This window comes from Patella vulgata, chromosome 1 (genome assembly GCF_932274485.2).
Source record: "Patella vulgata chromosome 1, xgPatVulg1.2, whole genome shotgun sequence".
NCBI classification, from domain to species: domain Eukaryota; kingdom Metazoa; phylum Mollusca; class Gastropoda; family Patellidae; genus Patella; species Patella vulgata.
In genome coordinates this window covers 69,304,231-69,423,213 of record NC_065879.2, presented here as the reverse complement: position 1 = coordinate 69,423,213, position 118,983 = coordinate 69,304,231, and the positions used below count along the sequence as shown (strand labels likewise).

Sequence of the window (118,983 nt, the reverse complement as noted above, 5' to 3'; positions counted from 1 at the left end):
GTTTCTGACAGTTAATAATAGAAAGGTCAAAATTTTGGCAACAGAAAATATGATTTTCCTTTTTTTTTTATTTGTTTTTAACAAATTTCCTTAAATTGATCCCCCTAAAAATGAGTGTGATGACCACATGGTTGTTGGTCAAAACCTCCCATGTAAAGGGTTAAAATGACAAGTTCTAGAATGTACTAGTTGTAATAGGGAGAAAAGTAGGAGTTAAACTCAATTTCATTTCATTACTAATTAAATGTACTATTAAATAAAACAAGCTCTAATAGTTGAGTTTTACAGACATAAATGTTTCTGTCAAGGTAAAAAGACCCTTCACAAAATAATTATTTTATTAATCTCAAAATAAATAAGGTTGAATGTCTATTAGGGTTTTTAACCCCATTCTTGAAAACCTACATGTAATACACTATGACCTATTTACATCATTATTAGCCAATGAAGTGGTGTAAATACTATATGGTGTTCTAAAAATATATATATATATCAAGGATACTAGAATGACAAATGATCTACTATATACCACACACATAATGCTTATTCACTGTTTAATATCTTTAAAGCAGTTGGCCTACAGTTAATAATCAATTGACCACAGTTTTTAACCAATCAGAGCATGATATAAATTATATTATATACAGTGATGGAATTCTAAGTAGGCTTAACTTTAGTATACACTGCTATACATAATAGTAGGTATGTATTTATTTGTTTTCACTCATGCAAATATACTGGTACTTAATTTAATACTGTGTAATTATTTTTATGTTATGGTATAAACCTGAATAAATTGGATTTTTAATCTTTATATCTAACTTTGGAAAAATAAAAAATAAATTATATTGGCAACTGATTAATTTCATTCAGCCATAAATATAACTATATGTGTTTATGTTAGATTTAAATATTTAAGCTGTTGGATTTCATAGAACAATTTAATGTATTCAGAATTTGATTCCTTTCTGCACATATTAAAAAGCAAGCGGTGCAGTCTGTACTCTGATCACCATCAAAGTTTAATTAAACATACATTATGCAAGAGGGGATCACGTGGCTAAGTGGGTAAGACGCTAGCTCGCTAGTCTGGAGGTCGGGTGTTCAATCCCTGCATTGGCCGAGAAAGTTCATCCAGATTTTCCGGCGTGATGCAGGACGGAGGGGCTGACAAGGAAAGCTGTCTAGTCGTTCGGATGGGATGAAAAACCAAGGTCCCGTGTACACATTGGCGTGCACGTAAAAGATCCCTTGGCAGTTGGAATTCTATATACGAGTAGGCCGTAGGGCCGCTGTCCGGGCAAAATTTCCCTCATAGCACACTGTATGGCGTATGCCCGTCTTCATTAGCCCAGGTTAGGAGCAGAACACTAGGACGTTAAACTCCATTTCATTTCATTTTTACATTATGCAAGAGCTAAATCTGTCTATTGCAGGTCTTTCTTAGGCCTGAAATGTTATCTAAATTATTATTAATTAGACATTAATTAACTTATCCAGACCATAATCAGCTCTAGATGGCATCGCTAGCCTGCGATCTTAAGTGGATTGTGATCTGATTTACTGCATAACTTTCCTTCTCGATTAAACGATTAAATGGATAATCGAGACTATGCTATTTAACATACTGACTTTAGTAATGATGACCGAGGCTAGGCAGAAATTTTATCCGCTTAGTTCTCGGTTCATAGTGGATCAATTTGAATGAAATTTTCAGCAAATTGCCTTTACGTTATCTAGTTTTTAATTATTATAGTGAGAACTGTCAACTCTTTATCAAATCTCCCATAATGTATCTTTAAAAATATAGGCAGCTAAATAGTGGTAAACCAAACCTATGGGGGCTAGTTCATCAGAATATTTGTGTCAATTTAGTTGTATGGGTTGGGTTGGGTTGCCATACTGTCCAAAGTGTGTACCACCATTGATCCAAGCAAACTACAAGTCTGTTGGTCTGTTGTCCATAATTTCTTGAATTGACTCTATCCGATCTTTTGTTGTTGTTTACATTAGTGAAACAAAGATGCGTATAAGTGATAGTTGATATACTTACACTGTTATTGCACTTTATCATTTCTAGAATCTTGTGAACGACCCAAATTGCCTTCTGATCTCTTTGAAATTTACATGCATTTATTTGCCTACAGATTTACAATGCGACAACCTTTATCGACTGCGTGGATGACTAAGCTGCTGTGTGCATATGTTTTGTTGCCTTGCAACCTACCTTTAATTAAATATATTACCATATATGATACATGTTATACAAACAACAGCTGTTCAGTAGGTTGTAAGTTTAGTATAGTATATAGTACGCCTACTTGGTGTAAATGTTATGTTAATTTCCTCATGTTACTTCTTTATATAAGTATTTTATATATATTATCAATAAGTTGTAAAAGATATAATAGACCAGGATATAATTGTCTGGTGCATGTATTTAATAAGATATGTTTATAATAGCTCTTGTGGGCTGAAGTTACTCACATGCAATACTCTTATCATGACTACTATTATTTAGGTACATAATATCTTGGGGTATACTTACAAGGCAGGATCCAAATACAGAAAACCTGGTAAATTTGGGGGAAGAGGGGTATTCCACTCTGACATTTCAGTTTGTTTTAAAATGAGATTGAATAAGTCTAAATTTGCATATTATATCAAAAAAAGATCTTTAATTTTTGACAGGTTACTTCAGCCTAATGTTCTAACAGTTGGTTTTAGGAGACTATAAGTGGGATTAGGGTTACAGTTATTTCTTGAATTTTGTATTTTTAAAAAAAGAGTAAATTCTATAAAAAAAATAAAAAGAAAGTAAATTCTATAAAAAAAAAAGAAGAAAATAAAAGAGTAAATTCTTTAAAAAAAAAGAAGAGTAAATTCTATAAATAAAAACGAGGGTGATTTTTAGAAATCAAGCAAGAAAACGTAGGCAAATTAGATCCTGTCCTATTTATTCAACTCATCTCTTAGTAGTATAGATATAACAGAGTTAGATAAACAACAAATGTATCTTTTCATTATGTATTTTTTCTACTGAAAGGAAAATATGCTACATGAAACTCTAAAGCTTGCATTATATTATCATATGGCAATTTAACATGACCCCGATTGTCAATGAAAAATGTCTCACACCTATTTATTTACAGAGGCATATTTTCTTGAAGAGGGTGGGATATGTGCTAGAGAAGAGAAATGTTCCCCATATTTGTTAAATCAGAGCAAAACATCAAAAATCCACAAAGTGTAGGGGCCTATCTTGTGATTGAAGGACTGCTGACTCGATCTGGGATAAGGAGACTCCAAGAAAATTTTGAACTGTTGATCATGAACTTTTAATTTTTATTTAAAGTTTCAGATTTTAAGAATATGAATTAAAAATTGATTGTTCAGTTGGTGGTGGTTAACATGTTCGAATCGAGTACAGTGACATAGCATTTTGATTGATTAAAGAGCCATCCTGACCGTTCTTGTCAATGATCTTCGATTTTGGATAAACTATGAACTGAGAGTAAATTATTTAATTTCACCATTAATCAATGGTTAGGAAAAATAAAACAAAAAATTTATGGCTACACGATAACAAGTTTTCCAGAAATTTATTACTATTATCATTATGCTTTCAGAATATTTAACACCTAGAGTACCCCTGAATTGGCCAAGCATTTTCCGATGTTAGTTTTTGACTTTAGCTACTGCAAATATTTCTCTTTAAATTTTCATGCTCTAAAAAACAGTTGTATATATTTAAAATGTCGCACATGTCTACATATATGCATATACGCTTACTATTATTTACAGGGTTTAAATTAACCAGGTTCTATTTTTATCTCTATGTCAATAGTCACATGTCTACAAAGATAGATATTTCTCTATAAACTGCAATTATAAAGAATTTATCAGTAGGTGGTGTACAGATTAGTATATTGGTATATATAAACATACTCACGCCCATAAAAAACACAGTCAGATAGATTTGTTTGATAATATAAGAGTATGTTTTCTTGACTGATATCTTCACACTGAAAGGCTGGAATACTTACAACACTATATATGGTAATATAGCTTTATTTTCTAATCTATTTAAAATGAAAACATATGTTTGGAAGCATGAAAAACAGAAATTTGATATAAGACCCATGGCACCTTCTTTTGTAAAATTATCAGCTACATTTAATTTTAGAGACTTTTCATTTTTCAGTCAGTATAATATTGTGGGTTTTTTTTTTATGTTGGACGATTATTTCACCTGCTAGTTTACAAATTACAAGCTTGTACATCTCTTTAATCAAGGACACAAACATTTGATACAGTTTTATGAGGGTTAAATAATGTTCACACCAATTTCCTGAATCACATTAAGATTTCCGAGTTCAACCTGATGTAGATCTTCATATTATACTACTCTAATATAATTCAAGAATTTGAAAGTCTCATAGTGTAAATGACAGAAATACATTTGACACTTATTAATGTCAGTATAGAAAGAAAATGTGAATATAAAAAGACATGTATAGTGTACAATACAATGCTTATTATTTCTAAAAAAATAATAATATCATTTAGTTGACAAGTTCATACTTAACTACTTTTGTATTTTAATATAACTGTACATCTAATAACTTAAAGCTGAACTCTGATTGCAAAACTACAGAAATAATTAAATAAAAAAAATTAACACCTTTCAATTTGTACAACAAACATGGCGATTTTATGGTGTACAAAAACAGAGGCAGACCACGCCCACATCCAGTGCATGCCTTGTCAACCACACTGTTCACGTCCGGCTAGCAATATTTCAACTACCAATTACCCCCTGACTGATTGACGTTTTTTGGGGACGTTTTTTCATTATCAGTTTACTGAAAATATTATTGCTACACAATTATTTTGGCAGTTTTTCTCATATTTTTAGAGCAAAAGCACACCATGGTTGACTTATTTCGTCTAATTAGTAAAATAATATGTACCTGATCAGACATAATAATTGTGTAGCAATAATATTTTCAGTAAACTGATAGTGAAATAAGGTCAATCAGTCAGGGGGTATAATTAATAATTGAAATATTGCTAGTCAGATGTGGACAGTGTGGTTGACAAGGCATGCACTGGATGTGGGCGTGGCCTGCCTCTGTTTTTGTACACCGTACAATCGTTATGGCGATTATTTAGGGTGTTATTTTTTTTTATTTAAATATTTCTCTAGTTTTGTAATCAGAGTTCAGCTTTAATACCATTGCCAAATTTACCTCCTTCGCCTGGGTTAAATATAGCTGTTTACATTTAAATGCATGTTCTATTCTTAGAGCTGATTGACAGCATTGTTATTATTCTAACATGACAATTACTGACATTGTATGCTAGAATGCACATATATAATTCAAATTTGTCTAAGTTGAGCCAAAGAAGCCTACTTAATAATTATTGCCCATGACTACGTTATAGTCAGTATCCACTTTAAACATATTTTCTTACTATATTTCAGATCTGTCAGTGTTTTCCAATTACAAGAAAATGGAGATAAGTTAATGAATGCATGAAGCCCAGAAGCAACACAAGTTGTAATTTTTAATTTAACAGATCCTTGACAATATATGGACCTCTAAGGAGGAATTGGACTATTGACTTAGACAACTGTTGTGAAGATAAATTTTTTAATTTATTGACCGCAGAAGAAACAGTTTACATTGTCTGTAAAGCGAATCAATAACAATGTATTTTTTATTAGTCACAATCTGAGAAAGTTCAACAAGTGGGACTGTTGCATTCCAACTTGGATAGTGTGTTGCTAGGCAGAAGGGGAAATAATTGAGAGACAAATAATCAAATAAATTACTTGCCATTTTGTGTTGTGAAAGAAAGAGGGTAATTTAAATTCAACCATTATTGGATTTTGGATTTCCATTTAATGTGATGAACAAATTTCGGTTTATTGAGAAATGAACTAAAGTTGTGATATTTTAAATTATTCAATTTTTTCAAAATGCCGAAGTCACGCAACAAGGAGCGAGAACGGGTGTTCTGTTTAGTCAAAAAGGCTGTTTTGTCTATGACCAGTACTTTGGTGGTTGGATATTTTCTTATTCCGTATAAGCCACCAAAATTACCAACAGCATTCGATCGTCTTATCTACACACTTCGATGGCAGACATTGTCCGTTTTGACTCTAGTTGCAGGAATTCTTAAAGTGGCCATTACACGTTTTCAGACAACTGCCATTGATCCAATTGCTGGCAATGGTGAACATCATGTGATTATAGACACACATTATATTCAAAACACTGTCGAGCAGCTTTTCTTAAATGTGATTGGTCAGTTTATTTTATGTACTTTTCTGACATCGACACAAATCAAACTCATTCCAATATTTGTCTTGCTTTTTGTGGCGGGTCGAATTACATTTTGGATTGGATATAAAAAGTCGTACCTGGATCGTGCTTTTGGATTCTGTCTAACGATGCTACCTAATATGATCTTGTATGCCATGAACTTAGCGTTTATGTTATTCCAAGGTCCAAGTAGTGGTTTTGGACCTATATTTTAATCAAAAGTATGCCTATATGTATCTCAACTATATGGAGTCTTTCTTCAATTATGAATATTTAGTTTCAATTCAATTTCTTGCTTCAAACATCATAGCATTGGACTCAACGTCCAGCGTTGGTGGGTTTAGCGATCAAGCTAGATTCTCATTTGGTTGATTTTGTATCAGTATACAGACTTTTTACACGCTAATGTGCTACAATGCCCTTAATTTGGATACTGACAGCATCCATTCTCATGAGCACTCCACCCAGATTTGATTATGTGGAGAATATGCATGTTGAAAGAAAATTATGTAATAATCATATTCGCTTTGGCACAACCCTACATTTTTCCCTGATAAACATTTGCTATGAAGAAAAAATGATTTCACTGGGCCAGCAGGACAGTTAGCAATTATTAAAAACAAATGTTAAATACTTATTTTACATGTGCAGGGGCAGATCCAGAGTATACAGAAAGGGGGGGGGGCATGCTGCCCCCACTTGGAAGTGCAAAGCCCGGCTCTCGGTGGGCGGACTGACGGGCAATCAACCAAGTCACCAACCGGCTTGTTTCGGAGTAAATTACGACGGGGATCACTACCATTTTTAAGTATTTTTGTTCTGCTTTCCCACAAATTGTTCGCCACTGCAAAAAATGGGGGGGGGGGCGCACGCCCTTGGATCCGCGTCCGATGTGAGTGCAATAAATGATGATAGATAGGTAGAGAGAAATGAGGTTAAATTAGGTAATTTTGGGAACAACATGTGGTGTAACTTTTTTCAATAATTAACTTATGCATAGTGGTCTGTAGCAGTAGAGGACCCATAGAAAACCAACAAGGTTGGGCAGGTTTTCAGTCCCATGTAACAAACAAGCTTGGGATCTAAAACCATGCTACTTGACTCAATGACCAGCCACCTTATGATCTAAAGCGTATGTATAGACCACTCGACCAGGTGACAATTCTTATTAAAAGATTTAGGATACCTTGACATGCCCATTCCTTGACACGCTGGAATGGGTGTAACAATGTGAATTGAAATATTTTTTTACAGGGTATTGAAGTTGGTTTTTGTATGCAAACATGTTGCAATAATTGTACATAATTAAATATATTGTAAATTATATGTAAATTATATATTTATTGATGAATTAAGTACCGGTGAATTCATTTAATTTGTACATGTATATAGGATTTAAAGCCATATTTTATAAATGAACATAAGATTTAAAGCTATATTTTGTATGTTTTATATTTGTATAGACCTATAAGGCTTGGGGCTATGTTTTGTGCATGTATATAAATTTAGGCTTTTGTATCTGTATAGGTCCATAAGATTTAGTGCTATGTATATACGACATATGTTTTAGTGCCATATTTTGTGCATGTATATAAATTTAATGCTATACATGTATATAAGATTTAATGCTATATTTCTATATGTATAAAAGATTTAGTGCTATGCTTTGTACTAGTATTGACCTATAATAAGATTTAGCACCATATTATGTTGTGGATCTATATAAATTTAATGCCGTTATTGCTATGCATGTATACAAGATTTAGTTCTATGTTTGCACATGTATAAAAGATTTAATGCTATGCTTTGTACTTGTATAGACCTATAATAAGATTTAGTGCCATATTTTGTGGATGTATATAAGTTTAATGCTATGCATGTGTATAAGATAGTGTTATGTTTTGTACTGTACTCGTAGGTCTTTTAGATATGTTTTGTGCGTGGATATAAGATTTAGTGCTTTGATTTATGCATGTATACAAGATTTAATGCTACATAAGATTAAGTACTATATGTTTTGTACTTCTTTATAAGATTTAGTACCATATGGGTTCTTAATGGTTACTTTTACAATAATGTTGCTGTTGGGTAAGAATTTAATGCAGTAAGATATATATATATATCCATCTGACAAAACAATCTGAAATATAGGTTAAAAATTAACATATATTTTTAATGTCTTAAAAATAAGATTAAGACTTGTGTTGTATACTTCGAACAGATGTCCATTTTAAATAAAATTTACAATTGTTAAATAAAATATGCCAAAGATAATATACTTAGTTATGACTAGGAGACTGATGTAAGGCTACTAGCACTGGGGTGCAGAAACTGCAGATGCAGAATCTAATGCTCTCTTAGTGTCAAAAACACAAGACCCAACCCTAGAGAATATTACATCCAATGCATGCTCAATACTTGCACAATTTCTCAAGTCCTTAAAGAATAGGTAGCAATGACCATGTCACAAGTTTACCGTAATAATTTTTGCTTGGATTTCATTTTATATCAAAGGAGAAGTTACAGATACAGATATATTTCAGTCAATAAAACTGATGAATTCAGAGTGAAAGGTTCTTACAAACCTAGTCCTGTGCAGCTATCTAAAGCTCTGTAATACCTTTTCCATGTGTGGTTGGATTTAAAGTCCCTGATCCATCATTTGAGGGATAGCAAACTACAATATTGGTAAAGTTCAATCTCTAAGCTCATGTTTCGTGTGTGCACAAAGATTCATCATATTGTTTCTAACGGTAACCAAGTTCTGCTTGGAAACAGAATATCTCAGATAATTATTAAAAATTGGCATCCCCAAAATGTGTTTTAATGTATAGTAAAGAAAACAATATCCATTTAAAATTATTTTTTTTATTTATAACAAATAAAATGATTATCATAAATTGAAATACAACAATATTTTCATACAAAATTTCATTTTTTCATTAACAAATTTTAAAGATAATTAACAAACAAAAAATCATTACGCATATTAAGAATTATATCACTATTAATAACATAATAATAAAAGGAAATTTAAAGGTATTTTGTATTTAATAAGATAGAAAAATCATTTTAAATATTTCTTCTTTTTTGCATACTTGATAAAATTAATCTTAAATTAAACAATTTAAAATTTTTCCCCAATCACTCTTACAGAATCTATAAGCCGATGTTAGAAATTTGCAGATTTCTAATTACTCCTTGGTAAAAGTCAACAGAATGGGGTCAGTTGTACATGTCTACACAATTTCGATTTTGTAACTGTACAAATATCATTAAATATTCTAAAACATATTTCGTTTGTTTTACTACATCAATACACCATTTTTTTAAGATTCTCTAGAATTAAAGATTACAATTTGGTGTAAATTAAGGCACATATAAGGTGGGGCTAACGTTTCAGCCATATTTATTAGTCTTGATTGACAGTGAAATAGACTGGCTCTAGAACTTAGTTATCAGTCAATTTATATACCATAAGATTGAACTTTAAACAAACTAAATACATTTCAATTGATAGTTATTATATGCAAAATTTAAACACTAAAAATATATGTAACAATTTGGATAATGTAAAAAATTGTCATATTCTTTGGAAAATATATATTGCTAATCCCATTGCTTGTTAAATATTTCAATAATTGACTTGCTGGCAAAATTTTTGAAGTGAAAGCCATGATAAAGATACATAAATATTAGGTTGGACATATATGTCAATATAATAAACACATATAAACATCTAAGTGAAATACGTCTTAGAAAAACCCTGTGCAATTTTGATATAATAAAACCGAGTATATCATTTTAAAAAATAAAACATCACATTCTTCTTAATGACTACATTAAAGCTTAGGTAGTAAATGAAAACAATTTCATAACAATTTAGATTTATAAATATTTGATTACATAAAAAAAAAAACATGACTGCATGATTTACCTAATAATTAATTTAGGACGACTAGGTAAGCTTACTTCTTATATTTCAAATTTCAGGTTCTTGGATTCAACAAACAAGACAATCCATATTCCCACTGCCCTTGATTGTTTAAATATTAATACCAGTACAAGTATCCTCTACAATTCAATATTTCTCAGATACTATCAGAAAGTTCTGTTATAATAACATAATTTTTGATTTGGGTCATTTTACATCATTTCTATTAGAAGAATCCCTGTCGATTATCGAGTCCTGTCGGTTCAAGCAACATTTTATAGTTTCCTATGGAAATTAGGCTTTAGGTCCAGTGTTGTAATGATATACATAGTTTAAACATATAGAGGTGTCTTGACTTATCTAATCAAATTGAACATCACAACCCAAGCTTCAACTGTTAATTTCTAAGGAGTTAATCTTTCTTCCTGAATTTTGACAATCCATCATAACCCTTCATGCAGCATTTCGTTCCAGCTACCTGACACGCGTAACTCAGACATTCTTTTAATGTCAGTCCATCTAAAGTTGCGTTGATAAAACTTGCAATAAACGTATCGCCAGCACCTAGACTGTCAATCATGTTCTCTAGCTTTAATGCAGGCACGGATACAACTTTCCCTCCTTTCAACATGGCTGCTGCCCCATCTTCACCCCATGCACATACAATGATGGCTCTGTAGTTAAAATTAATAACTGGTTGGAGCTTTGATTTAGAGGGGTAAACAACTGTTACACAAGGTATGAAAATCATTTTTCAACTTTATGCAAAATCTTAAAAAATCTTGGTAGCAACGCCATCTTGCATCAAAAAAAAATGTGCCTAACTATGGAACTGTAGACAAAATCGATCCTTGTTAATTTATCTGAACAAGACTGGCATAGAAAATGTAATTTTGTCTGACAATAATTTATATCATTCTTTCTATTCACCAGGATTTATTATACACAGCATGTTCTTAAACAATTTAATGATGTGTTATCAAGAACAACAGACAATTATGGTAATCATAACTTACCCATCTTTAATACTGGTAGATAAAGTCTCAACTGCTGCATTTTTATCAGAAAAACCTCGAAACTTTGCGTAATCTTTGCTCAAAAATACATAATCACCTTTATCTAATAATAACTCTGAAAAAATAAGTAGACAGAGGATCTTCTAAAACAAAATAGAAAACTTGCAAAATTTCACTCAAGATTACATGATTATGTCTTATGAAGACTGTCTCTTGACACCTAAATTGAAAACTGCATTCAAAATATTAAATGGTGACTGTACAATGACAGGTGCTGCTTTATCTTTTCAGAAACACCTGATAGCCGAACTACTTTGTCATGCATATGCTGTTTATTTTGGCATGTCTCCTACATACTATTACACTACTCTGCCATTTGTATTTATTAAGATAAAACCAGGATATTTATTTTATATGATAGTGCAGCATAAGCAATGTGCGGGAATCTCCAGTGAAAACCTATTGGACTATATATATGTCCCCAAATCAACAAAACTCATTAGATAAAGACCATTCAATGCCTGATTAACCTAGAAGCTCGAAATATAAGTTATCAATATTTGCTATCAATACTAATTCAGTGATTCTGTACTTGCTCTATTACTATACAGTACTATACTGTCTTTAACTTCTATGAAAGACCGAGTTTTAATTTGAGCGATTCTAGACAATCATCATCTTCCATCAAGGTTATTATGTTAAAAAAACAGTAATTAATTTGAGTGTGGCAATTTCGGACCCATTTATAATGCATGCTACACACCCCATGCTAGCTTAATCTTGGCAGGGTCGGATTAACCTTGTCGGGAGCCCCCGGACAAGTCAATAGGAGGGCCCAGAATTAAAAAAAAATGCTTAGGGTCAGGAGCTACTTAAATCCCCCCCAGATAATTTTGAAAAATAGATCTGATTTGGTGCATTCTGAGGTATATTGTTTGCTAGTAACATAAGTTAATAATATAGAAATATATTTAAAAAAATTGTGTTAGAACATAAGTTTTAAACTTCAATCAAGGTACGAATCCCAGCTAGTCATTATTAAAGACAAACAGTCACTAATGTATGAATGATCTCACATTTCCTGATGAACTATCGGCACTCTAAACATCCACCAGCGGATTTCCAGCCCAAGTCAAAATTACCCACATAGTCCTTTTCAGTATAAAAGGTGTCATATATATTGAATGCAGCATTTTTCCCACTTTGACACCCACCCCACCCCACCCTAGATCCGGTACTGATCTTTGGTTTAGATACTGCTATCTTAAACACAAGTCATAAAAAGGTGACTTGTTTTGAAACAGTATTCTGCTCCTTACCTAAATCTTCTATATAAGGATGTTCTAATTCTACTGATGTGGTTATCTCACTTCTATTACTCAACTCATCAAGTTTAACTAATAGATTGCAAATAGTTTCTATATTAGGTCGACCCTGAAAATAAAACAGTTCAATAAAATCACCAAATAACTCCCATTTCTAGCAGTTAGGAAATTTAGCCTTAATTTTTCCTAATATGAGAAATCAGAAACCAAAAGTAGGGTTCAATAAATTGCTACCACAATCTGTGGTCATTTTGAGACTACCATACATGCCTGAACTTAGCCCAGACAGCTGAAATTGGTTGGCTGAAGAACTTACCCGTCTGTCAATTTCCAAATGCCATAAAACACTATATAGAGACAGTTTACAAATCTGATGTAATGTTAAAAAAAGTGCCATATTCATACTAATTCGAAGTAAACAAAAGTACTTGTACATCAAAATTTGACGACTGGCTGAAGTTTGAAGGGGAAGCCCTGGGCCCGGTTCCTAGAAAATTCTTAAAGTAAGCAAAGAGTCATGCTTCAGTTTTACTTATGTAAGAAACTTTATAAAATACCGTATCTAGAAAATTCTCAAGACCATTCTTACGTAAGCACAAGTCAAAAATGAGTCATAGCACATCGTAACTTGTAAATTGAGACTACAATGCCCTTCAACGTCAGAAAAACAATTTTGGTATGCGAATTACGTCATAAATTGGTCGGCTGCATAGAGTTATAAATAGATAAATGACATTAACTTCCTGGCAAATGGTCAATTTAGATGCATTTGACATGTCCCCTATACATATATAAAATGTGCCACAAGCTAAAAAACGCAAGCACCTGCAAACAGATGGAATAATTGTGAGAGCGCCTGATCTTAAAGTAGCCCGTGTTTGTGTTGTTTACTAATTGGCAAATAAATAAAATGGTTTCGGGGTAGAAGCGAAATTTTCTATATTCTTATCGAGAAAATGTTCCTAACTAAAGGATTTTCTGTCTTTTAATTGTCTTTTTGGTATCAAAAGATGTCGGAAATGCCGTCAAATATCTCTATGGTCAGCCATCTTGTTTGAAGAAGAAACAGACTTGAGGTTGGTAAGCAAGCTGTATACCTTGCTTGGGACTTGTGCTTAGATTGACAATGATTAAGAACAAGGTTTTGCTTAAGTATTTTCTTGGAACACATAAGAACGTGCTTGTGCTTACCCCGAAGTCTACTTGCAATCTAAGTACAAGAATGTTCTTAAGAATTTTCCGGGAACAGAAAATAATATAAATTTACTTAAATGCAAAGTCTACTTAAAATCTAAGCATAAGAACGTCCTTAAGAATTTTCTAGGAATAGGGCTCAGGTACAAAGTAAATAACAACTAGATCAAAATGTCATACCTCAAAATGAATCCATGAATATTTATTAGACTCATCAAATATAGGCAAAAAGTTTTCATAGGTGATTTCTGGAATATCTCTAAAAAGATAAATATTGATATACTCAATTATTACTTTTATTTAACAAAGAACAATAAGTTTGAAAACATACAGACAATCTTACAGCTGACCCTAAGAGGTCAGATTTTATAGTAATGGAATATGAGGTGTCAGATTTTACAGAGCAATATCTACTGAGATGTCAAATTTGACAAAATGATAAAATATCGAGATGTCAAATTTGACAAAATGATAGAATATTGAGATGTCAGATTTTACAACTACCGAATTGTCAGATATTACAAAATTATTGAATACTGAGAAGTCAGATTTTACAAGATGATCGACTACTGAATTGTCAGATATTACAAAATGATGGAATACTGAGATGTCAGATTTGACAAAATGACAGAATATTGAAGTGTCAGTATTTTCTTTACCTTAATGTATGTAATATAGTTCTGCTGCCAGTTTCTAAAGATAAAATCGCTGTTGATAATGGACATTGATTTTTATCAATGAAAACACAATTATCTGTTTTAATACCATACTTGTTTATATCTGACATCAAAAACCTGAAAATGAAATAATATACTATCATTTAAATACAGTATTCACTTGAAATAATCCATTTGAATTAGTGTACCGATAAAAAAGTATAAAATACCATCTGGTCAAATTTTTGGGTAGAGGTCTGTTTATTTATTGTGTGCATCAATGTTGGTTTATTCAGTATAATAGTAGGCTGATACATTAGTGATGTTATAAAAATAAGTAATATCCCGGCTTTTAGCAATTTTAAAGCCAAATTTTTAATGGTTGATAGTTAAATTGTTATGTATGTACAGTGTTAAGATACTTTATTTTTAATGTGAATCACTTTATGAAAAATAGCATGTGCAGTGAATATCAAGATTACAGATCAATAAGTTACCATCTAGAGTTAGAAAAAATTGATAGGCAGATTCTGTAGATGCTTCTATTTGATAATTAGATTTTAAGAAAAAAGTAATAAGGTTGAAAGATAAAATGTAATGGAACGACTTACTCATATTCTCTGCTATTTTTAGCAATGACAGATAGAAGTTCACAGGATCGACCTAATACTGATAATACTGTAGATGAGTTGTTAGCATTACCTCCTCTCTGCCAATAATATTCCACTATTCTACCAAAAAAAAATAACAATGCAATACAAATGTCACTTCAGATAATAAGAACAGGCCCCCATATTTTTATTTCTTCCACTTTCTCTACTCTAAAATAACTTAGGATACAATCCCTGGCATCGGATTCATTTCTGAGACAGACGACAGGCAAAGCTGCCGAAATGGTCAACAAATTTTAATGGCTTTAGCAGATGATTGTGACATGTTGGGCTCTTTGAGTTATATAGATTAAGATTGTCGGAATGTTAAAAAACATTTTGTAGTCCAAGAAATGTATATAATGGACTTAACATTTAAGTCAATGGAGAAAAAAATTATTAGTCTTATTCCTGAAAGTTTTGACTCAATTATCTCCCTTTAGTCTTCAACACCACGTAAATAAATCGATTTTTGTTTCTTACTTAGAGTCTGCATCTTCTTTTGGAAAAAAATCAACAATATTTACGATATCTATGCATGTCCATCCAATGCATAAAACTAGCTTCCCCTCTCTTTCGGTCGCTTCTTCAATAGTGGAGGACATTATTTTTTTAAGTGTGCTGTTGCTTCTGGGGAATAGAACTTGATGGCTCTGATAAGATTCAAGGGAAGTAATTAGTGGTCAAAAATACTAACATGTAGGGTGAAGCACACATTTAATATTTTTAAAGGTTTTCCTTTAATGAAATGCGTTATCTTCATTCACCATCACAGGTTATTCAGGTTTTCTATAGAACAATATACCTTATCTACTTTCCTTTCAGAATTTGGTCCCTTGGCACCTCCAATAGACAATTTTGCCCCACTGCTTAACCAAGAGATCTGCTGAAATAAGCCATGTTCAACACAATTACATTGTTCAACACATGACCTCACAGGCAAATGGTATCAGGTGTTCTAAATTGAGTAGCCTGTAGACATATTCATCTTTCATATGTTCAATTATTGACAGAGGTTGGACATGTTCACTTTCTTTTGACCCCAATAAATGCTGTGGTACCTCCAGAAAATATTGTGCTTAAGAAAATCTTGGCTACTCAACTGTCGACATGGGATATCCATAAAGACTTGCATAAAGTCATTTAAAACTTAGTTTACAGCGTAACAACTTAATTCGTTTTCTTTTTTTGAGACAATTCATTTGTGAAATCAAGCATTCCCCCACTTTTATGCTAAAAAAAATGTCAACTCATGTGAAGAACTCCCTGGTAAAACAGAGACCTTGGACATTTTTATCAGATTTATTATCAGGTGATTTTTTCAACCATAACCTTAAAGTTGTGTTTATCCCTTCCATATAATCATGGTTGGCTCTACCTGATATACTGCACTCCATGTAAACCCTGCTGAGATTATTTTGAGCATTATACATACTTTTCGGCACTCATCAAGAACAAACACCCTGATACAAATAATTAAACATACTAGAATCTACTTCTTTATGTGGTTATATGTCAATATGAGTGGCGATGAAGCTTTTGTCCATGGGCATTTGTCATACAGGGGCATGTCTAGGGGGCATATATTCTGCTCTCACTATTCAATGTTCCTCAATGTAATCTGTGGTAAAAAGAAACAAAATGGCAGCTGGGTAATTTGTAAAACATCATATTGAACTATGGCAATATTTCCACTCCACTCCAGGAACCCAACACCCACTCCCACCCCATTTCATTGACCATTAAAATCTACTAAAAAAAAATTAACATCCACATGAGTTTTTTCTGCATTTGTTTTTCTGTCAATATATGTCAAAAATATATATACAAACATTTGCATCCACAAAAATTAATAAATTAAATGTACAATAATCATCTTAATATAAACATTATTTTTGACCGGTGCCAACAAAATCAGTAACTTGGGTTACTTCACCAAAATTAAGTTCTATACATTTCCTGAAAGGCACAACTCGAGGCTTTAAAATTACAAACAAAATTACTGTTCAGAGTACTGGTTGTAAAATTATTCAACATGAAATAGACAACTAATTCCGATTGTTTTATGGAGAATCTCGATCATGTATGATTCCACATCCCTTATTAAAATCAATTTTTGAAGCATTTAAGAGTTTGAATAATTAAAAATGATTTAAAATTCTGAAAGAAAAGATTTCAAACTATTGTTTGGTGATAACTGAAAATAATAATTTCACCACTGCCTATAGCACAAAATGAATGAATGCGACTTCCGACTGATTTTGCTGGCACCGATCACATTTATCAATCTTATATAATTTGTCAAATTCATTAGTTAAAACAGTACAGACCCTAAACTTGGGACCTTTAAAAATTTTAAACCATATTTTAAAATATGACATTAACTTTTCTAATGCTTTTAATTTTCCTGGATAAAATTAATATAGCAGAGCTTCAGATAATTCATTGCAATAAAAATAATGTTTTCATCAGCAGTCAATACAATAAAGAGAATTCTGTTTATGCAAAGATGCACCAGTCAAGTTTTAGGGCTAAATACACTGGTACTCTGAATCTGAATTTCTCAATTTTAATGCTTGTGATTGTGAATAAATATTTAAAGAGGCATTAGTGTGATTGAGATATTCACACACTGGCACAAATAATTTTCCAGAGATATTGACCTACACATCTAAATCTAAAGATTAGGCTGTGCACAAAGCTTTTCTGTAAGGAGACCAGTGTTCAGATTTTGCAATAATTATGCGATTTTTGGGCTATTTTAAATGCAATATTATATAAGATTAACTATATTATTTACTTTCTTGTTAAAATAGATAATGTCACTTTAAAGATGCAGTATGCAAGAGCTCAATTGGCCTTTTGTAGGCCTATTTTCTGGCTTTTAATGTTATATAAATTATTATTTAGACATTTATTCATACCACAAGCCCATAAATAGGATGCCCCACAATAAATAAATATCTCTAAATATTTTGACAATTATACCACAATATTATTAAGTCTTAACATACCACCTCACATTTATAGTCACTAAATAAACGGTTGTGTTGTATTTAACAAGTTATAACCATTTAGACATGAATAAAAAAATATATATATATATATATATATAGAGAGAGAGAGAGAGAGAGAGAAATGTGGTTTACGGTCCACAAACTAGGTCATTTCGATACTAACATGGTTCAATTTTATTTAAACAATTTGCTTGCGCGTAGGGAGTCTTTAGCAATGGGAGGAAACCTTAGGATCCAGGGAAAACCAATAAAAAAATATATTGAAAAAGTAAAAAAGTGGCCATTATATCGGGGTATTTTTGAGTACAAAATAGGTTATTTCCCCTTAGTTTGAAATTAGTCCCGCTAAATCAGTCTACCAACCAATAAATCTAATTTAGTAACTAACGGTATAGTTAATAATAAAGCAAATAAAACCCCCCAAAAAACATAATTTTCTAAAGTTTCTGTAACAACCAAAAAGCTAAATATTAATGTTATTCAGGATCTTTAACAATAGATTTTTTACGGTTTTAATAGTTGATGGATGTGTAGAAAATTTCAGGTACGATGGCTATTTATAGCCTAATAGAACATACTTTAGATTATTCTCGTGCTGCGAGTCTACCCTGTAATCACTTGAGGACATTCGCTTTGGTGAGTTCAACTTTTAATAAAGCAAATTTTGACTGCATGGGGCACCCTAAAATAAACAACTATGTCCGAAATATTAAATTGTTCCGAACATCAATGCCATATAATAATTTAATGTTAAAATTGATAATCAAGACTTTGTTTATTATCGTAGCAAGGGAACTTTACAATCAAGACTATTTATGCTATATTTTGTCAAAACTCAATTCAGAATAAAGTAACTTGACTGAATTTTCAATATATTCATTTTCTCTTTTTAAACTATTATAACAAGAATGGCCAGCTCTTTATCTACATCCTACATAATGCATCTTTAAGAATTAAAATACATAACATTGCGTAAATATCTATAATCCATTTATTTCCAATCTGCTTCTAATGACCACAGGTAAAGTCAGGCCACTGGATTTGGCCTTAATAGCACACATTACATTCACAACAATACATCATAAAATAGAGTCGGGCTTGTATTGGTTCAGCTCTAACTTGAGTTTCGTTATTTTAATATGTGTATTTAAAAGATATGTTACCATACGCCCACAACCTCTAAGTCATTCAAGCAGTCCATAAAGGTGGTCACATTTTATTTTTTTGTAGTTAATAGATGCATTTACAAGACACTTTAATCTGTGTTGATTACTAGAAAAAATTCAACATTTGATATGTCTCTAGAACCTCTTAGTATAGCATAAACAAACCATACCGGTAATCAGATGATAACTGTTCAAGTTATCGGGAACGTTGAAAATCAATAGAATTATAAACACTAACACTGTATAACTGTCAAGTCAATCAGATGACAACTCTGTCTCTAGAATATACACATGTAATTGTGGACCATGGAGAGGCAAGGGCCACGACAACATACAACCACATTTCAATGTGCTGGTAAGCACAATTTCAAAATCTGTCCAAAGTCCAAACGCTTCAATTGCAACACACTAATTAAATTGTATGGTACAATAAATGTGCATAAGGTTTTGTTATTTCCTCAATAACAAAGTATTATAAATTTCTACAAAATTTTCACTATTTTTTTTTTCGATTTAATTTACAAATTTTATTTGCTAAAAATTAATTTTTTTAGGGGGCTGTAAATAAAAATATTTTTTACATTATCATAAAAGGTTCAAAAATAAAATGTACACATATTTTAAAAAAAAAAAAATCCCAACAAATACTCTTAAATTCAGTTTTAAAATAGATCATAACACATTTATACAAATATGACAAAAAATAGATGGAAACAATATTAGCTTAAACAGAGTCCAAGCTAAACCCTTCCACTGACAAGATTTGTGAAATTATAAATGCCAAACTAATCATATAAACTAAAATATTTTTAAAATACAGACTTATTGGCTAAGAACTAGAATATCAACCTTTAAAGGTCTGATGCGTCAATTGCATTTTCGCTAAAATATCAAATATCTCGCAGCTTAATACATGTTAATTATATACTCATACTGATTATATAACACTTAGTTAAAAAAAAAAAAATTCAAATACCAACGCTAGCTTATCTCGCGGCTTGGATTCAATCGTATTTAAACTAGGCCTATCAGGTTTCTTTGCTACCTATAAAAGATGGCAGTGTCCTTTTACACTCAAGAAGAATAGATCGATGAAAGTTCAGTTTATCATAACTTTGTAAATACTAAATGGAATTGAACCATTTTTGGACTGATATTCATATTACAGATTGAACTTTCACAATATTGTAGTTTGCAAGGGATTCCTATAGTGCTAAATGACGCATCAAGTATTTAACCAATGAAAATGCCATATCTTTAAAATATTTTAATCTGATTATAAATACATTATTATGAACGCTGCATTTCATAGTTATTTTTTTCATTAGCAACTTTTGTTGTTTTAATAGACTTATGCATTTGGGACTGATAATTTTGTGACAGCTTTAAACAATTCCCACTCACTTCCCAGAACTAAAATTAAATTAATAAAGCAAATAAATAAATAATTTAATAACTTAATTAAACAGAAACACATATAAATTAAAAGAAAACCAAAAATACAATTTAGTGCACTGGAAATACTATTTAAACGATACTGAATTTATGGGGGAACTACTGGACTTCCATAACAAAATCATAAAAAATCCAATAAAATTATGGATAAATACACATGCCAAAAACTAAAGAATCATTGTGCAGATTAATATTTGTTTTTAATAAATATTTACAAGAAAATTAAAAGTTCCAACTGTACAAATGTCATAATACCCCCTGGAAAGTTTATTTAAGTTAGAAATTTTCAAGGAGAGGGATCCACGAAGAAGCATCAAGTATAAAATATAGATTTTTATTATCTTTTATATTTTATTTAGACTTTATCGAAATTAGCAATTTACATATTCTTATTTCTAACAAATAGAGGGATATGTTATGGATTAACAGAAATTTTTTAATATTACATTACTGTATTTACCCCCTTATAGAAAAGGCAATGTAAACCAGAAAAAAAAAGTTAATTTAAATACTAAACATAACAGTCTTTTAAAATACTGATTGTGCTTTAAGGTTTGTACTGAGTCAATAAAATAACATGGATGATGATCAAGTTCTGAAATTTTTAACACAGATCAATTCGGGACTAACATTGTTTCTTAAAGAGGCATTATTGCTTTGGAGATCTTGGTTGCTTAGAGAAAAGATTCAATAATTAGGAGAGTTTTGGGGTTTTTTGAATATTATATTCAAATTTTGATTACATTTACTTTTTGTTGAAAGTAATAATGGCTCTTTAAATGTTTGTGCATGTGGAGAGTTATAAATTAGAATATTTTTTACACCTGTTAAAAATTTTTTTTTACGCCCGAGTCCCTTGCCACTTATTTTGTTTATTTAAACATTAATTTTTTTGAGCCATTCCACATTAAATCTATGAATACCGATACATATAATTTCATAATATCTATGACTAATCTGACTAATATACATATGTTCCATAAACAGACCTGCTGTTCTCTAATAGTAAGTGCAGGAGGACCGCACTACACGTTAAACAAAAGTTAACAAATAAAATAAGAATATTGCAAACAATGACTACCATAACTAAAAATACAAACAAAACAAAATTATGTCTGGGGTCTGTACCATAAAACCTGGAATAAAGTACAAAATCATGGAAAGCATCCATGAATCTTTGACTTCAAATCAGGATTTTAAAGAGACACTCTCACTTTGGCTATCAAAAAGATTTGACTATACTATTATTACACCAAGTCTTTTATTACAATATATTTTCTTAAAGTGACAGTTTCTCTTTAAATTACAATTCCTTTGAAAGGAGACTGTAATGATCCTTCATTAATATCCATTTACATCACAAAAGTACCACTTTAAATAAACAAAACATGAAAAAATCTCCAAAACATTTCATAGTAAGATAAAAAATATCATTTTAAAAACTCATCTGATACATACATGTCGTATCATATTTTTATTAATCTTCAATTCATTCTATTATCGTTCATTCCGCCATTCAAATATTCAAAGTGAATAAAATATTCAAAGTGAATAAAATATTCAAAGTGAATAAAATATTCAAAATGAATAAAAAATATTCAAAATGAATAAAAAATATTCAAAATGAATAAAAAATATTCAAAATAAATAAAAAATATTCAAAGTAAATAAAATATTCAAAATGAATAAAATATTAAGTCAGTTGATAAAGGAGGGGGTTGTAGATGGACACTGTCTTACAAGAATAAATTATAGTAAGCATTGCATATATCATTATAAATGCTTTGAATATGAACAGGAGAAAACTCTATGTTGCTATGGCAACAAATCATGAATTTGTGCCCTTGCCATTTAGCAAATATAAAAACTACTGCACATCTGCACTGTATTTTTATGCAGCACAGATCAATTAATCTGCTCAAACAAAACTGATCTAATCCATGACTTTAATATTCAACCAAAATAATAACCATATAACATTAAAGCCCCAACATGTCAGAATAAAGGTTAAATATAGAGTTTAAGAGCAAACACAGTTAAAAGTACTTTAATCAAAATATGCATTTGTCCAAATATTATTCAAATCAATCAGTACTAACTAAGTTATGGGCTATTTTAAGTTACCAGGTACAATGGTTTATATTGATTTCATATCACCATATCTCTCTCTCTTAGACAGTAATAATAATTGTACAAGCCAGCCATTTCTTCTAGAGATCCTTCTATACACAGATGTGCTTAACCACAGAATAAAAATGGTACATATTATTTGACTTTTCAATAGATGAAAAGATCTGGCTTGTGCATTTGATGAACAATAGATCTCATAAATGCTGGAGACAATTCGTCCCTATTGTAAATGCCTTAAGGGACCACAAAGCCCAATAAAAAAATTGTCTACTTCAATGACAAACTGGGTTCGATCCATGTGTTGGCCAAGCAAGTACCTAAAGATTATTAAACTTGGTTTCCCCTCATCAGTGGTACAGGACTGGGGGTGGGGGAATGGCAAGGAACAGCATTTAGTGATTTGGTCGGGACGAACATATTAGGTCTTGTGTATACATTGGTGTACAGTAGTAGTACACAGAGAAAATCTCCTGGCAGATGGATTTCAATGAAGAATAGATGGAAACACCACTGTCCTAACAAAATTTTCCTCATAGCACACTTGCATGGTGTATTCAAGAAGAGAGGCTAAACACTATTTCATGTCAATGACACCCCATCCACTCCCACATCTTAAATGCAAACCAAAAATCAAAATTTACAAATTAAATTGTCTGACCAATATATCTTTTAAAATAAGTCATATTGGTTGGTACTGTGCAGCATATTTATGCTACATGCAGTTACACACAACACTATGACATTACCAGTCCACGATACAGAAGAATTTTGTGCAGTACATAACTAATTAAAGTTGGTAGAAATGTGCATCTACTATTACTGACAATTGCATATTTTAAAGAATAAATTTAGGAAGTTATCAACTGATTGACATGAAATACAGAATGAATTTATATAAGCTATGGCTTGTTTTCAGATCCACAATATCAGTATTGTAAATAATCATGTTATAATAGAAATAAAATATTGTTTAAGTCAAATACAGGATTCTGAAGCTGGTGTTAAAATTATTTTCATATTTGATTTGTGAAGATACCACTAAACAATTTTTCTTGTAATTATAACATCACAAGTAGTAATAGTAACTTCACAAGTGGTAATTACCAGTTCATCAGGGGACATGAAATGCAGCAATATGAACAATATTCATTAAATAAAAATAAATATACACAACTATAATACATTATTCAAACTATTTTGTGCACATTCACAAGTCTCTGTCAAAGAGAAATTAGGTTTAACTTATTTTATCATTTCACAAGTTGCTAAATAGTCACAAATTGTTTACATATGATATTTTTGAAAAAACTCTGGCACTTAAGTCAATCATAAAAACATTTCATTATATATCTAATAAATATTCTAATAACGATAAAAAATAAAATCTCTCTTCATTGGCCTCCGTCACCCAATCAAATATTGAACCTTTATGTTATTTTATGTAAGAGTTTGTAATAATCATTTCTATAAAGGGTAATACACCAAAAATGCAATATCTGACTGGATAAGAGAGGCTAAACACATTAGAGATGAGTTATTTCCTCTTCCTTGTCAGTGTTCACTTCCGACATCACATTTGCTTTTCCTAACGACTCACACAATATATTCATTTGTTCACTCTCACTTTGGCTGTTTGCATCACTATCATCACTAACATTCTCTTTACATACAATAGCTTTGTTCACAGTTTCGTCACGTTCATAAATCTTAGCTAAAATGCCATTTCCAAGGACCTTATGAACAACATTATTCTCTTTATGGTTTAAAGTCACTAACTGGTTCAAATGAGCTTTGTCATTGATATAGGAGACAGACTCTGATTGGCTGCATGAGCTGAAACATGATTGGCTGTTGTTCAATACTTCTTCAGGTTGTATAGGTTTAAAATTATCAGATGGATGCTCTGAATGGTCAATTTGAGACAGGTGACCATTTGAATTCTCCAGTGAGGATTGTCCATTATTGTCTATGTCATCTACATCGGTTGACATAATACTACCACTGCTGATACTCAAATTACGTGGAGTATTGGAACCTGCAGTTGAATGGTTGTCATTTGTTTGTGTCACAGAATCGTTGACACATGGGAAATCGTGATAGCAGTTTTTATCGCTAAGGAGTTCATCCATAATATCTTCTGGAGCCCGCGTTTCACAGCCACTTCCACATGATTCAGTATTGCTGGCCTGACGGGACATTTCACATATTCCACTCTCTGTTAGTGAGATATTACTCTGTGTCTCTACTTTCTGTTCATAGAAAACCTGATACAGGAAAAAAAAGAGATATTGGAGTGTATATGATAGAGTGCATTCGTTCATGATGCTTCAAAGTGACAGAATTCAAACATGGTGACACAGAATTGAAATAGGGCAACACAGAATAGGGTCTGGTCACAGCTATGGTGATTGATCGAAATAGTATCACAATTAGTTGAATTGTCAACTGAAATTATCATGTTTACTCAATTGACAGGGATTGACGGGAAAAGGAAACTGAGGTTTAGCAATCTCCTCGATAAGACCACTTTGGCTTTTGGTTGCACAGGTGACTCTTCTACATGATACCAGTAAATAATGGACTGAGCTAAGAAAGCATTATAGAAATAAGACTAAATAACTTCCATTTTATATAGGAAGGGCCATTCTAAACCAAAATTATGCAGGCATTTACCCAACATACCTTTCTGGCTCGGAGTTGTTCAAGAGATGCTGGTATTTCCATTGCGCTACAGGGAGCTCGTAAATTAAGTGATGAAAACTGACCAATAACTTGAGGACAATGAGTAATATATTTAGTCTGGAAAAATAAGATATGTAATTATGTATATAAATAGACATCCACCTTATTACATCTACATCAAGTTTGAAAATTCTACCTCAATTAAAAGCACAGCTTTTGTATTCCAAAGTCTTGGCCTAATCAGAAAATGTTCATAATCAAACTTAGTCAAGGTACTGATGTAATGGAACTACACATACACCAAGTTTCCTCACTCTCACTCAATTAGAATTCAAGTTACTGAGTCCCAAAGCATCGACAAACTAAATTGATTATCTCTGCATAGCCTAAGCAGAAAATGCTCATCACTGAACTTAATCAAGGTACTATGTAATAAAATTATAACAATAAAATTTTCATCACACTTAGTTATTTTGTTCCAAAAAGTGTGACGGACAGACAGACGAACAAAACCATTTCTTGAAAAGGCGGGGGACAAGGATGAATTACAAATAAATTTTAGTCAAACTTACTCCTGAAGCCTTGCGATATTTTCTAGATTTTTTATTTGGTTTTCGAACATTTCCTATAATAAAATCGTTGTCATCCGATTTACGTAGAAGGATTAAATTACCATCCTCAAGTTCCTCAGCCGGACCACTAGTAGCACATCCTGAAAATAAAATCAAATGTAGGGAGAGAAATGAATTTTAATGCCCACTCGACACAAACTAGGTCATTTCAGGACTAACATAAGGTTCAATTTTATTTCAATAATTCGCTTGCACATATGGGTCTTTAGCAGTTGGAGGAAACTGGAGGACCCAGAGAATCCCATGAGGTTGGACAGGCGACACTACTCCTTGTCACGTACAAGCGGGGAATCGAAAGCACACCAAAAGACTCAATGACAGACGTTATGATCCAGGTCACGCATGTTAACCAATCGGCCACCCCAAACCCGTCTCAAATGTATACAGACACCGTAGGATACCTACACAACAAATAATGACAGAACCATTCATTAAGACATCGCAATCAGAAACACTTTAAATATTTCACTCAATTAATTTCATTAAATACTTCCTTAAGGAAACCTAAAAATCTAAGTTTATATTGACAACAAAATCAATCATAATTTCTAATACAAATATATTATGGACACTGGTGATTAGTATACTATGAGACGTGGTATGAGTTTTTTCAAAATAACATTCAATTAGCAGAATGTTTTAAAAAGCTTTCTCATTAAGGTTAAATTCAATCTGTTTAAAAAAAGATTATTTTTTTTTTACCAACCTTGATTTTGTGCTATATTTGATGTAGAAGTTTGTGTCTTTTCATTGGTTGGCTGTTGGGTGTCAGGGGTCATGGTATATGAGAATCCCTGCAGATAACTGATAAGTGTATTACACAGTATACGTTCATCTTCAAACGGAATTCTCATCTGTTCAAGTTCTTCCCTAGAAAATTAAAATTAACTTAACAATAAAAGTATGATATACCAAATACCACAGCTCATACCTCCATAGATGACGATAACATTAAATGCATGTAGCCTTTTGTTTCGCTTCAGTATAAAGTCTAACTTATTTCAAGCAAATTCATAGTAGTTAAAAAAATACACGACATTTCATTTAATTAATATATTTACTCAGAAGTATATCTTATTGGATAAGTATTATATCCATTTTCTAACTTAATACATTTTAACTGCTCCTACTTTTTGGATAAACCCAATCGCTCGCAAAATGCCTATGTATACATATAAGGATGGCAAAATGAAGATTGAGATTATATGACTAATACATGTAAGTGACTTACTCCTCCTTTTGCTTGGCTTCTAGAATGGCTTTTCTTTCTTCCTCCCTCTTTTTGAAGCTTTCTTGTCTTCGTTTCTTTTGGGATTCTTGAAAATCTGTCTGTTGTCGTTTAAAATCTTCGATTAATTTTCGTTTACCTTGATATTGTTCATCTAATTCTGAAATCATGTTTGAAAACATTCAACATATCCTGAAAACTGGCCAATTCATTCCATCTAAAAACTCAATCAATTATTCTAATGAAATAATACCACAATTTAGTCCTGAAATCATATTCTTTCAATATAAACAATTCCCAAATTCCCCGACCCCCCCCCCCCCCAAAACATGCATGTTTTTGTTACACATGGGTCAAGTAAAAATCTGTTCTACTCAGATAATTAATATTTATTCTCTCTAAAAGCAGACTGACCCTAATAACTAGATCTGGAGCCTTATTCAACAAAACATTTTAAGAATGCAGCCTTTCTATTGGCCAAGAGCTAAGATATGTGATGTGAAATTAGTGCTTAACCAATAAACAGCCCACTTTCTTAAAGTATTAACTTTGTGTGAGTAGTACAATTGTTTTCTGTATTTGTTATTTTTTTTACAGAAGCTTAAAGTGAAAATGACAGTTAAATCATATACTAACTAAACTGACCTTTTTTAATAGAATCTGTCGTTATTCTACTAGATGATAATCTTCGTTTTACTTCATCTTCTTGAGCTCGTAATGAAGTTATTGTTTTAGAATAATGCTGTAAAATAAAACAAGATGGTAAATAAATAATACAGCAACAGTCGCTGTTCACTTTCTAGATGCAAAAGAACCAAATCAGCTTTCAGTAATCTATCTAATAGTCATTTCTTTGGGCAGAATTTTGTAATTCCAAACAAATAACCTCGAGAGTATTTTAGGTTTTGGATGTGAAATGTCAACAAAATCCAAATATTTCAAACAGAACGACAACTTTTTAAACATAGTGTTGCCAGGCAATGAATATTCCTACACCAGCAGTTTTTTGGCTGTAAGTGTAAGGTAGTAATTGTATATTACAGGGCTGGGTGGCCAAAAATTGGGATCAACCAGACCAACAGACATGGGGGTAATACAAGTACAACTAACTTAGGTGTGAGTGTATATTTATACTGATGTCATAGTGACTACATTCATATGTGATTGTATAAAAATAGTATATGTTGATCAAATCACAATAACAATTATAGTGAAACTTACATCTCTTTCTTCTCTCATTCTTCTTTGTTTACCTCGTAATTCATCCACCTGACTTTTGGCATTGTTATATGCTCTGAAACAGTAAAGCAGTGAATAAACAATAATGAATAATCATGTACTAGCAAAATGTGTAGAAACAGTAAGATTGATGTCCCCATACTTTTATCCCAAAATATATAGAGCACTCATAATTAACTACTGCATATATATACTTTTCTATATAGCATTAACCCATGAAATTACTTATCAATTTGCTTAAATTGAGCAGGAAATGCTCATTATCAACACTGTCAAGACATTCAGCTTTCAACCATCTATAGACACAGAATGTCCAAAAATTTAAATTATGAACACAAATAGCCTTGAAAGCCCACAATAAAATAAACAAGTTAATCATTACATAGTGTCAACTAGTATGTCTGCCACTGACATCTTAGCATATTATGCATTATTCACATATAAATGCAACAATGTTAAAATGTTCATACTGAAATATTTCCTAGGTAAATATCGATTCCTTTAAACACAAGAAAAAAAGAAAGAAATATTTACATGAGAGATATTTTTGATCTTTTCAGTCTATCAATTTCTGCTACAATTTTTCTTTCTTCTGTTAGTCTGTAGGAATGGTGAGCCAAATTCCATTCCAATTTTCTGCAAAAGAAATCAAGAAATACTTTGTGATGTAAATGGTAATGCCGTCAACTGTCTTATTTCATGTTACCATTAATGTGACTTTTAAAATCACAGACAACAAAATCATATAGTCCTTGATTGTTTCACCTTTCAATGCTGTAGAGCTGCTGGGTTTACAGACGGTCAGTTTTACAATTTTCTAACTACAGAAGTGTCTGGGTAACCACACCCATAAACTTTTCCTAGTGTGGCTGTCACATTTATCATGTCACAAATTACGAATAAACAGTAAGCAAAATTTTTTATCCGAGTTACCTAACCCCTTTTAGTAATTTTGGTGCTCATTTCTGAATGACTCAATATTTTGAGATGATGCCTTCAGACATGTTAATTGGTTATATTTTTAATTTGAGTTTTATTGTATTCTTCAACACACTTTCAATAACAGATATTCTGTGAAAATCAGGTATTGCTCGGATAACTAACTGTCATTTACTGAAATGAAATGAAATGGGGTTTAACGTCCTACTAGAGTGTGTTGTGAGGGAAATTTTGTCCGGACAGCGGCGCTAAGGCCTACTCTTATATCGAATTTGAACTGCCAAGGGATCTTTTACATGTACCCCAATGTGTACACGGGACCTTGGTTTTTCATCCCATCTGAACCATTAGACAGATGTCCTTGTCAGGCCCTCCGTATTGCACCACTGACCACATGGGGAAACCACGGCGGAAATTCCCGATGAACTTTCTCGGCCAACACCTGTCCAACCTTGTGGGTTTTCTCTTGGTCCCCCGGTTTGATCCCACTGCTAAAGACCCCTACGCGGAAGCGAATTATTGAAATAAAAATTAAACCATATGTTAGTTCCGAAATGACCTAGTTTGTATCCATTGGACGTTAAACCCCATTTCTCTCTCTCTCGGCCAACACTGGGAGTGAACCATTTACCTTATAGCATCGTTGTGTTTCTCTTCATTTTTATATACTAAACCAGATTGCATCTGAGAAACTTTACTGGTCTGTAAAAGAAAAATAGGTTGTCTATATAAACACTGTATGGATTAATATAACCCACTGTCAAATATTTATTATAAAATAGTGAGATTTACAAACAATTATAATATATGTAAAGTGCTGAGACCCCAAAAATGAAATAGCTATAGTAAAACACAGTTCACATGCCTGAACCAATGGATACAAGCATTACTAGCTCATTTACCATTGCTACATCAAATATCAAGCAAGTGTGGCGCACATTCGTTTGCTGACTAATCAAAAACCATTCACAGCAATGGTTAATAAGCTGATCATATGTACTTGGTCTAAAGTAGAGTATGAATCTAAAGGGTCACATCCAGCAATCCCTCTTTAGTTAAATTTGTAACTTTTCAAAATATCAAGTCAAATTTTATTATCACACTCAGAAGTAATTTGAAAATAAATACTGTAAAACAACCACAATTTTTAAATTGAGATATTCAAAATAGCTAAAGGTAAGTGCATTTCATTATCATACAACCATTTGTCACAAATTATATTAAAAATTAAAGATACATGATAGGAAATTAGATAAAGAGCTTGTAAAAACTAGATAATGTATAAAGGGAATTTGCTGAAAATTTCAGTCAAATTGCTCCACTCTGAACCGAGATTTTAGCGATTGAATTTTTGGTCTAGCCTCGATCATCATTACTAAAGTCGGTGTGATAAAAAACATAGTCTCAATTATCCATTTCATGATTAAATCATGAATGAAAGTTGCGCAGCAAATCTGATTGTAATCCAGTAAATATCGCAGGATACCGATGCTATCGTGAGTTGATTATGGTCTAGATAAGTTAATTAATGACTAATTAATAATTTAGATAACATTTCAGGCCCAAAGAAAGACCTGCAATAGGCAGATTTAGCTGTTGCATAATGTATGTTTAAGGATTGTGGTTAACTGAAGAAAAGTCTCACCTTGGCTGAAATCTCTTGATTCAAAGTCTTTAAGTCATTGTTGATCTTTTTATTCCTTTCAAAAGTTGCATCTTTTTCAACCCGAATCTCTCTCAGCTCCTTAGCATTTCCCCCAGACTTTGCTGCAGTCTGATAATAATGGTTAAGCGTAATAAATTAAAATAAATTAGTTCACGCTTCAGCTGATAATTGACTTTCTATCATAACAGCCACATTTATTTCCATAAAGTAGTACATTCAAACTATTGACATTCAAAAAACACAGAAAATTTGATATATAATTGACACTATCACTGTGTAACTATAGATTCATCTAGAATCTATAGAGTGTAGTAATCAGGATTTACACATTTCCTGTCGCTCTTTTTAGGGTGGAAATAAGCAATCATAAACTTCCTCAATAATATCACTGCCCAGTTAAGAATGTGTCACAGAAAACAATACTGCAAAGGAAATCCTCATTTACTGGCAATATTTGTGTCAGGTGTGTAAATGCATCACAGAATGGGCATGCTATATTTGTCTATTTAAATCAATATAATCATAAAACAGCAATAAATTCTAGTTAGGACTGATCGATTTGAATGGTTTTCGGACCAATTTAAATAAATATGTCTTGAGTATACATGGTCATAAAATCTATAAATAAACCTGGCATTTTGAGGCTTTAATTGATATCTTCCTGCATAACAGATAGCAACAGACCTTGTTTTGACAATTAAGATCATAATTCTGGAATGCATTTTGATTAATGTCATTATACGCCCACATTTTCATGTGGACGTATATTGTCGTCGCAACCGTCCGTCCGTACACAATTGTTTGTGAACAGTCTACAGGTCACAATTTTTATCCGATTTCAATGAAACTTGAAATATAGGTTTATCACCCTAATATCTCGGTTCCTTTTGATATTGGCATCTATCGGACCATAACTTCATGGATTATGGCTCCTGATTGTACGAAAAATCATGTTTTTGGCTTGTGAACACTGTAGAGGTCACAATTTTTATCCGATTTTGTTGAAACTTGAAATTTAAGTTTATAACCTAAAGATCTAGGTTCCTTTCGATATTCACGCATATCGGACCGTAACTTCCTGAATTATGGCCCCTGATTGTACTTAAAAACGCGTTTTTTGGCTTGTGGACCCTATAGAGGTCATACTTTTTATCCGATTTAAAAAAACGTGTTAATATATCACCGTTACACCCTAAGGACGGCTGAGTTTGTGAAAATCGGCCCAAAACTGACAGACAAAATGGCCGCCCTTCGTTCTCAAATAGCGTAAAAATATGGTATATCAAGGGAGAGGTCACAATTTTTATCCGATTTTGTTGAAACTTGAAATGTAAGTTTATAACACAAAGATCTTGGTTCCTTTCGATATTCGCTCATATCGGACCGTAAATTCCTGAATTATGGCCACTGATTGTACGAAAAATCACGTTTTTTGCATTGTGGACCCTATAGAGGTCATAATTTTTATCTGATTTAAAAAATCATATTATTATATCACCGTTACACCCTAAGGATGACTGTGTTCGAATTTTGTGAAAATCGGCCAAAAACTGACAGATAAAATGGCCGCCCATTCGTTCTCAAATAGCGTAAAAATATGGTATATCAAGGTTGTGGACCCTATAGAGGTTACAATTTTAATCCGATTTTGTTGAAACTTGAAATTTAAGTTTATAACCCAAAGATCTTGGTTCCTTTTGATATTCGCGCATATCGAACCGTAACTTACTGAATTATGGCCCCTGATTGTACGAAAAATCGCGTTTTTAGCTTGTGGACCCTATAGAGGTCATAATTTTTATCCGATTTAAAAAAAAACGTACTATTATATCACCGTTACACCCTAAGGACGACTGAGTTTGAATTTCGTGAAAATCGGCCCAAAACTGACAGACAAAATGGCCGCCCCTCGTTCTCAAATTGCGTAAAAATATGGTATATCAAGGTTGTGGACCCTATAGAGGTCACAATTTTTATCCGATTTTGTTGAAACTTGAAATGTAAGTTTATAACCCAAAGATCTTGGTTCCTTTCAATATTTGCGCATATCGAATTGTAATTTCCTGAATTATGGCCCTTGATTGTAGGAAAAATCACTTTCCTTTTAGCTTGTTTTCTATCGATCTCTCGAAAATGTGGGCGTATCCTGTCTAGCAGCCGCTGGTTTTTTAATTAAATTAACCTTATCTAAAAAGGATACAAGCTGTGTCTCCAGATCTTTGATTTTATTTTGGTAGCCTTCCAATTCTTCTTCATATTTTTTTCTATTGGGAGGCTTGAGACGGCGTGAATCTGTAAATAAAGAGGACATACACTGTAAATTTACTGTAACACAAAGTTTAACACAATTATTTTAAATATAGAGAACCTTCATGAACATGCAGAATTCATACCTCTATCCTCTGAAACACTGTCAATGGACATGCCATGTCTATGGAATACAAATATTGTTAATTACTGAGAGATGTTTTGACAAGAATTCTTTTTTATCAATGAAATGTTAAAATTAAAAAAAATTAATAATAACTTAATTAATGATGAACAATCCACTAATTAAATACCCCATTACATGTACATGTACTGTATCATTTACTTGATAAGAGACTAGAGAATCCTAATTGAAACATCCCCAGTAATAAACATTAGTAATTATATTCCACAGAAACTGATACTCTCTATACTCCAGATTACTTGATAAAGACTAGAGAATCCTAATTGAAACATCCTCAGTAATATTAATAAACATAAGTAATTATATTCCACAGAAACTGATACTCTCTATACTCCAAATTAAGAGACTTGACAGCACAAAGACATTCCATAATCTTGGCTTGCATGTTCATAGGCAAGTGCAAACTATTGGCAGTCAGTGAGTGTTTGTTGACAAAAATAAAAGGCATTTCTACTGTCATAAATTCAATAGATGACTAGTACTGGATGTTTACAATATACTGTGTCACAACTGTCCCTGATCTCAATGCAGTATTTAAATGGCTAACAGATAGAAATACTATGATATTTTGATTTCATTTATAACAATTACCATTCGAGCTGATTCATTGTATTATTCATTGTATTAAGAGCATCCTATTTCAGATTAAAACATATTTTGGGATTCCAATGTATGACCTACATGACACCAGAGGGAACATATATTTAACTGATATTTACATGGAGCCACAGTGGCTTGGTCAGTGAGGTGCTGGCTCCCTAGCCTGGAGGTCATGGTTTCGATCCTGGCACACCCGAGAAAGTTCCTTGGGATTATTTAGCATGCTTTTCCCTTGTAAGTAGTGCAAGATGGCTGGCCATCATCTAGTCGTTCAAATGGGACGAAAACCTGAGGTCCTGTGTACACAATGGCATGTACAGTACGTAAAAGAACACTTGAAAATTGGAATTTGAAAAATTACACTCAAAGCACAATGCATAGTATATATACCAGTCTTCATTACCCCGGATGGAGCAGAAAAATAGGATGTTAAACCCCATTTCATTTGATATTTAAAATAATGTGCTATTCTGTAACCTGTACCTCTAATGGAAATAATTCTCTACACCACATACTGACATTCATTCTTCAAATATATATGTAAATAACAAAGTGCATGATTTTGGGTCAATACATCCTAGACAATGATGAAATTCTCCCAAAATATTGCATCTGTTGTGGGAAAGAAATGTGTTAGTATTGGCCTTTTTGGCTTTCTACATGCAAGCAGTATATATCATGTAACCTTATAATAATTATGAACTTTGACCCTATTGAGTAACATAAACAATATTTGTTCCTTTGTTACTAAATTATGATATCTAAGAACTTTACAAAGAACTCAATTGATGACACCCATTAATTATTTGCACATTTATCTTTTCATAAAGCAAAAAGTAAAACAATTGCTTATTGATTAAGCAAAAAATACTCATTATTGGACATTAAAGATATTGACTACTGATTTTGAGAAACTATACAAAAAGTTTTATCACCCACCCCAATTAAAAGCAGGGATATTGTGTCTTACAGTCTCGTCCAATCAAATTGCTCATGCAGAAAATGCTCATGTTTGAATTTGGTCAAGAAATTCACATAATAAACAACATCTACATGTACGTCAAGTTTGAATATTCTGCCTCAATTTATTGTTATCCAAAATGTGTGAAAGTCAGATGGACAGCTGCTTAGCCTAAGCAGACAAGCCTACAGTGAGGCTGATGTTTCCCACTGAAATCCCAAAATAAATAGATGACACATATTGATTAATTGTATTTATCTTTTTCAAAAGTATTGAGCAATCAAACTGGTTATTTATACTTAAAGATACATTATGGGAGATTAGATAAAGAGATGGCAGTTTTCGCTATAATAGTTAAAAACTAGATAGTGTAACGGTAATTTGCTGGAAATTTCAGTCAAATTGATCCACTATGAGTCGAGAAAGAAGCGGGTGAAATTTTTGCATAGTCTCGGTCATCATTACTAAAATCATTAATATAAACAGCATAGTCTTGATTATCCACTTTTTCTGATTTAATTATCAATGGCCGTTAGCGGCATATAGGAATCTAATCCAGTCAACATCGAAGGCTAGCCTTGACATCGAGAGTTGATTATGGTCTGGATAAGTTAATTAATGTGTAATTGATAGTTTAGATAACATTTCAGGCCTAAAGAAAGACTTGTAATAAGCAGATTTTGCTCTTGCATTATGCATGTTTAATCTAAGCATAAAATGTTCATGATCAAACTCAGTCATGGCATTCACCTAATAAACATCTACACCTAGCTCAATTACAAATGAAATGAAATGGGGTTTAACGTCCTACTGTTTTGCTCCGAACTGGGCTAATGAAGACGGGAGCTCAATTAGAAGGAGAGTTATTGTGTCCCAAAAAGTGTGACAGACAGACAGACAAGATGGATGGCTGGACTGACCCATTTTAATAGTTCCCTGCTTTCTTCGAAAGGCAGGGGACAAAAATAATCATCATCAAAATCAGTCAAAATCTAAACTTAGTTTGAACATTCTGGCCAGAACATTTTTACAGTTCACCCCAGTAACAAAATTTGTACTTTTTAATTTTGATGCATGTCAGATCAAAATTGAACACAATAAATGGTTTTAAAAAGAAACTGCTTACATACTCAAATCTAAACTGCATTTTATTTGACATGTCATCATGTCCAACACCCTGTTGTAGCCATGTTTGTAATGTTACTAAATAAATACATTACATCAGAGCTATTAATAGTAACCAAGTAATGTGTTTTAATGCTGACAAGTTGAAAAACAGCTTTTTTTGGATTAAATATAACAAAAGAAGAATAACAACCTGATGCAGTTGGACTAAGTGAACTGTTGAGAATGATATAGTTTTCTTTAAAGGGGTTTTGTCACTTTCACAAACAACAAATGTCTTCAACCTATACCTTGTAATTAAAACAGGGGCTTAACTCCTTTTATTGTCCATATTTTGAACCAAAATGTATGCTCTGATTTACAAATTCAGTAGGAGTTACACATTCACAACATTTTTTGCAAGGGCACCAACACACCTAAAAAAGAATGTACATTCAAATTTGGAGAGCCAGAAATTTGGGCAACATTGAATAACTGTGAAACATGCCTATTGCCTATTGTCCAATAATCTTTGGCCAGTTTGGCTGTACAGTGGTTATTATATAACCTCTCCCGCATATGAAAGCCTATTGTGGCCATGTTATAATCTCGACTTCTCACTGCAAGAAGGCAAGGCAAAAGTGCGAGGAAATTGAGCAAGAATGTGAGAGCGTGTGGCTATGTTACCTCAACTGTTGCCACCATGAAAGTTCAAAAACTGGGTGATTTGATGATATATTTGGACTAAAAACATATTCAAATTAATTTATCACAATTTTGCTTCAAATCCTTCTCAATACATTGTAATTGTCAGGGAATACCCCTGCTATAAAAAAACATCAAAAGAGGTCATGTTTGTGTCACGACACTTACCTCTCTCAGTACCTAGCAACGGGGGCGAAGCCGGAGGAGAATTCATTGCATATACAAAATTTTTTTTTGTGGTTTTTAACTCAGAAACTGTTGCACCATCAAGTTTATCAACATATACATGTACATCAATTGCTCACTAACGCTGGGAGATTAGGCAATCTTCGCGTGCTACCTTTGATGTTACTCGAGCAGACATTACTAATCGCCGGGTTGCAGGTTAGGGAACCCTTACATTTTTGTCCCATGTGCACTCCATGGGTGTTTTCCATGGAATCCAGTATTTTTCTAGTAAGATTGATGTTTCTACTTTCCATTTATACCCAAATTGCCATACTTTTATTGGAAATAAACACCTGATAAATACTTTTCTGGGAAAGTATCTTTAATGTGATTTGAGTTGGAATATTAGTAGATTATTGTGGAATTGGGTAGATTATTGTGGAATTGGGTAGATTATTGTGGGTTTAGGTAAACTGTGCTGTAGGAATTGAACTTCCGAGACGAGAAGTTGAGGGCGAGAGCTTTCATAGGCAAGAAAGCCGGAAGTCGAGTAAAATAATATTGTGTTATCGGTGGAAGATTCTCATTGCTCCCTAGACTTCTTGCAACCAGATCATAACATGACCACAACATGCCACCATGCCCACTTCCTGGGTTACTGTGAAACCAAAAATTAATGCAGATTAGAAATTAAATTGTTAAATGTGATCATCACAAAGAGAATTAATGCACATTTTTGTTCTCTAATCCAACTTGAGTTTCGGTGAGCAGGACATTAGCATACTAACCAAGACGTCTGGGTTTCGATCCAGGTGTTGGCTGAGAAGATTCCCCTTGTTGGTGTTGCATGATGGAGGGTCTGGTATGGAAAAGCAACTAGTCGTTCAGGTGGTACAAAAATCTGAGGTCCAGTGTACACATTGGCATGCACTTAAAGATCTCTTGACAGTTGGAATTCAATATCAATCAATGCACACTGGTACGGTGTATGTCTGTCTTCATAAGCCCAATAGGACACTAAGCCCCCAATTTCATTATATTTATTACTAACTGTAAAACAGTGGTGTACACCTCTAATAATACAATAATCAAAAGTGATAATTGACTAATCAATGTAGTTGAAAAGTCATTAACTGGTTACCCGTGACTTACTTCACTATACAGGTTGGTTCAGGAGGCATTGAATTGGCTCAAAAACGCCATTAAACACCTTTAGTTGTCCTCCATGTCAAGAGTGACTTACATGTATATTATAACGGTCGCTCTAAAACATTAAAGATGCATTATTTAAGATTTAGATAAAAAGTTCACTGTTCTTGCTATAATAATTCAAAAATTGACAATGAAAAATGATTATATTGAAAATTTCATTCAATTACTTTATTCTCAGCAAAGTTATGACTGTTTGAAGATGTAGCATAGATTTTTATCATCGTAGAAACCATGGGTTCTACGTCGGACGTATATTCCGGCCGGCACCGAAGGCTATGGAAAATGACCGTAACTAGATCTGACCCATTGTTCATTTTGCACCCCGGAAAAATAGTCTTTTTTTTTCAAAAACCCAGCTTACAAACATGGCTACGATCGACCTCCACTATGTAAATATGAAATTGTACGGTCAGTACAGAATATGATCGACCTCCATTATGAAATTGTACGGCCAGTACAGAATAATGGGCATGTATAGAAGCCACATAGTCTCATGATTGGTGTTATAGAGTTGTATACATAGTCGTCAGTGTTGTGTTGATAATTAATGATGAGTGTCTGGTAGCAGAACAATAAAAGTTAATTGATATGTGGGAATCTTATCAATGGCGTGAAGCAGTCCATTCTTAGTCAATCACTTTTTGAACACCCATGTATATCCATGTGTCATAACAATTTTTTAAACAAAGCCGTTTACCGCTATTACAGTCACGCAAAATGCAAACAAGCTTATTATGATCTTCAAAAAAAGGGCAATTACTGCTCTTCGAATCCAACGAACTGTCATATCAAATAAAAACAGTATAGAAATTATGTAAATCCTCAACAACCTACGTGTTGGGAGAAAAATGCATTATAATTTTTTTATAGCAGTATTACGGCCTAGTGGGAATTATAGAAATAAAATCTTGAGATTAGTTAACTTGCTTACCGAAAAATTAAGAAATTTCAGTGCTATTGTGTTGCAATATTGATAATTCAACATGTTGCAAAAATGTTGTGTATATATGATATATGGTTACTCTTATTATACACAACTATATTGGGGGGGGGGGGGGGTAGTGTCGCGACGCTAGCAGTTAAGTTAGTTATCCGTTAGTTATTCATTATTAGGATTTACGTCACATTTCTGCGGTCTGTAATGCAGTAAGAGATGGTCTGGATAATTATATATTTATCTTCATTTCGAAGTTATTGTATTACATTTACAACTCAAAGTTATCGAGGTCAGTGTGTTTTCTATAGAGCACGTGGTAATACATGTGAGCTACTGGAATGGTTTTTCTGCGGCCAATTCAACTATTTTGATTATTTAAGTAGCCAAAAGGAAATATTTCATTAATAAATAATTATCACAAGCCTTACTAATATTTCATTTTTACGTCCAATATATAATTTTTTGTGTACACCATGCTGACAAAGTGGTATAGACAAGTGAATTCACAATACCCTACCATGTATAAACAACATGAAATATGAATTTATTTTGCAAAATTTTTGTGCATTATCAAAAATGACAAGCAGTGAAAATTTTGAAGAGGAAGTCCTGGTAGAAACAGTACTTGACAAACGAGGCTAAGTCTTCATTATCCATTTTATCATTAAATTTTAAAATCTTGCAGATATTTTAATCCATTTGAATCTCAGCCATCCGATGGTTATCTGAATAAATGTCTAAATATAACATATAACATTTGAAGCCAAAAAAAAAAATACCTTCAATACATGTTGGTAGATTTAGCTCTTACATTATACATCTTTAAATATTTGTCTTTAGGATTTGATTCTTTTAAGAAAAGACAGTCTTTCAAATTAGATTAATTTCATTGCAGTGTGACCTCCCAAAAATATCTAATTTTTGCCATGAAACATTTTAGTCTTTCGTATGTGCATCTGAGGAAACGATATTTGCTTTGAACAGTGTTTTTGGTGCACTTGTCATAACTAAAGATTAGAGATACATGTAAGATCATTAACAGTATATATATATACATGTGACCCCATTTTTTGATACAATTTTAAGCTATACATGTAAGCTTATTTAGTCCTTAGCCATGTATATCAAATTATTCCAAGTCTTATTTATTTCATTCATATTTGCCAGTCTTGCTGGTCTAATCCTAACCTACCTACCTATTTATTACATCAAACAATAGGATTGGACTACTTACAATTATGCAAAATATAATGACTATCTCCATACATAGTCTATATACATGTACTACAGCTGTTTTGACAAATATTTTAGAGCTGTTGTAAAGAAATGGCTAAGAAATCATTGAGCCAATGAAATAAGGTTAACACTAGCCAATCAGCTTATGATTAGTCTCAATGGGAAACTCCCAAACAAATGATGACATAGCTCTATTTGTTGTGTTAAATATATTTTGGTTTAGTGGTTTGTTGGTGTAAATGCCTTCCTACCCACCTGCCTTGCCTGTTATTTTCACACTGGATAATCAAATCCAAAGTCCCTTTATTATGATGAATGGACAAGATGACCCACCCTCTCTTCTCATGACAGCAAATTTTGACAGCATTTTCTAAATTGTTTTTTTATAAAATATATACAAGAACTTTTTTATGTTTACCCCCTTTTTTGTATTACTCCTTACTTCATATGGAAAATAACCTTAATTAAATCAAGCTGTCCATATTAATATCATGTATTATGTATTAGACTTTATATTTGTAATAAACAACTTCCAAAGTCCCAACTCTGGTATTTCAATGGTCCGCAGTCTGGAAGGCAGTGGAGGCGGGATGTTGTCAAAATGGCCATGAATTAAAATGACCAAATTCAAATTGGCCAAAAAGGCCCCATTAACAATTACTTTTACATTTTTATCAATTCAATTAATTACTAATACTCATTTCTCCACTAGTAATTATCATTACTCGTTACTTTACGACTAAGTAAAGACATTTTTTTTTTACTGACATTAAAGGCACAACAATCCAGACAGCTTACATTTACAAATGTAAGAGGAATTGCATCTGCTGCAAGTTTTTATTAGAATCAACCGAAGTAATATCCAGATATGACGGCAAAATTTACAGAATCAATAATCACCTTGATTGCAACACTAAATTCATCATTTATCTAATTACCTGCAAAAACTGTAGAATACAATACGTAGGCCAATCCGGCAACTCTCTAAAAATCTGTTTATACGGACATAACAACGATATTAAAAAGTTCAACGACACCCCTGTAGCCAAACATTTTAACACCACGGGACACCAATTCCAGGTACAAATTGTCACGAAAACGTCACGTAACACCAACGTCAGATTACGTCACGAAGAATCCATTATTGACCTCCTAGCAACCCAAGCGCCTGGAGGTTTGAATGAACAAAACTAAACAAGCAAGAAGATGTTTGAATGTCCATTCTGCAATAAGGAATTTTTAAACGCCAGTAATGGTAAACGGCATATAAGAAACGTTCACAAAGTACAAACAAAACGCAAGCCAAGAATGAATGGAATAATTTACAAGAAGTCTGCCGCTAAACAACAGATTTTCGCCACCAATACAACTACCACTAAGAATGATACTAATACAGATATAGAAGTAGCGGCAAATACTATTCACCCTAAAAACATCACTGACGAAGCCACAGAAGTCCGGCCTCCAACAGACTGGATCCGGCCTTTCCAGTCCCGGCCGAAATACGTCTATATTAACGGCTTCAAACATATACTAAAGGTCAGAAATAAGCAACTTATCACAGAACCAGTAGAAGAAGATCCTCCAGCCCTGTCGAGCCCATCAACGAATCCCACCAACATAAAACCAAATGAGGAAGAAGAAACAGCCGCTGCCACAGCCATACTAGAAATCATTAACAATTTTTCATTTTAAATTAAACAGTAAAAATTTCAACCATACTCTCAAATAATAATTTTTCTTATTATCTTAATAATTATTTATAATCTTTTAATTACTATTTTATATTACATTTGTACATAGTTAAATTAAACAATCCTTCTTTTTTAACAATCCTAATTTTAACAATCCTATTTTTAAAGATCCTGCATTGTACATATAATAAATTTAAAAATCCTGTGACGTCACCACCTTTATTATATATAAGGCGTCACAGGATCATTATAATTTCAATCTTGATAAAGGGTACCACACCCGAAATGTTGATTTATTAAACGATCCTCTACTTCTACAAGTCTGTTGTGGTTTTCTGTTGGACGGGGATTCTTAAATTCATTTATTTCAAAAGTTAAAAATATGTCCTATAGTTTAAAATAAAGACTGCTGTTATAACGAAGAACATCTGGGTATAAAGAGACCTTCATAAAGAATTAACTTGCTTGTACATGTACCTAAAAGAATGCACACTATATTTGTATAAGTAGAGACCCAAAGTTGACAGTGAAAAATCCATACAAACTAAGGTGAACTCAGAACGACCATAACTTAGATTACAATTTATCAATTTGGAATTTATTTTGACCGGAATGTCTTATTACAAGTACTTTTGATCATAGGCGTAGGAGCCGGGGGGGCAGGGGGGGCATTTGCCCCCCAAAAAATGTTTTTTTCGGGCAATGAAAAATTCGACAACCTTTTTTTTCTATTAACGTTTAGAGAAAAAATATAACTAACTTATTTCTATGAGATCCACACTGCCCGAAAAGTATTTTCTCGTCTTTTTCTTGTCCACTGCATGCCCGAAAATATGCCCGACGCTCTCTTATGATATGTATGCCCGAAAAAACGGTATTGATTTCGGGCAATTTTCTCTTATGCCCCCCTGAATTACTTTGAGCTCCTACGCCTATGCTTTTGATTGTGCAGTCTTCAACTCGATCTTAAACCTATACTCTGGCATGTTAAGGCTTTAATAAGGGTTTTAATTTACCATGAAACATCTTACAAAATCATATTACAATATATTATTTTTATGTTATAAGTTACCATTTTCAACAAAATACACTGCAAGTCAACATGAATTTTCTATAGAGGGGTATCCTCTGACAAATTTATGTTATAAGTTACCATTTTCAACAAAATTCACTGCAAGTCAACATGAATTTTCTATAGAGGGGTACTCTTTGACAAATTAGTCCTGCTGTAACCATGTGGTTCTTAAAATGAGCTAATTATTGGCTTAATTCACTACATTGGTTATATATTATTTTCAGGTACAGGTAATTCTGGTTTACAAAAATTGTACAAATGGACATTAATAGGAAAAATTTACATAAAACAATTAGAAACCATACAAAGATCAACAGCCTACTTAAAAGTCTTTAAAGTTTGAATTTTATTTCTCAAGATTCACCTTAAGCAGTGTTTAATCTGTGAGATTGTCTTGTTTAATTGGCTGCTTGAGTGCAAAATATCTCTCTTGTAAAACACAACTGGTCATAGAAATGGTTCCACTACTAATAACTGGGTTTTAACTCCTTGTGTACATTAAAAAAACCTTCACTTCGAAAATATAAAATGCATTACCACAAATTGTTTGGTGACTATTTGATGGTTCTAATCTAATTTGGAATTTAGTACCAATTCTGCTCAGCCAGACAAGTTTGTATTACTACGTACAATGTAGACAGCGCAAGTGCTACTGACGCCATATGGGTGCCAGTTAAGTCATACTCAACTATTGGTTAAGTTGTCCACAACTAATGGTTATGTTGTCAACAACTAATGGTTATGTTGTCCACAACTAATAGTTGACCCGTATAAACATTAATTGTATTGCATAAATAAGTTTTACTTGTTTTATTAACCCAATAATCAGCTACCTTGGTTGACCGATCACGGTCGAGATTAGTTCACCTATGTTTTTGTAATGAAGTAGCGTTGTATTGTTTGTTGATTGACGTTATGATTTTAATCTTAATGTTTAGACAACATTAAATTAACTTGGTAAGAAATATGAATATAAATTATTCGATGAATAAACATTTGTGATAAGATTAGTTTATAATGTCTAACATCGTTTATCTTCTTTATAGAAATGTATTTTACACTAACATTGACAACTTAATCACTCACAAAAAGGCATCAGGGATTCCACACTCCACATATTATCATGTGTTTTTGTTATTCATGTCCAGAAGCCTGTTTCAATTTTCGCTCCAAATGTACCCTTACTTACTACGCCTGTAGTATGCAGTGCCTTATATGACATGGAACTGTATATGGTAATAAAATTCTGAGCGTTGATTAGCTGAGAAAATGAGATTGACCTATTGTTATTCATAATCATCAGAAAATTCCATATTCGCCATGAATTTCAAATGGAGTCGTGACAAAAGTTGTTCTTTGTGTATAAAAATGGTGATTATTTTTAACATATAGCTAATTAATAATTAATAATGAATAAATCAACAAGTGACTAGGTGTGACTTGAAGGGGCAGTCATCTTGTACTGAGTTAAAAGAAGGCTTTCACAAGACCGCTGTGAAACAAAGTGATTAAACCTCATTTCATTCTGCATGTTCTGTTGTTAATTATTATCCACATATTTGTATATTTTTTAAAGGCATACTATTACTAATAAAGGTCAAAGTACCTATATAAGAGATATCAGAAAGTTGTGCTAAACTCTGCAATTTGCCACAGAGACAAAAGGTAACATTCTGGGGCTGTCAGTTACCTCAACACAAACGGAAGAAATTATTATTGTCTGATCAACGATTATGATCATGTGAGTTGTCACACACACACTGAGTGACTGACACAGTCACCACAGCACAGTGGGGTTGTGACAACAACAAAACTGTCGAAAAAGTAAGAAGATTTAAAATTGCATGAAATCTAACCGTTTGGAGGAATTTCTCTCTGTTCTTCCATAATGTGGTAATTGCAAATTAATCAAATGGACGTAGATAATGCATTTTACACCGTGACTTATTTCAATAACATCAGGAATAATTCTTCACGCTGTAGATATTGCCACCATCTTGGAATTTCTTGTATCATGTGACCTTTACAAGGGAACGACATCCGGTTAAAGCGCACTGGCAGCTTCAGTCAATCGAACTTCAATGATCCAATGTAACTACTACTAGTGGCCTAGATCTAATAATAGGCTTCCAAAATTTGGCACTCATTCATGAATAACCTGCATTGAAAGCATTTATATTTGTACGTTTTATTAGGATACTGTTTGTTTATTAATTTAAAAGGGTCTTAATTATTTAGTAGTAGCCTAAACTCAATTCATATGCTTGCAGTGAGCGTGGCTGTGCCGATCGCTTACAAATCGCTCACCTCGCTGAATCTAGGGCACCTGCAATGTATACAATATTCATCCGCCTATTTATTATTTAATAAATAAAAATTAATGACGATAAATAATTTCTTGTTTGTGACATTATGACCATAACCAACCTAATCGGGGTTATAAAATTATTCCTTATAATACTGTTTAATGCATGAAATACATTGATTTGATGGTGAACTATTTAACGTGCGGAAGAAAAAGTCCCGTTAAAATTGAGCGGGAATCAAGAGGGACGCCATCTTCGAAAGAGTGCAGCCGCTACAAAATATGATTTCTTTAGACGAATTCTACTGTAAAAACCCACCCGATTAGCAAATTTAACGGTGTATTTAGATTTCTAATGATCTTGTTCATTTTTTGTCAAAATTATTGGTGAGTATAACAACCGTTATATTAGTGTTTATCGTAAAATATTTTGAAGCATATTAATTATTAGATTTTAGTAGTAGATTTCCCACCATGACGATGTCATCGTTACCGTTGAATAATTTTTCAATTTATACACGTCGCAAACGTCGCTGTCCTGAATATGTATGTGGTTATAACAAAATCTGAATTAATTATCAGTTTCTTTGAGTCGATGGGAAATTTGAAATACTGTGCCGGGTTAATTATTTCTTGCACGACCCACCAAACATAGTAAAACCAAACGGTGGCCATTATGTGTTTGCGCGTGCTTTCATTATTGACATCCCAAGCGCGCGAAGTGCTGGAATTTCCGATTTATTGACGAACTTGAAAGAAGTATCTTGAGCGTACTAAGTCATGTGACGGAATGCATAGTATTCTCTTGTTTAGGGAAAACTGGGATTATAATTTATTAATTGGACCTATATTGGCTCGAATTTTAGGGTAGGCCCTACTTTGATTTTCATTTTGATTAAGTTTGGTTTGACTTCATATTTTATTTTTGTATTTTTTTTTAAAATTCCAGCTATATTTTACACTGTTATTATGAACAGAGTTACTGTCTGAATCTTTTGTCTTTATAAATTTTAAACAGATTTCTTCGATTATGAACAAGCTACTTAAAAGGTTAAACATACATTGTCATTATGCAAGAGCTAAATCTGCTTATTGTAGGTCTTTCTTTAGGCCTGAAATGTTATATAAACCATGAATAGAACTTTATTTGAAAACACACAAGCATTGGCCTCCTTGTCTTCTGGCCACTTAACCACCATCAGTTTACACTGGGCCTCGGATCAAAGTAAATAAGACTGGGACCTTCAATATCTAGGCGCACATCAAGGCATCCAGGGTGTCTGTATGGAGATTACACCGCCAGTCTGTTTTTATCCGCTTCATGTTAGAAAACCCTCTTTCACAGGCAGCATTGGATAGAGGATACAGACTAGTTAAATGAATGATTTTCATATATTCTGGTAATCTGCTTTCTCAGTGTTTTCAATGCTGACTCTCTGCCAAACCGAAAGTGGGTTAACAGCCTTGAAATGTTGATTTCTCGAAATGTACAATTTTAAATCAGCCGATTCTCTTTGAGCCTCTGTAAAATCACAGCCAATACGATAATGTAATTGACGAAAATGGTCTGTGATGTATTTGATTTCGTTCTGCCCATACTGCAATAAAAGAGTGTCGTCAGCTTCAGGCCAGTTTCTGTGATCAAAGATAACGCATGATAAGAAAATAGGATCTTGGCAAATATTGGTGAATCTCTCATCTATACATTTAATCAAGTCGTTAACAATTTCTGACTTCTCCTTATCCAAGGTAGTGGACCCAATAACATTAATTAAAACATGATCTTTAAAATTCACGCCGTCCACGTCAGTGTTAAACCTTTTGAAGTTGTGGACCTGTATTAGGCAACATATTTTTCAGTGACAACTTGAAAGATTCAAGTTTGGCTAAGACACCAGCGACATTAACATCACTTCTCTGGAACAATAAACTAATTCTGGACATTTCAGCTAGTACATGTACATCACTGACAAAGTACAAGAACCACACAAATTTATACTGTCTTATTTTGGTTATAATTCCTTTGGCTTTTGCTCTGTCCTCTGGTTTGTTTGTACAGGGTTCCAGCGGTCCTTGAAAATCCTTGAATATCCTTAAATTTAAAATTTCATTTTCAAGGTCTTGAATAGCCTATCCTTGAATTTTGCGGAAATAGGAAAATATCCTTGAATTTCAGTTGAGATCCTTAATTTTGTTTCAAATGTCTTGAATTCCTTTTAAATATGAGATTATAACGATAGTTGGTAATGTTTTGGTTATTTTTATAAGATGAAAAATTGTAACTTTAGGCTAAAAAATGTCCTTGAAAATCCTTGAATTTGACGTATATTTATCCTTGAATATCCTTGAAAAAATGATTGACGAAGCCGAGGGAACCCTGTTGTATTTTCTTCTGAATAATTAATTAATTTCCAATTTTCTATCATCTTTGTGGTAGATTTCAATTTATAAGAGACCCACCTGGTACCATTAGCACGTTCAGGTTTTAAAAATTCTTCATCCATTATAATGGCAAGTTCATTAACCTCACAATTTCGTTTTGCTGACACTTTGTAGAAATTCAAAATTGAAGACAAAACATCAACAACAGTGCTCATAAATGTATTTTTGAATGTGTCTTTCACTGCCAGTTCTAATCTGTGAGCAAGACACCAAACTGATAAGATGTAGTCAACATTTCCACTTTCTTTCAGGCGAGTTTTCACTCCACGACGCTCTCCCATCATCACATTTGCACCATCTGTACAAAATCCAACAAGTTTCTGTTTATAATTGTGAAGTTCAAAAGATTAACAAAAAATATGGATTTAATTTCAGGTTTGGTAACAACTAAAATAACAAAATGTTTTATGCACATTTCGTGCTCAGTAAGAAAGGGCCATTGGCCCGTATTTGGTTGGCTGCCCATTGGGATAAAAAGCTAACCAAGGCTCATGTCTTTGAAACTAATATTGATTCAAGTGTGGAAGCAATTTTAAAACCCAAGGTGAGTTAATAACTTGATAAGAATAAAAAATAAAAGGAGGGCATGGGGATGAGGCATGTAATGTGTTAAAATAACCTCCTTGCATGGGGTTGGGAATATCAATCCATGTTTGAAAAAGACTACACCCATAGAGTGCTTAATATGAACCCATTATCACACTCAGCACTATCGATTGTATTGTAGGGTTACATCTCTGACCTTGAAAGTCGACAATTTGATGTTTAAAATTAGTGTACCATTCTCGAACTACACTTTATGCCACCGCACATCCTCATTTAAGCCTGAAGAGTTCGAATAAGAACGAAACTAGTAGCTGAGAGAAATCTGGGAAGGCTGTTCGCCTATTTACAGATTTTTTACTACACTTTATGCTTTGAAATAAATGTGGGAATTTATTTCGGTCAATTATAGGCAGACAGCGTAAATTTTGTTTTATATGAACCCTTTCAGGTTCTGCTCTAAGAGCTGATTAAACTTTCTATTCAATCTTTTTCTTACACCTGTATTTTTTTTTTTTTGAATTCTAGGTAAAGATGGCATTACGAACATCTGGACATTTATTACTTGGTGTTGTGAGAATTTATTCTAGAAAAGCTAAATATTTATTAGCGGACTGTAATGAAGCGTTTGTGAAAATTAAAATGGCTTTTAGGCCAGGTGTGGTAGATTTACCTGAAGAAAATAGAGAAGCTGCTGTGGCTGCCATCACATTACAAGAAAATTTCCATGATTTTGAAACCACGTTAGCTGACTTGGAGTAAGTAGTTTCTAAAAAAATTGAGAAAAAAAAGGAAAATCTTTCCATTTAGGACATACTTGTTTCGGAGACAATAGATTCCACAATACCAAAAGATTCAGATTGACACATATAAGTACAGATTAATATTTGGATAAAAGGAATATTAAATCACCCTAATTACAAACAAGGGAGGTCTACATGTAGTTTGGTCTATTTTCTAAAATATGGAGAACATTGATGTCAATTGTACGTGACAACGAGTAGGGTTGCCTGTCCAACCTCGTGGGTTTTCTCCGGGTCCTCCGGTTTCTTCCAACTGCTAGAGACCGCTACGCGCAAGCGAATTATTGAAATAAAATTAAACCATGTTAGTCCCGAAACGATGTCAATCATTTACACATAACAGATATACACATATATCATAAGCTTATGTCACAAGTTTACTTTTTTTTATAGAGATTTAGATGTTCAAGCACAATTTTCCGTAAATCAGAGTCGTCCAGAAGAAATCACAATGCGAGAGGATTACGCAAATATTACATTACTCAATGATGATGGTTTTGGTAAGATACAGATTTTTCTTATTGTTTAAATCTTTTGATATCTGCTGTTAAAATATATCATGTCAAAGCATAATTCTCTTATACATGTATTAAAAATTGCGCTGGTGTATTTACAGCAACAAAATTATGTACAAATAATTATTATTGGCATACATGTAAGACAATTTATTATACCGTCATCTGAGGTGGTGTGTCGGGACCGCTCTTGTTTTTACCTGCATATTATTCATAACGTTTTTTTAACGTAATATAATCGCATGCCTTGAATTCCTTGTTCAAGATCAATTCAGTGAATTTTCAATGTGTTATTAATTTGATCAGGAGAGGATGATGATTTGGGAGGTGAAATTGACGAGTCTGAAATTTGTCTTATCATGTATGGGTTTAAAACTTGTCTTCGTGATCATCCATTAGACTTTGATGTGGTATTGGAACTAATTGACCAAACCAGTCCAACACATATAAACATATTCAAAAGGCAGCATTCCTTTACCTTTGATGGGAAGGAAAACCTTAAATTATTTAAAGACAATGTTGACACAAGCAGCAATATCTGTGATGATAACTTTATTTTTGTTGAGAAGTTGGTGGAAAAAGACACTAGCAGTGTTCTTGAGGATAGTGCTTATTTGTCAGGGAAATGTGTTAAATCTTTGTCACAAACATCTAATATTAGTGCTACATCTAATAACAGTATTACATCGATCTCAAGGTGTTTTCAGTGCTCTAATCGAAACCTCAGTACAGACAGTGGGATAGATGTATCCTTTCCCCAATTAATCTGTGATACATGTACTTGCATACAATCAGACTCAAATTCCAATAAATTTTTAAACTCAAAACCACCTAAATTATTAGAGAAGGTTTCGGAAAGTTATTTAGAAAATCAAGACCATTCAGTTCAAACATCCACTCCAGTCAAGAAAGAATCTAGGCAGCCATCATTTTCCTGTGACTTAGGAATTGACTTAACACCACCAATTACACCAGAAGCAAAGTCACCATCTTTTAAAAACCAAGATGAAAATTCGCCGAACTCGACAAGTGAGGATCTTTTGGTGCCTTCTCCACAAAAATTATCGCAACTTGATAGTGGCCTTGGTATGGAATGTGATCCAGGGTACTACGATTTCGGAGACCATGGCTCCGATATTTCAACTGACACAGGTTTATATAATGATGTCAGTGATGAAGAATTGCCTAGGGTAAAACCGTACACAAGTTTAAAAAAGACAATAATCATGCAGAAATTTGAGGAACCAAACCCTGACCAAACCTTAAAATTGCGACGTTCTCGAAGACTCCGATGGCGAAAGGGTAAGAGGTTTATTTGGTGGGTCAAAGGTGCTCAGTTCCTGTTCCAATTGGATTTCTTTTGTTTTCGAAAATATCCCTACAATCGAAATTAATAATTCGGTTATTTTGTTTTTAATTTCAACCATTGGTTGAAAAATTATGCAACCATGGTTATTATTGGTTGGAAAAAATTTAGACCTTTGACCCACTATAGCTTCTTGTCCAATCAAAATCGGTGTCTTAAAATATCTTCAGTTTCAGTGGAAAGATTCCAATTGGAATAAGAATCTGAGAAAGACCTAGATTTTTATTGTGGAAGGCAGAAACATGGAAATAAGTGGTACATATATGAAATGCTCTGGAGTAGTCAACTACTCAAGAAATAAAATTGAAGAATAAAATATAACACTTATTTCCAGAAACCACCTCCTTAAAATATAGGATTTTTGCTTCAATTAATAATAATTTTTGTAAATTGAAATGAAATTGTAAATGCATCAGATAGAGCACATTTATCATAAAACAAATTGCACGTTTTTATACACCCACATTAAAATGTGGTCATATATTATCGTTGTCTTTGTCCGTCCATACATCATTCGGTGTTGTCTAGAGGCGAAAGCTATTCGATTCACTTCAAATATATACAGTGTTTCAGGTCATAAGACTAAGAAGCATATTGATTTTCAACGATTTACTGTCATTACTGCCAGAGTTATGGCCCTTGATTTCTGCTAATTAATTAATGCAGTGTTAAAATCAGATTTTAATTTGTAAATGTTTCATTACTGACAACCCTTGTTGACTGCCTGGACGACTTAGCTGCTGTGGGCGTAAGGTTTGTTGCCTGGCAATCTTTCTTTCTAATTAGCAGAAATAACTGTTTTGTTTAGACTAATATGTTGTGTATTTTTTTTTTAAACACTTGATCATCATTCTCGTAATGTTTTAGTGAACATTAGGAAATTCTGATACTATGTATATTGATCACGTAATGAGGAATTGTGGAGATAATTCATAGTTTTTAAGCACAGTTCAAATCCATAAAAAAATCTTTGGAAATCATACTACAATTGTGAAAAAGCAGACCCTGGATTTATTTCAATTTGCTGTACAACAGATGTAGTTTCACCACAAATGTAGAGTAAAGTTAAGAAATATCAATTTGTATTTTGATAATTGGATGATATTTTATATCTTTTTTTAGGTGATGTTGGTTTTGATGAAAGAGAGATTCTGCGAGACCAGTCCCATGTTGATGATCCATTCTTTAAACAGGCAGATGTCACAGAAATCAATTCCACTAAAGACCAATCACTAGGCGAATCAAATGATTTGGGAAAACCCATGGACATTGATATGCCTGGAGAAAATGAGGATTTCGGTGGTGGAATTCCATTCATGGGTAGGCTGCTACTGATTACAAGAGTTTTTGTTTTTTATAGTTTGTTTTCAAAACCAATTGCTATTGTTATTTTATTGTTCTGTTTGACTTGCTAATTTTGTAGTTCAGAATAGTCGTAGCATTGTAAAAAGAAATTTTGGTGATGAGCCGATGACAGATTTTGAAGACTAAACTAATCTTGTTAGTGGTCACATCCATATTTGAATATTGCAATTGTTTTGTTTGAATTTGAAACTTTTTGTTAAAATTTGGTGGTTCATTTGTTGAATTGTTTTGTTTGTTAGATGATCACCATGATGATGATGACGATGATGAGGACAATGATCCTGGGTTTGGAGATGATATTTTTGGTAAGGTTTTAAATACTGGTACTGATGTATATATTACCATATACATTACATGTAATCTAACTCTATTGACCATGACAGTGCACCAGTAATTTAATTAACATTTATTACATACTGTACATCAAAGATAAACGCACAAAATCCCTGCCAAAAATAACTGACTTAAATTCTGTCGATTCATGCATCGATGAATAATAACAATTCTGTGACTCTATCTAAATGGGAGTAGTGGGATAGACAGTAGTGTTGAAACTTGTATCTGAATATCCGTTCACAGATATAATCTCGTGGATATTTGAATACATTAAATATTCGTGTTATCCGATGCTTTTTTTTTTCATAACTGTTTATGTTATTTTGAAATGGTCCTTTTTGTCGCCGATTTCTTATAAAGGGTTAATTGAGCAATTATTTCCTGCAAATAAGGCTTGAAACTTGTCAACAGCTCTGAGGCTTTTAGTCTTTCTACCCCATACAACTGTTTTTTACTTTTTAAATAGTTATAAGCAGCACAGTTCAAATATTAGACAAATGCCATGGCCCATGGCGAGCTCCCAGTCGTGCACTTCGCTGATGATTAGAGCTGTACATAGCTATTCTGTGCGTTCACGCGATATATACATGATCTTTGTTGATTTAGTCTGCTGAATTTAGACAACCATGACCGGCCAAATCTTATTTCAGTATTCCAGCCACCTTGGTACCATCAGAGCTTGTGTTTTCCGCTGTTTTCCATTGTTTTTATCAAAATAAAAATAGAAATATTGATCATTTCAAATAAATTAGTTCAACTAACTAAGGTTTAAGAAAACTCAAGAAATAATTTTTCTTGTTACTTAGACAATGTTTCAAAATAAAACTGTCCTGGGTATAAAAGTTTGACGAATAAATTAAAATTAAAATTTAACATGTGATGATATAGTTAAAAGACAGTGTATAAAAGTTATGTATTGTTTTTCATAAGGTCAATTTTATAATGACAGATATGAATGAATTAAATCCTTAAATATTTTTATTCATTCATAATAAATGACTTATTGTGTTTTTCATATTTACAGGACAAGAATTTATGGGGGCGGGTGGATTATTTGAAGATGCTCCAATTGCTGATGTACCTATGGAAACTGATGTTGGTGTAACTACAGAACCGATCTCAAAATCAGAAGGTAAACTATCCTTTTTTTTTCCATACCTCAATTATATGTAGTATGAAAATTGAATTGACAACGAACCTGAAATGGTCAATTCTCATGTCAAACAAATGTTTTGCTACATTTTAATATGACGAGGTTTGGAGATAAATACTATATGTTGGAGGTGCATATTAATATCTACAAAACACAGAAAAAAAGAAAATCTGTTGTCGATTTAAAAGTGATCAGTATTATTTATTTTAATGTTTTACAGAAGTAAAGAAAGTTGATGATACGATATCTAGTGAAGCTAATGCTTCAGCTCTACCCCAAGCATCTGTTACTGGTATACCTGGTGAACAAACCACACTGGTACATAATGAAGAAGAGGCATTCGCTCTTGAACCACTTGATGTCACAGCTGTAGCAGGTTAGTAGATTTATATCATTTGGACCCTTCACATCAGACAAGAGTAACACTAAGGGTATTTTAGTACTCGATAATAACATACAAAACATACTGGGATGTTCTTATCTCCCTCTAGAGGTCATTTCTCTGCATCATACCGAATTTCTGTGCTAGACTAGACTAAATATAGGGATAAAGATTCTTATTCAAGGACACCAGAATTTTGACATTTGAGGATCAAACAGACAACGGTGTCATAAATTTGTCTATAGCACATTGATTGCCGCATGCAGAAAAGTAGGACGTCAAACCCCATTTTACTTAACAGATCTAGCCAGCTAACCGCGGTACAGTATAATATTAATAAATGATGACTTATTTTATTTAACAGATTGATACTACTTGGAATGTTTGTCACTACAATTTTCAATTTAAAATTTTCAGGTACAGAAAAGAAGGGTAAAAGAAAGCGAAAATTGATTGTAGATGAGCAGAAGGGAATCCCCAGTGAAACAATGAAATTACAGCTGTCAGTTACATCCGACATTGTCACAACATTAGATTTAGCTCCTCCCACTAAAAAATTAATGCACTGGAAGGAAACAGGAGGTGTGGAGAAGTTATTTGCACTGCCAGGTCACCCGATTATATCTCGTATGACAACTCGTCTGTTTGGTAGAAATCTCATCACAAAGTCTATTAAAGAAGATGTTGAACCAGGTGATGATCTGTTAGATCTTGATACACCAGAATTACCCAGAGAAGAAGAAAAACAACAATGTAAGTGTTGCTGCCGTAGTTATCGGGAAATCGGTTATAAGGAGAGTAATAAGAGTAAGCACTCACAAATTTGCACAATGTCAAGAGAGACTTTAATGTGTCGCTAACTGAATGATTACATAGTCATTTCAATTGGGTTTTGTGGTTTACTTTTATGAACAGTTGTCAAAAAACATCTTAGGGAGTGGTTATTAGTTGCCTCTAGTCCATGTTAAATATATGTTGTTTTTAGTTGCAAAAAAAAAACTACATAGTAATTCTAGGACAAACTTGGATATATGCAGTTGAAATTAATGTCAGTGATTAATTTTTCACACATGTATGTTGTTGCCAACACTGAAATTCAATCCCCTTTCAGCATTTGAGGCCAGTTCAGTCAAAGACATGTTTTGATGCTATTGACTTTTACCACCTGCACAAAAATCTGTGCAAAGAATGAGTTGGATAAAAGTTATGTTGCCTTACCGGAGAAATTATTTTTACTGTAATTTCTCTTGAAAAAGTTAATTACAGAATTTCTCGATGTTCATGTTATAAATATTGTAGTCTTTACCAGATGTTCAATTTGATTGCTTGCTAAGTAATATATTTTCGACAAGTTGATACTTTTTCCTGCAGAAGTCTGGCCTTCGTCTTATATTCCACTTCGAGGCTTCGACTTATATACGGATGAATGTAAAAAAATAAATGACATCCCGAAAACATTTTGTCAGTAACCATCACTCCACAGTACTGAGAGACATCACATGCACTATCTTTTAAAACAAACTATTCCAAACAAAATATTTATCGACATTTCTTAGCTTATTTTTTTTTTTAGCTTGTTTCTTTATCTAAAAACATGCCCCCATTCAAAATATAATCATAAACCTGATAATATGCCATCAAAATAGAATCTTTTCTCCGACATTACTCTCGTGAAAATTTACAGGTTTCCATCTCTCATAATTGGGGTAATGTTATGCTTACACATCGAAGAACACATCCATTGAGTAGTACAAAAACGGTGGAAAAATTTTCCTGGGAATACCTGTTGCTATGGAAACAGCGTTCATCTTGGATTTATTCGCATAGTTTTAGTCATCCATTTTCTCAGGAACTATTCAACAGAATGTTTTCAAATTATTGACATGTTCCTTTGTGCAATAGGCAAGTTTCATTACATTCGCGCAGTATCATAAGGCCTGTCATTGAGTCAACCATTTGTATGTGGCAAGGAGTAGGGTCGCCTGTCCAATGATTTTTTTATAGGTATAACTGAACCCATTTGGAATTGTCAAAATAACGTTATATAGACATTATCATTATATCTCAATTTTATTTCTTTACAGTGGATGTCACACGTCAATCTGAAATGAGCACAATACTTGAAGAACCATCATCAATTCATGAAACCTCTAAGCGATCTCGGCGCAGTGAGAAAACAGTGGAAAAACCCAAAGAGGTGGTCCCGGAGCCCCCTACCATACCAGACACATCATTACTCCAGGATCCCTCAGCAATACAAGAACCATCTAACGCCCAGGATATCTTTGGACAAACATTTACCGAAGATGTTGTTGATCTTCCCAATGATCCCATGTTGAATGATCCAAATATGGAGGATGGTCCTCCTTCGATAGCTCCATTCTCTGTTGGACCATCATCTGTTCCCCCACCCTCAGTTGGCCCACCTTCAGTTGGTGCAAATGATGCTCCCGTAAGTATTATTCAATTGATATTTGACAGTTAACTATGGTTTTAATTACATACTTGTATTTGTTGGTTTCCTCCCGCTACTAATGACCCAAGCATGGTAGCAAAGTACATGTATTAAAATGATTATTTTAGAAATAATTTCAGAATGTTGGTTGTGAAACCGGCCAGTGTCATGGATAATTATTTTCTCTGAATTCGGCTCAGAAATGTTCTATCTCCCCCAATACCAGCGTGCCATTGTTTGAACCCCAAAACGGGGGGTTGGATGGCTGAATGGTTAGCGTGTGCGCGCTGTATCATAAAGTCTGTCATTAAGTCGACTGGCGTGGTTTCGAATCCCCGGTTGTACGTGACACGGAGTAAGATCGCCTGTCCAACCTCGTGGGTTTTGTCCGGGTCCTCCGGTTTCCTCCCACTGCTAAAGACCCCTATGCGCAAGCGAATTATTGAAATAAAATTAAACCATATGTTAGTCCCGAAATGACCTAGTTGTGTCGAGTGGACGTTAAACCCCATTTCTCTCTCTCTCTCCTTCCTTTGAACCCCAAAACACATTGAAAACATTTGACACCAAACAGAATTTACTTCCCTCTGAATAAGTTCAAATAAAGACACCTACATTGTGCTTTGAGTTAAGTGATAATTTGATAACTACTGGGAAAAAGATCAGATTAAAGTCCTGTAGAAGCCACAATTATTAAGCAACTATCCGAAGTTACTTTTCCAAAATTAGTGTAGATTTATTGAATAGAGTTTCTTTTGTATAGTGGAAAACTGCCAATATGTATCCTTCAAAATTATAATTTGACTTTGATTTGTTTTTTTCAGACGTTTGAAGACGTTATTGAAGGGGAAGTTGAAGGTGTTTTACCTACAGAAGATGCTGAAGAACAAAGGTGGAGTAAGAGAACACAACAGATGCAACACACATTTGAAATCGCATTCCGTTATAGCGAGGAATTAAGTTTTAAAGAAATGGCTAGGAAACTGGACCGTAAACAAGCAGCATCACGATTCTATACCTTACTAGTCTTAAAGAAACACCAAGCCATCACAGTTGAGCAAAATGAACCCTATGGAGATATTCTCATTGGACGAGGTCCTCAGTTCGGAATAATGTGTTAATGTTAAAGTTTTTATTGACTGACAATTTATTTGAAGGTTTTAATGAATTTGACTGTAATAGTGCTGACGTGATAGACACTGTGAGTTAAGGCAGCAACAGTACTTGTAAAAGATGTTTAAATTCTCATCAAATCAAACGTGAATATTATTGAGAACATTATAAATAATATATTCTTTGTTGTTACTTTGATAATCCCCTCTTTTTTTCCTTTAAAAATGAGGGCCCTGTTAAACAAAGCACATACAAGACTGATGTACAAAACAACTCATTTAACTTGCATGTACTCAATGTAACATATGCTTTGTGACTTGAGGCCCCCATGTACACTATGCTTTGTGTTTGTAACAAAAGCCTGGACGTACACTAGTAACACTATTTATTGAATAACAATTACTGGTTTATTAACATGCAACATTTCGACGATGATGCTCTTGTCTTTATCAAGCAAATGACAAGACAAGAAAGAGTATCATCGTCGAAACGTTGCATGTTGATAAACCAGTAATTGTTATTCCATAAATAGTGTTAGCGTGTTACTGTTCAATTACTAAATGCCACTTAAAGAATATCCTGGACATAGGCTCTGTTTGAGCAGATTCTTTCTTTTTTTATTGAACATGTAACCATAAATAAAATTAGTTGCATGTTAATCTCAAAATATTGCTGTTATGATGAGACGTTTAACTCCATTCCTTTATAAATTAAGAATATTGTACTTTATTTGGTCGAATTTCAACTCGCTAAAGAAAACTCAGTTTTAAAGGAAATTTCTGGGGAAAATTTAGAAAACAGTGACATGAAAAGGCTAAATATTTGTCATGTTACTATTAATCTGTTCGTATACCAGGGTATTTTTAATAGCAACTATTTTCATGATGAATGAGAGGATTATTAAAGCCATTGCTGATTGTTCTGTTTAAAATTCAATAAATATATAACTATACCAGTTGCATTTATTGGAAGCAATTTCTTCAAATGATTGCTTCTGAATTGACGATATATATATATATTATATTTACCAGAATATAAAATGGGAAAAAAATGTTATAAAATTTTTTCACCATATTTTCACTAAAAGTGATCTTGTTAATATTGTAAATATGTGTCAAATTTTAATAGAAAACTCGTACACCAGGAAGAAATTGTTAAAATAAATTTTCAATTTCCTTCCCCCTTTCCCCCATATTTCATGTTCTATGTTATCATTATTTTTTTAGATTTTTTAATTTAAATTCAACATTTTTTCATATTTGGTGTTACATGTACAAATATTTGTAGCAAAAACTATGTAACTCGAATGCTCTAATTCACTCATAATCACTGGATATCTGTTGTTGAACATTTTAGTTGTGTCTTCAGAATTGGGTAAATGTCTTGCCTGAACCAGATAGATACGTGTTATAATATCCAGGGATAGTAACTGAATTTGAGGAAACCAGGTATGTTTGGAGTTGCAAGAAATGTAGTACAATGCAATATTGATATTATGGATTTATTATTATTATTAGTCCGTTTTAAACAGGCCGAGGTCTCTTGTAAAGATATTTCTCAATTTAAAATATTATAACTAATTAAACCTCCAAAAGGAGCAACAATGTCTGTCAGCTACACTTTGTAAATATAGATAGGAATACTTGATATCATTATTATGGAATTGATCTTGTTTTATGTATACATATGCATGCTTTCCAATTTGGCATAAACAAATATTAGATGAATCGAACAAAAAAAATCATTAGTTTTAAATCTCGAGTCAACATATCCAATCAATTGAAATAAATTAGATCTGAATGAAAGGATGTATATTTTCTAGAATATCTGGACAGTTCCAAAATAGTCTTGTTGGATTGATTATTATGTCTTGTAGAAGTTTAAAAGCCATAGGTCTTTAATAAAATAGATTTTAGCGCACACACACTTCAGCAAGACACTATAATAAATCCATTAAGTCATTGTTAATCATTCATATACCATTTATCAAAACCATTATAGAAAAAAACATTTATCAGAACCATTATAGAAATATAAATTATTATATTTGTAGATTAAAATGTGAGACACCATTGACCATGTGTTACTATGTAATAAAGAAACATTTGTATATGTCATTAATATCATTTAATGAAAGGACTTTGTGTTTTTGCTAAGCGAAGAAAATAGAACCCATATTTTCCACAAAAAAGGCGAATGCACAGAGAAAGCAGTAGTCATGGGAATATGACAGTATAATGTAACTAGTACCTTAAGATTATTGAAGACAGGTGGGCAAATTATGTTAATATCTAAAGTTAATATCTGATTGATTTTAAATTTATACATTGTGTTTAAGGTCATGAAACGAAGCGTTTAATTTGCAGCGATTTCCGATAATTACTGCCAGAGTTATGGCCCTTGATCAATTTGAAAAATCTTGTGCATGCACTAGAGGTTAAAATTAATATCTGATTTACTTTAAATTTATACACAGTGCTTAAGGTCATGAGACAAGAAGCCTATTGAATTTCAGCAATTTCCAATAGTTATTACCAGAGTTAAGCCCCTTGATCTCTTTGAAATATCTTGTTGACGCCCTGTGTATAATTAAGTCTATCAAATATTAACAAGTTATTTTGATAATCCTGTATTCATTATCCTGGGAACTGTGGTGGACTAGTGAGGTAGTGCTGGCTTTCTAACCAGGTCAGTTCAATCCTGGTGTTGGCCATAAAAGCTCTCTAGGATTTTCCAGCACACTTTCGCCTTCAGTGGTGTAGATTGGTGTCTGGTCATCGGATGGGAGTAAAACTAAGGTCCTGCATGTTGGCAGTTGAAATTTGATATAAGAGTAGGACCATAGTGCCCCTGTCCGGGAAAAATTTCCCTCAAACATCAGTGTGTAGTGTATGCCCATCTTCATTAGCCTAGGATGCTAAACCCCATTTCATTTCTTTAAATCCTGGTTGTTGCAGAAAAGCAGTACGTTCAATCTCATTTCATTTCCGATCATCATCATATGACTTCAAAAGCACCGGTTTCCAAATACAAACCGAAAGAAAAACATTTTAATGATTCTGATCTTGACCAAATATTATAAATAATTGGGTTGGAATTGGAACATAAATCCAGATGAATCAAAGTTGGTTAGGGTTGAAATCTGACTTTTTGTCTAAAATCAGAAGGGATAAGACTATTTCATTTCAAAATATATTTTTATTTTGTTCCTCTTCAATTGTTTGACATGAAAAACATGTATCCTTTTTACTAACATAAATATAATTTATTATAATCAATTCAAATGCAGTGGATCTATGAACATTGGAAAATATTATCTCTTGTTGCATTAATGATGTGTATATTTTTAGGGCAAAGTAATTATTTTTTTTTTTGTGTTACCAGTTAACATCACATTCACAAAACATTTAGCAGAAAATGTCAGATGTGAATATTACTTTTAAAACGAGATTCTGTTAAATTACTGCATCATATGATCAGTTACAACTGAATAAACTGCTGTTAAATCAATTCTGAGATCCCCGTTTTGTTGTGTCCTTAACGTTCAAAGCTCCTCAGAGAAAAGGTCACTTATAAGTGGCAATATACATACCGGTAGTTTGTTTATCAGACAAATAAACCTAAACATTTGTTTATATATAAACATCTACATTTTCAGCTCATTGCCCATGTATGATTTATAAATGACTACAGAATAGCTTAATCTTAAATAAATAGTTAATCTTTATTTTTTACTAGCTTAGTTACCCAGCCTTGCACAGTTAAGTTACTTACTTAAATGATTTTGCCAGAAGGTAATTGGGCCATGTTCTAAAATGTTTCTTTTGTGTTAAAATATTAATCCTCATAACATGCATACTAACACAATAATCATTAATTGTTCGATATATTTTTTGTACAAACTGGTTAGTATGAAGTTATTTTAAAATTAAAGATGCATTATGCAAGAGCGAAATCTTCCTATTGCATGTTTTTTTTTTTTCTGGCTTCATATAATAGGTTAACATTAAAATGGACAGAAAATGCCAATGAAAACTTTGTTTATTATCATGGCACTTGACAATCAGCAATTTCTTGCCAAAACTTCAAACTGTTATAACTTCACCTGGAATATTCCAGTAATTTTCAATAATATTCATTTTTATACGCCCACATTTTCATGTGGACGTATATTGTCGTCGCCCCTGTCCGGACGTCTGTCCACAATTGTTTGTGAACAGTCTACAGGTCACAATTTTTATCCGATTTCAATGAAACTTGAAATATAGGTTTATCACCCTAAGATCTCGGTTCCTTTCGATATTAGCATCTATCGGACCGTAACTACATGGATTATGGCCCCTGATTGTACGAAAAATCACGTTTTTGGCTTGTGAACACTGTAGAGGTCACAATTTTTATCCGATTTTGTTGAAACTTGAAATGTAAGTTTATAACCCAAAGATCTCGGTTCCTTTCGATATTCGCGCATATGGGACCGTAACTTCCTGAATTATGGCCCCTGATTGTACGAAAAATCACATTTTTAGCTTGTGGACCCTATAGAGGTCATAATTATTATCCGATTTAAAAAATCATATTATTATATCACGGTTACACCCTAAGGACGACTGAGTTCGAATTTCGTGAAAATCGGCCAAAAACTGACAGATAAAATGGCCGCCCTTCGTTCTCAAATAACGTAAAAATATTGTATATCAGAGGTTACAATTTTTATCCGATTTTGTTGAAACTTGAAATGTAAGTTTATAACCCAAAGATCTTGGTTCCTTTCGATATTTGCGCATATCGGACCGTAACTTACTGAATTATGGCCCCTGGTTGTACGAAAAATCGCGTTTTTAGCTTGTGGACACTATAGAGGTCATAATTTTTATCCGATTTAAAAAAAACGTATTATTATATCACCATTACACCCTAAGGAAGACTGAGTTCAAATTTCGTGAAAATCGGCCCAAAATGGCCGCCCCTCGTTCTCAAATTGCGTAAAAATATGGTATATCAAGGTTGTGGACCCTATAGAGGTCACAATTTTTATCCGATTTTGTTGAAACTTGAAATGTAAGTTTATAACTCAAAGATCTTGGTTCCTTTCGATATTTGAGCATATCGAATTGTAATTTCCTGAATTATGGCCCTTGATTGTAGGAAAAATCACTTTCGTTTTAGCTTGTTTTCTATCCATCTCTCGAAAATGTGGGCGTACCCTGCCTGGCAGCCGCTGGTTCATTACCGGTATCTATTATTATAGCAAGAACAGCCAGAACTTCATCTAAATCTTACATAATGCATTTTTGGTATATTATTTTTTATGTCAATACTTGAGCTTATCGATTAACTAATTGTATGAATATAATAAGGCTTATTTACATTAGATGGACGACTGTCTGCGATATCACCTCTGTGGAAGCAAACATTAAATCATTTAGGTCAGTTTTTTTTTAAGCTGTCTCGGTACAAAAAAGTAGGAAGTTAAACCTCATTTAATTTTATCTAGCTCATCTAACATAGTTGCAGATACTTTGGTCATCCACTGCGCTTGTATGTAGTTGAATTATTATCATTGTCATACTTAAATGATTGAAGAATCATCCAGAATTGTTAGTTATTATGAGGATATGGTATGGTTTTCAAAAGACTATATAATGTAATGCTAAATCAATCCAATGGCTTGGACTAAAACAATCTCCTCAATGCTCCTCTTATTTCGCACTTTTCATATTTTTAGAGGAATTATTTCAGAATGACAGAGTGGCACTGAGGATTGGTCTATTGTTTATGATGCTACATAAAAATACTGATATGTCATTACAAATTGGTCTTAAAAAAATAACTGGTTCCTGTTAATTTATAATCCCAGAACTATTCATTTTAATATAGTACAATTTTGTGTTCCCCACTTGATGAGCAGAAGAGAAATACTGACAAAGATTTCCGTTCAGAAGAAAGCTCAGTAGAATTTATGTATTACATAAAGAGCCAAAAAGGCATATTTCATCAATAAATAATTATTATACTAAAATTGTATTCCTTTGTTAAATATATGTACACCATACTGACAACATGGTATAGACCCGTGAATGAATAATAAAATAAAAACACATGAAATATGAATTTCATTTGCGTTAACAAAAATGTCCGACAGTCAAAATTTTGAAGTGGAAGCCCTGTGCCACCTGTATTGTCTATTCTTCAAAATAAAGATGATACGTTTAATGCAATACTTTTTTTGTTAAATATTAAATAGTTTTTAATCACATTCGAACAAAAAACAAACTAATCTGATAAAATTCTATTTTGTAGCACCCAGAGCATGAGCTCTTAATGTTGCAACTTCTACGGCATCAATTAAAGCTCCTCGAAATCCAGATTTTTCTAATGAAGCTATAGCAGCAATTGTAGTTCCCCCTGGTGAACAAACTTCATCTTTTAATTGGCCTGGATGTTTGCCAGTTTCTAACACCATCTTTGCTGCACCCTGAAAAAAACCCAACAACATGGGGTTATGATTAATTTCTTGCGTTAGGAACTAGTATACATCTAAGGACCATGTCGTCAGTCTACTGACTCTGACACCCGAGTCACATCATCTGACCTAACAGATAATTCATTGCACCTAGTCAGAATTACATGAGTTTTTGATTAACCAGATCCTCGCACCCGATTTATAATATCTGGTCCAACAAATACTTTCATTTCACGAGTAGACTACCATATGATTTTTCAGTTAACCAGATTACTTTGATTTATTTGATTAAATTTTTAATCCATTAAAGTTTAAAATCCTATTATATATTTCAGCCTAATATATGCATTTGACCCATTCTGCAGTCAAACTGGTCATTTATTATCCCCAACAGGTCATTTACATTCCACAGCTGTAAGTATCGAACCAACCTATGTTTAATGTAATCTGGGCATTTACATGTAATAAAATTAAAATTAACATCATCAGTCAAGATTTTCATTAAAATTGTATTAGCACCTCAAATAATGTAATGAAGAAACAGTGTGTACTGGGTAGTTAAGTGTTGATGAACAAACAGATGAATATTAAATACATACCAATAATGTTTGGGCTGCTAATTTCAAAGCTAAATCTCGTGGTAGGCCTTGTTTAACCCCACCATCAGCCATAGCTTCTATAGCTACGAATGCCTGCAATATAATAAACAAATATATATTGTCAAACAATGAAACATATGCCCACAGCAGCTAAGTCATCTAAGCAATCCACAGAGGTTGTATTTAGTTGTCACCCTTTCGGTGTGGAGCATTGTGGCCTTGTGACGATGACCCCATTCGATATTCAGCATTCCACCGCCCTCTGTACCAGAGTTATGCCCCCTTTTCCAGAAAACTTTGTTAATGCAATAGAGATTATAGTATTTAACAGATTTCTTTCAAATCTGGTAGGGTCACGAGAGGATGAACCCTATTGGTTTTGAGCAGTCTGTGATCTTCCGTACAAGAGTTATGTCTCCTTTTCTGAACAAGTTGTAAAAACGATAGTTATCTGATTTCTTACAGGATCCTTTCCATATCAAATCTGGTCAACATCAAAGTTTTTCTGTTGAGACATGGCTGCTGTGTGGGCCTTTTTCCACGCCTTGTGTGGCTTTTTTTCTATTGTAATGAAAGCCTTTACAAGACACTAAAGATATGTTGCCATGCAATGAAACATAAGCCCACAGTGGCTAAATTGTCCAGGAACTTTTACAAGACACTCCTAACCATTTCATACAGATCGGATGATAACTTTTGTCATTTTTGTCAAAAAGTGAATGATTCTATGAAAATATCAACCTGAGCGATTGGACTATGATAAATATAGTCTGTACAGTGTTCACAAGAAATTGTGGAAAAAGGATGTACATGTACATACGTACCTACGTAGGTACATAAGGACAGAGACGATGACAAAATAGAAAAACATGTCTATGTGGGCATATAAAAACTAATTAAGAGTAACAACCCATGAAGTAATCATCAGATGTCATTAGAATTTATTTGACTTTTAGTTCTGCCAGATGCTAACATTTATTATACAAAACATATACATATCATGAATTAGGCCATTCAGGTTGTGTATGAATAATTCAATCGAATGATAACCTTGATCAAGTTCATGATTGGAAAATCAATAGGATTCTTCTTCTCATGACATTAAACACTGTGTATATATGACCACATTTCAATGTGAGAAACTTCTAATAAATAGAAACTGGTAACACTAACCAATTACAGATGATTTGATAGGATCAATATTGACTAATTATGCATTTAAAATATATTGATATACAATAATAAATAAAATACAATATCAAAAAAACATTGTTTTATCCAATGTTTCCCAGTAAAAATTACTAACTTGTTCAAAGATGAACTAAATCAAAACTTGGATAAAACAATGTTTTTTTTTATATATTGTATTCTATTTATTATAGTATATAACATTTCAATGTCAGGGTATACACTATACAAACAAATGTACAATGAAATGATCGTTATGATAACGGCTGTCTCATCTACACATATTTCAAGGTCTCAGTGTACTTACATAGGCAGGTCCACTACCACTTAGTCCTGTAACAGCATCTAGATAACTTTCAGAGCCTTCTTCACATATTCCTATACTCGATAATAATGCTTTAACTAATTTACTGTCTGTATCACTAGCCGTCGTTCCTTTTGTTAACACAGAGGCTCCAGCAGACACTAATGCTGGAGTATTTGGCATAACACGAACAACTCTTGTCCCCACTGGCAAATTCTAAAATAATTTAAAGTGAAATGATAAAATAAATATAGCAACAACTATGTGAGTGTCCCAAAAAAATAAGAATTGGTATCAGATGTTTCATAAAATCGGATTGTTTCTAATTACATCACATTTAATCTCTGCAATTGTTATGCAGTCATGTACATGATCAAACTGGAAATCATTTCCATGTTAAAACTATACTTTCTATTTGTAGCCTGTTCAAATTGTTGTTTTTACGATTGTCGATTTGATGATATGAAAATCTCTCTTTGTTGCAAAGATTATATTCACAGTTAAAGCCCATGTTTAGAAATAAAACTATCAGACAAAAAATTAAATTTAATAATCAAAATAAAAAAACGATGATGGTTTTAATTTTGACTTCACAAAGGTTCTTTTACATGCACGCTAAGGTGTACATGGGATATTGTTGTTTTTTTCCCGTAACATCAGAAAGACTAGCTAGACACTGTTCCTTTCCAAGCTCTCGTTCCTGCAAGCCAGTGCCTTAGTCACTGAGCCACCATGGCTCCTAACAAAACACCAACTAGCTGTATGACACTTGACTTCTACCGAACTCATTCTATTCTAAATTTTATTATTAATCAAATTACATCAACTAAAATTTACATACTGATTCTATACTTTCTATTGTGACTCCTGCTGCTATGGAAACAAAAAGTGTATCTGATTTTACTATGGGTGCGACCTCTCTTAAAACTGGTTTCACTATATGTGGTTTGACAGCTAGAACTACTAAGTCGCTTTTTGTGACAACTTCTTGATTTTCCCGGGTTGTTTTGGCTCCTAAGTCCTGTAAGAAACAATACAGATACAAAATTATCATATTTCTGAAAGAAAATTCATTGTAACTGATCTTCCTTTAGGCAACACATATTGTTAAAATTCATCTTAAATTAGAAATTTTAGGCTTTGTTATACATGCAACTGTAAAGTAATTAATCTACACCAGGTGACTACAATTCTTGACACACATAGTTATAGTTACCCCCCCCCCCCCCTCCACACACACACACACCTTTGCATTCCTGCTTAGTAATACATGTACTGACATTCTGAAGTTCATCTAAAATGTTTGAAAATATGCTAGAGCCATCACAATCGTGCTAGGGCCTCTGAAGGAAGGTAACCAGATCAAACTTAGGGCACAGATACTTACTCTAAAACCCACTAAGCCGATCACCAGAAGCGTTGACTGGTTCCCTGCCCCAATGAGGCCCGAGAGCCAAAAAAACAACGAGGAGTGACTGATGGTGCACCTGCCTACATTGAATGCGATTGAGTTTTATCAATAAGGTTGGGAAGTGTAGCAGGAGAAGAGGGCACAATATTATCATTATGGCAATGGGAATATGATGACACAGACATTTCCTTGAGTATTTAAAATACCGCAAAACTCTTTCCAAATTTGAGGGCACTTTTTCAGAAGGGAAGGCACATTGCCACCCCCCCTCCCTCTGGTTGGAAATCTCATTGGATTTGAGCATTATCAATCATTTCCGGTTTCTCAGATGAATATGTACCACTAAACTGATTGTATATGTTGGCATATTGAAGCAGAAAAGTCATTTACAGCACAATCGTAGGTTGGACATTGACTGACACAAGAAAATTAACCCACAGAGGCCATAACATCATTATTTTACAGAGAAATTTTGGCACAATGATTAAGATTAGAATAAAATTAGCAACAACTGATGTTGTTACATTCAGAATCGATAGATAAAAGTGTATCTCTCAAACCAGATTTACAATCATCCATTTATAAAAGTCATGTATTTTCATTGTGTATCTCAGTGTATAAGTATTATAACATTGTGTATCAGTATATAAGTATTATAACATTGTGTATCAGTATATAATGTAAGAATGTACCTGTAATATTTGTAGACATTGTGTATCTGTATATAAGTATTATAACATTGTGTATCAGTATATAATATAAGAATGTACCTGTAATATTTGTAGACATTGTTGATTGTGATCACTAGCAGTTATATTACCCGCTCTAACTAAACCTGAAATAATAACAACAAATTATAAAAACTATACAAATGATACAAAAAACAAGTTGTAGGGAGGAGATAGTAGGGAGCAGTCACGATACGTATATATTGCGATTCAGGTGCTTCAATACTCTTCGTATCATGATCTATAACCAGGTTAATATTTACCAAGAAAACAACAGGATAAATGAATAATTGATATATTTAGCCCTGCCGATATTGAAGAAATAAAACTGTTTTATATCATGATATTGATGTGAATCAAAAAAAGGACCACAACAATTAAAGGGTGTTTGTGTACCTATGGATAAATGTGTGACATGGACATGTTACTAAAGGGACAGAAATAAAAAAGAATAGCAATGCGTTGATTCAGTGTCTCACCATTCAATACACAAATTGTGATACATTGATTCAACAATATATCATGCCAGTACTGGGATATAAATGCTGCAGTGTCTTTACATTACAAAGGCACTGTCTCCTAGGCTATAATATAATGAAAACCAATTTACTTGCAAACAGAACCTAGACACAATCCAATAAAATTCTGTTATATTTATTTCTTCCTGATTTGTACACTTTGTAATCTAACCTACTTTACCATAACCCTGTTCTAACAGTAGCACAGGGCCCCAACGGACCCAAGAATGAATGAATGAAATACGGTTTAATGTCCTACTGTTGTACTCCAACTGTGTGTTACACGTATGAGGGACATTTTTGCCCAGACAGCAGTGCTATGGCCTACTCTTATATCAGATTCCAACTGTTAAGGGTTCTTTTATGCCAATGTGACACATGACCTCGGTTTTTCGTCAAATTTGAATTACTATACATTGTCCCTTGCCAGGCCCTCTGTCGTACACCACTGACAAGGTGGAACCATGCTGGAAAATCTTGAAGAATTTTTTCAGCCATTGCAGGGATCGAACACGGAACCTCCAGGTTAGCAAGTCAATGTCTTTCTCACTGAGCCATCGTGGCTCATTATTTTAAAAGATGAATAATGTATACAAAAAGAATGTTTCAGTAATGGTTTGCTAGATGAGGAGGGCTAAGTAATGGGCGTGTCAAACATTATTTCTCCTCCCACATCAAATTCTGTAACATTCTCTAATACTATAACCCCATTTTAGTAGCCAATTTAGTCCCACCTCTTTCCACCTTTTATGCCAATGTGACACATGACCTCGGTTTTTCGTCAAATCTGAATTACTATACATTGTATCTTGCCAGGCCCTCTGTCGTACACCACTGACAAGGTGGAACCATGCTGGAAAATCCTGAAGAACTTTCTCAGCCATTGCAGGGATCGAACACGGAACCTCCAGGTTAGCAAGTCAACATCTTTCTCAATGAGCCACCGTGGCTCATTATTTTAAAAGATGAATAATGTATACAAAAAGAATGTTTCAGTAATGTATTGCTAGATGGGGAGGGCTAAGTAGTGGGCGTGTCAAACATTATTTCTCCTCCCACATCAAATTCTGTAACAATTCTCTAATACTATAACCCCATTTTAGTAGCCAATTTAGTCCCACCTCTTTCCACCTCCGAACTCCTAGACACACCCCCAATTTTTATTGATTTATTTATGTTAAGTATAAATAATTGCACAAACATATGTGTTAAATCAATTATTCCAGTTTGCATCCACCCATTTCTTCACAAATTGTTTTTATTGCATCAGCAAGTGAAATGAAGATGTAGGCCAATACTGAGAAATTTCATTAGGGAAATATTGGTAGTGAGGAAAAAAAGATTAAAAAAACCAAACCCATTTCTTTTAGCAGAATCAACTTCTCTGACCTACATGTATTTATTTTAAAATTTCATCATCAGATGAATTTTACATAGAGAATATACTTAATTTGTGTTTACTGGTGATCACAATATTGCTTTAGGTCTTTTGAAATTTAGAGTCCAATTTGTAACTTCCATAATTAAACTATACAATATTGCTTTCTAGTAGAGGTTTAAAACAATATATTTGATGACAAGTTTGGTCAATGACCAGTCATTGACCCCTCTATTGTTAGATATCAATGCACAGTATAAATTATAAATGTAACAGCTATTTGTTGGATTAATAAGTCTCTCCTAATTTACACAAGGTTCTAACAACTATGTATGTTTTTATATCCTTTGAATGGTATATAATCTAGTAATTCAAATTGGGACATGATCAATTAAACACTATGTGTGGATAACAAATTCCTACTGTCCTGCTACGTCTGGGCTAATGAAAACAGGAATAGGTCATAAAGTCAGCTATGAGGGCAATTCTGCCAGATAGGACTCCTGCGGCCTACTCTTATATATCGAATTCCAACTACCAAGGGATCTTTTAAGTGTACACCAAGTGTACATGGGACCGTGAATTTCCATCCCATCCAAACAACTATACATTGTCCCTTGCCAGGCCCTCTGTTCTGCACCACTGACAAGGGGAACCACATCAGAAATACTGAACATTCTCGGGCCAACGCAAGGATCAAATACGAGACCTTCAAGTTACTCACTGAACCACCAGGGCTCCCTTTATGGATAACAATTACTTTAGTTTAACAAGATTTCACAAATCGTTATTAACCCTTGTACAGACATAAATAGGTTTTTGGATGCGTAATTTTATTCAAATACAATCAAACTAGAGCTTCATATAAAGTCTGAAGAATAATCAATCAAAGTAAAAAAAAATATTTGAGGTATTAACAGTGAAGATTTTAAACCATCAAAATCTGCAAATGACTTTGTCATTTCCATGTAGAATCGTCTTTTATCAGGGTTGGTAGAGTTACTAGATTTGTTTGCAGATCTAGATTACTAGAATGATCAAACACAACAGTAAGAAAGATTCCGAATACAAAGCTCGCACATATCGAAGAACAAATTGGGCACTTGTAAGTCTTGTATCTGCTCTATTTGCAGCATTATACCCGATGTTAAACATACATTATGCAAGAGCAAAATCTGATTATTGCAAGTCTTAATTTAGGCTTCAGATGTTATAGAAATTATAAATTAGATCTTTATTTAAACAACAAGCCCAAAATCAACTCTGTAGACCCACGGATGGCTCGGCTACAGCTTGGATTTAAATAGGATTTCACGCCTGTCAATCAAACGATCAGCCAAGGTGAAGGCACATTTCACTACCATTTCTAGTCAAATATTACAACGATGATAACTATGTACAGAATAAAGTAATTTCACTGAACTTTTCAATATATTCTTCTTTCATCATCTACTTTTGAACTGTTATAGCAAGAATGGCCAACTCTCTATAAAAATCTCCCATAATGTATCTTTAAGTAGCTGACAAAGTATAAAATTCTCGCTAGACAATTATGAACCAGTTCACCACAAATGTTAAGGATATGGATATAGAGTCACAAAATACCCCTTGTATCCGCACAAGGTTTAAGCATATAAAAAAATAAAATAAAATTTTATATGTTTGATACAGATATGCGAAATCTAATTGAAAGGTCGCAGTGTGATAAATTACAGTAAATGTTATCAAATAGTGTTTTAATTGATCTCTGTTGTTTTACTAGGTCAATGTCATTCAGATGTCTATATATCTTTCAAGAGAAATAATTAGGTAAATAAAATAGATTTCAATTATATTAAAGATGCACAATTTAAGATGTTGATAAAGAGCTGACCATTCTTGTTATAAAAGTTAAAAAATAAATAATGTAAAATCAATATATATAAGTTATCAGTGTTTGAAGTTTTGACAAGATGTAGCATGGATTACTTATTATTGCTGTCTAGTTGTTTGGATGTAGACAGTTGGAATTCGATATAAGAGTAGGCCATAGTGCCGCTGCCCAGGCAAATTTCCCTCATAGCACACTGTATGGCCATCGTCATTAGCCCAGTCGGAGCAGAACAATAGGATGTTAACCCCATTTTATTTCATTTCATTTCCAATTCTAACTCGTATCTCAATCCATTTAATTCTCAGCCATCCGCTATTCTAGACTCTTATTGCAATAACCTATACTTCATACTGAAAAGCTTATTTATGACAAAAATTTGCTGATCATAAAATAATGAGTTCAGTTTACAATTAAAGTGTTTATATTTACATATATTGTCAATAGTATCTGACATTTACTTGCACTATTAAAGCAAGCTGATGCAGGAATTTATGTAGGTTCCCTAGCTATGGTCCTAAAAACTATTAACACAAAGTCTTTGTCATCTTTCCAATAGGTGTTGTGTAAATCTGGGTAACATAGGCCCCTGGGAACAAAGGAATGACCTCACCGATGCAAGGAATTATAACCTAGAGAGTTACTTCCATAAACCATGAACTACTTTATAAGTCTTGATATGATTTATTCTAACGGCAACAACATTAAAATAAACCAACAATTAAAATGGCAGAACAATTTGATGTGTGTCGTGAGGAAAAATTAAAATATATTATACAAGAGCTAAATCTTCCTATTTAATTTTGATAAAAATTATTAATTAGACATTTATTAACATGACAAGACCATAATCAACTCTCCATAACATTTGAATGGTATGATTTTAAACAGATTTGAATCCGATTTGCGATTCAACGACTGTTCATGATTAAAGGACAATATTGGTGCCAGTCATTATCACATATGTGATAGAACTGGTTAAATACATTCCAAATATAATTTTAACAGAGAGATCACTGCTACGATAGCTGAGTAATACGGGATTCGCAAGTCGGAAGTGCCGCACGCCAAAGGAAAACACGGGACATACCTCTATATAACTGGCTGAAGTGCCGACTGATAACAGATACATGGGCGAATTTCTGCTCACTAATAATTCCTTCGAAGACCAAAAGTTGTTATATTGCACTGTAAGAGGATAGCAGACAATTCGATACAGTAATTGAATATAATTAGGTAAGAGAACACAAGAAAAATAGAAATAGTCCGTACATTCCCTTGTTTATATTCATTCTATAGGGGAGAGCTGGGCTAGTTCGCACCATTGTTAATGAAACCAACATATCTCGATAACTTTTGAAGCTACGTTACCGTAGACCAGTGATTCCCAACCAGTGTGCCGCGGCACACAGGTGTGCCATGAGATCCTTCTATGTGTGACGTTTAGTTTGAGCCATACTATGTGTCTATGACTAGTCTGTTTTTTCATGTGCACAAAAAGGTTGAGAACCACTGCCGCAGACCATACTAGTTTAAAGACAGTGGAGTTGGCTAATTTAGTTTTATTGACAGGCGTATACAAGTAATTTCATCTCAAAGTCACCATGTCCGAATGGGCGAACATCAAGCCTCGGCTGTATGACAGTAAGTGATATGTACCTACGCCTATACAATTGCGATGCGGCACCGGTTTACTTATGCCCCCGTCAGACCGGGATGATGTCCTTACTGCGCTGCTGCGACTGTACGGTGACCAGAAAATTCACAAGGTCGCTCGCAAACATGAACACAACACGCGAAAATGTCCCCAAAAAATACAAACTTGAAAAAAAAGTCTTATTCTCATAGTTTTACAGTTCAGATCGCAGAACCGTGGCGTTTGCTCTGAACATGCTCAAAATAAACGCGGTGACTTGGCGATCATTGGCGACCATGGTGACTACAGCACGATAGCTGGCATTTCCATTATGCTTATGGCGATCTTAACGCGCTCTAAAACGATTTTCCATCGCCGTCGCAGCGAAGTAAGGACGCTACCCCGGTCTGACGGGGGTATTATTAGGAAAACTTGCCACTTTTAGAAAGAAGTTCTCAAAAATGCGTCGTTCGAAGCGTATATAGACTTTTCAGTTCAAACTGGTCCGTGTCTAAAGGAAATAGGATAAACTTGAAAGAAAAACAGCTTCAGACTTTGAAATCTTTGTATGGTAAAACATTCTTTAAATGCGTCGTCATGGGCAACGGCGTTGGTAATCAGGAACTTGAAAGTAGTCCTAATGGCGGACTTCGTCATACAGCCGAGGCTAGATGTAGGGTACTGGAATCTGCTGAGGTTTGGCCGAGTGGGCGCGAGAAATGAATGGGGTCGGACTAACCCCGCTTTCCCCTACCTTATAAAAACATGGTAATGCACAGACTTTTTTTCTCTTTTTCTTTCGTGTTCTCTTATCTACTGGCAGTCAATTCTTTTTATAAATTGTTAGATATCCTCTCACAGTCTCACACAACAACTTTTAGTATTCGAAGGAATTATTAGTGAGCAGAAATTCGCCCATGTATCTGTTATCAGTCGGCACTTCAGCTAGTTATATAGAGGTATGTCTTGTGTTTTCCTTTGGCGTTCGTCACTTCCGATTCAGGAATCCTGTATAACTCAGCTATCGTAGCAATGATCTCTGAGTTAAAATTATATTTGGAATGTGTTTAATTAGTTCTATCACATATGTGATAATGACTGGCACCAATATTGTCCTTTAACTGTTAAAATGGATAATCGAGACTTTGTTTATTATTGTAACAATGGTAACAATGACAATCAAGGCTACAATGTTTTTGAAATTTGGTTTCCTCGGCACAGAGTGACGTAATTTGACTGAAATTTTTAGCATATTCTTTTTACGTTATCTATTTTTTTAACTATTCTAGCGAGAACTGTCAGCTCTTTATCAAATCTTCCATAATGCCCTTTAAGGTAATGCTAAATTTTATAAAGACAATTAAAGACAATAGATAAAGAAGTAGATGGAGTTTAGATACTAAACTATTAAAACAACTATACAATAATACTCCAGTCTATTAAAACAACTATACAATAATACTCCAGTTGATAAAAAGATAAAGATTAGAAATACCGGTACATTTAATTATATCGCGAAACAAGTGTAGGTGATTACTTTATTTATGGCTATAGCTAGTATTACTGGACTGATTTACATTTAATTTAAAAATGTGGGTGGTAATAAAATAACAAAATCTAAACAATAATATGAAAATATTTCTGCCAATCATAATGTTGAAATGCTTGGTTATAGAATTCCAATAGTGTAACACCTAAAGATAAAAGAAAGGTTCTTAAAATATAATATAAATTTTACCAAATAAACTTAAAGACCACATAAGATGAAAAATCTTAATTGCATGTACTTATAACCAATGGTTACTATATCCATTTTACGGCAAGTTTTTTTCAAACCAATCTGATTCAAATTAATTCAGCTATTAAGGTTTATGTTTTCAAATTTTCAATTACAACCTTAATCCGGTTGATTGGCTGGTGACGTCACAGGAACTACACATACTATATATACATTATCTATACAATATATCACTGCCTGTACAATATATCACTATCTATACACACCACCAGTTGACAAGTGTGTATTTGTCGGTCCAATTAACATGTGACTGGCCTAATCATAATCACCGAATTATCGACTTGCGTTGTTAAAGATTAGTCATTTGTGATTGGAATATTTTAGAGTGAATTTAAAATGCTGTATCATGCCGTAGATCCATTTAAGGTGCCATTGTTTAAATAGGCCAGGTGACAAATGAAGACGACCCAAGCAATAAAATTAGCGCATTTACCGGTAATTTGGATAACCCTGTAATACTTGATATCCCAAACTATTCTCTTTAAGTACAGAATTACAAATGGTGCCAGTCATTTGTCGATATAATCTTTATTAGCAATATATAATAATAACCATTTCTATACACAAAGAACAACATTTATCGCAACTCCATTTGAAATTCACAGCGAATATGGAATTTTCCGATGACTATGCATAACAATAGATCGTCCTCATTTCTCAGCCAATCAATGCAGGGAATCTTATTACCATGTATGGTTCCATGCATACTACGGGCGTAGTAACTGAGGTTAAATTTTGGCGCCAAAATTGCATGGGATTCATGGACATGAATATCAAATACACGTGACCATACGTGGAGTTCCTGATGCCGTTTGGTGAGTGATTAAACTGTCAATGTAATTGTAAAATACCTTTATCATAAAGAAGTTAAACGATGTTAGACATTATAACCTAATCTTATCACAACCGCTTATCCATCGAATAATATATATTTTGATTTCATATCAAGTCAATTAAATGTTGTTTAAACGTCAATCAACAAATAATACATCGGTGAACAAAGCTAATGGATTATTGGGTAAATAATAATTATAAACAACTGATGAATAAATCTTAATTATTTTATACAATTAACAAGTGTACGATTCTACGATTAGTTGTCGTGTGGAGAAATTAACCCGTAACTTTTTTCTTTCGTTCGTGGGGTATTACGTACACGTTCCACCTAAATGTCTTTGATCTGGCTGGTGTAAAAAAGATAATTACCTAATTAGCATTCTTAATCCCACAACGAGGTGTAAATATATTTATGACACTATGTCTATGCAACTTTAGTCGGATTGATTAATGATTAATGACACATATTAACAACACTACACTTGCCATATTATAATTAATACACAAAGATCTGTTCGTGAGAAGAGATGACAGGACATTATGAAACAAATTTCAGCAAAATTGCTTCACTCTGAACCAAGATATTAAAGATTCAATTTTCGGCAAGCCTCGATCATCATTACTAACATTGGTTCTATAATTAACAAAGTCTCGATTATCCATTTTTACGTTAAATTATCCATCACAAAATGTATTCAAATCACCTAAAGATCACAGGCCATTGATGGCATCAAGAGTTGTTCATAACCTGGATCAGTAAATCAATGTCGAATTCTAATTAATAATTTAGATAATATTTCAGGCCTAAAGAAAGACCTGCAATAGACAGTTTTAGCTCTTGCATAATACATGTTTAACATTTATTTATAAAATCAACGCTTGTCAGATTTAAAATAGGCCTACATATAACAATTCTGATCACCCACAACAAAATGGTGGTAAGCTTATTACATAGCGAGCAGCACTGCAGATTGATGAAATTTCTTTTCAACGTATCTTCATCAATACTGAAAGGTATTTAACCATTTTTGAATCGATATTCATATTAGAGATTCATCTTTTACAATATTGTAGTTTGCAAGGGATTCCTTTGCGACGAAATACCTCAAGCTATAAAAAATCTATAAAAAAATGTCATGTTTATGTCACGTGACTTGGCGGTAACCGGTAACTAGCAACGAGTGCCAATCTTGGACTTACCCCTGCCCACATTTTTTTCTACGTTTTTTATCTCAGAAACCCTTATATGCTCAAGTCTCTCAATTTTTCCAAGTCCGCTCACAATCAAGTTTATCGATATATACATCAAAGAGGTCAGACAACCTACGCATGCAACCTTTGACGTCACTTGAGCAGAGTGCCCTTAATCGTGGGGCTGTCAATTAGTGACACCCTCTCATTTTTTTCCTGTATGCGCTCCATGGGTGGTTTTCAAGGAATCCAGTATTTTTCTAGTAAGATAGGCCGTCTCTACTTTCCATATACACCAAATTTGCAATACTTTTATTGGAAATAACCACCTGATAAATGCTTTTGTGGGAAGGTATCTTTAAGATATATCATTCCTTTTACAAAGCAAAATAACTTTTATAATTTTGAAGACTAAATTACCATATATTTAAAAATCCATGTACTGACGGCCTGTCTTCAAAAAGAAACAAAAAAAACCACATTTAATTGCATACCCTGATTGTAGAAGAATCCCTATTGTCATGCCCTCCAGTGATTGTAAGTAACCATGTAGTAACATTTACTGTGGGGAAATTTTCCCTGATTTAAACCAAAACTTTCCATTGAGTAATGAGACTAACAACAAAGAAATGTGTAAATGAAAGACATTATCACTGACCTTTTGACCCTTGAGATTCCTAAACTGACATAAGTTATCTCTTAAATACTATCAGTGAAATATAACAACTTCATTAACTACTTATACTTTCAGTAATATTTGTAATTCTAGATTGATTGATAATAATAATGAAAGCAACAAAGAGTGAGAAAATTGACTGCCACTATTCTAGCTACAACTATTCTTAAACAAGTATTAATTTACAAGTACATGTAAACAATTAACATGAAATTAAATGGGGTTTAATAAACAATTGACACACTGGTGCAAATAATTAACATTTTTGGACATGAATTATCTTAATTTAAAGTAGCTAAGTCTCTAACTCAATATCATCCAAAATCTTCAACATTGAAAACACGAATTATTTGTCAAATTAAATCAACATTCATGTTGTGATCCTACTGGAAAAGATGGGCCTCTGATATCCAATATTTAAGACAAAATAAACATTTTACCATTGGTATACGAATCGTGTACCATAATGCGCTTCAGCCCCAGTTGTATCAAGAGACTCGAGGGACGAGGCTAGACACATTGCACCAAATCAAACGGCGTATGTAGACTGGAATAACCAGACGCTAGAAATTTGCACTCGCTTGAGACTGCTGGCTTATTTCACCGAACATAACTGATTTGAAATTGGAGTAAAAACGGAAACCATTGAATGTAAATCAGTTTATATACATTCATATTACAGTATTATATGCGTTGCGACCACTTTTGTCAATTTCTAGGTCCCAAATGTTAGCGATTTAGCTCCTTTAAAGGGACATTAGAATATGAGATTTATGCCAGGTTGGATAAAATATAATTTAGATTTTTTATGAATGGAGTATGCAATACTATTTGCATGCAAAAGTTAAAACGGCTATGTCAATCAATCCGGCCACACCTATTAAAAATTCTGCCTCCAATTTCTTCAGGAAAATAAAAGTTGCCATGCAATGAAACATATGCCCACAGCAATAAACAAGGGTTGTCGGATGTTTTATCTTTTGTCAGTAATGAAACAACAGGATACTAAAAATTGATCAAGAGTACTAACCCATTCAGTAATGATCAGAATGTGTTTGGCCCATGCTAATGTTTTATATACAAAACATGCAATATCGTGAATTTATATGCTGTTCAAGTTATCAGAAATCAAATTCTTGAAAGTTTATAGATTTCTTTGTCTCATCTCCTGTCCACAAGCTTTTTCAAAGAGATGAAGAATCAAGAGCCATATCAGAAATCTTTGAAATCAATAGGGTTCTTTTTCTCATGACCGTAAACATACACTATGCAAGAGCTAAATCTGCCTATTGCAGGTCTTTCTTTAGGCCTGAAATGTTATATAAACTATGAATTAGACATTTATTAACGAAACAAGACCATAATCGACTCTCAATGGCATCGGATACTCAAGATTTTAACTAGATTATAACAGTTCGCCATTTAAAAATTTAATTTAAAAATGGGAAAGCGAGGCTAAGTCCTGATTATACCAGTGCCCTGGTTACCACTGTGCAGGCATCTTGTCAAAACTTTAAACAATGATAACTTGGCTGAGAATGAAGTAATTTGAATGAAATTTTCAATATTTTCTTTTTTCATCATCTATTTTTTAATTATTATAGCAAGAATGACCAACCCTTTATTAAACTCTTAGCTAATGTATCTTTAAACACTGTATAAAATTTTGTCAATCAGATGATAACTGTGGTCTCCAAAGAATCAAAAAGATATTTCAAAGTATTCAAGGGCCATAACTCTAGCAGTAATTATCGTAAATTGTTGAAAATCAATAGGATTCTTCATCTCATGACCTTAAGTGTATAAATTTAAAGTGAATAGGATACTAACTTTAGCCTCTAGAGCATCCACAAGCAATTGTGGACAACAGGCGGACAGACAGGGGTGATGATAATTTACAACTAAATTTCAATGTAGGCGTATTAAAAATTACTTTTTTTTAAAAAAAAAAGTATTTAGTTACTCTTCTCAGAAGTTTTTAGTTCAACATATCTCAATTTTAAAATTTTAATGGACAATATTGGTGTCAGCCATTAACACATATGTGATAGAACTGGTTAAACACTTTCCAAATATAATTTAAAGAAATGCATCTAGGTAGCAATGATCTCTGTGTTAAAATTATATTTGGAACATGTTTAACCAGTTCTATGACAGGTGATAATGGCTGACACCAATATTGTCCTTTAACTTTAAGACAACATTGCACAGAAGAATTGAGTGGGTTATTTATTGATCAAGGCCACAGAGAACTATAAATTAAATCATAGCCCGTAGTGATTTTGTAAAAAGTTCAGCAAATGCCTGTTAACTATGCTTTGATCTAAATATACAAGTCCTTCAATTTTTGATAATTAGTGGATTCTAGGGTTAATTTTAATGATAAATGAAATTAGTTATATTTATTTTCTTGTTGAAAATTCTAATCTCTCAGTAAAAGGTACATTGCTCAATTTGGAGACCCAAATATCTTTGGACATTGAATGAAATTTAACCATTTTTTGCACTCATAATCAGTTGAGAGATTTAATAACATTTGTGGTTTGCAAGGGAGAATTGTGGACAGACCAAAGTATCTGAATTTCAACTCATGAATTATTTTAATGATGAACATCAATTGCTAAGGTAAATGTAAATCTATATACTATCACCAACCAGTATATAAGATTTTTTAATTACCTTTTTGTTTAGAAAACATTATTTATTGAGATCATCCAAGGTGCTTCAATTTATTTACAATTGATAATTTAATCAAACCTGTCAATGTTATCAGTATGTTGCACTGATCAAGGACTATCTGGCTATATTAAGAGATTAAATACTGACAGACTGATGTAATTCCCTATACTGCCACTATCAAATATCTGTGTATGCCCATTTCTATCCTCCTTTCATTACTGTTAGAGCTATACTATATACTGTAAAACACCCAGAAAACTACTGAAAAACACCATGTTATACTGAATACCGGAAAACAGGGGAAAAACCTAACCCTAACCCCCCACAGACAGAGGACCAGGCTCCGGGTTACCTATTTAGAGTGTTTTCCGGTATTCAGTATAACATGGTGTTTTCTGGTAGTTTTCCAGTGTTTTTCCGGTATATAGTATTGTCATACTTTTATATATTAGTGATAAGGATTAAGTTTTTTTTTTGTTTTTTTTTAAATTTAAATCATGTTTAAGATTGACATACATGTAATAGTTATATGTACTTTGAATCATCTCGTCTGGGCTGCTGCCATTTCGCGTTTCATTCAAAATAATAAAAAATAATAAATATTTCGCCACTGTTGTATTTTTTTCAAAATTCGTGCAAAAATGGCCATAAAAAAGAAATTTCAAATGAAGTTAAACTCAAAGGCAGGTATCGAATTTACACTGAACAGTAAAAAAAAAATGTCTTCAGACACGAAAAATCAGCTGATAAATCAAAATAACAATTAGATCAAATTGACATTATATTATTATTGACACACGTGGATGTGTTTATTTTTTGTAAATAAAGAGTTAGTTCCCCTTACCGGATGAAATAAAGCCCTTTGCCATGGCTTGTGCCATTCGTCCTGCACCAATGAACCCAACCATGGTGTTTTCGGTAATAGCGGATTTAGAGAGATCAGTTGCCATTTGAGTAGACATGTCGTGGAAAGTTAACAGATCGAAATTGTTATAAATTAGGTGCAAAGTTCAACGATTCGACAAACGTGGGCAGTCGCTTACTCTGGTCTGGATTGACATATTAAAAGGTTTTCGCACATGCGCCAGGTTGCGCGCTGTTTGATTAGCTTTGGTAGATAAAACACGCCCACATGTTTATTGGCTCCGCCTACATAGAAATCTTGCAGTAAATAAATTTCTTGACAAAATCTTGTCATTTCCTATTATCAGGTCGGATTTAGATACTAGAGGACGATGAAAGTAGCCTATGTTTTAAGCACAATTCAGCAATACCAAGGACCGGATGAAAAAGGACCCTGAAATTTAAGTTCTTATATAAAACATATAATTTATAATTTTATGATTTTATTTAAATGTACTTCACTTGTGTATAGGCTATTGTTTCTGCCAGATAAATCTATATTCTTACTTCCAAACTGACATACAAATAGCATTTGTGTGAGTTCGACGGACAATGGCCAGAATATGGTCGCTTTTCATTGTTAATGCATTTAAGGGCCCCATTGAGATTTTCAACCAGGGGCCCCCTCGCGACCGGGCATAATCCGGCCCTGGGCAACGCCGGGGATGATGACGGATGTTTAAAGACTGCAGTGCGTTTAAGAAAGGCTTATGACTGTCAAAAATAATATTGTACACCTTGGTCGGGGGCTCCCAGGACCTTGGGGCCACCCCCGTCAGTCTGCTACCATTTATTGTTAGTGGAAGCGTTCGGATTCCTGGTGCTAAATCACACATTTTGAAAGGTTTATTCGTTGGGATGGAGTCCGTACCCACTCTCCCTTTGTGTATCCAAAACGTACATAATAAATATTTTGGGGTTTATTTATAAAAAAAAAAAGAATTAGTAGTAGTGTGGATGTAAAAAAACAAAACATTTATAAAGGGTGTATAGCTTTGACCCAATATTATCCATAATATTGGACAGTATAAACACGAATTCGAATTCGGTATTAGTTATGAATATTTGCGTTGTTATCTTACCATGGGTGTGTGAAATAGCCTACTTTAACGTCTGCTTCCATCAGAGATATTGCAGATATCTTACCATGAAAATGGGCGCCTTATATCCAATATTTAAGACACAGTGAACATTGTAAAATCAGTCCCCCAAGTCGTGTTCTCTATGGCCTTGAGCACCATGTATATGAAAACGCAAATATATCCCACAAGTCAATGGGAAAGTAATTTAAGAGATAAGTTTCACCGATTTTAACTGATTAGAAATTTCTATAACAACTTAGAATTTAATCAGTTTATATACATTCATATTACAATAATATGAGCTTTTCGATTTTTCCAGGTTCCAAAAAACAGAGTTATACGCCCATTTAATGGGTATTTAATTATAGATAAATAAGAGAAGAGTAAATGACATTTTACCCCGTCCTATCCCTCAATTAAATTCTTTGTCTTCTATTTGACATTGTCGACGAAAAGTCATTAGATTGTGTGCAAAATTTGTCACAAATATAGATCTATACTACATCCTGGGTGAATGAAAAAAAAAAATTTCTAACTTCGGTAGGCTGGCTTTTGACCTTTTCATATTCGACATTATTTGGATATTTCAATACAGTACAACTTTAGACAAAGGTGAAATGAAATCAGGTTCGATGTCTTCTGCCCACTTGTTTGATGACGGATACGCCATTATACTGTGTGACGTGAGGGAAATTTTGTATTAGACGCGGAAATTCAAATAAGGTTTATTTTACGTGGCACATCTACACCAACTTGTCCATGTGACCTCTGCTTTCGTGTCATTCGAACGACTATACACCTTTCCCGGCCATGCCCCGGGTCTTGCATCATTGACAAAGGCTGTATAATTGATGATGAAATGTTTGCGTCAAACAAATCTTGGGTTGTTTTTTTTTGCATAGAACATCATCCCTATATAGAATTATCGGCTTTCACGCAAAATCACATCGTTACTCTATTTACCCTTCTGAAAGACACCCTTTTTTCTGTTTTTATAAAAAAATTTGTTGAGCAAACTGTCCCTTTATTTAGAAATCCAAACCAATAAAGGCGTCTACCTAATAATCGAATCATGCCACCCTTTGGACTTTGGACGTACATAAAGTTATGTACAGTTGTCAAAGGATAATATATGTATAGTTATCTTCTTTTTTAAAGCCGCTATCGTCATTTGCATTTTTTTTAGACAACATCTTTCACGGCTTAAAGACGCATGTGTAAAGTTTGGATAAAGGGCTGGTAGTATTTGTTATAATACATGTAGTTCCAACATAGATAATTCAAAATTAATATATTGAAAAATTCATTCAAATTACTTTATTCTGAGCAACGTAATCACTACTTGAAGTTTTGACAGATTGCTTATTATCGTAGCAACGTTAATCGAGACGCAGTCTAGCATCTCCATTTTTAAAATAAATCATTAAATGGCGATCGTATTTTATTGGAGATTAGATAAAGAGCTGTCAGTTCTCACTATAATAGTTAAAAACTAGATAATGTAAAGTGAATTTGCTAAAGATTTCACTGAAATTCATCCACTCTGAACAGAGAATTTAGCGATTGAATTTTGGGCCTAGCTTCGATCATCATTATTAAAGTCGGTACGATAAAAAAAACCATTTCTTGATTTAATCATGAATGAGCGTTGAGCAGCAGATCGGATCATAATCCAGTAATATCGCAGGCTAGCGATACATCGAGAGTTGATTATGGTCTGGATAAGTTAATTAATGTCTAATTAATAATTTAGATAACATTTAGCCCCCCCCCCGCCCAAAAAAAAAGAAACCAAAAAAACCTGCAATAGGACATAGGCTTGCCATGTGAATTAATATCGAAATAATACTGTATATAACATCTGAAACCAAAATGAAAACCTATTATAGACAAATTTAGCTCTTACATAATGCATATTTTATATTTAATCAACGCTCAGATGTACCCAAAATGATTATTTAAGCTTTGATTTTTGTATGGTGATGCAGGGGCGGATACAGGAATTCTGCTAAATGTGTGTGTGTGTGTGTGTGGTGCGGGGGGGGGGGGGTGAAGGGCGGGGGTGCAACTGAGTTTGTTTCCGAGTGACGCGATGCAAAAGAACCCTTTTCTTACCATTTTATCTCACGTCAACTGAACTAAACAGTGTAATTTGTTACACTTAAACAGTTTGGCATTCTTAATTAGGCCATTCCCGATAAATAAAAGAAAGATCCCTAGCATTCTCAGCCAAATGAATTCATTCTTTGAAACTTGATATAAAACTACATTTCCGATATTGGTTTTGCCATTTCAGATTTTATGACTTTCTAAACAATATAATGACAAGCTAATTGAAAAGATCTCTGGCACCGTTTCGTGCGATTTTTCAGAGAAGAAAACCATAGCAAAGTGGACTAAAAAAATGTGCAATTTGTTGCACTTTACGTCAGTTTGTGACATTTTTATTTTCATTTCATTTGTTCGTAGCGAGTTTTGATTTCTTACCCATATGTGGAAACACCTGCCATTACCGACACAGAGATTAAGAAAAGAAAGAACCCCTAGCAGACCCAGTCAAGAAATACTTTTCCAGCTCTTTGAATCTTGGGGGGGGGGGGGGTGGATGGCTGAATGGTTAGCACGTGCGCGCTGTATCATAAAGCCTGTCATTGAGTCTACTGGCGTGGGTTCGAATCCCCGGTTGTACGTGACAAGGAGTAGGGTCGCCTGTCCAACCTCGTGGGTTTTCTCCGGGTCCCCCGATTTCCTCCCACTGCTAAAGACCCCTACGCGAAAGCGAATTATTGAAATAAAGTAAAACCATATGTTAGTCCCGAAATGACCTAGTTTGTGTCGAGTGGACGTTAAACCCCATTTCTCTCTCTCTCTCTCTCTCTCTCTCTCTCTCTTTGATTCTTGATATATACAAATATAGGCCTACTTCTACCTTTTTTATATACATGTGATAAAGGACATGTTGATTGTGCCTTTTGAGATTTTATAATATTTTATATATTGACAAATCAGTATAGTCAGTTAATTGTAATAATGTTTATTATATATGTCAAGCAACGTTAGTACTATAAAAGCAAAGTGTTCGTTTCTATGTATAAACTACCAACCGAGCCGAGCGATGCGAAACAATTTTTTTAAAACAGTAATTAAATTTTAATTTTCTAAATCATCGGTACACGCCCCGGGCCGTTTTTGAATCGTACTTAAAATCCCCCCATCCCCTACACACACACACACATCCACCTTCTCCACACACTGTTTCGACAATCCAGATTAGTCGGGTAAGCCTAGTATTACGAAAACCCTAAATAAGGATACATAGAAAATGCCATTGTAAGTTTATATAGAGAATTGACAAATAAATTGATGGCGATAATATCGTAAACAGTGTTTACCCGGATCAAATTTACTGTAGAGACGGTAATAATATTTTTTTAAAAAATGCCAATAAAAATGTAAAGGGTGGGGGCACCCCGCACCTCCCCCTGTATCAGCCCCTGAAGATATAAGTTTAAACAGTTTTGTTAGAAATTCAAAGCCACCAATTGGCACTTTCAATTTTACGGAAATATCTAACTTTTCACGTCTTAACCCACGCTGATATTTAGCCTACTCAATGTGATTATTTAATAACAAAATATCGACAATGGACCCTCTCTCCCGGTTTGGCAAAGCATTCTTAACCTCATTTCATTTCTCTGCAGGATGGTTCCTCAATATTGGAAACGTATGATAATAAAAATACATATATACATTTGCGGGACCGCGGGATTTCGGTTGCAAAACTCATGGGCTAGAATAGCAGAAAAACGTATTTACGGCGGTTAAATTTTCAAAATTTTCTCAGGAAGGACGAGCCCCATAACATCCCTTGACGCTTCATGGACTAAATCAATTGATTGTTTGGTCAGGATTCAGGTGAGTTAGGCAGTTTATTGGTTGAGCACTAAAATCATAGCAAAGGTATCGGCTCTCCGATAGCTTTATTTTACTTTTTGTTTAATGAGTTAAATTGGTTCTTCAAATTAAAATTATTCATATCAATAAACTAAAATGTAAATATTGCCATTAATTGAAGTTATACATCATTTTATTTTATTCAAAGTTTTATGCTTCGGTATTCGAGATTAGAATTTAAATAGGTCCTAACCATTTTTATTGACTTCCGTGTCGGTAAATGAAATGGAATTAAATGGGGTTTAACGTCATACTGTTCTGCTCCGACTGGGCTAATGAAGACAGATCAAGGGATCTTTAACGTTCACGCCAATGTATACATGGGAAATCTAGCTGAACGACTAGACAGCTGTCCTTGTCAGGCCTTCCGCCCTGCAACACTGACAAGGGGAAACCACGTCGGAAAATCTCAATGAACTTTCTCTGCCAATGCAGGATCGAACACGGGCTAGCGAACCAGCGTCTTGTCCAATTAGCCACCGTGCCTCCCTTTTTCGTGTCAGTACAAAGTGCCTTCAAATTTTAATTCTTTATTCGTTTCGTTTTAGAAATCTACATTCCGTAACATTAATCACGTGTTAATAAAAGTCCAAACTTCCGGTTTTTGTGTTGCTCTACTTTTTTCTGAAGTAAATAAGAAGAAACGCGTTTTGAAAGGTAATACATGTATGTTGAAGTTCTAAAGCGCTAATCTTAGAATAATTGATTTATTTTCATCATCCTCAAAATAAGAAGAGGAATTGTTGGATTACGCAAGTCGTAACACCCTTTCTGTGTGTCACCGACTGTGTCTATCTTCGTCACCTGTGGCTGTATGTATATTCAATCATCATAGCTTTAATTTCTATTAGGGCCAAGTAGGTTTTAATGTTGATTTGTTTGATTATGTGATTGGTGTATGATTTGTAGAAGAGATGAGTATACAGTACCAGAGACAATATGATGATGAGATAACTACAGATGATGATCCAAATTACAGACATGATCTATCCACCACTCCTCAAGCTTTACCAAAAGTTATTGGTATATTCCAGGTTATCAGTGGTCTCATTACAGCATTTCTAGGTAAATACACCGTAAAAGTAATCTTATTGCTTGGTAACTCAAGCTCTTTGATACTTTTTAGAAGGATCACAAACTTTCAGTTTTCATAACCTCAAATTCTGTGCTGTGTTTACAGTGTCTAGATGTTACCGGGGTGAGTAATTGTCATGATTATTTAGTGACTGACAGTGACACCATTAAAGAAACTTCTGTATGGTTCAGTATTTTGATTAGTTTTGCATTTTGGCATTTGATTTGCATAGTTAAAGGGGCTAAATCTCTAATATTTTGGATCTAGAAATTGGCACAAATGAGTCGCAACGCACATAATAATGTAATATGAATTTATATAAACTGTTTTACATTCAATCGTATCCGTTTTACTGTGAATTGTCATCAGTTATGTTCGGCGAAATACGGCAGAAGTCTCAACCGCAAGTCAGTTTCTAGCGTCTGGTTATGCCAGTCAAAACCGATATTATTTATTGCGCATGCTCTCCAAATAAGAATATGATATCACCGTTTGACATGACTTGTGGAATATGTCTAGCCTCATTCTTTGAGCACCTTGTTACAAATGGCGCTGAAACGCATTATGGTACACGATTCGTGTACCAATGGTAAAATGTTTATTTTGTCTTAAATATTGGATATCAGAAGCCAATCTTTTCCAGGGAAGATCACAACACCAATGCTGATTTAAATTGCACAAAAATTCATGTTTTCAATGTCGAAGATTTTGAATGATATTGAGTTACAGACTTAGCTACATTAAATTCACGTTTATTTTAGACACCCTGGGTTTCAACCACTAATCTCCTCATAACATTTCTTTATAGGTACCATGGAAGTGTTTATTATTCCTTTAACATCAGGAGAAAATGATTTTATCACACTAGACAAACAGAATTGTTTTGGTGCTGGAATACTTGCAGGAACTTTGGTAAGTTTTGTTCAATTTTTGTTTCTAAAACTATTGTAAAGGAAGGGGAAAATAATAGAACTGTCGCTTGGAGAAGTCCTATATGTTTGAAGTATTTTGGGTTATCCCCACCAGTGCCAAAAACTGTGTGAATGTGATAGAGGCTACATTTTTTAAAGGATTCTTTTCAAATATGGTGTAAAGCATTCTGGTCATGAGTGGGCAAACCAAATAGATATTAAGTATTCTGTGACTTTCAGTTTCAGAATGACATGTATCCACCAGGCCTTCACGTCTAAAAAATCATGGAGAGCTAAAAAAAAAGCTCTCCTGGGATTGGAAAAAACTAAAAATCGCTCTCCTGGAATTAAGTACAGATGATGACGCATGTAATGTTGTTTATTTGAAGAATAAAACACTGTATCGCTACTATTTTGTTTCTTTTTTATTTTGACTAGAATAATAAAAAAAAAAACATTTTAAACAAACATAATAAACTGACTAGAACTTAGTACTTTGCTAAACCACAAGCATCAACCATCCCTATGTTATTATTATTTATATATATCCAATTTTTCCACCAGTGTTCCAACTTTTGAAAGTTTTCAATGACACACAATGTTTTGTTCCTTTCACCGGTGGCATAGACGAAAATATAGAGCTGGCGTGAATAATAATATTCAAAAAAGCGAAGGACTTCGTAAACATCGATTAAAATAACGCCACAAATGAAAGGGCCATGCGAGCATGATGCGTGAAAAAGCGTTTGGTCTGGGCGGAAGTGTCTGTTGTCATGACGAAGCTGTAGTCTTCATAGCCAGGACCGAACATTTAATTCAATTTCTTAGCCTTTAAAATGCCTAGATAATCGAGACTAGATCGTGTGAACGATTATGATACCGAATTGCTGATTGGGTATGTATGTGTAGATATATAAATATTATCCAATGAAATTACTCGGTACGGAGCTAATTAATCGGAAGCGTTTAAAAAGTAAACATGAATGACACTCGCCGAGGCCGACCGATTTTTGTCAATTTCTGACATTTTTTTGTGGAAATAAGATACGCAGCTGGGAAGAGCGATTATGAAGGACTGAGGAGAGCAATAAAAAACACACCTGGATTGGGATTTAGGTGAGCGATGGAGCGTGAGAGCGACAGCGCGCCTCAAACGTGAAGGCCTGTATCCCCCCTTTGCTTAATTAGCAAATTTGGTCCACATCCATGTTTTCCTTTCAGAGAATTTTCTGATGTGTGGGCATATTTCCATGCAGTGCGTGACTTTCTTTTAAATTGTAAATAGGCTTTCTTTAAGGTGTCTCCCATATTTGTGTACAATAATTTTGTTTGATTATTATAGATGGTGTTAACAGGTAGTACAGCTATAAGGGCTACGATCAGTAATAGAGAAACAACAGTAAGTATAAAGTCTGTTCAGTTTAATTTTTAGCTTTCTAATAACATTAATCATGAATGTTACGTTCTTGGTGATAAAAAACCCCACCAAAACCTGTTGGTTGAAATACAAGTTAACTTCAGCCATGGCCACCTTGATAATAATTCAGTTAAATTGTGTACAAATGATAGTGCCATCGCTCCTAATGTGTAATCAAATTCCTCAAAGTGGCAAAATAGTGTGGTAGAAAGTGGACTTTGTCGGGGAAATGTGTTAAAATAACTGGTGTATCTATGACAAAGTAGTATTGGTGTTGGACATTTAGAAAAGAGTAAGCAGACTATCTGGCATGTGTCACATGTCACTGCTATAATAATACAAAGGTTATATAATTTTATATATATATATTATGTCAACAAGTTGACTTTAGAAATTATTCAGACGGCTTGACAACAGGATGATTTAGTTTTTCTCGAAGTGTAATAGATCTCATGTTCTCTGATTTGAATCAACACAGATACTCTGTGAAATGTTTGACTCCTGTAATAGATATAGACTTAAAGATACATTATGTGAGATTCGATAATGAGTTGGCACTTCTCACTATAATAATTAAAAACTAGATAACATAAAGGCAATTTGCTGAAAATTTCATTCAAATTGATCCACTATGAACCAAGAACTAAGCGTATAAAATTTCTGCTTAGCCTCGGTCATCATTACTAAAGCCAGTACGTTAAACAGCATAGTCTCGATTATCCATTTAATCGTTTAATCGAGAAAGAAAGTTATGCAGTAAATCTGAGTAAATCAGATCACAATCCACTTACGATCGCAGGCTAGCGATGCCATCTAGAGTTGATTATAGTCTGGATAAGTTAATTAATGTGAAATTAATAATTTAGATAACATTTCGGGCCTAAAGAAAGACCTGCAATAGACAGATTTAGCTCTTGCATAATGTAGGTTTAAATATATACCGTAATTATTTTTTTCCAGATGGCACGGTTTTATAATTTGACAATAATAACATTTCTGTTATATATGTGTGTAACAATATTGTTAATAGTAGGGTATGGTATTGGCTGGACAACGCCTGATAAATATCCTGTAAGTATTACACCACAATAGATTGATATATGTTAATTTGAGTTCTATCTATAGAACTGTTGTTTATTTTAATGTGTTCAATTACTAAATGCCATTTAAACAGTATACAAGTCATTACCAGTTGCATTAATTTCCTTATGCATTGTGGAAAAATGATTACGATTTAAAGCCAAGCCATCAAAATAATTACCCCTTAAAGAAGTTAAAGCCAGGCCATAAAATTTCATTCAAATGCTGGTCAAGTTACAGGGCAGCAGAAGTCAAGTGGCAGACCATTATCCTCTCAATTAAAATGTTCTGGGTTTAAATCCTACTGTGGACATTTTCAACTTCTTCTCCCCAACTACACAATGGATTTCAACCAAATTTGGTAGTTATCGGGTTTGGTGTTGATTATTCGTATACGTCACTACATGTTTCCAAGACGTTGGGGGGGGGGGGGCACATAGAAGGGTCAAATTTAAACATTGAACAAGATTTTGTAGGAATGTTTTAGGAACCTATGCAGATGTGTGTTGCTAACTACCAATGCAGACATTACTCACAGAGAAATAATTAATATATTGACAGCATAGTCTAACCCTAACCAAATCCACTGCTGATCAATTAAGTCCAGAAGAATACTTGTTTTGGTATTAATAAAAAAGTGTATCATTTTTCCTGTCATTTCACACTGTTATTTTTCTGTTATACAGCCGAAGAGTCATGTACGAGAATTACATATATATGTCACAGTCAGTACCATGTTTGGGTTATTATTTGCCATGACGGCTCTTGTAAAATATTTTAACATTGTATTTGGCAAAAGAGTAAGGTTAGCACAGAGATGGCTGGCATGTTGTTGTTGTTGTCCGAAAAATAAAAATCCAGATGTTATTCAACAGACGAGACAAACAACAGATGCGAACTACTTAATGTAGAAAGGAAGAGAGATTGAAGAGTTTCCAGAACTTTTATCCAGAGAATATTTCTCCTTTTTTGAACATGGAATCCGAATGATTATTATATATGATACTGCTGTTGAGACAGTGCTTGGGGATAAAAAAAAACTCACAGTGTATGACAGGTTTGACACAGTAGTGCAAACAAAAACAAAGTTGGAACTAATGTCGTTGCTGTGAGAAACCCCCTCATGGTTATGTCATATGGGGGAGAATTACCTCGCATGTGGCGTGGCATCAGTGAATATACATCATGCTGCACATACTACTGAAATTACTCCAGTCTTGAGTTTGAGCTGTTTACTTCGAACTATGAACTATGCCCCTCGTACACAAATATTGTAAATATATGGTATATCAAGGTTCTGAACCCTCTAGAGGCAACAATTTTCATCTGGTTTAGATGAAACTTGAAATACAGGTTTATAACCCAAAGATCTTGGGTTTTTTTGATATTCGCTCATATCATATTGTAACTTCCTGGATTTTGGCCCCAGATTGTTAAAAAAAATCGCATTTTTAGCTTGTGGACCTGCTAGACGTGACAATTTGTATACAGTTTCAAAAAACTTTAAAATATATCACCGTTACACATCAATGAAGGTTTAGTTCAAATTTTGTCAAAATCTGACCGAAACTGCAGGACAAAATGGCCGCACCTTGTACGCAAATAGTGTAAAAGTATGAATACCAAGGTTGTGGACACTCTAGAGGTCAAATTTTTTATCAAATTTTGATGAAATTTGAAATGTATGATTATAATCCAAAGGTCTTGGTTCCTTTCGATATTTGCATATTTCAAACTATAACATCCTGGATTATGACCCCTGATCATATGCAAAATCGCTTTTTTTTTTTAATTTGTTCTCTATCCATCTCTTGTAAAATGTAAGAGATTTTAAAATGTATATTGTTGAGTAGTATCTTGCCATGAGTATGATATAAATGCCATTATACAAGTAAATCATTAAAATTTGATAATTTCTACCATGAGCTCCCCTTGACTTATTCTTTGTCAAATGTATTTATAATCCAATGCTCATTTTCTGTGGGGGGGTTGGATAGCCGAATGGTTAGCACGCGCGCGCTGTATCATACGGCCTGTCATTTAGTCAACTGGCGTGGTTTCGAATCCCCGGTTGTACGTGACAAGGAGTAGGGTCGCCTGTCCAACCTCGTGGGTTTTCTCCGGGTCCTCCGGTTTCCTCCCACTGCTAAAGACCCCTACGCGCAAGCGAATTATTGAAATAAAATTAAACCATATGTTAGTCCCGAAATGACCTAGTTTGTGTCGAGTGGACGTTAAACCCCATTTCTCTCTCTCTCTCATTTTCTGTGTATGTTTGTAGCCTGGCAACCCTGCTGGTATTTTTCTTGTAGTCGGTGGTAATATAAATTTACATTAAGTTTTTCATTTCTTACCTATAGAGATTACTTCAATCACACTTTTATACTATGTATGTTAACTTTATAGCTTTAAGAAAAAATTGAAATTTGTTAAAATGATTGATTAAAATGTTTCTAGATTTTTGTATGTACTAACAATGATAAATCATATAATTTAGCCTACAAGATTTATAATATATGATATGATGGGTATAAGTAATTTGCACAGAAAATGTAGACGAAGCAGGAGAGATGTATAACATAACTTGATTTCATGTATATCCCTAAATCGTTATTTAATAAAAATTTGTTAGTTAAAAAAACAATTTTATTCTTGGCCGATATTTTTTTATTGCAAAAAGGTGTCCAATTTCTAGAAAAAGGATAACTTTTTTTGTTTACTTTTGTGGTATAGTTTACTAAAAAAAAAACTATGTCTATAACCCACTCCCAGAAAATAATCTCACACCTGTGGATAAACTTCTTAATCCTATCCACTGTGATTTATTGTTATAAAGGACACAAATAGAAGTCTTGTCGCTTATTGGCCCAGTTTATGTAAATATGGCGCCTGACATAACCCCTTCTTAGTGGAAATTATTTCAAATCCAGGCAAAATAAAGACTGAGAGATTACTTGAGACATCACCAAAATAAATTAATAACTGTTTATTGCACATTTGTTTGATGATTACTATAATTCTCACCTTGATAATCCTCTTTATTTATTTTTATATTGTTTTGTAAATATATATATTATGTTTGAATTGTTATTATTGTATATACGAAGATTTGAAATTAAAAATATAGAAAACTGATAATAAAAGTTTGTTACTGTGAATTGGCGGTATTATTGTTTGTTCTTGTCTTCATTTGTATATAAATTTACAAATGTATGATGATGATTGCTGGGTGCAGGGAGCCACCTGTTTTACAATTAATTTCTTGTATTATTTATTGCATTTTAATCTGTAGTATTTATTCGGGTAGAAAATAACGTCATTTGCATCTTTCGTACACACAATGTACCATCAACGCTGCAAGGTGTTTGAGATTCTAAAGTGTTGGCACTGACAGAATTTCTATGAATTTCTCAAATGATAGTTAAACAATTGAATGATGTTTTCCGCCTAACTTTCAAGCCAAAATGCCTTGCGTATAATTGCTAAGATGTTGTTTTATATTCGTTATACATTTTTAAAATAATAAAGTTTACAATATCTGCCATTATACTACCATAGCCCAGTCGGTGAAGAATAATAAAAAGTTAATCCCCATTTCATTTATATAGACGTCATGTGTATACAGGATCAAGGCCGGATTTATCGTATTGTGGACCATGAGGTCTAACTTATTAGTGGACCCGGAAAATTATAGAAATGTTGGTATGCTTCAGGTTCCCATAGTCCGGGCACAATTTATTGTACAAGAGTCCTTATGGTTTTGAATATGCAACGAAATACTTGCAGATGGGAATATATGCCATACAACCCTCGATGATGGAAATTTTCTTGGGACAGCAGCACTACAGCCTACACTCTCCACCTGTAAAGGGTTCTTTTATGTGCACGGGACCTCGTTTTTTTGTCCTATCTGAATGACTATATTTTGTCCATTCCCAGGACCTCTGTCATGCACCAAGTGGAAATTACGCTGGAAAATCCCAATAAACTGTCTTAGTCAACACATGAATTGAACACAGGACCTCCAGGTTACCAAGCCAAAGTCTTACTCACTGAGCCACTGTGGCTCCCTGTATGTCTATTTAAGGGATAACTTTAATATGTGGTGTTTATACGTTTATATGAGATTCCATTCTACCTCTGCTTCAAGCTAATATTCTCAGTTTCATATCCTTGGTCCTATCAAGGTAAATGGGGTTAACATTCACAAAATACAACGAAGTATTTTTGCACGAATATTCATTTTTCGTTAATTTGCTTGTCTACAGGGGTCTTTAGCAATTTGATGAAAACAAGAGAAAACCCACACGCAAAGGCAATTATCACCACACTGGCAACCCCTGCAAATCAATTACAAATAAACTATTTGAGAAAGTAATATTTTTTATTAAAATATATGCTATAATATAAAATTATGATTTAAGAATGATAATGAATAAAAAAAAGTTATTTATATATACATTATACAACCTAGCATAAAAAAATAATGGAGGAATGATTTTAATATTACTAATCAACCTAAATGTGAATTTTATGTTATTTGCGAAGTGGATTATGATGTTTGTCATACACAAGACAACTTACATCTGGCCAATAGCTAATGAAATTGCCATAAAAAAGCAAGTATTATTCAGCACTCAGTATATTTATATAGGGTTTAATATTTTAATTTTGATTTCCCTGGCAAAACTGAGATAGAACTACTTAAAAAGAATAGAAAGATAATTTAAATATAATATCTTAATCTATATACAAGTTTGGAATGTATTGTATGATGATAATTATAAAATTGTACTTTTACCTACTCTTATATAATATGCTAATGACTAAACTAAATAATCATGATTTGATCTTGTTAAATCTGAAATCAAAACTAGCAAGTTATCCATAAAAATTAAAAACCTTATTAGCACTATAAAAACTGTTCTGTGACAACTCGATGCAATCTGTTAAAACTAGTGCTGATCAAAACAACTAACATCTGCTTTTGGCCTTGTAAATCTTTAGTAGGGTTAGTTAAAAAGCAAAACAAGTTGCCGACCATATTAAACTTCTGAGATGACAATTTTAACCAGTTGTTAATACATCAGATTGCATGTATGAGTGCTGATGTCTAAGTTTGAATTGTAAGGTCAATAAGAAATCGAATAAATGACTTTGAAGGGTTTATTTAACACCCATGTATTCTATCTAAAAAAAGGGTTGAAGTTACACATAAACAATATACAAATATAAAAAAAAAAAATGAAATTTTAATTTTTGTACAATTAAATCATATTTACAAAATATTTGGACTATTCTATTTAAAGATGCTTTATGTAAGATTTAAATACATGTAAAGTGTTGGATGTTTTTTTTTCGATAATAGTCCAAAGATAGATAATGCAAAATGAATATAATGAAAATTTCAATCATATTACTTTATTCTGAGTGAAGTTATCACTGTTTGACGTTTGACAAGTTGTGGCATAGTTTGTTTATTATGGTAGCAACGTACTTGTTAATCAAGATTTTAATTGCCTTGATTCACCATTTTTGAATTAAATCAGTAAATGGCAATCATCTGTCAATATGTTTAAATCTCCACCATCCGATGATGTAGAGATTTCTGCAGGCTTGTCATGTGAATAAAATCTAAATAATAATTTATCTAACATTTGAAGTTAAAATAAAGACCAGCAATTTAGCTCTTAGATAATGCATCTTTAACATAGTGAATTTTGCCACAATTAAGTTGATTATCTCCATTTTTCATAACTTTTACCAGAGCAAATTTGATGGAAATAAATGACCATACAATTTGCATAGAATTTTGCAATCAAAATATTTTGAACAATGTCTTTGAATTTGAAAAGAACTGTAGTGTGTAGAGTGTATGGACACATTGACAGACACTTAAGTGGCAACAATATGCGTACACATTAAATGTGGGCATATAATATAAATAGACAAATAGCCCAAAAATTTCTTGCTGCTTTGTTAATTTTGCAACAACTATTGAACTAATATAGATATTACGATAACATTCAAAATAATAAATAATTATTGTAGCGTAACATTTATTTATTCTCAACATTACTTGTAATACAATAATTATCTATTATTTACCATGTTGAAGCATAGTTATAGCAAAAAACAAAAGATTTTCAGCTAATATCAAGGTTCTTTTAGGTAAAAACTGAATTTAATTTCTTCCATGATTGACTGTTATAATTAAGGATAAACTACATGTATGACCAATACTGTATTTGACTTAATGAATTGGACATATTGTAATGAATGCACACGGCAATTGTTCTAATTTTAAAACAACTTCAAAATATTTTACCACATGCTACATCCTGACATTACTAATAGAAGAAGTAACAAAACCTGAAGCATCCCAATTTATTGAATGATTCTCCACTTACAAGAATGATGATTTTGATGTTCCTGGGTGCTTTTCAGTCATATACAGTACATTAGTCATTAATTCTTTTTATAAAAATACTTAATAATGTGTTCCTCTTGAACCAGGTTGATTATAGGCTTGGTTTTTAACCAGAAAATTTTTACTGCCAAGATATAACACCAATGCAGCTAGCATACTAAATATGAATGACATGCAGGCAAACCCATACGACCAAGAGAGATAGTTCATGTCTGGTCTGGGGACCCAGTCTCGATCCTCCTTCTTCGCACCAAATAAACAGAGCTCAATGAACAATACTGATCCTAAAAAGAAATATTAAAACTGTTATTGTACATGCCTTACTGACAATTGGTATCCTTAGATAATGCTTGTTTAACTGCAAAGGGAACAGGAAGGATCATAATCTAAATACATTAAAATATAAGGCACATCAGTGGGGAGGGAGGTTAAGGAGAATAAGAGCTTAAGAGTTGAAGTACATGCAGTACTAACTAAATCATTTGAGAACTAACATACACGAAGGGTACATTTTTGTTTAAAAAAAATAAGCTTTCACACAATGTCCTTGAAACTGAAAGAAAACATCAAATAAGAACCTTAGGGTTAAAGGTAGATGATCCTGTTACTTGCCATGTATAAGCCTGGGATCGAACCGTTGATTTGCATAGATAACAGGACTTATGATACAGATTGCATGTTAGACCACAACCTTGTAGCTCATATGTATGCTTGGACCAGTTTTAGACATAAAACTGATAATGAGGTGAGGTGAAATGTTGTCTGCCCTCCAAGACTCAAGCAATAATACTCCAAGGTAAAGAGAGAAATGATGTTTATTGTCCACTGAACACAGACACGGTAATTTCGATATTAACTTATGGTACACTTTTATTTCATTAATCTGCTTGTTCATAGGGGTCTTTAGCAGTGGTAGCAAATTTGAAAAACCTTACAAAGTTAAGCAGGCGATCCTACTTCTCGACTCAATACCAAACCTTATGACGTGCCCACATTAGAACATTCGGCCACCCAACCCCCTTTCTAAGTTAAGAAATGATTTTTAATAATAATGGATCATACCTGATATAAATGAACCCAGAGCTGAACATTGTACAATTAATCTATGTAGATGCTCAGGGAAAAGATGAACTAAGAACAGTATCAGCATGAGGGCTATTAGACCTTGTACTAACAACGAAAAACTCACTGCTACTTGACATACAATAAACCAGGCTGAAATATATACAAATTTTAAATAAACAATCAGATCTTCGATAGAATGTTGGTATACATGTATCAAACGTGTCATTTATTGATGAGATCTGCTGATTCATGAAAGTGGTAAGGGAGTAGGCCTATATTCATTAGCAACGATTTGCAATATCAGGCTCACCATCTTTCAATCAGTTCTGGAAGGCAAATCCTAACAATGTGCAAAAGGTACAGGGCTACTCTCATATCATAAAGTGAGAGTTTAAAACAGAATGAAAATAAAATGTTGTATTAATAATATTCGAAAGGACCATATTTAGCATGTTCTGATTATAGAAATGAAGTATTAATGGTAGCACAATTTACCCAAATCCACCATTATTTCAAATCCATCACAATAATTTATATCGATTTTTAATAATGTGCCTTTTTTCATGCAAAATTGTCATTTTTAATTTTAAATTTGGAGTCAAAATGTGATTTCCAAGCAAGTTGGAAGTTGTAACCAAGGGACATAACTTCTATAATACACAAATCTTACCAAAGTCACTATTATTTTAACATGGCATTAGACACAAAAATGCTATGATTTTAAATATAAAAGGACAAGCTGGCATAAGGAATGGTAAATAATCAATACCAGTGTAACTTACTGTAATGTACTTCAGTTGAAATAATGGTGTATTTGGGTAGTGTGTAAATCATACCACTGGTATCAATAATAGGCATAAGGACTGTGTATATGTACAATCTTGTTTTGATTATTGCAGTTACATGTACTTTATGAATGCTATCCTTTGTGGTGCATTTGAAAGATCTGTCAGCAAAACTTTTAAAAGTTTGTTAAAGTCCCAGACACCTGCGTATTATTATACTATAATTTGTGGTAGGTATATTTCCGTAATGTTTTTTACTAATTTTGTTGGAACGGAAATTATACATCTCTGATCATTAAGTATCAGATAAGCTATATAACGTTCAACAAAGTTATTTAAAAAAAATGGCAGTTGGATCTGGTTTTCCCTTAATTAAATTGCCCCTGGTTCTTGTATAAAGTCTGTCAACGTTATCTACCTTTTGTAAGAATATAGTAATACTACTAGGTGGATCATCTCCTGTATGCTATGTGAATTGAAACCACCTTTTTTCATGACATAACTATTGTATCATATTCATATCAGATCAAATTAAGAAGGAAAATTCCTTTACGAATCCCACTTTCTTGTGGTATCTATTTGCTACATCGATTCGCCAATTTAAGACAGCTTTTGTAATTATTCTACAAATAGAGAGTCTAGAGAAACAAGTTTATAACACTTAACAGGCATAAAACGTAAAATTCAAACATATAATTGTATAAGACGACATTGTCATATTGGTGGACGCCATTTTGTATTTATGACTTACCTGTGCAGGTGAAAATTTCAGGTAAAATTATGAATAAAAATGAAAAATAAAGGAGTCATTTCAAAAGAATTTGATTAATTATACTTACGTGGCGAAACCCATTCCCAAATTGGTCGGATTTGAGGTGAAAAAATATACCAACATCCAAGGAAACGCTTGCCGTTATAATCTTTGTAAAACGTATAATCGTTGAAACACACTTCCCAAAGTCCGATTTTTGTGAATCTTCCCTGGAACTTTTCAAACGATTCTACCCAATAGGGACTTGCAAATGCAATCAATAAACATCCAAATGCCACACATAGTACTAAAAGTCCAATAACCACCTTTTTGTCCGGTTTTTCACCCATTTTTCTTTCTAAAATATTTCTACCTGTGTGGATTCATAAATTAGGTCATCCTTTAAAAATGTTGGCTGGATGATCGAGGTGTAATGTTATTATATTTTACCGTTGAGTGACAGAGGCTTGATAATCACGACTGACACACCTGAAAGTTGACTCAGACGAAGCCTTTATTGTGCTTGTTTAATGAGGTTAGTCACAGGTAAGTAAAAATGGATTTGTCTCCCTTTAATTACGCGTGCAATAACCGTTCCTCTTATCTCCCCTGTATCCTAGAAACACAGGTAAATAAACAATTTCCCGCACGTGTTGTTTACGTTATTGTTATAACGTAAGTTTTAATCCAGTCAATTGTTGATTGCCTTACCGTTAATTAATATATTATATGACTACCATGGAAATACTTAATTATGTGTTAGGTCCATTCTGCATAAATTAATAATATACTTTCTGATTGCATATGGGAGCGCATAATTTACACTACCGGTAGCTCTCCGTTTGGGAATGTTGAGCAAGCTTTAAGTTAGGAAACGGAAAAAAAAACCACCCAAAACACAGAGATCTACATGAATGTAAGTAATCTACATAATATATTTTTTATTTGAAATTGCTCATAACTTGAATGCCCCGTAATTAGGACTTCAATATTTTGAACAAAATGGAATATGTCCCGTAGCCCACCTATATGCAGAATATACTGAACAAAAAATGACAGAATGCAAATTCATAAATAATATAATACTTATACGTAGAGATAAAATTCTTACTATCTGTTGTATGATAATATCAATCCATCTGCAAGCTCTGTGCAAGATTTTTGTTTGGTTGCTTGTTGTCACACTCTCTGGGGATCACGTCGCTAAGTGGGTAAGACGCTGGCTCGCTAGCCAGGAGGTCGGGTGTTCGACCCCAGCATTGGTAGAGAAAGTTCCCCCTTGTCAGTGATGCAGGACGGAGGGCCTGACAACCAAGGTCCCGTGTAGGCCCTATACATTGGAATGCACATAAAAGATCCCTTGGCAGTTGGAATTCGATAAAAGAGTAGGCGATAGTGCCGCTGCCCTGGCAAAATTTCCCTCATAGCACACTGTATGGCGTATGCCCGTCCTCATTAGCCCAGCATAGGAGCAGAACAGTAGGATGTTAAACCCCATTTCATTTCATTTTATCCACTCTCTGACATTGGAGAAGATTATTAAACAGTGCAGGTGGACAAATGCCCAGTAAAAGACAGGCAAAACAAAAATCCAAGAAAACAGCTTCAATTTCATTTCCTCATACATGTAGTTGCAATTTTTTTTTATTGATGTTTGAAGATGAAATGTAGATTGTTTATTATTGTAGCAACAGTAAGACTACTAAACTTGTCTCGATAATCTATCTTATCATTCATTACATTGTTAAATGTCGCAAGTGTTCTAATCCATTAAATCTTGGCCATCCAATGGTCTAGAGAGAGAGAGTTGATTATAGGCTTGGCATGTCAATAAATGTCTAAATAATAGTTTGTATAACATTTGAAGCCAAAATAAAGACCTGCAATATGCAGATTTAACTATTACATAATGCATCTTTAATAAGTTTATAAATGGACTTAGTAAATAAGCTTAAAATGTAGTTGAATGAAGTCATTATTATTATTATTTAATGATCATTAATGTTTACAGGTAAAAATGGTCAATTCAACTTTAATCAACATGCCAGAAACAGATGCCCAAAAACACATGTCTTTAATGGATAAATTTCGTGAGCATATTCGAATAACACCACCGAGAAACCGATTCAAGAATTTATCAAGAATTATAACTGTTATTCAAGCTTTTTCACAAGTTTACATGGCACTGCAGTATCTTATTCCTTACGTATTTAAAGAGTATGACCCGTGGACAATATATTACCTGAAAGTATTTGCATGTTATTTATTTATTATGGCTGGAGCTAATTGGTTATGTGTAATGCTGTATAATACATCAGTTATTAAAAGTAAGTTTTTGTATTCTTTTTGAAATTGGTCTTAAAACTCAATGCTCATAAACAATCTTTGGTTTAATCTGATTACCGGTAATCAAAACTGTTAACATGATTAATTTGAAATATTTTATACGGCCAAATTTAGTATGAGGCATTGGGACCATGAACCCCAGCGAGTTTCATCATTCTCCATTGGTCTATCGGTCCGTCAGCAGTTTCTTGAACGATCCTTGTAAAAATTAATGTAAAGCATTGGGACCATGACAAGATGAACCCTATTGATTTTCACTGTTCTCTTTCCACCACTTGGAAATGTGGGTGTATTTTGCATGACAATTGCTTGTTGATTTTTGAAACATGTGAACAATCTGGCTTGTTGTAACTTTAATAATAATTTATTTTACTTACAGCCAAAGATCAACCATTTCCAAATTTTACCAAAACAGGAACGTTTCCCAATTATTTGCAGTCAGATCAATATATGCAAAGAAGGTGTAATGATGCCATGGAAATTGAGATTGAAGAAACTGGCAACCCAGGAGATCAAAATGGCAACCGTTTACAAGAAAAAGATGGGTTGTCATGGAAATACTGTAATCTATGTGACATGCAGACACCCCCACGATCACATCATTGTAAAATTTGTAAAGTGTGCATACTGAAAAGGGATCATCATTGTTATTTGACTGGAAGTTGCATAGGATTTAAAAATCAGAGATACTTCATTGTAATGGCCTTTTACGTCTGGGTGGCCAATTCCTTAAGTTTTTATTTGACATACGTTTATCTTCGTGATAAATTCTGGCCAACAGGATCGTTAACAGATGCCACATGGCCAGTTGCATTTTATAAAACGATTGTCGGGGATATGTTCTTCCATCATACTGTTCTGTTAGTGCATCTGTATGTTTTAACGCTTTTTACACCATTAGGGTTTGTTTACTTTGCTAGTCAGTTTACGCTTATTTCACAAGGGATAACTCCGTATGAATTACAAAAAGAGATCCCAATACGAAATACACTGAGAATTGATAAGAATTTTCAATCTGTGTTTGGAGACTTTTGGTTAATCAATTTCCTATTTCCAGGACAGCTACTGTTCCGACAGAGGGATGATGGTTTCAGTTGGGATGGTATTAAACTTATGAACATGGATAAAAAGAGTAAAACTGGAATTAAATTAAGAACTGTGTAATATGGATTTGTCACTCCATCAGTTTGCATTTCCATAATTTATTTGTAGTTACTGCCCCTGAATCCCAAACTTTAAAGTCAGTGGTTGGCATATACCACCTTCATTCCAACTTTTTTTTTTTGCTAAGAGTTGGAGTTAGAAAACTGCAAGAAACCTATAATTGATCATCCAGCACAATTTTATCTCCATTTTAAAATGTTGAAACTTCTAAATATTTATTAATTATGTGACCGAAAAATTGTTACCTTTAGCCCTGCCCTAATGAATGAGAAGTGATGTCAGATGCTCTGTTAAAGGTATCATAACTTATATCTATTTGCAATATGGGGTAATATTGTGTGCAATTAGTCAAAGTGATATTACTTTGAATTTGTTTTTTCTCCAGAAATAAATATTTTGTTTTCTCATCTTTGTGTTATTTTTCATGTTGTATCAATGCATTTGGCAGCACAGAATAAATAGAAAGTGGTTTAACATAGGTCATCTTAAAATTTTTGAAACATATGCAATGTCAAGAAAACGTATTTAAAGGTGAATTTCGCATGGGAAGCAGACTTTCTTCATACACTTTAATTTCACACTGTCATGCTTTCTTTATGAACACAGTACCATTTCCACATACCAGGTAATCTTGTTAAAAATTCCAACTGCCGCGGTGGCTAAGCAAGAAAGATGCTCTCACTAGCCAGGAGGTTTCGGGTTCGCTCCCTGTGTTGGCCGAGAAAGCTCCTCATATTTTTCGACGGGGTTTCCCCATGTTAGTGAAAGACGAAAAACAGGTCCTGCGTACACATTGATGTGCATATTAAAGAAAATATGACATTTGAAATTTGAAATAAGTAGGTTGTAACGCTGCTGTCCAGGAAAAATTTACCCTAGAGCACATAAACCAGTGCCATACACAAAAACACTCAATATTAATAGTTAATATATTTTCTTTAATTTTCCTCTTTTTTTTTATCATCAACAAAAGTGCAACAAATATACAACAAATTTCAATTTACACAACCAATCATTAACAGCTCCTCACACATACGCCAATAAATAGACAACATCTTGAGGATTTATGTTTCTTGCCAATTTGAATTTTATCCAGTCATTCATCAAAAGATTTTGACATTCAGGTCAGTTACATGTCACCATTCTCTAGCAAACTACGACAGAGAATTTGATGGATGACAGAGTTATATTCTTAGATGTTTGACTTCTTTTTTGTCAAAAAAACATTTTAATCATTTGCGGAAAGGGTTACAGTCAATCACTTATTGGTTATCATAGGTAGATGGATAAGTTCCAACTGGTTTAAATTAGATTAAAAGTTCCAAACGGTTTTATGGGGTTGTAAAGTACAATTGGATTAAGAATGCCATCTACCTATGGTAACATAGCTAATTTTAAAGAGATTTAGGCTATTTTCATCAATATTGTTCCCAACTAGTAAGTTTGATTTATTTTGTCATAAAAATATCTGTGCAATAAGCAGAAGTTGTTTTAACCACATGTATACAGATATTCTTTTTGATAGGTATCTAGTTTTCGAGTATAGACAGAAAAAAAATAATGACAAGTAAATGAACAATATATTATATCCTTTATAAAACATAAATCCAAGATGTCTTGTCCATTTAATATGTGGCGTTTTAGTTTATAATATCGTTTGAATAAAAGAGATCAAAAAACATCTTCAAGTTCTAAACCTCTATGATTTATAGAGTTTGATATTCAATAACCAAAGCAAACCAACACATAATTAATCAAATCAACACATATTTTTTGGGGTACCCAAATCATAGAGGTCTGGTCATTTTAAATGCATACTCCTACGATCTATTTCAGAGATTTTACATCAAATATTATGTTCCCAAGTTTTATATCTACAACTATCTTTAAGGCTTATTACTCAATTAGACTGGATTATAAAAAACACCAAACTAGTATCAAAACATCACATTTATACAGCTATCTCACTCATCAGTATCATTATTAGAACATGCATGGGATTCTGATACTAGCACATGAGAGAGAAATGGGTTTATCAACCTGTTTACACAAATTAGGTCATTTTGGGACTAGCATATGGTGTATTTTTATTTCAATAATTCAAAGTGCACCTGCAAACCATGTACGGGTGTATCAATAACAGATTTTACACATCAAGCCACTCATCCACACAAACTCCAACTTTGTTGGGGTGAAAAATTTAATTTGGAGATCATCGCAAGTGGTCAGATCAATGAATGAATTCATTTGTAACAAGAGCTATATCTGATGAGATAAGCATATTTCGGGTATAATTAACTGGATGCAAATGTCCTTGATTGTTTAATAAAGGGTGAAGTCTTAAAACCTTGATGTTTTAAGAACAGATACATAATTAAAGTCATAAGGTGTCAAGGAATATAACTGGAGAGCAAACCTTTTACATTATTCGTTTTTCAAACACCTAATGTTTTGTACAAATAAAAAAATAAACCCTTACAATTTAATACAATAATATTATAAAAATATCAAACTGTTAATCACTGTATAAAATGAACAATAATTGGTATATTCTAAATACAACTAATATTAGTATTATGGTAAGTTCAATATGTAAATGATACAACTAACAACCTACAAGAATAAATTTAAATCTACATAATATCAATGGTAGTCAAATAAGAAAGCTTCAAATACATGGAATAAATCTAACATGCATGAAAATGCGCTGACATGAAATTCTTCATGAAATGAAAATGTTATGATCCAAATCACAATATCTTAATCACATTTAAAACAAAATGTTCAAACTATATGTATAATACTCATTATCCACATCATATAAAAATGCTAATTATTACATCTTTATTTAACATTAGCATGCTGCCTAACTTAAAGTAGCTAAGTCTCTAACTCAAAATCATACAAAGTCTTTGACATTGAAAACACAAATCATTTGTCAATTTAAATCAACATTGATGCTGTGATCTTACCGGAAAAGATGGGCTTCTGATATCTAATATTTAAGACAAAATAAACATTTTACCATTGGTACACGAATCATGAACCATAATGCATTTCAGCGCCATCTGTAACAAGGGACTTGAAGAATGAGGCTAGTCATATTCCACAAGTCATGTCGAACAGCGACGCCATATTCTTATCTGGAGAGCATGTGCAATAAATACTTTTGGTGTTGACTGGAATAACCAGATGCTAGAGATTGCCATTCAATTGAGACTTCAGACGTGTTTCGCTGAACATAACTGATTTGAAATTAAGAGTAAAAATGGAAACGATTGAATGTAAATCAGTTTACAGTGTATACATATTCATATTACATTATTTAATATTAGCGATTTAGCTCCTTTAATTGACACTTTAATGATTAAGCAACAATTGTTTTCAATCTGTAATTGGTCTTTTATAAATTCTTACTCTCTGATACACATTCTTTAAATCACAAGCAAATACAATGATCTTCACACTTAAAAAAATGTTCTAATACTCATTATCCACATCATATAAAAATGTTAATTAGTGCATCTTTATTTAAGATTAGCATGCTGCCTAACTTTAAGGGACACTTTAAGTATTAGAATTGTTTGTCAATCCTCAACTGATCTTTTGATATTAAATTCTCATTCTCTAATACAATTAACACAGTTTGGTGTTTTAAAAAAAAAATACATTATACATGGTAAATAATATACATAATGGACGAACTACACTTGTATCATATTTTTTCCCTAGTACCGGTAAATACAAAAAAAAATTATAGAATCTTTATCACATGCCTATAGCCTACAGAATATAAATAAACATATAGAAGAAGGTTCCTCTAAATTTATATAACAAACAATCCGATTAAAATGCAGATCTAATTTTGGTTTTGTCTTTTTAAACTTATGATGATGGGATGACTGGTAGGATGTTAAAAGCCATTTCATTTAAATTCTTTACTGGTCTATAAATGTCTCCCATAATTCTGTGCTCGCCTTGTGTAGAACTCTACTAAACAGACCATTTCATTGGCTAATCCATCTCCCACATCAAACAGATTCTGTGTTTTAATCAGATTGTTAGTAAACAAAATTGATTAGATCAAATTTGTGTATAGATCTTGTGTTTTCTACTACTGGTATATAAGAATATGGCACAGTCAAAAACAATCCTTTAGTTGATTATTGTAAGTTTGTCATAGAATTTCTATGTTTTCATGGCATTAATTCTGCTTAATAAAATAACAGTAACTTGAATGTAAACTAGTGATTCTGGAATTTTCAAGTTGTGTTTACATACATAACATTTACATAAACTTTTTTTATCCGCCACATTTAAGTGCAGATAATTATTAATTTCTGTTTACACTGCCAAATAATTTTCAATAAAAGTTAAACGGTTATTCTTTGGTGATAATATGCTCTCTCAGAAGAACTGCCTCAACGAGCCCAACAGTCGAATGAAGCCAACACAAGAAGTGTTTTATTCCAAACCTGTCTGTATATATTATACATTTTACTGCATTATTTCTTGAACTATATTTAAATATTTACAGAAACGTTTTTTTTTTCAAAATCTTAGAGAAATTGGGCTATATTAGAATGTGTCAAAGGATGGACTTCAAATTTTGCATACAATCTATTAAGAACATTTCACAAAACACAAGGCACATAATTATAGAATATGAACATTTACTGGTATTCTAATTTACTGTAATTCCCAGAAGAATGAAACAAAATACAATTTTCCAAATATATATTGTACTAATATTAGACAAGCATTCTATGTTTCTGAGACACATTGAAGTAGATTTTATGCAGTCTTTGGCTGATCTCTGAGAAATTGATTTCCCCATTTGGGGAGAATACCCCAATGTTTTTGGTATACACTCAAGGGGAGTTTGCTGGACTCTCTAATATCGTAGTAATTCCTGTTAACATGGCATTGTGGGCTCTCTGTGGATCTTTTATTGGTTTTGAAAACATGGTCATGGCACCAATTGCTGTTGTGGCCTGAAAAGAGAAAAAAAAAATCACATAAATATAAATAAACACTGTTTAAATTTAGACATTTTCAACTTCAACATTACAGTATTACTACTTGATGAAATTCCAATAAAGCCTGGCAGAAATAGTTCTTTTTAGACTTAATTTGGTCATTTGTCTGAAGGAGCAGGAATCCAATGGGATTTCAATGACTGACATCCTGTGACCTGCCGATTCACTCCATACTATTTCCTATGGTACATACAAAATCAACCAATGGCATAAGGGCGAGGGAGATAATGTTTTTCAATGTAGTCATACCTTTAACAATTCAGAAATAAAACAATACATCTAGTCTTTCAATCCCACAAAAACTCACACATTTATAATATATAACTCTTAAATTCTTAAGTAAGAATTAAGAGTTCTATTTCATGTAGATGTTAACCAAAATAACATGTTATTAAAGATGCATTATATACAAATTAGATAAAGAACCGACAGTTCTTGCTATAATAGCTCAAAAGTAGATAATGAAAAATGAATATATTTAAAATTCAAATTTTACTCATTATTTGCGAAGTTATCAATGTTTAAAGTTTTGAGAAAATGCAGCGGAGATTGTTCATTATTGCAGCAGCTGTATTTGACAATCTAGAGAGAATATTGAAGTCTAAACTATAAATCAATTACTAAATAAATATGCATATTCAACAATTAATAGGATTATATGCTGAGTAACAATGATAATTTATTCTAGCTTGCATAGACTCCTTGCCGTCTGTAATTTTCCTTCATTATGTAAATACAGCTTATAATTCTGACAAGGCCAGATACTAATTCAGATAAACAACATTTCCCCATGCATAGACTGGCCTATACATGTAGATCAAGTACTCAAGTTTCTACCTTTTTTTTACACTCAAAGTAAATACTGGTATTTTGTTGGAGTTTTATTTGCATTTGTCAAAACCCCTATGCTAAATTAAAACTACAACATGCCAGACTACAAGTTACCGAGATAAGAGTATCAAAAATATTTTTGTCCAAAAAAATATTCATTTTTAACTGCCTACAATTAATTTCGGACAATTCTTAAACAATTGCAATCACAAAATATTCTACTTTTTCAACGTGGTTGCCAACAGTTTTTTATACAGTTCATCTATGGCTGTTAAATTTTATAATTTATCGCAACTTTCCATGATACAACATTAAAATGGGGGAAAACACCATTTTGACTGTTCATGTAAACACCATGTGTCTTCTGACACATGGAAATGGAATGAAATTCAACATTCTACGGGTGGGAATAGAATAGTAGGATGTTATAAATTCCAATTCATTTCTTTTTCATAGTAGGTACAGGATCCAGATAATGACTGAATCGAGAGCCATGGTTAGTAACCAAACTTGGATGTTTTTGTTGATAATGATCATTAGAATGTACATATATTATCTATCATTTGAACTAAATATAAACAAAACTATAAAGTTTGTAGGCTTACTTTATCATACTGGGTTCAAGGCTCAACTATGTTATTTATTACAGTACAAATGACCTCATAATATTCACAATCAAAAAACAATTTTATCCCTTAGGCAACCAATTTATCATCTGGTTTCAGTTTGAGGAGAATATTTGAAGAAAGAATGTTCTCGTTGCAATAAATGTCTTGCAGATTTAAATTTGTGTCAAGAATTTAGGAATCTAGGATGCACATTTTTAAATGGTCGGATTTGGTTATTAAAATGTGATTCCAAGTATTTAAAGGGATACAATCACTTATCACATTTCTTTTTTTATGTAAAGTAAAAGTTTTAATAAGTTCAGATATATAAATAAATTAGGAAATTAATCACTCTTAATGACCATAACTAAATGTATGATAGAAAGTGGCCAATATGATTAATAGCAGAATCATTTGTAGTGCTACTCAATTTAAATGTATGTGATACTGAAGGAGAATTTGGCTTCAATTGGTAGTGACATTACTGACCTTTAAAGATCTTAATTGTTTAATCAAAATTTAACCGCATTATCAATCGCTAAATGCCACTCAAGGATTAAGATCTTAATTGTTTAATCAAAATTTAACCGCATTATTTCTGTTGGTTAATATTTATACAGATAACTGACCCAGAAAAAAAAAAAATTCAAACAAAACTATCTTATCTATTACAATAAGAAAATATTATCTAAGTCGGTTACAGTATTCTATATCAAAGTCAGTTTAACATTTAATTGCAAAACAAATATAACTTTATTGTACTGAAAAAAACAACAATTATTCAGTTCATTAAAGAAAATTATAAACTCTGAAATCTGATTTTCTTCCATTTTGATTTGAAGTAATTCTTATCAGACATTTGCTTGCAGTCTTGCGGGCATAAATGGCTAAAATTCAATAAGCTTCTTCATTTCATTAATGTCATTTATACATTTAAAAAATATCAGGTCATACTGTAGTTTGTAAAGAGTGTTCCCAGATGACCAAATTTCAATACAGATGTGTAAAAATGAATACCGACACCCAATATGAATTGTTTTATTTGGTTAAAAAAAAAAAATTCCTTATGATGGCAATTTTAGATTTTCAAGATCTACTCTCCTTTACAATCTAAAACCTGGTGTAAAAATCTTACAGTCATTTCTTGTCTTCCAATCAGTGGACCAATGAAATGGCTGTGTTAGTAACTAAACGACAGGTGCTTGGGCTAGAAGTTATATTTCAATTTAAGTGTAATTTTATGATACCGGGCACTACCATGCTTTCTGTAATATTATTATCTGACATTAACCTGACCTTGTCTGACATAAAAACAAATGGCCAAGGTGTTTGGACTGATAAAAATAATAATAAACCATGTCTCCACACTGTTAATAAACCATGTCTCCACGCTGTTAATACATGTTCACACCTTTAAATACAATACTAATCAATATTATTTACACAAGATGAAAGTCAACTTGAAATCAATTTTCTGTTATCAACCTAAAACTATTCCTATATGGAATTATTTAGGATACATGTAAGTTGCCAGGCAACGAAACAAACGATCACAGCAGCTAGGTCACCATATCTACTTTTGTCAGTAATGACAGCATTTACTACAAGACACTGGAAATTAAGAGTAACCATCCATAAATCATTCAAATGTGTCTAGCTTTTGTATGTAATGATAAATTCAGATGTCCCATTATTGAAAATCAATAAATGTATGTAAATTTCAAGACAATTGGATGATAACTTTATCCTCTAAAGTGCCCATATGATTTTTCAAAGTACACAACTATCGGAAGTCTTTGTAAATCAATAGACTTCTTCATATGTATACTGAATATAAATACTGAATATAAACATTGTATAAATTTCAAGACAATTGGATGATAACTTTTGTTTTTAGAGTGCCCACAAGTGATCAAGGGCCATAACTCTAGCAGTAAGTATAGGAAATCGTTGAAAATCAATAGGTTTCTTCATCTCATTATCTGAAACATTGTATACCAAAGAGTACACAAGATATTTCAAAGTTATCAAGGGCCATAACTTGGGCAGTAATTAAAGATAAAAGTTGAAAATTAACTTTGGTTTATAACAGAACGTCCACAATAAACATGGATGACAATATCTGACCACATTTTAAAGTGGGCGAATAGAAAGAGGCTCATCTAAATATTTTACCAAACAAATAGTTGATACTGTCCGCAGAGTGTGAAGAAATTTTCAAGGTGTATACAAGGCCTCATTTTTTTGTTTCATCTGAACTACTAAACACTAACCCTTGAGTTAGTTGCCCGGCACTAAGGTAGAGAATTTTAACGGCTTTTAACACAAAATTAAGCAGTTTTATTCTCCAAAATATAATATAGATTGATCCTTTAAGTGAACAGTAAAACAATATTTACATGTCACACATGTTTGATATAGGATGATAGCTATAATCTCTATCTTTAAGATTAATGGCTAAATCAGTGTAGAGTTTATCTTAAAAAGTAAAAAAAAACTTCTTCAGCATAAATTACATCAAATAGTTATTTATGAGTTTATAATAATAATCCTTCATATAATGTCAATATAGAGATTATAAAACAAAGTTAGACCTCAAAGTAAATTATGATACTTCACATACCTCTAACATGGAAATTTTTTCAAGATTAAATTAAGTGAAATTTACCTAAAAGTAGCAACATTGTTCTTGATAAACCAATCTTTGCCAGGTCTTACAACATACTATATTCTAGTTGTTTACAGCTTACTGTATTATACAAACTTTTTAATTTCGTAATTTAAACATACTGTATGAAAACTTGCTTCCTTAAATTTGTTGGCAACTGGAATGGTGACTCTGTTTAATGGTGTATAACCTCACCCGGAGTCAGACATTTAACTAGCATTTTCTGTCTCTCGGTGCCATTGCAGGAAAATCTTAATTTTAACAATTTCGAAGATAAGGTACATATAACTTTATAGAAAATAATAAAAGAAACAGAAGAAATCTCCTACATGAACTTTATTTTACAATAACTTGTTTAATCACCGGTCTGAATCCAATCAGAGTATTGATATCAGGTGATAAAAGCTGAATAGTTGTAACACGCTGAACAAGGTCGGTCAATGTCCTCACGGCTTCCTACTAACATACACAACACCCTACCCTTCTAGCAGTGTTATTCTCTCACATAACAAAACACAACCCAGTTTAAACTAGTAAGATAAGCTAACTGTCCATGAACCAATGAACTTTTTAGTTGTTTGCGGTGACCACAAGTGCTTTTAGTAGGGTACTAGTAGGCTACTGATCCCTATTTCAAATTCTACCCCCCCTCCCCAAATTAATTAGTTTTATTATACTTAATAGATCATGTCAAAAACAGTCTTTAAATAAAGGGAAAGAAAGAGAGTAAGCATGCATTGCATTCAAAAGATGTTTACAAGCAATATGCATTAGAAACTCTTGTTTTTAAGAGAAACTACTTTTACTTAGATTATAATATTACATTCACATTAATTCCTGGTATCTTGAAATTGTTCCAAGTTTCAATAATTATAATTTTTTTTATCTTTTGTAAGTACTCCTTTGAAGCATGAGTACTGTTTAAAAAAAACAACCTCATAAAATTATGATCCTGACCAAAACAGTCAAGACCACCTTGCCCTTGTTTACTTCACTGGACCATTAAGGTCAACCTTTAAAATGTCTTGTAATGTGAAAATATTTATTTATATGTATTCAAGTAAACCAAGTGTAGAACTATGCAGTTTCAATCGCTTTATGTAAAATATCAGCAACTCATGGTACACTTCTTGTGCACTAACATGGTACATTTCTTGTGCCCTAACATGGTATATTTCTTGTGTCCTAACATGGTATATTTCTTGTGCCCTAACATGGTATATTTCTTGTGTCCTAACATGGTATATTTCTTGTGTTTTACAACTTTGAGAGAAACATATTGTCACATGTATAATGCTACTTTAAGAAGCAAATTGTTCCCAGCCACATGTTAAGATAAGAGTTATTCTAAAAACAATATTTATTTACAGAACTTAATTGGAAATACAGACAGAACCATAAACATACTGCTTTATTGAAAAATATGAAAAAAAAAAGTATTTATATTTATAGTCAACTTATTAGACGGCTATGTGGACTATCTATAATATACATGATAATTACATACCACAATCAAACATTTCATATTAAATTAGTTTAGGTCTTTAGACTTCAGTTCCAAATAATAAATTTTGAGCTTTTTGATAAAAAAATTGTGGATGGTTTTTTTTAATGTGACTGATTGTGCATCAGAATGTAAAGGGCAAATAACGAGAAAATGGTCAGATTCTCCACTGGTGTGGCCACAACCACAATTAGGGCTGCCAGAAATCGGTCTGAGAAATTAAGGTTAGTTCAAATCACTGGTCGAAAATGGGGAATGCTGTCAGGATGTAAGCTGGAGGTACATTTATAGATGTATAAAGGTAGAAGAGTTTACAGTTAAGAGGATGTAGCCGAGTTTTGGATGTAGTAGGTATATTTCTCCTAGAAAGATCAAGTTTATTCCATTCTCTAATTGTAGTTGCGATAAAAGAAATTAAACAAATTCTGCAGAAATATTTGGGGAAGTTTTTCTCTGAGTTTTTTTTTAGCCTAAATAAAGTAAGATTGAGTGATACAGTTGAAAAAAGTATTTATAAGTGATTTTATAGAATAAAGTTAATTTATGTTGTATTCTTTCTTGCAGTATGATCATGGGTTCTATAATGTGAACTACAATGTGTATATAAGTACTTCGCCTCTTAGAGAAAGTTGAGCATTTTCCTAAAAAATACTTATATTTCAATCATATGATTCGCTGTGTACATGTACAACCCCTACCCTCTCCATAAATACATTAATGAGGACAATATTGTACAGGACAATCAACGATTACATCTAAATATTATCTACATACATGTAGTGTCATAGGACTGACTTTACAAGTTTACTCTTAAAATTTTCTTTCTAAAAAAATAAGCAGGAGATAATTATTTACAAATTATTTCCTTTTTTTTTAGGCTTAAACTGTCTAACAAAAGATACATGTACATGTATATCAAGTATATTCTCAATATCAACTTCATCTAAGATCTACAATGTTTAAGGTAGACAGACACTCACAATAGACACATCAAATCTTTTTAAAATGACACTTTTATTTTTTTAACAAAATTAAAGAGGTCATCTCTCTTTAAACAGCTTTCATCTCACTGAAATTTATAATCTTTATCTACCAGTACTGCAATTATTATATCATAAATGTACATGGAAATTGATATATCACCACCAGAAGGATTTCTTTTTTTTATTATATAATGGATTTACAAATATGTACGTCAATGGTGTAAAAAAAACCTATCTAAACCTACATGTACTATGTGAAAAAGAATTAGCATTGTGGACTACAGTCCAATGGATTAATATTTGAAAGGATTTAACTTTCTGTTCACACATATTTATTACCGAGAAAATAAAACCAGAATTTGTAAACATTATTACAATTCAAAAGACATGAATAATCATAACTATAATGCTTATTCAGGTCAACGTTCTTAAATAACTAGGTTTATGATTAAAAAACCCAACCCTCTGTTATATTTTATAGCAAGTTCTATTGATTTCTAAACAATACTGTCCTATTACCTTAAAAACACACTGTAGGCTCAGCTACATTTGGCTTTAACTATTAATAGGTTTTTTAACACTGATATACTTGTACTTTAAACACTGAATGAGTTATAGATTTTCAGTATAGAAGTTGTCATGAAAATGTACTACCATTACTATTATTACTAAGTACATTTAGTCATACAATGTATGTTTTGTTATATAGGAATAAGTTACCAGTAACCCATATAGTTTCAATTGCCTGCAGTGTATTAGTAACATCGCATATACCGTAGGCTATGCGAATTCACTTTTACATGTATTAGGAGCACCAAAAACAGCTTTAACAAGAGTACAAGTAGTGCAAAACAATGCTGCAGGTCTCATACATTTGAAACTAGAACATGAAAATTGATCATATATCAGCTTAGTTTTAGTTATAGAAACTCCAATAGCTTCCGGTTTGAGTGAGTGTTCAATGAAGAGTTCTTGTGAATGTAGGGGGGTTGGATGGTCGAATCGTTAACACGCGGGCGCTGTATCATACGGTCTGTCATCGAGTTAAATGGCAGGGTTTCGATTCCCCGTTTGTACGTGACAAGGAGGAGAGTCGCCTGTCCAACGTCAAGTGGACGTTATTCCCCATTTCTCCCTCTCTCTTGTGAATGTGTTTGAATCAATTTATTCTGACACGGCACCCAGTAATTTAAAAGAACTCTTTAATTTCTATACTTCCAGGTGATTCATCCTTCGTTCTACAAGTGATCATAGTATATTGAGGATTCCTAAATATAATAAACGTTCTAGTGAATATGCTTTCTCCGTCAGTGCAACAAAGACTAACTTAAAAACATATTTATTTCAAAATGTTTTTGAACTGGTTTTTGGTGTGAATGCGCTTAGAAACACTTGTGTGTAATCAAGCGCTGTTAAATCAAACAATAATATGTAATAACATTTTAATTTCTCTTAAAGGTTATGAAATTATATAAACCCCAAAATAAAATTTCAGATTTGAAAGTCAATAACGACTATATCAATATAGAGAACTACTTGGCATGCTTTCTTTGTCAGCACCACAAGATCCATGCTGGGCATACATGTATGAGAACCAGGGTTGCAAAATCTCTACATTAGTACATTTGTATCCTCGAGATTCTAGTTCAGGTCCGTGCCCTACAAGTAGATCACATCATACATACAGAACATGACCGTCTTAGTGTTGTTACTGTAATTTGTGAACTCTTTTGGCCCATCATACTGATGTCACCTGAAGTACATGTATTTAAGCATAAAATTTTTATATGACTATTATTACTAATGATATACTACATTTTAGTATTCATTATAACATACTTTTTTAGTATAAAAAATACATGTATTATGATAGAATGGCACATGTAAAATTATGGCATTATTGTGTATATGTGTACTTATTTTTAACTAAAAAGACATACATGTACATGCTTTTGACAAGTAACATTAACCTTCATGACCCTTGTGAAAACAAAAGATGTATGGTGTGAACTTATGTTGCAAGGCATGACAGCAAATAACAGATACATTTTTATTTCAGACACACATGTAGATTAGACACTGACGTGTACAATGTAGGTCTTGACCTTACAAATCCAATTTTTATAACCTGGTATTTTATAAATATTTTGATGTACAACCCAAGATTTCATCAAATTTGATAAGTTATAAAGGAAGGCAACTCTATTAAACATTTCTGGTTGAATTTGAAGTGTTCAGTAGACTCACTAATTTAGCTCAAGTTTAGACTAGATTGGACTGACTTCAAGTCTATTAATATTAGCAACCACTTGCAATTAAGCTAATTGACAATTTTCACAATATCTTGACGCTTCTCATTGTCCTTAGCGTTCATGTGAACTAAAAAACAAAACATGTGTTAATAATATACCCAAGAACTGTATACAGACTAACAATATCAGTTAATATGCAAGTGAATTCTTGTAAACAATTGAGTACGCATAAATATACAGATGAGATACATGTTGAGCCTTAAATTGGAATGTTTGTGATTTAATATTTAAAAAAAACCCACAAAACAAATCCCCTCACTTCCACAGATGTTTTTGAAGGATAGTTTGTTTTGTGAACTACATTTTAGAATATTTCTTGTACAGCCTACATGTATATGAGGTTATAAACCAATACATTTAATTTTAGATGCATTATGTTAATAAAAGCTAAATCTGCCTATTGTAATTTGTACATGTACATGTACATGTAGATCTTTCGCTTGGCCTCAAATGTTATATAAATCATTAATTAGATATTATTCACATGCAAAGCCCATAATCAGCTCTTAAATCTTTAGATGGTCACCATATTGGATTTTCGAATAGTCAATGGGCTTTTTAAAAAGAGTAGTCATCAAGGAGTATTTATGGTAATTTTGATACTTGTCTTGTA

At 33.1% G+C, this 118,983-nt stretch overlaps 7 protein-coding genes across 9 annotated transcripts; 3 read left to right on the top strand and 4 right to left on the bottom strand.

Annotated features, from left to right (window-relative positions):
* Window positions 1-9,321: 9,321 nt before the first annotated feature.
* On the bottom strand, window positions 9,322-15,757 carry LOC126827295 (ketohexokinase). Of its 2 annotated transcripts, none has more exons than XM_050556567.2 (7): window positions 15,591-15,757; window positions 15,069-15,188; window positions 14,461-14,595; window positions 13,982-14,060; window positions 12,602-12,716; window positions 11,283-11,397; window positions 9,322-10,940 (listed from the first exon to the last, which is right to left on the bottom strand). In XM_050556567.2, exons 1-7 carry the CDS (start codon window positions 15,710-15,712, stop codon window positions 10,679-10,681), a joined length of 948 nt encoding a protein of 315 aa, XP_050412524.2. In that variant the 5' UTR covers window positions 15,713-15,757; the 3' UTR covers window positions 9,322-10,678. The 2 variants fall into 2 exon arrangements, with proteins under 2 accessions (XP_050412524.2, XP_050412533.2); XM_050556576.2 differs by having other exon boundaries at window positions 15,069-15,183; window positions 15,591-15,729.
* A 1,125-nt stretch (window positions 15,758-16,882) lies between these two features.
* Window positions 16,883-45,406, bottom strand: LOC126827349 (uncharacterized). Its single transcript, XM_050556646.2, has 12 exons — window positions 45,262-45,406; window positions 33,462-33,553; window positions 31,241-31,369; window positions 30,227-30,297; window positions 29,191-29,292; window positions 28,639-28,711; window positions 28,063-28,159; window positions 27,421-27,577; window positions 26,896-27,059; window positions 26,130-26,269; window positions 25,558-25,674; window positions 16,883-25,139 (listed from the first exon to the last, which is right to left on the bottom strand). The coding sequence occupies exons 1-12, from the start codon at window positions 45,290-45,292 to the stop codon at window positions 24,399-24,401; spliced, it is 1,914 nt and encodes a 637-aa protein (XP_050412603.1). The 5' UTR covers window positions 45,293-45,406; the 3' UTR covers window positions 16,883-24,398.
* A 527-nt stretch (window positions 45,407-45,933) lies between these two features.
* Window positions 45,934-64,406, top strand: LOC126827336 (double-strand-break repair protein rad21 homolog). Of its 2 annotated transcripts, XM_050556614.2 has the most exons (12): window positions 45,934-46,097; window positions 48,528-48,696; window positions 49,224-49,453; window positions 49,892-49,998; window positions 50,320-51,315; window positions 52,502-52,699; window positions 52,984-53,049; window positions 54,105-54,212; window positions 54,454-54,609; window positions 55,033-55,368; window positions 56,700-57,067; window positions 57,895-64,406. In XM_050556614.2, exons 2-12 carry the CDS (start codon window positions 48,553-48,555, stop codon window positions 58,189-58,191), a joined length of 3,006 nt encoding a protein of 1,001 aa, XP_050412571.1. In that variant the 5' UTR covers window positions 45,934-46,097; window positions 48,528-48,552; the 3' UTR covers window positions 58,192-64,406. The 2 variants fall into 2 exon arrangements, with proteins under 2 accessions (XP_050412571.1, XP_050412577.1); XM_050556620.2 differs by lacking the exon at window positions 50,320-51,315 and having other exon boundaries at window positions 45,937-46,097.
* LOC126827401 (pyrroline-5-carboxylate reductase 1, mitochondrial) lies at window positions 61,362-82,525 on the bottom strand. The gene is made up of 6 exons (XM_050556709.2): window positions 82,307-82,525; window positions 68,922-68,986; window positions 67,582-67,761; window positions 66,744-66,956; window positions 65,249-65,341; window positions 61,362-64,661 (listed from the first exon to the last, which is right to left on the bottom strand). The coding sequence occupies exons 1-6, from the start codon at window positions 82,422-82,424 to the stop codon at window positions 64,476-64,478; spliced, it is 855 nt and encodes a 284-aa protein (XP_050412666.1). The 5' UTR covers window positions 82,425-82,525; the 3' UTR covers window positions 61,362-64,475.
* A 5,433-nt stretch (window positions 82,526-87,958) lies between these two features.
* LOC126827415 (uncharacterized) lies at window positions 87,959-95,042 on the top strand. The gene is made up of 6 exons (XM_050556732.2): window positions 87,959-88,058; window positions 88,311-88,466; window positions 89,285-89,388; window positions 90,730-90,786; window positions 91,765-91,875; window positions 92,571-95,042. The coding sequence occupies exons 2-6, from the start codon at window positions 88,316-88,318 to the stop codon at window positions 92,793-92,795; spliced, it is 648 nt and encodes a 215-aa protein (XP_050412689.1). The 5' UTR covers window positions 87,959-88,058; window positions 88,311-88,315; the 3' UTR covers window positions 92,796-95,042.
* Window positions 95,043-96,249: 1,207 nt separating this feature from the next.
* Window positions 96,250-101,346, bottom strand: LOC126827409 (uncharacterized). The gene is made up of 3 exons (XM_050556721.2): window positions 101,004-101,346; window positions 99,377-99,529; window positions 96,250-98,598 (listed from the first exon to the last, which is right to left on the bottom strand). Exons 1-3 carry the CDS (start codon window positions 101,263-101,265, stop codon window positions 98,375-98,377), a joined length of 639 nt encoding a protein of 212 aa, XP_050412678.1. The 5' UTR covers window positions 101,266-101,346; the 3' UTR covers window positions 96,250-98,374.
* A 220-nt stretch (window positions 101,347-101,566) lies between these two features.
* Window positions 101,567-104,832, top strand: LOC126827385 (palmitoyltransferase ZDHHC3-A). The gene is made up of 3 exons (XM_050556683.2): window positions 101,567-101,831; window positions 102,927-103,242; window positions 103,641-104,832. The coding sequence occupies exons 1-3, from the start codon at window positions 101,826-101,828 to the stop codon at window positions 104,423-104,425; spliced, it is 1,107 nt and encodes a 368-aa protein (XP_050412640.2). The 5' UTR covers window positions 101,567-101,825; the 3' UTR covers window positions 104,426-104,832.
* The last annotated feature ends 14,151 nt before the right edge of the window (window positions 104,833-118,983 follow it).

Bases quoted from the DNA above. Each gene is read 5' to 3' on its own strand.
- LOC126827349 (XM_050556646.2), bottom strand. From the start codon at position 45,292: ATGGAAGAACAGAGAGAAATTCCTCCAAACG. The intron at 28,712-29,190 runs GTAAATATTTCT...TTACTGTTTCAG, and splicing joins AGATCAAAAATATCTCTCAT to AGCATATAACAATGCCAAAA. The intron at 27,578-28,062 runs GTCAGTTTAGTT...ACATGATTTCAG, and splicing joins GACAGATTCTATTAAAAAAG to AATTAGATGAACAATATCAA.
- LOC126827409 (XM_050556721.2), bottom strand. From the start codon at position 101,265: ATGGGTGAAAAACCGGACAAAAAGGTGGTTATTGGACTTTTAGTACTA. The intron at 99,530-101,003 runs GTAAGTATAATT...TATATATTTCAG, and splicing joins TTGGGAATGGGTTTCGCCAC to CCTGGTTTATTGTATGTCAA. The intron at 98,599-99,376 runs GTATGATCCATT...ATTTCTTTTTAG, and splicing joins TCTGGGTTCATTTATATCAG to GATCAGTATTGTTCATTGAG.
- LOC126827401 (XM_050556709.2), bottom strand. From the start codon at position 82,424: ATGTCTACTCAAATGGCAACTGATCTCTCTAAATCCGCTATTACCGAA. The intron at 68,987-82,306 runs GTAAGGGGAACT...TTATTATTTCAG, and splicing joins AAAGGGCTTTATTTCATCCG to GTTTAGTTAGAGCGGGTAAT. The intron at 64,662-65,248 runs GTATGTATTTAA...GGTTTTTTTCAG, and splicing joins TAGCAGCCCAAACATTATTG to GGTGCAGCAAAGATGGTGTT.
- LOC126827385 (XM_050556683.2), top strand. The intron at 103,243-103,640 runs GTAAGTTTTTGT...TTTTACTTACAG, and splicing joins TAATACATCAGTTATTAAAA to CCAAAGATCAACCATTTCCA.
- LOC126827295 (XM_050556567.2), bottom strand. From the start codon at position 15,712: ATGTCCTCCACTATTGAAGAAGCGACCGAAAGAGAGGGGAAGCTAGTT. The intron at 12,717-13,981 runs GTATGACATTTT...TTTTATTTTCAG, and splicing joins ATTCATGGATTCATTTTGAG to GGTCGACCTAATATAGAAAC. The intron at 11,398-12,601 runs GTAAGGAGCAGA...TTATTTTTTCAG, and splicing joins TCCTTATATAGAAGATTTAG to AGTTATTATTAGATAAAGGT.
- LOC126827415 (XM_050556732.2), top strand. From the start codon at position 88,316: ATGAGTATACAGTACCAGAGACAATATGATGATGAGATAACTACAGAT. The intron at 88,467-89,284 runs GTAAATACACCG...ATTTCTTTATAG, and splicing joins TCTCATTACAGCATTTCTAG to GTACCATGGAAGTGTTTATT. The intron at 89,389-90,729 runs GTAAGTTTTGTT...TGATTATTATAG, and splicing joins GAATACTTGCAGGAACTTTG to ATGGTGTTAACAGGTAGTAC.
- LOC126827336 (XM_050556614.2), top strand. From the start codon at position 48,553: ATGTTTTATGCACATTTCGTGCTCAGTAAGAAAGGGCCATTGGCCCGT. The intron at 53,050-54,104 runs GTAAGGTTTTAA...TCATATTTACAG, and splicing joins GTTTGGAGATGATATTTTTG to GACAAGAATTTATGGGGGCG. The intron at 54,610-55,032 runs GTTAGTAGATTT...TAAAATTTTCAG, and splicing joins TGATGTCACAGCTGTAGCAG to GTACAGAAAAGAAGGGTAAA.